Source organism: Mastigoproctus giganteus, chromosome 6, assembly GCF_048544385.1.
Source record: "Mastigoproctus giganteus isolate SK-2022 chromosome 6, ASM4854438v1, whole genome shotgun sequence".
Lineage (NCBI taxonomy): Eukaryota > Metazoa > Arthropoda > Arachnida > Uropygi > Thelyphonidae > Mastigoproctus > Mastigoproctus giganteus.
The window spans coordinates 217223330-217337869 of record NC_143580.1 but is presented as its reverse complement, the minus strand read 5'-3'; the positions used below and the strand labels follow the sequence as shown (position 1 = coordinate 217337869).

At 38.3% G+C, this 114540-nt stretch overlaps 1 protein-coding gene across 1 annotated transcript; it reads right to left on the bottom strand.

Annotated features, from left to right (window-relative positions):
• Nucleotides 1-12816: 12816 nt before the first annotated feature.
• On the bottom strand, nt 12817-87599 carry LOC150084972 (A-type potassium channel modulatory protein KCNIP1-like). The gene is made up of 7 exons (XM_090375679.1): nt 86975-87599; nt 36587-36711; nt 19604-19673; nt 18594-18664; nt 16507-16719; nt 15616-15678; nt 12817-13951 (listed from the first exon to the last, which is right to left on the bottom strand). Exons 1-7 carry the CDS (start codon nt 87153-87155, stop codon nt 13904-13906), a joined length of 771 nt encoding a protein of 256 aa, XP_090231805.1. The 5' UTR covers nt 87156-87599; the 3' UTR covers nt 12817-13903.
• Between the last annotated feature and the right edge of the window lie 26941 nt (nt 87600-114540).

The following is a 114540-nucleotide window of genomic DNA, read 5'->3' as shown; positions in this document are numbered from 1 at the left end:
GTCATTAAGAGCTAAATTATTTCAATTTGGCCTTGAGGATAGTCCTTTATACCAGTGTGACTCTGAAGAATCCTGGTCACACTTACTTTTTCACTGCCCATTATATGATGCATAAAGAGGTCTTCTTTTGAATTCTGTTCCATCTCTTCGTGAAGGACGTGGGACATCTTTCTTTAAAATGTAACAAATTTCTGCAACTTGCAACAGTTGCTGTCAGCGGTCTTTAATAGAAAAAAAAAATCAATTAATCGCGCGTAGTATATGAAAATTTCTGATATCTGTATCTGTTTATTCGCATCTTGTGGACGTTGGACTTACACCTGGACTGTTCTATTGCATCTGCTTGGATTTTGACTGGACTTGCTAATCATTATCTTTCTGGATGTAGAACCTAATTAAGTAGTTGGTTTGTTTGCCTCTTCATATGTTCTTCAATGAATGGTGTAATTATACTGCATATATGCTTCCAGGAATAACCTGATTTTTAAATATGAAAAAAAAGTCTTTCACCAGATCTGGGTTTGTATGATATTATTTTGCTGACATCCACTGGAATTGTACTACCTCCAGTGGATGCAGGATTTAGTATTTTTATGTGCAGACAGTAGAACCAGAACTCTTCCTCGTTGGCTAGGGATGGGTATCAGGCAGCTGCTGTTTTGGTGTTTGCTGCTCCCTGGTAGCTAACCGGCCTAAAACAACGCTAACAACACACACTTATTACGCAAACACATATCACACTTCATTCGGGCCTGATATACAGATTTTTTGTAACCATCGCAAAAGTAGAAGGTGGAGTTGGACCTGGATAGCTGAGTTTGAGTTGGAGTTGGAGCTGGATAGTTTCCGTCTCTGGTCTCCGCTACCAGTAGGCGCGACAGCCCCTCTATTTAGGCTACCTCTGCCATTCTAGGGTTTTGGAAAGCTAGCCCTTGTTAAGGACACCATCATCCTGCTAAAATAGGGTAAGGTAAGGATGACCCTGGGCGGACGAAGGTAGAAGGTAGAAGTAGAAGTAAAAGGAGACATCAGGTGAGAAGGTGCGCTGAGGAAAGAAAAGATGAAAGAGATGAGAGAAGAAAGTAGGAGACTCACTCCCAGTGCTTATTTCCACACTGCCCAACCAATTAGGTAGGGCTGCCAGCAAAGATTCAACCGAAAAGTCACATGTCAGCAAAGAATCAGGAGAGGGGATAGTCAGATTTGGAGAAAGGAGACATATAGGAGGGAGAAGGAAGCAGAAGGTTCCCCCAAATCTCACCCGTGGTGGTGTTCTGGGGTAACGTTATCCTTTCTCTAGAGATTTATAGGAGACAACAAGGTGGGGGAATTTCTGGCATTGTTGGTCATGGTGATCCTGTGGAATGGGAAATCATTGCGCTGTTGGAAGCTGAGATATAACAAAAACTTCATTAAAATTTTAAATATATATATATATTTATTGCAAAAAACGTATAGTTTTCCGTGACAGAAAAGTGGCTGTGTTTCACTAGTTTGGGGTGGTATGAGTGGTGGAAATCCTCAAGAACTGTTACCAGATTATGAACTTATAATACTCCCCTTCTCCTGGACAGACTTTTTTTTTTTAACTTGCCTATTTGTATATGGCAAAGACTTTCTGTTTTCATGTAATCATGTATATTACTGTATATTTTGTACATTATTGTTTATTTAACCCTGTAAAAGTCTCGGGTCGAGCACGAATGTACCCTTGTTTATTGTACATTGTGTTCCTCGCACCTTAGTCTGTATTCACACCCTTCTGGCACAGAGCCGTCCCGGGGTGACCCAAGGTTTCTTGGGAAATAAACTGATTTTAATAATAATAAAAAGTTCTATTTCCGTCCATGATTGGAGGAATTTCTAAAGTCTTCTTCGATCGGGAATGTAATTAGCCAATCTCAGGCTGAAGGAGTAGGTATTCCCATTGAGTAAATCCCGGTTTTTCAGTCCTCACAACATGCAAATGTGTACGCACATTTCGTACAGACATAATACATAATAGCGCAATATGGTCTACGTTGCTGATGCGCCTAAAAACCCAACAACAAGAAACCTATAATGTATTTATTGCAGGACATCAGACAGTTTATAGCTGAAAAGAGTTTGGACGCAAAGCTAACCAGTTTGTTAGGGTAAGCTACGGATTAAAACAAAGTTCAGTTTCTGGCTTCAAGTATACTGCTCAGTTCCAAATAACGGTGTCTGATACCATCAGCAACTCGGTTTTTTGGAAAAGCGAGCCAGGGAGTGATTAACGTGATAAATTATCGAAATATATGTTTTCCAATATCTATTTCTCACAGTAAGTTTTTAAGGGTTCTTTTCGTTATTTGATACATAGCAGAAAGGTTGTATCCATAATTCCATGAATTACGAGGGACTGACGCATTTGATCCATACACCGATTTTAGCATTATTAGATGATTCTTTCGGAATATTTTGATGCATTATGACGCGCCCGAATGACGAATTTCAGACTTTTCCTTTCTGTATTAAATGATTTACGAATTCCTCACATTACAACGTAGCCAGTATTCATTTATCGTTTTCCCGTTAGCGAATGAAATCCCACTTATTGAAATGAGGTATTTGGAAGGACATCACTGGTGGTATTCTAACACACAAAAGGATTGCTGAGCAGAAAAGTCAATGCCACCTGACATCTCCGAGTCGAAAATCAAAGGAATTTTCCATTACCCAGAAAGAAGTGTCGAGATGCCACTGCAATCAGACATCGATGGACGCGCAAGAACATAAAAGGAGGTTATCGACTTTCATATTCCAGACTACTCAAGGAGAGACGCAGGCAGAATCATTCTCTCGTCTTGCTCATGTGCAATTCAGAAAGGTAAAAAAGTTTCTTCGTGCTTGTCAATTGCTAGATCCGCATTTTTAAGATGACAGCAAATGAATTTAAAAAAAAAATCGCAAAGCTTAACAAAACTACAAATATTTATTTAAAATTCTTTGCAACAGTGATGATTTTAATATTTGTATAATTTAAAATCCGGATGTCAGAACGTACACAAAAAGAAGAAAATTCGTCCATCTACTCCGGATTTTCAGTGCAATAAAACTTTGCATGGCTCTCTCTTTCTTTCGGGAAAAGATCGAAGGTTATGCTGTATCCCTGAGTTATTTCTAGTGATAGGCATAATCGAGAGATTCCAGTAATCGAAATTATCGAAATATTCATTTGTTAAAAATCATCGTTAAGTTAATTCGAAATTCTCGCATGTTAAAAAAAATTTCGGCTGGTTTAGTTTAGCAATAAAACCATTCATAAAAATATCTGAAATTCATAAAAAATAAATTAGAAACTGGATTAAAAACCAAGGCCTACATCGAGACATCCTTGTTGGAATGTATAAGTGGGGCAAGCATTATACACCAGATGGCAGACAGGTTTACCAACTCTCATTTGATCTTTATCAAATCTCAGGTCTTGATCTGTCTATATTAGACCCGAAGTGCGTCTAATATAGACAGATCAAGACCTGAGATTTGAGTTGGGAGAAATCTTCTCAAGAGTTGAAGGTGTTGCTTGCTAGCTCGGAGGGCAGGTTTCAACCGAAGAGCTCGTTGAGGTATTCTTCACTCGGCGGTTTTAATGCATCAGGAGGATTCAAACCACCAATGCGAATTTTAATGGTTGTTCCCAACCGTGCATTATCAACCAAGCAATCCACTTCATTAATCAGTATTCTCCGGCGAACATTCTGTCAACAGTCGTGGGGGCAGCAGATGCCCAAATCTGCACCACATACAGGATTGCAGGTGAGTAATTCTGCTGACATACTTAATAGCGGTCTTGGGATCAGTGGCATGAAGTGCTATTTTGCTCATCATCTCACTGTGGACATCTTTGTATTAGATGAGTCACATGACCACGAAGGTCAAATTGGGATCAAAGTAAGCCCACAAATCAGTGAGAAAACATCTGTGGAACAGACGGTTCATTGAGGGCAGGTGAGGGCTTTTCTGGAGAGAAAAGGCCATGACGGCTGAGCTCATTCGTTAGGGTTTAAGCTGAGACATTGCAAGACAAATGAGATAATTCATAAAGAGTAACATTCAAGTGGTGGATTAGCCGTTGTAGATCATCTCCAGTTTTAACAGCTGTGAAGAGCTTTATGTCATCTGCATAGCAGACGATATCAGAAAACGAGGTAACAATTGGGCGGATTACAGTGGTAAAAAGTAGGCCAGACAACACTCATCCTTGAGGAATGCCTGCATGAACAGTTACATGATATTCTTTTTCTAAAGAGTATCTATTTAATTTTCTATTTCTCTATTTTTTATGAAAAAAAACACTAAAAATTTCGCCTAGAAAATATGGGTTCTGGAAAATTTTCTCCTGAATTAAAATCAACAACATAGGGTAATAGTTTCTTTTCCCCTTTTTTAAGGAAAAGGAACGGGTACACAGTGGACATCAGTTAATCTGCTCATATATTTGATATGACATAATTCGAGAGGAAGTAAAGATTAATATTCTGAATAGGTACTGAAATTCTGAAAAGAATCAGAGCTGCTGCTGTTCTAGATTTATCGAAACGTTTCTTTAGGAGGGGACTGGGGGGGGATAAGGAATCGTAATCGCTTTTAAAATTAACCGATTACGATTCCAGGAACCAACGAAACATACCGTGAAAATCTGGTGTCGATCTGAGTTTTCCTTTCTTGAGTAATGCTCGAACATCCCATTAAAATTTGTAAAAAACTCGAAATTTTAGAGGAAAAAAACTGCAAAATTACTTTTGGTCCAATTTTAATAAAATTTTAAACAGTTCCACAAAACTTTCTAAATGATCTAAATCTAAAATTTCAACGAAATCTGTCCATTACAGGCCGAGTTGTTACTTGTGGACGGATAGACAGACGAACAGATATGACTGTAGGTGCATTACACATTTCTGTGCCTAAAAAGTACCCTATCGAATACACACCAAAGAAAATAAGAAAAGTAACGTTTTTTTGACCAGTGTTATCACACACACACACACACACACACACACACACACACACACACACACACACACACACACACACACACACACAAGCGCGCGCGCGTATATATTTGAAAATTTTACGTTCTTGAAGGCTAATTTGAATTTGATTGAATAAAATTATTCGAATCCATCTCTCAGAGAAGAGTAAATAACCCGAATCGAGCGAATAATCGTTTCAAATCAAGATACAGTACTGATAAAATAAATTTATTGGCTATTAATCAATACGTTTCAAAATAATAAAAGAATTTTACAGTTTTTTTAAATTCAAAATAATTTTGGAAGTATTCAATTTATTAAAAGGAATTTATCATTGATTTTTTAAAAAAATAATAAGAATGAAATTTTTAAAAAAGAAAAAAAAAAGAAAATATTAAGAAATTAGAATTACAAAAATATTAAATGCCAAAAAGAAAAGAATTACGAAAAAATTAAATTCCAAAAAAAAAAAAAATAATAATAATAAAAAAAATAAAATAAACAGGCATAGAAAACGGAAAGGGGTCTGAGTGCGTTTTGCAATTTTATAACTTTTTGGGAAATCGAAAATCGTAAATTAAGTGAATAAAGAATGAATCCACTATTAGTAACTGTCACAGTCACACAGTTAGTAATCCGCGATTAGTAACAGTTATTAATAGTAGTTACCGACCGAGCAATTATTATCAATAAAAAAATTAAATGTTTTGCTTTTATTTTATTTTTGAAATAGTGTAAAACTGAAATTGCGATTAAATATTCTTTATTATTTTTTAATCAAGAGATAAAACAAGTCTCACTGCTTTTTTTAAAATATATTATGAAAAAATTTCTCTGAATTAACTACCCATGAGGTGAGACCCTAGATGTCGGCTACTTTAGCAGAGGAGTGGGGAAATAACAAATAAATAAAAACAATTGGCAGGTAATATTTAAAAATAGAAAATTTTCGATTTATAAACAGCAATATTTTCATAAATCCTAATTCAGATGTATTATCCAACAGAACAGATAAACCGAATATAGCCCACAGAATTGATAGACACGATAACTGATACCTCAGGGCTTTAGTTACCTTGGTGCAAATCCAAATCAACAACATCGTACTGGTACAAATACTCTAAATCTATAAAATCGAATTACACTATCATCCATACACTGCAGGACATGAGATACAAGGTAATGTCTTTTCTTTATAAATGGAGTGTCACAGTAATGGGAAATCAGAATGCCATTTGTGTAATTTCGTGGGCTGGTGGTAAAAGCATTCTAATGGAAAGAATGTATCAAATATAATCACTGCAAAGAACATCGTTGAGTTAATTAATCTTAAGAAGAGAATTTATGGCTTCAGAACAATGACAGACCAGGAAGCAGAACTAATTAATTAGTTTTCAGTTGGTTATAGCAATTAAATACCAGTTATTTGCATATCAAGAAAACATCGCAACCAATTCAATGTTTTGTTATTGTGAAATACCTTTTGTATGATATTTGTTATTAAAAGACAAGTAAATAAATATCGAATAAACATTGCTACTCTATTTTTAGTATTTTTTCTACGTATAATTTACGATCTTAGCGGATTGCTTAATAATTAATTAAAATTAAGCAACAATTTCATAGAATATTCATTACACTGCAATGCTATGAAAGCTTACCTTTAAAATTGAACTTCAATGAAGCATAAAAAATGGAAACGCATCCCAGTTCATTTTGCAACAAATTTACCTTATTTATTAACAACTGTGTCTAATTTACGTAGATTATTACTTATAAATTTATAAATATTACAATAATTATAATATTCATTATATTCTTTAACCGCATTTATTATTCACTAGAAATTTTACAAAATAAGCAACTTTCATTTTATAAATATTCACTTACGCGTTCATGACACTTATAAGATATAATCACCTAACTTTCGTTTGGCAAATATACCGGAAATGAAGTTTACTGACAGCCATCACGCCCTCTAACAATTCTGTAAGGTTAGAAATAAAACCATAATATTTAGAATATGTGAAATTTGCATTTTACACAATAATATTTACTCTTAAATTTAAATTCGGTAATGCCTTTTTTGCTTTTAATTTTATGAGACTTTCTTCTTTTACAATTACGTATAATAAAAACGCAATTTCACTTGTTTTCGGCTCTCTTTTCTTTAAAAAATGTGCAACATAATTAATATTTTTTATAAGTTCGGTGACACAAGAAAAAACATTTCTACGTATTTTTTGTTTAACTGAAAATTTCCAAGACTTCCGAATAAAAAGAGATTCCTTATCTCGTGAAATTCGCACGAACGAACTTTCAAATAATTAAGTTTATTTTTTTTTATGGATCCTAGGGCTCATACTTCCGGTTTGAAGATTAAAAAGAGAAAAAGGTTTGCATTTCTTTGAACACATCTGCTATATCCACGAAGAAAAGGAGTCTGAAAACTGTTCGTTGATAATCTAAATAAAGGGATTTTGTAAGACCAAACTCAAATTCTTCCTTTGTTATACGATCGGAATTAAAATATGGCGTGTAATAGCTGCAAGATTTTCCAGGTTAGGTACATGATGGTAGTCCATTTTTACTTTATTCTTTAAAATCGGAGTATTGTATAAATAGGAAAATCTTTCTCGGTTACCCTTCAGAGGACTGCTACTTAAAACGGAACAAACAACATTTGGTAACACCCAGAGTGTGTTCCACGCCATTTGTTTGAGCATTCAGAACCTCAAGAGCATTCTCTACTTCCATTACTGACTGAATATTCAGATGTACTTTCACCTTTGATTTGGCATGCGACATTTCTCGCACTTTTCATTCAACACCTCGCCTTTTCCACTTTGGGTGTAGAAAAATTACCATACCGTGCATTTTGATGGCCTCCTCGGCCTTTTCGTTTTTTGACCCGTTATCGCCGTTCTGAGACAGATGATGGACTTTATCGAGTTTCCCCCAACGGTCTTTCATATCTATGTGACAGAATTTCTTTACCCATTCCACGTTTTTTTGTACTTTCTTATCACAGCGATTCCCATGGTAAGAACTGTGTTCTTAGAACTTTTAGAGGTTACGATCCAAGTTCTTATTTGCGTGTCCAAATATTTCCCTTCGGACTGGAGAAAAATTTTGTTTTCTTTCACAATTATGAAGAGTACGATTTATATTCTTAAAATCTATATAACGACAGCAAAAGACAGTTTAAATTCATTTCAGTGACAGTGAGTTAAGATTAATCAATCTCTTAGGAGATGTTTTAAATCAAATATTTTATGGAAAGAAAATTATCGGTGCCAAAAAAGGTTCCGCGTGCATGATGGAGCAAATGCAAGAATTCCGCCTTTAAGAAATAAGACTATGTAAATTGGTTTGCGAAAATTTTTCGAAAACAGTTCCTCGAAATATTCTATGAACGCAAAATAAAATCAATCGTTAAAAACACAATTCTCGGAAAACCTGAATCTTCAAATGGTTACAAGTGAAATGGCAAAAACCTATCTTAGTTTAAGAATAGTTTTACTAACGTACAATAACTTTATTAAGGAATAATGAATCCCTCATATTTATGTTTATGATAAAGTTTTTTTTTTGGTTCTAGCAAAAAGTAAATAATACTTTAGCACTCTAGTTTATTTTAATGCGGGTAACGTTAAAAAATATACATAAATTATTATTACTCTTATTATGATTTATATTGCACGTTAGCATCTAAAGTCATACTGCACTGTTTGTTTTATGTTTGTACAAGTGTGTTCACTGCCTTTAATGTTGCACGGGCTGAAAAACCAGGAATAACTCACGACGAAAACTCTACAACCTCCGTCTGAGGTTTGTCTAACTACAGCACCGATTGAAAAGGTCTTTTTGAATTCCGCTAGTCTCTGATGGGATTCAAGCCCAGATTTCCCTAATCAACTGTGATTGAAAACTGCACTGCTGCTGATAACATTATTGTTCTGGTAATTATGATCCTCTTAGAAACCGAAAATGGTTCATTGTCTCAATGGATTTATGCAATTTATGTTTCAATTGGCGCATCGCTATTGGAATTTCTAAGACTGTAACCGAACTGCTCTACTGAGGAGTTCGATTACAGTCTTAGGTTGTTTCCATGACTTACCGACCGCAGTCCCTGAGAAATTTCTCATTTTCATAATTAAAAAAAAGTCTTTAGAACAAATGATTGAAGCAAATACTATCATATCTGAAAAAGCTATTATTTTATATTTGTAAAGGATAACTTTTTTTGTTATTTTCTATTACATGCTGTCCTGAGAATTTACGTATTTCTCAAATGCTGATGTTCTTTTTCTATTTTTTTTTCGAGTTTTCGAAAATTCTGTTTATAATAATAATAATAAACATTTCAAAAAATTATCGGTATTCATCTTGCTGTAATGCTTGTAACAGTCTTATCATGCTGAGTATCTTTCTGTCTCATGTCGAAATATGATGTCATCTTTCGACAGGACACAGAAAGATACTCAGTATTGATCGTCATGGTAGTATTTTCGACAGAATGATAGTTTGTCCATCTCCCTTTATTCTGTTTTTCATAATTTGCATTTCCTATTTTCATTTAAACCTTATACAGTAATTTTGTTTAATTTTTTCATCTAAGAAAAATTTCTTCATCTTTCTTCAAAATTGCATTTCCTGATCATTTCATTTACATATTTTGAAAGACAGAATAAGGGCGGTGAGAACGCGAACAAATTTGAATGGAGGTTACTGTAAAAAAAAAAAAAGTTAAGAACCCCTGCATTAAGCTGTAGAGAATGCTACACATGAAGTGCCATCCTCAGGTGCATTCGTTCTTTTGGTGAAGTTTTGGACCAGAGTATGAATGGTTCTAGAAATGATCATCTGTTTCCAAGCCTTAAAATTTATCTCAATATGATAAAGGGCCTTTTCTTGCTCCTGTTGAACCATCTTAGAACCAATATTACTCAGTAGTATTAGCAATAAAGAATTTATTTATTTATTTAGTTAGTTTTTATACAGCAGGGGGAAGGGAACAAATAAGACCATATCGTTGAAGCATACAGGCCTTACACATTTCAAATCGGGTTGATGATGATATTGAGTATTCTGCAAATGTTTAACGGCTATAGCTCTCGCTATAAAAAAATGCATGGCACGTCATCGAATTGATCATGAGACTTGAAAAAAAAAGCGTTATAAGCAGAAATGTTAAAACCGGAGTTTGCTGTATATACAAGTCAACGATGTTAACAGTTTCGGACCACTGAGTCAGTTGATTTTTTTGTTGGCCAGCCCATTTGATCTGAACCTTGTAACCTTGGGTAGTCAGCGACTAAAGAATATTTCCATGAACGCAGTAGTAGTTTTCAAGCAGATGGATCGTTAGATAGGAACATGCGTGGAATGCAGATTTTCATCAATGTAAGTGACTGCCAACTCGTCGTTGCGTTTGAATGCCTGCAGAATAGCATTGGTTGTAGAAACAAGTTTGGTGACAGTGCCTCCCCTGACAGGCCTAGTGTGGTGATTTGTTGAGAAGAATCTCATGAGCTATCATCGATAACAGAATGTTCTCGTGAGACTTCAACAGGCTTGATGCACAGGAATTTGATCTATAGTGTACTGGACCAGTGGGCTCTGTAACTTTCGGTTGCTGCCGGATGGAGTCTCCAATCTTCGGGAGGAAGTGTTGTTGGGATGACACTCTGTTGAAAGTGGAGAACAAAGGATCAAAAAGGTATGGGAATGAGTGGTTTGATAATGAACTGTGATATACTATCAACGCTAGTTGTTGCTGGTGGAAAACGCCCTCATTGTTTTAATAAGTTGCTGCCTGGTTATTTCCACCATTGAACGAGTGAAGGATAGTCATTTGGTAGGAGATTTAACTGTCAGTCATTGTCGTCCGTTGAAAATCTATGTAGTCTACCCATTAGTGAGGATCAGACCATTGCATAGGCCGAGATAAACTGATTCAATAGGTGCAATATGGCCAAAGTTGCTTTTGTGCCAAAAAAATTCAACAACAACCAACCAACCAATTTCATAAACCGTTTAACCTTTTATTATGCCAATCGAGATAATTTTGTACTGAATGTGATTTTAGACGATCGCAAAGTTATATATTATAAAATTTTTCAGTCATTCTTCCCCACACAAAAAAAAGGTGGAAATTCACTCCCGAAAAGGGCGTTGAAAGTCCAAAAGTTAAGGATTATACACTAGATAAAATTAGGGTTTTCTCTGAATATTTTCAAGCCAGGTTTGAAGACTGTAATCAACGACAGTTATTTGATTCTCAGTTGCCTAATTGCTATACGTCAGTAATAAGATGACTGGGAATCAACATTGGGATTTTTGAGAGCCCTTTCTGAAATTTTATTGCTTATTTCAAAGCCAGAATGCAAACCCCCAAAGGCTTTTTACACTTTATGAATTTTCGTAAGATGATATAAAAAAGATGTAGTAGTACAAAAATGAACGTAAAAATCGCCAATAAAATATCTAGGAATTCTTTCTAAGATATTCACATCACATTTTTTCCCATTCGGTTGTTATAGTAAGGAGAAAATCAATAGGTAGCTCATGGTCATTCACTCCATAGTGTGAATGTGGAGTGGAAAGGCGTATTAAATAAATGTAACCGCGGATTATTTTTCTTCATACTATTCAGCTAGTCTCCTACTTTCTTTCCTATAGAGAACTCTATTAAACGATGTTGTCATGCCATTTGCAGGTGAATTTGAAATCATTTTTATAGGCTATAAAATAGTGATACATTTGTTGACCAATGTACTTCTGAATGAGTTGTCATAGAAACACAGCATAAAACAGTGTTTTATTTTTAGTACACTACTTCTCAGTCTCATGTAGGTCTCGGCTTGACCACGAATATAATGTAGACGAAGCCACTTTTCTGAAAAATGAAATCAAATCTAACACGTAGAAAACGTGACGTAACTTGTGCAGCTTGCAATGAAGCGGGACAAAATTTGATATGGTGGTGTACTATAGAAGGACGATGAAAGGAAGAGATAGTAGGAAATTTCGGTCAGGTATTAGGGACATTTATAGTGACTGTATAAGAATTATCAAAAAGGTCACATTACAGAAGTCGATACAAGATGCTCGAAATTTGGTCACATGATATTAGTACGGCATATTATCCCCTCCAACGGCTAAACAGGCCTGACAGTGGTGAACCATGCTGGATATAAGGGTGTCAATAAGATTCTGTGGAAACAAATACCATTCTTCCACCAGTACAGACCTTAGCTCATCAAGTGACCGAGGAGTTGATTGTCTGCGTGCAATACGACGCCCAAGAGACGATCGGATTTGCCTGCCGATCTTCCTAGCCACGGAAGTCGTTGGATATCTTCAGTTTCAAGATATTCCTCCACCACTTGAGTTCTATTAAAATGTGTGCCAACTGCACCCCTAAAAAAGTCGTAGAGTTCGAAAATTTGTTCTCAGTACCTTTGCACAGTTACGGTACCCCTATCAAAAACATGAAGAGGGGTGCGGCCATTGATGGTTGACCATTCTCTGATTTTGGAGGGATGGTACCGAATTTCTCGTTGTCTCGATGAAATGACGTCTAGAATCTGATTGTAGTCTAAAACGAGACTCATCAGAGAAGAGAACTGTACCCAATTTTTTTCCCGCTTAATCTCAAGCTTCACTAGTTGTGTCTAAGTTTTGTTTAGACGCACAAAACTCAACTGGTTATCTGAGCGTACTTACAGTCAAGCTTAGGTAGTTTTCCTACTACATTAGAGATTATCTAAAAATTTTGTTGACGTGTGTTCACCTAAAAAGAAAAACAACATTAGAGGCAACAATTGATATATTTTATTCTTTATTTAAATCACAATGTTGAATAAATGTCACGAGACATTTCATAACCCTGCTAAGAACACTAAAGCTGAAAAGGTACATAAATATAGTACAAATCTCTTGGGAACAATTGGTAAAGGTTTTAAAACAAAACGAAAATCGAATATACACGATAATAATCATATATACATGACTTTGTAACCGATATTAAGGATCAATGAAAAATAAAATAATTCGAAACCTTCAGTAAGATGCGATACAAACAGACATATATAACCGGAAAACGCACGCCCAAAACATGCGATCCTTTGATAAACTTCCACTTAGCGAACTGGTAAACCATTGGCACTTTTCACCAATTAAAATGGGAACGAAACTCCCATTTACAATATAAAAATAGGACAATATCAGGGTTACAAAGGTTTTTTGTTGTTGTTGTTGTTTTCTTATCGGCTAGACTATCCTAGAGATCGCTTTTGAATGGGCCCCTTGAGACAGATAACTGTGGGAGAGAAAGAGTAGGGCTACGGATTCCTAATTGAAGTATAAGCTTCTCTATTGGTTCGAAATAAATCTACAAGAGGACTTGAGAATTAAGCATGCAATGCTAAAACAATAAAATTACTTCAAATAACTATGGACGCCTTATTATAGAATCTCTGCCAGCTTTTGCTAATCTAAACTAAAACAGACTAACCTGTACATTCTTGATGTTTATAACTGTTTTTTTTTTTAAATACCAAATGGTTTGAACTGTTGAACTCATGGACGGCGAAAATTGGAGACCAGAAATAAAATAACTACAGCACAGCTATGTAAAAACTAACCATGGAAGCTCATTCAATATTTGGAACAGCAAAAAGTGTATTTATGGAAGCTGGGTCTGCTGGTTGGATAGGAATGCAGCCCCCACGTTTTTATTTTTATGTTTATTTATATTTTTCGTTGGATAAAGATCATTGGCCAACTGGTACCAAAGCTGAACTTCGGCAGGCGACAAAGGAAAGATCAACCATCTTTCCATCCACCGTATTTCGATAAAGATTCATCCTCATCTCCTTCATCGGGATGGGATCCAATTAGAGTACAGTATCTAGCAAATTGAGCGACTTAATGATGTTGTCATCCTGGAAATTAAAAAAAGAAATGTTTTGAACCGGCAACATTTTCATTCTATCAAAAATTAAACTAAATGAATTTTACGAATATAGACTGAGTGGCCACTTTATTAGATACGCATATAATAGCTAGTAGATGATCTTGAGTCTTCATAATACCCGGATTCGTTGTGGCATGGACAATTGATTCAACTGCTTTCCACAGTCGTCACAAACAAGACAATTTGTGGCATCTAAAGACTGCTCTGGCGGTATCCAGGGGCCAAATGCCATGCTACTTTTTCCATATTCTGCTCTTCCCATTATTGCAAAATAACACGAAAATGGGCCATTTTCGACCAATCTCGATAGTCATACATGAGTAATCCAGCAGGTTTGCGTTTTCTGAGATATTCACTTAAATCTTTTTAAGTGGCGACTCAGTGTATTGTGTGAAAGTTATTACGCGGGATGAATATTCAAATATAAATAAAATTAGACAAGTAACTCCTCATATTTTATAGTTTTAAATAAGTACCAAAAACAAATATACGAGGTGTAGCAATAAAGTTCCCGGACTGGTGCTGTTGCGGTCAAGTTCGATGAGTCTGAATATAAATGGAAGTGATATGTTGTAGTTCAGATTTCCAACAATAGATGGTGGTACAGAGATCGACTTTGTTGTTTGACTGTCAGCATGATGGTTGATAATTTGGATATGAATAAAGAGACGATTCGTCAAATTCTGCGTGAATATTTAGGGAAAAGGAAGATCTGTGGAAAATTTGTACCACACAGCCTCACGAATGAGCAGAAGCAAAAAAAGAGTGTCATCATGCGAAGACTTCATTCAGACTTGTCAAGAAAATCCTAATTTCCTGGACTGTACTGTCACTAGAGACGATTGTTGGGAGTTTCAGTACGACTCAGAGCATTCAGTGGACTTCAAAATCATTACCAAGGCCCAAATTGTTTTTTACAGAAGTTCAGGATTAAGACGATGCTGATCATGTTTTTCGTCAAACAGGATGTGATTCGCAAGGAATTTGTACCTGAAGGGGAGAGAGAGAGAGAGAGTCGATGTTGCGTTCTACGCACAGGTGCTTCAAAGACATTGAAGCGCATTTCCCAGGCAACTGTATTTCGAGAGAAAGGCAGCTGGTTCTTTTTGTACAACAATGCTCCCGCCCATTACACACTTGTGACATTTCTGACGAAATGTTCAGATCAATCATCCACCCTACTCTTCCGATCTAGCACCAGCGGATTTCTTCCTCTTTCCCAATGTGAAAACTGCCCTCAAAGAAAAGGGATTTCAGGGTGGTGGGGACATAAAGGAAAAACGTAACCACAGAACTGAACATCACTTTGGACACCACCGCCGACTCTTTTCAGAAACGTTTAGACGCTGTACTAAGTGCATTCAATCAGGTGCTGATTTGAATAAAAATAAAACTATTTTTGAGCTTTGTGTTCTGTTTATTGCACCAGTTTGCTTTATTGCCACACCTTTTAATTAAAAGTTTTCTCTTACCAAGAGTACTTTCAACATCTAGCTAATATTATACTAATTGAGTTCATTTTGCAAAGTTGGAAGAGATCCATCACCCTCAGATATATAAGCACATATTTTTTAGCAAAGAAAACTGTTTATATGAGTCATTCTCATGATTACTAGTATTAATAATTATTACCTGTAAACATGTTTCCAGAAATTCATCAAATGTAACGACCCCATCTTTATTAAGATCAAGTTTCTGTTGAATAAAATAAAACAGATAAAAAAGGATATAAATACGATAGTATAAGTATATATAATAAAATCATTATTACGATGTAATAATTATTTAATTAATTAATAGTAATTAATACGACAATAATAATAATTAAAATTATACTGTATCTACAAACAAAGATTATTTCTTTAAACTGCAACAAAACAGGTATAAAAAATAATTTCCAAAATCAGGTTAAAAAATGTTGCATTGAATCCAGGTGGCGCGAGTGTCTATGGCATTTTACTTTTTTTTAGAATTCGTTTAGTTTCTAATACAGCACTTTACGAGAAATTGAAGTCTGTCAGATTTTGTCAGCTTTAAATTTTCATCTTGGGTTGTATTATTTAAGAAAAGGTATTTAAATAGATTTTGTCCTTAATTGGGAGTTTTTTTCCCCCATCACTTACTGTTTCACGATGCTAAAAGAATTATCTTTTGTTGTTTATCTTAAGATGCGTCAAACTTTCTTTTATTATTCTACTGTAATCTTATTTCCATCTGAGGCCATTACAAAAACGAAGGTCAAACGAAAGACGAACGAATTAAAGTTCAAAAGTACAAACTTATGTAGGATACTTTGGGATCATTAAAGTTAGAAACGATCCCTTCGGCTGTTTAAAATTTTGTGCGAAAAGCCTTAAAAATACTTTCTGTGTGTGTCTAAGAGCAATGGCAGAATGCTTAAAGAAGTGGGAAAGATTACAAGAATATAATTAAATTTACAAGAGCGCTTTGGTTACTTATAAAGCATCGGGGAGATGCCTGTAATTTTTAGGCAACTCCAAAATTCGATCTTGCTTTACTTACATCAAACACCCTGTTGGCGTGATCGCGTGTGGTTTCTTCATTGACGGTCGGTTCTGCAAATCTCCCCAACAGACTATAGATGGAGTTGATGATGTCAAACATTTCTTCCCTGGTAATACACCCGTCACCATTAATGTCGTAAAGATTGAAGGTCCACTGTAGTTTCTCTGTAGGCGAACCCCTTGAAATGGTAGACAGTCCAACCACAAATTCCTAAAAGCAAGACATTTTGAGAAAGATGCAATCAAGGATAAGGAAATTTATATCTAAATTTCTTTATTCAAAATTTACATGATTTTTCTCTTTAGAAACTTACGTTAAGATTTTTTGAAGAAATTTAGATGATATTTTTGATATTTACACAAAGACTTCTTTTTTAAAAAAACTTACATTAATATTTCCTTTTGTTTTTGAAACACTGGAAGATTTCTTTTTTTTTTCGAAATTTATATGACGATTCTTTAATAGAAATTTACAAAAATATTTATTTTTTCGAAATTTACATGAGTTCCTTTTTTCAAAAAACAAAATGAAATGGAAATGAAAAAGAGAAGAAATTTATACGAAGAGTTCTTTTTTTAGAAATTTACACAAAGAATTTTTATAAATTTACATGAACATTTATTTTTTTTAGAAATTTACATAAAGATTTTTTTTCTATATTTATATGATTTCTTATATTTCCAAAAAATGAAATAGAAATGAAAAAGAAAAGAACTTTACAAGAAGATTTCTTTTCGGAAGTTTACTTGAAGAATTCTTTTTTTACAAATTTACATGAAGAATTGTTATAAATTTGCATTACATTTTTTAATAACTTTACATGATCTATTTTTTCGAAAAAAAATAAATTCAAATTAAAAAAGAAAAGAAATTTATAAGAATATTTATTTTTTAGAAATTTATATGAAGATTTCTTTCTTAAAAATTTAAATAAAGTTTTCTTAATATCGAAATTTACATGATTTTTTTTAAAAATTTGAATGAAATTTTTTTATAAATTTACATCACGATTTCTTTTTTACAAATTTACAAAATTTATTTTTTTTCGAAATTTACATGAATATTTCTTTTTTTTTAGAAATTTACATGAAGGTTCTTTTTTAAAAATTTACATGGGGGTTTCTTTTTCGAAATTTACATTAGGATTTCTTTATTAGAAAATTACATGAAAATGTCTTATTATTAGAAAATTACATGAAAATTTCTTATTATTACAAATTTACATGAAGATTTCTCTTTTTAATAATATACATGAACATTTATTTTTTTAGAAATTTATATAAGGATTTTTTTTTCTAAATTTATATGATTTCTTATTTTTTAAAAAATGAAATAGAGATGAAAAAGAAAGGAAATTTATATCGAGATTTCTTTTTGTAAATTTACTTGAAAAATTCTATAAATTTACATGAATTTTTTTTTTATAAATTTACATGATTTATTTTTTCGAAAGAAGTTAAATTCAAATTAAAATAGAAAAAAAAAAAGAAAAGAATATTTCTTTTTTAGAAATTTATATGAAGATTTTTTTCTTAAAAAATTATATAAAGGTTTAATATAATTTATTAAAGGTTTATATAATTTATATATATATAATTTACATGAAAATTTTTTTAAAAAAAATTCGAGTGAAATTTGAATATTTTAGAAGTTACATCAAAATTTCTTTTTTTATAAATTTAGAAAATTTATTTTTTCGAAATTTACATGAAGATTTCTGTTTTAGAAATTGACATGAAGACTTAATTTTACACGAAGATTTCTTTTTTTAGAAACTTACATGAAGATTTATTTTTTTTAAATTTACATGGGGATTTCTTTTTTAAAAATTTACAAGGGGATTTATTTTTTTCGAAATTTACATTTCTGTTTTATAAATATCGATAAAATCTGGAGTTATATCGTATTAAAATATGCTCTGTGAAGTATTCTTTTTCCTTGGCGTTCCTACAGTGTTGTTATATGAGTGTACTGTATTTGTCTGGCTCTGAATTGAAATCATCCCATTGGACTGAGTCCACCACACATTCAAATCAGTTATAAGTGACATTCAACGAAACGCATCACAATCAAAATATATTTACCTGAAATGTAATTGTACCATTGTGGTCGTGGTCAAAAGCCTTAAATACGTAATGAGCATACTGGCTGGCATCTGTAAAGATATTAATAGCAGCACTGAGATTAAATATAGATTATATTTTTAAATTATCAGTTTTAAGATTTTAAAACTGAAATAAAGTTTGAAATATTATAGATATATTTATTTGCATAATATCGCTTTGATTGTATATATATTTTTTGAATAATTGTATTTTACTGTTTTCACGCCTTGCGAATTTGGATATTTCTGTAAGAGTGAAGTTTGAAAATAAAATACAAATAAAGATATTTCTTTGAAAAACTAACAGTGTAAACACATCGGGTTAAGTGGATATTTAGCGCCAAAGAATTTTAGGCTATGAGGCGTCAGTATATTTAGTCTGTAATTGCGTTTGTTCTTAGGTCGGTTTGCTGGAAGAAAATCTAAAGTTTCCGGATGAAAAACCATGAAACCTTCAAAGTACCATCACACAATGCAATTTCGTACAAGTAGCATACAGAAGTATTATAAGGCGCATATAAGCGCCTTAATTCCACCCATTACAGCCATCCTTCGTATTTCGCACAGATATTTATTATTTGCATCGAGAACACTGTCTACTTTTAAATTCACTTATTTCTGTACTTTCTTTTAAAGGTTTCCAATGTGATATTTTATTACGCTACACAGTAAAGAAAGTGGTAAGCGTATAAAGTACTCTCTCATGTCAAAGGTCATGAAACTTAAACTTACAGGCATAGACGACATGGCATCGCTCTTACTGATGTTTTATGTGTTCATCGGATGTTTTATTTAGATGATCAACAAGGTATATTTGAGTGAAAATATATATATGTAATAATTTGAAAATATAGTGGTATTAATTCGTGTCCTTTCATAGTCAGATATAATTTGACCTTAAAATTTTAAACCAATTTTTATTGTTTCAAAAGTCGACTTATATGCAGAATATACGGTGTGTCATTTAATAAATTACAATAAATATCTTACCTCCTTGAGGGAAAAACTGAGCATAGACATCCTTGAATGTCGTTTCGTTTACAATCCCTGTAGGGCATGCCTGAAGGAAAAAGAAAAAAAAACTTTAGAAACTTTTCGATAAAAAACAAAAGCATTACAGAAACATTACACATTGTTATAGAATTGTTTAAAGATAGTTCATATTGAAAATCATCCTGAAGGCGCCTTTAGAAAGAAATCCATATTTTTGTATTCTGTCGAATTTGAATAACACAGTTTGGATGTACGTGGCAAATAAACTATCTCGTTATCCCCAAAGAGATCAATTCTCGCTCTCTCTCTATCTCTCTTCTATGTGTTTTTCTAGACAATCTCCAATATTTTTGACTGATTGAGAATCAGGGGGTCCATGATGAGAATGTACAGTATTTTGGAATCAATTTCAAATTCACAAGTATGGAAATTTGACTGAGTTTTCACCAATCGAATAACTATTTTTATTGGACCAGAGTCTGGACTACTCTGACAGTGATTCGCCGACTACATAAGTATCAAAATTGTTGAGACACCCCTTTCTGGTATCGTGAACAAGATGCGCAAAAAGCATTAGCAGGTTTAAAAATATGCATGAAATAGCATACTTTTAAACTTATTTTTCAGTAATTAAAATTCATATTTTTATAAATGCGATGGTATCCGAATATTTGTGGGAGGGTAGTGTATATATATATATATATATATCAGAATGGGTTAAGCTAGATATTAGTTTTCTATTCGTGCGATTTTGATGGAATGTGAGAACTATGACTTCAATATGGGTTTATTGTTTTGCGGCGGGGGAACCTAGACATAGCATAATTCTGGTTATCCGAAAACAAAATAAAAACTTAAATAAAAATGTTTTTATTTTGTTTAAGGTGTCTTTTTTATTACATTTACTGTTCAATATAAGAAACAGGAAACAATTATCATTACAAGGGAAACAAAATATTAAAATTACGTATTTTCTCTTCTAGTGTCAACTATTTGAGCCATGACTGGGAGTAATTTAATATTTAAGTCGTTCTAAAGGAAGAGGTTTTATTATTCCTCCTCTTTAGAGTCAGTGAACGTCTCGGTTTCCAAGACTGTGACATGGAACATGTTTGACTGTGGCCTAACGAAAATATAGACAATTCAGATATGGCAGATGAGAATGGACAAAACTGTGGTTCTCAACAGACGTGAAGGCACAGCGTGCCTTCAGGAAATGGAAGCGTTCTGGAACCACACACGATTTTATTAACTTTAAAAACAAGCGTGCATCTTTTCTGAAGCAAAAACGACAAGCCAACTATAGATACATAGCTAACAGTATGCTCGAAGCGGCCATTTGCAAAGCACTTCAAGGATATTCAGGTGGATGAGAGCCTCTTCATAGAATGGGCAGACAATATTATTATTATTATTATCATCATCAGTTTATTCAACAAACACCCCTGCAAAGAAATTATCTAGGAGGGTGGCTCATACATACATCCAACTAACTTTATTAAAGTGTAACATAGGATAAAATATCAGCAAATACATAAGATATATAAATATAGAGGAAAAATTACATAGATACAGAAATCATACATTCATAGAAAAATTACAAAATTATAAAACATTATACATACATAGAAAAATGACATCGTCATTTACACTATGAATTGGTCCTCATTGTCATTCTCTGAGCAAAAGGAATACCCTCAGTCCTATAAGAGTTTTTTGGAAACACAATATATCGTTCATTTAAGATTTTTATGAGTTCCAGGGCACTTTAAGTCTTTCTTGATCATATCTGTAGTTTCGTATACAGATTCGCTGCAATGAGCTTCCTGTAAGTTTTCTCACGGCAGTACCTGTCCGGGTCTATTTTGAGGTCTCTAAAGAGCTCCAGAGTATTGGCAGGAAACACCCGTCTTAATCCGTCCGTTGAGAGCGCTTCGGAGACTATGAGGGTTGTGGAAGCGGGCTCCAGGGCGGCCTTATTACAAGATTTTCAATTTGAGGGGCATCTAAACTCCCAATCAGAAGTTGTGCTAGAGTGCAGATGTCACGAATTGTGATCATCTGAATCCACGGAGCTGTGTTCAAGTTTGCGTATAGTATGGATTTCGAAATTGTGAAGGGCTTCCTGCCCGGAAGCCCTTCACAATGAGAAATTTCCTAATATAAGTATTTGGAGCAGAGGATCAAATTGTCGAAGCATATAAGGATACAGGAACGATACATCTTTGGATATATTGGGTCACTAGCTGCTGGTTTCGAATCCCAGTTATTTCCTGTCTTACAGCCCTTATGGCAGCGAGAGTTTTTGTTCTCGTGTTCTGAAAGTGCCTTTGGAAGGTAAGGCCCTCGTCCCACATCACTCCTAGGTCGGTGTATGAGTTGACTTTCTTAATCTGTGCTCCATTAATAGATAATTTGATTTGATTTTTTATCTTCTTATTAGTTATTGTCAGTTGTGCTGACTTGTCTGAGTTTAGCCACAAACCGATTTTGCGTAGGTATGTCTCCAGTTCATACAGCTTAGCGTTGGCATGTAAATTGACGTCGGACGCCAAAGGTCCTTCGTTAGAGACAACAAAATATTTTATATCATCGGCGTAGGAAATAAAATTCTGATTCCGAGCCAGAAAAGGCTCCAGGGCGGCAGCGAACAGCAAAGCTGATAAAACACCTCCCTGAGGGATGCCCCACGTGAGGGTGTATTCTGCACGGAATTCTTAGTTTTGTACAATTAGGTGCCTTGGCTCCAAAATGGCCTTGACGATCTGTAATAGTTTGCCCTCAATGCGGAAATAAACTTTCAATATGTTTTCAAGTGCAGGTAACGACACATTATCGAAAGCTGCATTTATGTCAAGGAATATGATGTCAATTTGGGCTTTTTCATTTAGTGCTTGCTGCATTCTAAAGAGAGTCTCCAACAGATTAGTAGTAGTGGATCGTCTCGGTACTACAGTATCGAGGTGGGGTGGCCTGTGCGAAAAACACTGTTGGGTTAAAGCAGGAAGGATGGCTTTTTCAAAAAGTTTTAAAAGAGAACAACTGATGGATATAGGTCGAAAGTCTGAAGAGGCCTTAGGGTTCTTCTTTTTTGGCACCGGCCGCACAAAGTCCTCCCCAGTGATTCCATTTCTGGGGGAGGACTCCATCTCTCAGGATGTTTTGGAAAATGTGCAACAGCACATCAACAATATAAGCACTGCATATGTTTAAAATAAAGACAGTAAACCCATCGGAGCCGATCGTAGATTTGGTAGGAAAGGAATTAATGGCATTGATGAGATCTTCTCTAGAAATAGTGACTGTGGATAAAGCATTTCCCAAAAACGTCTCCTCTTGCTAAAATATGTTGTCCCCCATATTCTCCAGCTAATATCCTTGGATATTTTTTGCTTTACTCCTTCAACTGGCAGCCTTTCAAAGCACTCCTTAGCCCAGTGTCCGAATGTGGTTTCTTCCATTTCAAATTTAGCGGCCTTTTTGTTCACGATTCTTTTCCAATGTCGAAGCTTTCTAATAACCTCTTCGTAGCGTGAATATCGTTTCTTTTTCAAGAAAATGGCTCTTTTTTTTCTTGTAGTCCGTGAAGTCTTCTTCATTCAATCCTGATTTTTTCCATCTCCTATAAGCCTTTTGCTTGGCCATAAACGCTTGTTTTAAATACTCGTTGAACCACGGTTTAGTTTTGTCGGTGACCCTTACCTCTTTTGAGGCACCCAGGTCAGCAATAAATAGGAGCTCTTTCTCAATCAAGTTGGCAGCTTCTTCCACCAGTTTACTGTATAGAGCATTGCAGTTGTAGGTCTTGAAATGTTTTAAAATAATCTCAGGTCTAATGAACTTAAGAGAGTATATCTTCTTGGTTTGACGAGTTTGCTCATCGATGCGTTGCTCACCTGCACTATTCGATAGGGAAATTTCACAACATATTGGGTTGTGATCTGACTGGAATTTAGTTTGATGGGTGATATTTTTTATGTTTATCAGATTATGTTATAATAAATCCAAATTCTGCTCTCCCCTTGGAGGGTTGCATCAAGGTATTCTTTAGCTTGATCGTGTCTTGGGCTAGGCATATTAAAGTCGCCAGTTACAATCATGGGAATATCTGTGCCAAGATTCTCTGAAATCTACAAAAGAAGCTAGCTCGGTCCTGGCGTCAGCACTGCGTTCCGGCGGAAGACAGATAAGATCTTTTTGAGAGTTGCGTAAAGGAAGAATCTAATCATCCCTTCTCCATCCCTTTATGCGATTTGACTCCCCTATCTACACTGAATATCACAAAGCAAAATCTGTTGAAAGTAATAAACGAGTTACTGAACAAAGCTACAGTCGGGCCTGATGGATTTCCCTTGTTCATCATTAAAATATTCTCTGTCTTCATTGTGGATGTTCTTTTAGATATCTTTAATGAAATTTTACAAACATCTTCGGTGCCTCAAATTTGGGCACCCTACTGTGTCAAACCTATTCCGAAGAATTCGAGGCCTAAAACTGAAAAGTATTTTTGTCCAATCTCAGTGGGCTCTTCGCCTCTTAAAGGTTTTGAAAAGACAATTCTAGCACAACTTATTGAGCACTGTTTTCATCACAGACCATGCCGCCTTCACAACGTTGTTCCTGGGAGATCTACTGCCAAAAATCTCCTTCAAACGCTGTTTCACGTACAGGAAGCTTTGAATTCTTGAACGCAGGTGGACATAATTTTTTTTGACGTTAAATCTGCATATGATAGGATTTCCATCACATCTTTACTTAACATCCTGAAGAACTACTTCAGGAGCTCCGATAACCTCCTCACTGTACTCAAAAAAAAATTGCAGGAAAGACGGTTCCTTGTTGAGCACAACGGTCTCTCACGATCCTTTACTGTCTTCAGAGGGGGTTCTAAAGGGTGGCGTTTTGTCTGTAGCGGTTCTGGAATCTCTGCTAGCAAATTTCCCTTGCATGATATCGTACGCCGATGATCTGAAGTTCTTCATTCATTCGGATCAGCCGAAGCAAGCGCTCTCTGTCCAAAGAGCTACAACAAAACAAATCTCTCAGATAAGCACATTTCTTTAATACATTAGTATTGAGCTAAATGCCGAAAAATCTGCCCAAATGACGTTTACAAAGAGGAGAAAAATAAATCCAATGCACGTCTATATAAATGGACATCAAATTAAACTAGTCAACTCTCACAAGGACCTAGGTTTGGTTTGGGATTCGAACCTGTCTTTCCTGTAGCACATCAAGGAAGCAAGAAACAAATTCTTCGGAACCCTTTGTTCGGCTCGATAGGAACTTGTGGGTTACGGCAATAGCAAACTGATAACTAGATTTGTCCGAACTTGTATGGTACCAGTGGCACTCTACTCATCTGAAATCCTCTGCCCGTCCAACCTACCTGCGGCAGTTCTTGGGAATCGAGTATTGGTTCCTTGGGAATCGAGTATTGAATGTATATACAATTCGCTGAATGGAATTCCGAAGTGGGGATGAAGCAAATCATCGCCACTCGTAACATAATTACCCTCTTCAAGCTCATTTCGGGTAAACTGGATGCTCCTAACATTGATGGCCTTATCATCCTGCCCACGAAGAGCAGCAGAATAACTAACCGGCAAGTATCTATGATCAGCCCTGCCCTCAACCAAATCAGCTCGCTGAGCCTTATGTTCCTAGCAAGCACGATTGGGCTTCTCAACGACCTAAATATCAACCCCAAGACGATTTGCGTCGACAAAGCCTACAGAACAAACGTTTTTGCTGATACCCATACAATCTTGCAATTTTAGATCTTTAATTTCATCATCGCTTTATGTGGCTTCTGTCACTGAAGGGTGCCTGCCAGAGAGCCCGCTCTCTCAGTCGGGAGGGCTCGGTGAGGTCCCACACAAGGGACCGTTCGACCACGGTCGGGTGTCGCGCCACAGACAGGCCGGATAACAACCGTCGACCTTCCATCGCCCACCCTTATGGCTGACAAGTTCCTTTCTGGAACTCAACCGGCTGCGGCGTCCTACTAGCAGAGGGAAGTGCGTCAGCGACCGGGAGGACTCTGGTCTTCGTCCGGCCTGGCGCGGTCCGTCATTCAGACGGGCACCAGCCACTCTTCCACTGATTGAATCCACCCGCTTTCAGCTTCTGTGTTAGAGAATGATATGCACTCCTGTTCCGAACAGCCTGCAGCATCTTGCCGGCATCCAGCACTCTTCTTGGACAGACGCCAAATGTATTTAGAGTATTATGTTGAACATAATCTGTCTTAACTTCTGTAATTAATTACTGACTTGATCTTTGTATATTTTATTTCACCTAATATTGATATTATGTTACTTTTTACAGTTGTGTTTACCCTCCTAGCACATCATTGCTGTCTAGGGGGTGAATGTAACTTTTCTTTACCGATTAAATAAATAAATAAATATAAAATAGAATCAATAGTAACATCCAAATGCTGCCCCACTAGTATTAAAGGACCCAATGTGACCCACACAATTACTTCGCCACCTGCAGTACGCACTGTTCGCAACTAGCAGAAGGGATCCAATGACATATGCTGTTTTCGCATATTCTGATTCTCCCATTAACGTGAAATAGCAGGAACCGGGATTCGTCAGGCCAGGTAACGTTTTTTCCAATCCAGGGTACCAGTTTTGACCAGCTGTGCGGTGGTCTGGGCTTAATGGTATACAAACCACTGATTTACTTGCGTAGAGTCCACTTGAATTGAGCCTTCTTAACACAGTTCGGTTGGAAATGTTTTCACCTGTGGCAGCAGCAACAACCTCAAGAGACAGTTGATGACAGGACATCGTAAGGTTCGGTCTTGCTGATAGACTCAGACAGCGGTATGTTTTGTTCGACGTAGCTCTCGGGTGATCTTGTCCTGCTCTTCTTGTAATGTTCCTGTCTCCTGAAACTGCTTCCATAGTGCCAAGACGAGCCGACACTGAGTGTCACATTAAGCCCACCTCCGCCTGCTCGGCTTCAAGTCGTCCAACGGCCCGCCATCTCAAAAAATAATCTAAACGACGATGACTTGCCATCCTGAGTTGTAGAGATGTGGCTACCCCACTGAGCAAGCCAAAAAAGAAAAACGGGAATGAAATGATGTGGTCGAAACCCGTGTTTTTATAGGGATGAATAATTTGCGGCTCTGTAAGGTGGTAGAGCGATTTCTATTGGATACTTGGAATTTGCATGCCAGGATGCCCATTATATCAAATATTCGCCTTTTGAGATACTGTTCACAATAAAACATTCATGAAAAACATTGTGTTCTGTTAACTTTGTCGAGCAGAGGAGTAGATATACAGATAAAGAATATCAGAGTGGAAAACACTTAAAACTATTGATAGAGTGATACACATGTGCACATAGAGGATAAAAAGATGGATGGAAACATCACTAGAGAGAACAGACAGACATACACAAAGCAAAACTACATGTAAAAAGGGGGAAAAGACAAATAAGATCTACAAAAGATATAGAAACAACATAAAAAACGACAGGGAAACATAAAGATGTGAAGGAAGACAAATGTTAGACAGACAGTGGAAAAATTGAACACGGATGTATCCGAAACAGCGTTCTATCCTAAGGCCATGTACGAAAAACATCAGAATGCATTACTAAAAGCCCTCCTTAATGTACTTTCATCTAATAATTTCTTTTTCCTCTAAGTGAAGCCTTAAAATTGTCCCCGAGGAGAAAACTTACGGTATAGTTTATTGACAAAAGCTCCGAGAAAGACGTTCATTTACTTTTGAAAGCATAAATGGAAATTCTTTTGCTCGAAGATTAATGGTCAATGAAGTACGTTGGGCATAAAAGGGTTGATGGCTCTTGTCAATTGGCCACAACTTTTAAGTCAGAGGGTGATCGATTTTCGTTCAACGCGACTTCTCGAATCGCTTGCAGCTATGACATGGCGAGTGGGCAATTTTATAATCGTTTGCATGCGTGTGTATATGAATGGATGACTCATATATTAGAGAAAATGCCATTATTGGGTAATGGAGAAACCGCAGAATTTTAATTATTGTCAAAAAACAGCCTTATCGTAAATGTCTGAGATCCGCATGAAAGGTTAAGAAAATATGGCACGGAAAACATATTCTCACAGTACACTTCGCTCAAAAGATTTATGTTGGTGCTTTTAAATTAGTGAACGATGTCAATTCTTTGGCGTCGTTCACTAATTTAAACTGTCCCATACCCTACATTGATATGCATTCTATTTAAAACGTAGCCTATTTCTGCACTAAAATTCGTCAGTCTATGGGAGTGGAGTTATCTAGTCAGCGATTGGTGTATCGTTTCCATGGAAATGCTAAGTGCATCCATCACAGCAATTCGAACTGAATACGAAATGTCATATGTGGCTGCTGTCTGTAACAGAAGAATAAGATTGCATATACAGCATTTTTACGATGCACAGAATTTGATGACCGGTTCGGTTAAGTTCTATGAAACTGTCATTGGCAGAATGGCTCATTCCACATCGCTCCATGTATTTCATCCTGAGCTTCTACTTAGAAGAGGGCACTGTTATAGTTGTTTGTTGAACCAAAGCAGGATAGAAAGCTTTTCTGGGACTATACAATTTGAAGACATTTGCGATAAAACATAACTGAACAGAAATCAAACTATTGAAACTTCTCATATGACATTTATATATACATAGAGGTCCATAAGAAACGAAACATGTTTGACTGTAGCTCCCCAGACTTAACATCACAGGATGTTAAATCCATCGACTTCGGAACTTTTCGTGTAAGAATTTGTGAGCAATTTTAGTCAGCCGGTTGGTGAACCACCCTGCATAAAAAGCAACTAGATTTTGTCTTTTAGTAGTCTCCAGGTAGCTTTCTCCTGTCGGGTCCCTCAAAGAAAAAAAGGACCGAGATACCTGTCCAAATCATTAAATCACAAAACATTGTCAACGATATCTTGGCCATTGTCAACGATATCGGATATCGTTGACAATGGCCAAGTTCGACAAATTCTAATCTTCTATCTATGTCGTCCTCATTCAAACTTTGCAGGTGCAGCATGGGATGATTAACCCTGTATTTAAGTCCTCTAATGATCAGTTTAAGCCCTTTTTTAGATATTTTAAAATCCAAACTTTCGCTTTCTTTGAAAAATTTTCGGACTTCTTTCGATACCTTCTCTTATAAGGTCCAAATTGGCAGATGTCTTTGAAATACAAGATCTACCAGATATTGGTAGATTGTGCAATGTTCTCACTTAATGGTACTTTTTTTCACACTTTGTGCTGTGGTCTTTACTGTGGTGGTCCTTGCCCAAAAAAATTCTTGAACTCGAGAACAACTTCTGCAGCATTTTCATATTTTGCACGCCATTTTACAATTTCAATCCTCTCTTTCATTGTAAGGCTCATGGAACTTTTTAAGTTCAAATTATTTTGAAACAATAAAAACAGATTGGAAACTATTTTTCAAATAACTTACATATATTTACACCAATAGTTATTCAAAATAATTTCCTTACTTAAGGACCATCTGTATACTTAGTTCAACTGTTGACAAAAATCTAATGGCATGGGTAAAAAAAAATTCCAATTATTCGCTATTATCCCATTAAAAGTAATTCCCCTTTGGCAGTTTACTGGTATCGATTTTAGTGCCCATGACATACGTTGTTAGAGTTTCTCCAAAACGATCCCTTCAGGGAAATTTTTAAGCCTTGGGAATAGAAAGAAGTTAGATGGAACCAATGTCGGAGAATCAAGAGGACAGCACCATTTGAAGAACGTTTTCTAGTACCACATTCGGCAGACTTTCGTTTCAATAGATTTATGGGTAAAATTTTTTGACGAACCCTTTCTTTCTTGAACTTTTATTGTCTGTCATTTTCAGTCACATATTGACTCCTGAGTCAATTACAAAATGCCAATCAATTTGAAAGTAGTGCTGATTTTCGAAGCTTAGTTAGATCAATTCTGTTCCCTCTTCTCTAGAAAACGATGGAACTAATCTAACGAAATTTGTTAAGCGAACAGCGACAGATGGAGCAGGGTGCCTCTCCACAAGTGTTAGAAGAAAAGATTGATCTATTAACCTACTTTACAGGGGACACCATAGCCGAGCGTTCAAATGCGAAGGGGTGTTGTAAGGACGTTTGAGTTAGCATTAGTAGAGGCATATGATGCAAGAAAGCAAGCTTATGCAGCATCAGCCAAAAAAAAAAAAAAAAAAAACACTCCCATTTCACCTCTCCATTCGTTCGAAATACCAGTCCATATACCAGTTCAGCTGAGGTTAAATTTATTTAGGCTATCAACTTTCACAACAAGGGATGGAAGTCTGTTCCACCAACCAACTACCGCTGGCTAAAGGCACATTTCCGCACATCTATCCTACATCTGTCTTTCCTCAATCTGAATTTATGCCCTCTCAGGTGATTATTCTAAGCAAGAAAAAGAATCCCATCAGCATTGAGCATGCTCAAACCATTCAAGGCTTTATACACCTCTATCAGATCACCTCGCCGGTGCCTAGCCTCCAGACACTGTAATTTTAAAAACTTAAGTCTTTCTTCGTAAGAGCAACCCTTTGTTCCATTCACTAATCTTGTTGCCCTTCTCTGTACTCGTTCCAGCAGCTCTACATCTTTCTTGAAATGAGGCCTCCAGACCTGTATACAGTACTCAAGGTGTGGCCTGATCATTGCCTTATACAAGAGAATAATCACCTCCTTATCCCTGCTAGAAAAATTCCTATATATCATTGACAAGACACCATGAGCTACTCTTGCAGCCGGTCTGCACTGTCAGAAAACTTCATATCTGCCTGCACAATTACCCCCAGGTCCTTTTCATTCTCTACCACTGTCAGTGTAGTACCACAGAGTTGATACGTTGCTCTGGAGTCGATGTTTCCCATATGTAATACTTTACATCTGTCAATGTTAAACTTCATTTGCCACCTCTCAACCCATCTGTTCAACCTTTCCAGATCCTGTTGAAGCAGCATAGTGTCAGTAGTGTCCTTGACAACCCTGCCAACCTTTGTGTCGTCTGCAAACTTGGACATTAAGCTTGATATACCATCATCAATATCATTTATAAATACAGAAAACAATAATGGACCCAACACTAAACCCTGAGGGACTCCACTAATAACATCAGTCCACGATGAGCAGTGTCTATTGATTACAACTCTCTGTCTTCTCCTCCTCAACCACCCCTTTATTCTTAGCAGCAATTTGCCTCCAATGCCACACTGCTTCAATTTGTGCAGCAGTCTTCCATGTGCAACAGCATCAAAGCCTTTCTAAGATCCAAGTATATAATATCAAAGTTATTCCCTGCATCCAGTTCTTTTGTAACTGCATCATAGTATCCAGTCATATTGGTCAAGCAAGACTTTCCCTTAACAAAACCATGCTGTGTCCCAGCTATAACTGAATTCTTGTCAAGATGATCCTACAGTGCTTCTTTAACCAGTGCCTCCATTAATTTTCCTGGAACAGAAGTTAAACTCACAGCTCTGTAATTACTTGTGTCAGCCTTTGATCCTCCTTTGTGAATTGGGGTCACATTTGTACATATCTCCAGTCTGTGGGTACCTCCCCTGAGTCCAAGCAAGCTCTCATAATTATGGCTAAGGGTTTGCTTACTTCCTTTGCTGCCTCCCTTAATATAACTGGATAGATCACATCCACCACAGGTGCTTTTCTTGTGTTTATCTTCAACAATTTCTCCTCCACTTTCAGTTATTACAAGATTCTCTAGCTTACTGCCAGAGTTGAATACACCTCTGGCATTCCCCTCGCTGAATAACTCCTCATGTGTGAATGTCGATGCAAAATATTCATTTAGTTTGTTAGCTACCTGAGCAGGATCATCAACAGTTGACCCATCGATATCAAGTGGACCAATCTGATTCATCCTCTTCTTTCTAGAGTTTACGTAAGTAAAGAACTCTTTGCTGTTTTTCTTTGCATCCCTTGCCAAAGATTTCTCGTAATATGCCTTTGCCTGCCTAACCTACTTTGTAACTTGGTTACAGATCACCTTGTATCTATCATAGGCTTCTGTGTCACGTGTTAATTTGTATGTATCCCATGCATTTTTCTTCTCTGCCATATGTCTCATTAGTTCATCTGACATCCATTTAGGCCTAAACCTTGAATAATATTTCTTAGTTGGTATGTAAAGCCTAGTAGCTTCCAAGGTAAGTTCTTTGAATGCTTCCCATTTTGAATTTGCTGTTGGTAACATCATCAGTTGGTCCCACTGTATAGAATTTAAATACTGTCTCAGACCATCGTAGTTGCCTTTCCGAAAGCAAAAAACCCTTCCCTTTACCCCTGTTGGTAGTTACCTCTTTGAGTAAATCCCACTTCTGCACACTGTGATCACTGCCACCTAGTGGTTCCTTTATCTGCAGATTCTTAATGCATGAAGAATCACTACTGATAATCAAATCAAGAGTATTACTCCCTCTAGTTTCCTCCCGAGCATGCTGATGTAGAAAACAATCATCCAATAAATCCACAAAAGCCTTTCTGGTGTGTGAGTGACCAACCCACAAATTCCAGTCAATATCTGGGAAATTAAAATCCCCCCATTATAAGACTCTCTGATGTACTGGCCCACTCTCTTTCCCTGTACAGTTTCTTATTATACTCATCAGAGTCATTAGGCCTATAGCACACTCCTACTCTCAATTTTGATCTCCCAATGCTTATGTCACACCAAACTGACTCGACACTGCACTGTCCAGCGATGTCGACTGGCTTCATTTCCTTGGATTTTATGTGTTTCTTAACTAATAGCATAACCCCTCCTCCCTTCCTGTCCTGTCTATCCCTTCTGTAGACGTTGTACTCCCCAAATTCCAGTTCAGCATTCCTTATATCTGTGTGACACCACGTCTCTGACATCCCAACAATATCCGCCTTTGATGCTTTGAGCAATACCTCAAATTTATTTACTAAACTCCTAGCATTGGTGTACACGCGAGTATACATGCACCTGTTCTTATTCTTATGTACCCTAACACAACCCATGTGTTTACTTGTACCGCAATGACTTCCAGCAGTCTCTGAAATATCATGCATCTTGTTTTTCAGGCTTCTTCTCATTCCAATAGAAGCAGTGCAAGAATCACTTTCACCTCTGCCAGTGGCAAGAGTTGGCTGTAATTCAAGTCGCGTGACCGCTAAACATGGTGATATTCCTCAATTCTCTTTCTTGTGAACTCCTCTGACTTTATGTGGTCGTTTCAGAGTATGAACAGGAAAATTATTATTATATCATCTTTAATAAGTCCGGTTCAGCTGACATAAAGAACTCGTTCATGTAAACAGAACCAAGATGTGTTCCACATTCCTTCTCTGATGTAGGCTCAAAGTTTGTTATAAGCGAATTTATAGCAAATTCACCCAGCTAAGTCATCAATAGAAGAGCATGGAATTTTAGTAGCAAAGTTTGTTCTAATAGAATTGCGATGCCATCCCGTTGCACACCTCTGTAACTAACCCAAGGCTTCCAGGATGGTTCGGAGGATTAAGAGCAGTATTCCCAAGTAACGCAGTGGTTATTGAAATTTATAAACACCTTCTCCTTGTCGTGATTATAGGGACATATTCTGCTTGCCTTCCTAGAATTACTAAGGAAACTCCACTGAACCCAATCATGTAAAATTCATTAAATGCACTAATTATCCAGAAATCGTGTTAAAATATTACATTCAGGATTATGCACTGTTAGGTTAAAGTGGTTTTCTCCTGCTGAATCTCAAAATTATATTCTATGCTGTAATCATCTGTAACTTAGTTAACCATCGACTTTACGCACCAGTTCTCCCATAACAATTTTCAATGTTCCTAGAGAATTGGAACATGAATATTTAGCTTCGAGAAACTCCTCAACTTGTAAACTTTATTAGCTATTATGAAAATATGAAGTAAGGTGATAAACGCAAGTGGAAGATACGAATTTAATATTTATTAACTCCCATCTTTTCATAATCAATGTCCTTATTGCTTTATCGATTTTTTGGCAGTGTGCTCATCCTTTGAAGAGATATTTTTTGTCACGCATACATCTTAAAGAATATGACCAAGTTATTGAAAAGGATGAAGGAAGATTTCTCCAGGTTTAGTATTTGCACTGGTCTCTGAAATCGCAGCAGGATATTATTGGATGCCAACATTTTGAAAAAATCTGTTAAGATTTTGAGCTGTGCTTCAACAAATTTCTCAGGAAATCTTTTTCGTTTTAAGAGTGTCAAGAAACTCTTAAGTATTTAAAACAATTAAGGTAATTATATAAATAGTATTAGTATTGGTAAAAAAAAATGCAAGGAAGCAAGCTCATGCAGCATCATGCAAAACAAAGAGCAAAACTGAGTACAACTAATGTCGCCTTCCATCTACCGATTTCTTTTAACTATATTTCTTTCTATATTTCATTTACCGATTTCTTTGTGTCCCTAACCACCTGAACCAGGTGGTTAGGGACACAAAGAAATTACAAAATTAATCAGTCCCTGACTAATTTTCCACTCATTCTGTGCCTTTCTAATCTATCCTAAAATTGATTTCCAATTCTGTACGCAATATTCGAGATGAGGCTGAGCCACTACTTTAAATACACTGAAGTAGCATGTTGTAGGTCAACCCCTCTCCAATAGATAGTGGTACAGAGATTGTCCAGCAGCCTGACAGGTCGCAAGTAATAACTAGTTTCGTTAGTAGCGTTAATATTCCGTGTTTGCAATGGTGCAACGAATGAATATCAAATTTTGCTTTAAACTGCGAAATTTGCAATAGAAACGTATGAAATTTTAAAAACTGTTCATGGTGATGAAGCATTAAGTGGTACCAGTGTGTCTGAAAGGTATAAGCAGCTCAAAAGCGGACATGAGAATGTTCACGATTACAAAAAGAAGTGGGCGTCCATCAACCACCTGAAATGAGAACAGCATTGCAAAAGTTAGGGAAATTGTAGCAAGAGATAAACGTTCGATCCTCAAAATGAAATGATGACTGATGAGTTGGACATGAATAAGGAGACGATTTGTCAAATTCTCCTCAAAATTTAGAGAAAATGAAGATCTGTGCGAAATTTGTGCCGCACAGCCTCACAGATCAGGAGAAGCAACAATGAGTTTCATCCTGCGAAGACTTCATCCAGCCTTCTCAAGACAATACTAATTTCCTCGATCGTATTTTCAATGGAGATGAGCGTTGTGTTGTTTCAATAAGACCCAGAGACAAAGCGCCAGAGCATGGAGTGGACTTCAAAATCATCAAGGACCAAAAAGTTTTGTTTACAGAAGTCCAGGATCAAGACAATGTTGATTATGTCTTTCGACAAACAGGGTGTGATTCACAAGAAATTTGTACCTGAAGGGAGAGAATCAGTGCTGCGTTCTATGTCAAAGTACTTCAAAAATTATTGACGAGTATTTCGTAGGTGAGGAAGCAATTTGGAAAGAAAGGCAACTGTTCTTTTGCACGAAAATGCTTCCGTCCATCCCGCACTTGTTGTGAAGAATTTCTGACGAGACATGGCATTGTACAGATCAACCATCCATACCTATCTAGCACCTGCTGACTTTTTTTATCTCGCCCAAGGTGAAACTGCTCTCAAAAGGAAAGAGATTTCTGATTTCAGAAAAACGTAACCACAAACTGAACATTATCTCTTTGAACTGAACGTTATCCTTTGCTGACTATTTTCAAAAAAAAAATTAGAACGGTGTAATAAGGGCATTCAATCAGGTGGTAACTATCTTGAATGAAAATAAAACCATTTTTCAGCTCCTTGACTTCATATTCTTTTCATTGCACCAGTCAGGTAACTTTATTGCTATACCTTGTATATCATTGAGAAAACTCCATATGCTATCTTGCAGCCGACCTACACTGCTCAGAAAACTTCTCGGATTGTATCTCAAGTCCTTTTCATTGTTGACAATCTTAAATTTGGTGGCACTCAAGTATTACGTTTCTCCAGAATTATTGTTATCAAGACGCAACTCGTTGCATTTTTCAATAATAAATCTGCTATTTCTTAGACCATCCAACTGATTTACTCGTATTCTTGACGTAGCATACCCTGATTACTATCATTAACTACTCCGTCCACCTTTGTATCAACAGAAAACTTAGATATTAAACTTGAAATACTTCCATCGATATCATTAATAAATATCAGAAACAGCAATGGAATCAGCACCGATCCCTATGGAAGTCCACTCTTAATGTTACTCCACGAACAGTAGTGCCATGTATAATTTATAATTACCCTGTCTCCTGCCACTTAAGCATCACTTAATAGTATCTTGCCCTTAATGCCTCATCTGGTAAGTAAAAATTCTTAATTTTTATATTTACAAGATGAGGTAAGAATAAAAATCAAATTTTTTAAAACCTAGATGACCCATGTACTTTTATCAAATGTCGCCAAGTGTACTTTATTACTTATTCCCTCTAGACAAAGGTAATTCTCCCTAATTTAAATTCTCAAGGGATTAACTGTAGTTCCATGACAGCATCTTCCCAGGATTACCTAAGCCAAACTAATGAGTTCATTATCCACAAAATCCAACCAAACTACAACCTCTTAGGCCATCTTCACTGGTGCCTATTTCTGTTTACCAAATGGGCAACCCACGATCGATATAATTCTTAAATACTATCTGTCTTACTTGATTAAAAATGTGATTTACTGTAACTGAAAATTCATTAGCAAACTTAGCAGAAACACCAGTCTTCGTTTATTTCCTTCCAGTTCCTCTTTAATGACAAGGATTAAGATATTTAATTAATTAATCTTCAAAACATCATTTAAAATTCATAAACGTGTCGCGGTTGTAATCCCAGAGAATTATTATTGTCACTAATTTGGTTGTTAAAAAAATTCAAATTAAATATTAATTCGCGTTCTGCGAGTATACTTAAAGGAATCTTGATAGCAAAATCCATTATAAATAAGAGCATTGTACCTACCTGTTTAAAACCTTGGTATATAAATTTTAATTCGTTTCTGGTGAACTTTGTATTCCTACATAAGGCATCAATCCTTTCCGGTTTGGACCGCACAAAGGTCATTTCTAGATCTTCAATTTCATTATCTGTCCAAATATATTAAAAATTAAATATGCATTTATTTTATTTTGATGTTTAGCTGAGCAAATATACATTAAAATTATAAAAATTGTTGATCGAATGGAGTTGTAAAAGATAAAACGTTACCAGTACAAGCGATGGATTTGAATCTATGGCAGCTGTGATCTAAGATTAAAGATCCAGTAGGATGTTCATTAAAATTAACATTTTGGTTCTAGAATTTGGGGCCCAAGATCCAAAGACCAAGAAAATTGTTGTTCGAGGAACCATAATTTTTACACATAAACCGAGTAGCCAATTTTTTAAGGTATGCATACTGTTCTCATAAAATAGAGCGTTTAGTAACAGCATCACGTGCTCATACCACGCGATAAAACAGGAGGGAATGCTGTGATCTAAGATGTGTGAAATTCAAGGCAAAAATGGCGAAGATAAAGATTTAACTGACTATGAAATGTGCCCGGTATGAGTATACCAGAAATTGCAACACTTGTGGGATTTTCGCGTAAGGCTGTGTTGGATGTATTCGAAATTGGTCCAACAACGAAATAAAACGGAAAAGTTTTGATAAGTATGTTTTTGCTGACCTTACCTCGGCCAGTACTGACTAGCTGTTTTAATCCAAATGAACCATTATGAACTAGCTGTTTTAATCCAAAATATTATACAAAAAATCATATACAAATCTTCCCGCAAAAAGATGTACAGTCCATAGTGTATGCATGAGGTCACTATTTTAAGACGCAAAATTTATCAAGTTTCAGAGAGCATGCAGGAATCAATATAGCTCAATATTGTTAAAAGTGTTTATAAGAACAAACTAAACCCTTGGCAAATTTTGTTAAAAATACTAGACATACTAATCAATGGGATCTAAATTGTAAGATTAGCAGAAACAGACTTCACCTCTATCCGCCCAAACCACTTACTAAAATTATATAATACCTGCCTTGAGTCCTCTACTTGTCCAACTATCTGGAAAGATGCTCTCCTAAGAATAATCCCGAAGCCCGACAAACCCATCAATGACTGCAAATCATATAAGCATATTGCATTAAAATCTCACCTTGGCAAACTTCTTGAGCGACCAGTGGCTTATAGAATTTATTTACTCCTTACAGAAAGTAATCTTGTATCCTTACAGAAAGTAATTTTGGATTTAAACAAGGGAGTGGTTGTGAAGAAGCATTGTATGAACTGGAAAAAGATGTTGAAAGATCCACTTTTAATTACACCCTTTTTCAATCATAGATTTTTGAAGGAGCTTTCAACAATCTCTGGTGGGCGAGAGTTCTTAGCAGGCTCCGTCTGACAAATTGTGTTATTTCCTCTGTCTCCTATTCAAAAGTTACTTTTCAACCCGTTCTATACAAGTTAGGTCGAAATTCCAGTCAGTTTCCAGAATTGACTCTCGAGGTCTAATTTTATTTTGGACCCCTGATGTCGATCATCGTTCATGGAAATTCAAGGAACTGTTTAGAGACACAAGCTAATAACCTCCTGAGCAAGTATCAAGAGGCTTCTCTTCCACTTGTCAAGACACACAAACATATTGGTCTCCTACTTCACGATTGTCTTTCCTTCTTTCTACATATCCAGAATCTCACTATGAAAGTTATAGGCGCCTCCGTAGCCAGGTGGGTAGCACACGCTTTTTGATTAGACCGGGATTCGAGCCCGTGACCCCCAAATACGGAGGATGCGGAAAGGTCAGGGAATGACCACCGCATATCCCCGGAGCAATATGGCCTTAGTTGTTAATGCTCCTAAAAACCAAATAACAACATGAAAGTTATAAAATTTCTGTTATGATCTTCATGACTGGGAATTAAAGAATAATACCTTACGCCTATTTTACAATACTGTTTTCAGACCTATTATAATGTACGGCTCTTGTATCTGGTTTAGCCTGCTGCCCTTCTCACTGTCCAGGCAAGATTGGCAACTACTCAACGATATTTTCTTTTTGAAATGTCAAGAACGTGCAGGATACTATCTACTCCTGCATTAAAAGTTTTAGCAGGAATTCCAATGCTTGACCTTAACCTAATATTTGTTGTAGTAGTATGGTTTTAGGAACATCGGCAACTAAGGCCATATTGCTTCGTGTATATTGTTTGTGTTCTGAGGTCGATTTTAAGTTTTCTGGACGAAAAACTAGAGTTTCGGTGAGAAAAAACCATGCTACCGTCGCCTGAGAACGACTAACTCAACCACGTTGTGAAAAAGGCCCATAAAAATTCTTCCCGTCATCGACAGAACTCAAACTCAGGTCTTTTCCACCCAGTGTGGGGAGGACGGCGGTCTTACCAACTGTGCTACTCATGAGGACACCTAATGGTTAAAGGATTTGGTTATCATACCAGAAAAAGCATATCACTAAATTTTTCAGATATTTCTTTAGATGTCACGGCCGATCATAATAAGTGATATATTAAATGCCGCAATATTATACTACAAAAATAGCAATCTAGATGGTCCATCTCTTCCACAAGGAGCTATAACTAAAACTTTTATCCCTAAGAACTCTATTTCGGCCAAGAAAAATGATTTTTTCCTGAACTTTACTCATCTTACCTTTTAACTGGTTATGGTTCGCCTAATGCGAAATTACACCAGTTTAATCTTTCATCTACTAATGCTTCTGTGTGTGATTCCGTGGAGGACTGTTGCCATGTTCTGTTTCGTTGTACCCTATATTAAGATCTTTGTCAAGAAATGTCAACCTTAACACATGATTTCTTTCTTGTAAATGAACATGACCTTATTTAAAACCAAAAAAGTTTCATTGCTTTCCAAAACTTTGTCAAGAAATTATTTGAAAGACTCCACTAACCTTATTGTTCGCCCAATCCTCCTGGAACTGGGAATTCTGGGGCTTCAATTATTTAAATATACCAACGGTTCTGCTCAACACAGTCTGCTGAGTTTATATTCCTTCAATGTTGTTGGACATTTGGAGATCAAAAGCACTCGTTGGTTTAATTGTGTTTATTTCCGAATTGGAAATATGTGCGTAATTGAGTCAAACGTTTCGTGGTATTTTCTTACCACTTCTTCAATGACAGCTGTCTTTGCAATATAACCATCACAAAAAAAAGTCACCTAGGTCACAAGAAGAGAAACGAGTCTTTGTTATCTAGAACCCACCAAAAGTTGTGGTCCACCCACTTCCTTGTGGTGTGGACGGTACTGGGAAACAGCCTTTCTGGTGATCGTTGCTCCCTGATAGCAAAGTGGCCAGAAGAAACTAAATAGAACAACAACAACAACAACAACAACAACAACATACATTGCACAAAATATACACCACACTCATTCTGGCCATTTTCAGAGTTCTCTATCATCACAGAGTACCACTGCGGAGTGTAACATAAGATAACTGTACATGTGTACTGGAGCCTTAATAAAATTTGTTTTGAAAACAGCCTACACTACAATAATAAATTACATAAGAACATGACATTTATTTATTCTGTTTACTGCGTTTTACAATCATCCCTTGTACAGCATTAGTCAATTTATTTTTGATAAGGCACACGTTCTCCAGATTTGCAGACACCATCATAGTTCGACTGTCAGCTTTACGATCAGTAAGAAACATCACCATTACAGAGCACAATTCAGAGAATCTCATCGGCATCTGTGGAGTACACAGTACCTGCTTGAACAGGAAGGGTGTGCTACTGTTGATTCTCGTAATAACATCTGAAATGGGATCCTGCATAGCCTTGGCGCCGTCAGTAGAGACTTCAATACACTTCTTACAGTCGAATTCATGCGCCTAAAAAGTTGTCGATGTTTTCAAAAATATCACCTCCTGTTTTAATAGTTTTCAAATCGTCACAGATAAGAATATCTTCGCGAAGCTCACCATTATACAGGAATCGAACAAATACTAACAGTACAACTAGGCTGGCATGTGCCAGTTGAAAAATTTCTCAACTCTGACCTTCAAAGGAATGATTCCACATTTTGTTTGCTTGTGGTAATTCAGTTTTCCTATGCAATAACTTCGAATTTTAATGGCTACCTGTTTGATATTATTTCTCTCGCAATACCAGATTGATCATCAAGAGCGACATTGAAAAGGGATTTACTCCCCCTTCCTTTTCTGCTGCGACACCATTCTGAAAAGTCACAGTCTTATCGGCCTGGAGGAATTTACGGTAATATTGGTTTCACTGGCTCTTCCATAGATAGTTTCCAGGAAGTTATAACGAAAATTGAGATTGTAGTTTATTTGAGATTGTAGCAATGATTGAGCAATACAAAATTCTAGAAGACCGTGCGTGTTTTTGTAAATCTAAAATAAGGAAGACGTATTTCTGTAATGGCTGTGAGCTTTAAGTATCTAAAATGTATAAAAATTGCAAAAATAGCTAAAAAGGAAGCAACTAACTTGTCCAAATTTCCTGCTGAATCGAAATGTTGATTCCCGGAAGGAATCGGAATATAACACCTGGTTAAATAGACAAGCACCCACCTGTGAGCCTACTGAACCGCGGAAAGAAATTATTTCCAAAAGTGTAACTCCCTGTTGATTAGAATAGAGAAGATCGAAAAATGGCAAAGAAAAATACAAGAATATCCCAATGAATATCAAAATGACTGTACCGAGGAAGCACCCTCTATTTCTCATTAATATGAATCAAACAATCTCCATCTATCTCACAATCCTGATGGCCACAATCGGAATCTCAGCAATAAGGACGAGGAACAAGATAATTCAGACTCTGTACATGTCAGCGATAATGGCTATTGGAGAGCTCATCCAGATATGCAAAGCCAGTACTACACAAACTACAAATTTCCTAGAAAATTTTACCCACAACTGGAACTCACAGAGCAGTAAACCACCCCCTGCGCCACAACCATGGGCCTAGGACCTTGCTAGACTTTACCAAATGCCAGTTGAACTATTGACAGGAATAAAAAGATTTTCTGGAAGAGTTTTTCTCATGTGAATTAAATCCTGATCCACTATGTGAAAGCAATGTTGAGGATATTAACTCTGAAGAGCAACAGAGAAGTGTCTCTCCACAAAACGATAATCATCCAATCAACATACAAAATCCTTAAGCTCTCTTCCTTTCGCAAGGAAGAAATTGTACTCAAATACAATTTCTTCCTTGCGAAATAGATGTTAACAGCATGACCTTGAAAGCACTACCGATCCACGTTTCATGGAGGAAGCACAAACGCTCCAGAAACAAACTCAAACTCCAACCATTGATTGCAGCTTGTCCACCAGCAAGCAAAATGATCATATGCCCCATCATTCGATATGGAAGTTCGCGAATGCCTACCTTATCTCCCAACAGGTCACGCACAGTTCTTGAGTAAGGACTTAAATACTGGCCTTCCTAACAGGATGCAAAGGTAAATGATTACAGGAAGAGACACCTCTAATACCCAAGAATTATCTATCGACTCTCGGGATGAACTAGTTGAGCGCTGAAGGTGCTCAGAAACGTACCAGCACATGCCTAAGCCCGTATCTCGATTGCCTCCCCTGAGAGAATGCCGTAAATTTTCTAGATCTGTCAGCCACAGAGCTAGTAGAGATGCAAACACTTCTATGTCAAGCTCTTATGAAAAGCAGCCTTAGGACGCCACCACACAAAACAGAGAGGATATAGATAAGCCATACAACCAGCCAGACTTCCCACTCTTTAATGAAATTGAACCTCACTTTATTTGACTAGAGATGTAGAGAGATCGGCTCCATCCAGGATAACCAATGATGGGAACTTACAACCACCAGCAGAAAGGTTATGTCAGTGGCAGATGCACTTACGTCCTCAGGCATTCAAATCAAACCACACAAGTAAAGTTTGCCAAGAGAGTGTCAATGTCCATACTAGCCATGTTAGAATCAACACGCACAACCATAATCAATCCAGATAACCAAATGGCCCAGAGAAACTGCACAAAATGGAAAAAACCCCATTATACCAAATAATAAAAGCTTCATTTGAGGCACGGCAACCCAATCCCAACATAAAGCTGCCTCGACGCGATCTAGCGTCTTTGTTCAGTCATGACCCGGGAATGGAGTCCCTCACCATAAGACGATATGGAATCGTCTTAAAATTAATGTGAAAGCTATTAGGATGAAGATCAGACATCCATCATACCCATCTCTTCAGATAGTATGTTGTGCGCAAGACATAGTAGGGTTCCTTAATTTCAGATATGATACATTGATTCGAACGTTACAGAATTCTTATCAGCTGATGTTTCAATTAGCAGACGCAATCAAGCACTTTCTATAGCCGAGACCTCGGAAATCAAAATAGAACACAATTCTCACATATGTATAGAGACAATAATGTAAGAACTGACAGAGTGAGTTCTTGAATAACCATGTCTTTAAAGTGCAGTAAGAGGTTTCCATTTAGGGTGGAAAATCGCTCAGCGTAGTGGGAATGTGATGGCTGAGATTGTGATTCGTAATAAGAACTTCATAGTGAACAGATCGACTCTCTCTGTAATACACATGTCGTCTGTGTGGAGCTCGTAGGGGATTTTGGGCAAGCATATTGTGTAAGTCTATATTGTCAGTGAAGTGAGGATATCACTGGATACATAAGTTACCTGGATAAGGTGATCAGTTGAGATCCAAACGACTATTGATTGGAATGGATGCCAATGCTCGAACTCCATTGTGGGGTAGTAATGAATTGAATGAAAAGGGCCAGGAACTGGAAGAATTCATCTTTGAAAAGGATCTGGTTATTTTAATTAAATGACCCATTGAGTATCGCCACTTATTGGTCTAGTACAGGAGAATCACATATAGACGTGACCTTGTATAGTAACTCGATGAGGAACACGATATGTCATTAGCAAGTCAGAGATCACTGGAATACTAGCGATCACAGATCGATTATATATGATTTGGAATACATGCGAGGTAATAATGTACGAAAGGACATAAATAGATATTCATTAAAATCAGTATTTATTCATTGAAGAAATGAATAAAGTGCATGGAAATTTCTCTAACGAAGTTTTTTTTTTATACAATACTTCTTTTTCTCTTCGAAATAAGCAATGGACTTGCCGTTCGAGTCTCCATGATTGCTTTCAAAATGTCTCATCAACAGAGAGGGCTTCATACAGTTATTGCTGAGTTTTCTGATTACACATTAAACACAGAGGGATTTCATTCTGCTCATCACCACAACAGTATTAGCCATTTTTCAAATATTCATTTTGATAATATCGCGTTTTTTTTTTTTTTTTTTTTTCAATTTTTATCTGGAGCTGATTTGCTCACAGACGCATTTGGTGGGTGATCATGACTACACTCGCCACTTGGTCTGTCATATTTAGTTGTTTTCAGCTCGCGGTTCTCTCTGCAGAATTTAACTTTTTCTTTGTTCCTCTTGCTAAAAATTTATCCACGATTGGACAGTGTGAAATAAAAATTTAAAAAACAAGTTACACAGGTTAAAAACCATGTAGCTTCAGCACAAACTCACAATACACAAAATGTTTCTGGGACTCGTATCTATAGTACATCCGTATTTCTAAGAGGGGAAAATAGCTAAAATTGGCTGTGTATTTGCTTCGATATATTTAGTATTCAAGACCTCCTAGCCGAGTGGTCAGTAGATGCAGTGCAGTAGCACACGCTCTTTGAATAGACCGGGATTCAAGCCCCTGACTGCTAAATACGGTCGATCTGCCAACTCACAGTGGACCCGTATGGCAGATTATGGACCATTGCCTCAACATGACTTGTTTAGGAGGCCTCCATCCTGCAGTGGATTGACAATGGCTGCAAATTTATTTATTTTTATATTCAGTTGTGGAGTAATTTTTTAAACAACAGGACTAGTCAATAAATAATTACTGTAAACACCCAGTTTCTCTCCTCAGCTGGAAATGCAATAGAAGAGTATTTCAGGGGAACACTAATTTCAAACAGCTACCTTTGGAGGGTAATGCGGCTACTGTTCGTCCAGTGCGGTACATTAGTTACAAAGTAATTTTTTGTAAGCAACGCATGACAACCTTTCTTCGACTAGAAGTTACACTTAAGACAGCAAAACTGCTAAGGACTGATCTAGACAAAAATATGCATTAAGCAAGAAGCGATTTATGGAGCAATCAGATGACTTTACTTCGTAAAAACAATAAATTCTAGGGCACCAGAAATAAATACACAGTAAAATTTTGCAAGCATATGAAAATTCGCCATTTTGGATTTTCACGTGATTGCAACGGCCGAGGTACCTCTTGGTACCGCTCGTGGCATCACCAAAGGTACGCATATCTCCGGTTGAGAATGGGTTTGAGAAGGTATCGTCAACTGAAGATATAAAAATTTTCAAAAAGTCCATTTTGTTCTCTTTTATTGAGATAAAAAAAAAAACAAACAAAGAAACAAATATGGCATAATTTTATTCAAGATCTTTTCGAAATTCTTTATGATAGAATTTCAAATATATATATGTATATATATCTTAAAAGGAAATCAAAACAGCTTAGTTATAAAGGTATACTCTCTTTCTCTCTCTCTCTCTCTCTCTCTGAGTTTGAATCCGATCATGAATGGGAGGAATTTTTATGGAACTTTTTTCACAATGTGGCCGAGTTAGTCGGTCTCAGGCAGGGAGATCATGATTTTTCTCCAGAAACTTGAATAATTCATTTAGCAAACAGAAAACCGATCACAGAACACACGCAATTTACTGACACGTAAACATATGGCCTTAGTCATCCTCTCTCGCTCCAGAAGGAATAAATTGTCTGAAGACAACTGAATATTTTCCACACATTTTTAAAATTTTTTTTTCGTTAATGACAATATTTCTTGGAAAGCAGGTTCTATTTGTTCGTTGTTTTAGAAAAAGATGTTTAATGTCCAGGTACACTACACTCATGTGGCACCCTCCTTCCTAAACAGGATATGTTTAAATTTATCAGAGAATATGACTATTTCTAACATAAATAAGCATTTCTAAATTTATCTTAACCAGCTGATAAATGTTGTTAAATTTGCCTTTTATTCTTTTATTTTAAGGTTTTCTCCAAAGAGAAACGAAGTAATACGTGTTCTTAGCCGTTACTAGGGCAACAGGAGAGCAGCGCGGAAGCCATGTTGCCACGGACAACGAACAAGATGGATTTCAGAATAGCAAGAAATGCAGCTTCAGTTTGGAAAATCATAATACTCATTCTGAACATGCGCCGGCAAAACGAACATATTTATGCACGTGCGATTTAAATAAAATTGAAAATATCGCTCGAATTTTGAATATGCGCAACACGAACAAAGAGCTTAAATAGTTAAGGAAAAACCTGTATTTTAATTAAGGATAATTTCACAAAGAAAAGAAAGAATTTCTGCCTGACGATAGCCTGGCATGATTACTCCATCAATTATAATGGCCGTGCTAGTCTCGGTGAGTTAATAGCCAATTGTCTTACTTTGTTGGTCGAAGGAATGGCTAAGGATTCTTAAGTCTCAGAACTAAGCTTTTAACATTCTTCTTAACGTGGCCAAATCACTACATTTAAGCCATTCATTACAAGAGCGGGAATTTTAATATGGCGCTGGAGTAAGATGGGTAATAAGGATGTACGCCATTATTCTATCGCGAGACGTTTGGAAGTACATAAATAATATGGATAAGAGAAGGATAGCGGGCTAGAATTTAAACACCATAAGACACGAAATTTCAAATTTTTAAAATCAAAAACTTAGTGCATCGATCTCATATTGTCATCAGGAGTTGTTTCAATACTGCACTACGCAATTTAAATAAAAAGAACTACTCCAATGGAGAAGTATTTGAGCATGAGCACACTAAGCAGCATCTAGGGATGCAGAATTTAAGCCCGAAGCTTAAATTTACTACAAAGGGATTTTGTTAAAAAAATAACTTTGTTGTTATTGTAGTAGGATTTTAGGAGCATCAGCAACTAAGGCCATATGTTCTGTATATACTGTCTGTAAATTGCGTGTGTTGTGTGGTCGATTTTTTGTTTTCTAGACGAAAAACCAGATTTTCCGGGAGAAAAAACCACGCTATGCTCGCTTGAAAACGACTTCCTCAGCCACGTTGTGAAAAAGGCCGAATTTTGGGAACAGCAACTCCAAAATAACTTATACACTTTGTGGGGAAGAATTAAAAACAGTAGAGAAAGAAAGGGATCTGGGAGTTACGATATGGGCAGACTTGATATTTTCTAAACAGTGCAAACAGGCAGGCAGGAAAGTCCATGGTGTTCTATCGATGGTTTATCGAACATTAACCTGTAGTAGAGCTAGCGAGGTCATAATCACACTGTATAACGTAATTGAAAGACCGCATTTAAAATACTGTGTCCAAGTTTGGAGACCTCATCAGAAAAAAGACATTGAGCTTCTTGAAAGGGTCCAAAGACGGGCAACTCGCATGGTGAGATCAGCAAAAGAGCGATCGTACGAGGAAAGACTTCGATTCTGTGGGCTACAGAGCTTGGTAACCAGGCAACTCAGAGGTGACTTGATTGAGGTTTATAAGATTCTGAGAGAGGATTAGTAAAATGAATGACGGTGTAATTTTCACTGTAAGAAAGAATTCCAGAACTAGGGGCCATAAATTCAAATTACAGAGGAAGAGAGATTCAGACCAGATTTTAGGGGGTTTGCGTATAGTCAGCGAATTGTTGATTAATGGAACAAGTTGACTTCGCAGGTAGTTAAGGCTAACAGTTTGAAAAAAATTCAAAGGTTCAACTGGATAGTTACATACCCCAACCACTATGACCTGAGACTCTACTAGCGTGCCTAATTTCATTACCCAACAAAAAATCTTGACAATGTCACCACGTGCTGACAGACCTGCCCGAAACTTTGATTACTACACTATGTGCTGACTGAAACCAACTTAAGGATCCTAGACGGGACCAAGTCCCATGAAAGACCATCCCTTGGACGTAACTGCTCACCATGTGTAAACGGAAATTGAAGATCTCAGACGGGACACAGTCAAACAACAGACCATCTCCTGGAGGGAACTCTGTCCCATGATTGACTCAAATACCTGGCTGGACCTTGTTCCCAGCGCGACCTACCACCGACTGTGACTTATCACGCGGTTCCACCGCGCTATTCTGCCTTTTGGCGATCTGTGCTGGACGCTCTTTCCTGGCCCCCTTTTACACCCCTCCCCTGGTGAGGGGAAGGAGCCGGGTTCTCTGCCTCTCCCAATCAACCCCCTTTCACCTGGTGGGCTCCCACTGATCCTTTCTGGGGGTCTCCTTCTCTTTCGACCCCCGTATCTCTACCTTTCTCCCCCCCCAGCCTTCAATCTCCCCACCGCTCTAGCCTTACAACCAGCGTCTATACCCATCAAAATTGTCGAACCCCACACGAAAAATCTAAATTTCACCCTAAATTATTAACAACTTTCGGCTTAACCCTACCTCGAGCGTACATCACATTTTTTTTTTAATATATATACAGGGTGTCTCAAAAATACACGGCATAACTTCAGGAATGAGTTCCTCATATGTAGACAATAAAAGTATTTCATATCAATATAGTTCCCGAAATGCTTGGTTTCCGAGTTTTGAAGGACTGTCTATGACACTTAACTGTTCACATCACCTTATAGTAATTGTTCAAAATGTCCACCTTCTGCCTGAATACAGGCCTCACATTGACGTCTCATGGACTCCCGAAGACGATGCCAAATTCCTGGCATGTTTCCTATTGTCTCACAACCTGCCACAATTCGATTGCGCAGAGTTTCCACATCAGCCTACCGGAGCCGAATACACCAATGACTTTAAATAACCCCACAAGAAGAAATCTAGTGGGTTTAAATCAGCTGAGCGTGGAGGATAAGCGCAGGGTAATCTGCTGGTGACAAGGCCTGTACCCGTTGCAGATGGTAAGGATACAGTTGGTGTTCTCGCAACACCCTCCAAATAGTCGAACGTTGAACAGCCAGTTGCATTGCTATTCTGCGTGTGCTGATTCCAGGAGTGGCATGCACAACATCCAAAATCTCCTCTTCTACTTCAGGAGTCGTAGATCTTGGTCGTCCTCTGTCGGCAGCACGAGGTGTAAAGGTCCCACGTTCGCAAAGGCGGCGATGGATACCTTCAAACGTTTTCCTGTCTGGACATCTTCGTTCTGGGAACCTTTCGTGGTACAAACAACGAGCCTCCAGAGCATTGCCGTCCACCAAACCTTACATAAAGTGCATATCCGCTTACTCCTGATTTCAGTACATGGTCGGAATGTAAAACCACTAGATTCTGCCAGTACCTTGTGATGAAGGATCCTGCGGGAGATAAGACATTCCGGTTGTAAGATGAAAAATCTTACATGTTTAATATTTTAGAAATGAGTGAGATTTATTTAAAGTACAGATTAGGAAATGGCAATATGGGGCAGCGGAACAGTACTGGCCACAAATACTAATTAGATAATGGGTCACAGGCAAGGGGATTAAATGTAGTCAAGGTAACAAGTAAAGGTCAGCGTGGGAGACTACGGGCCGAACGTGGCTATGGCTACTGGCGAGCAGGTGCGAACAATTTAGGCTAGGACAGAACAATACGAGAAGGACACAATTGGTCGGACATTCCTTTTGATCGGGGACCTCCGGAGCCAGCCAGGTGGTAAATAGGGGTCAAATGCTCAGGTGAGATTTTAAAATTGGCGTCCGGCTGTCGGCGATCGCAAGGTTAGAAGATAGTGAAAAACAAATTCGTTAAAAGCACAAACAAAGTAGCGGCGCGCTTCAAAGGAACAGACAATTTGGGAAAATTATAATTTATTAAAATAAGAGGTTGAATTGTACATAGTAAAATTAGCTTGAGAAAAGTCGAAGGACGAATAGGGCAGAAAGAAAGTCGAAAAAAGGAGAGGATAGGTTATAAAAAAAAGGGGGCAGAACTGACATACAAGGGCGGTACGTAATTCAGAGAAACAAAAAGCGAGAAACGGGAAGGAGAGAGCCTTCTTGGAGTGGTTGGTAAAAAATGGGAGTTAGAAGCAGAATGGAGTGATGTGAGTATTTTTGGAAATGGGTTAATGTTATACTAAGTTGAGTTTTCTGTCGTGTTTGATAGTTGGGTAAGATAGTTTGGACACAACACACTGAATTGAGTTTGGTGATGGTTTTAAGGAAATTTAAATAGTCAGCGGACACAGCAGTTAAGAGTTTCGTCAGTGTAAGGAAAAGTAAGTTAGTAACAGTTAATAGTTGAGGGTTTCGTCGTTGTAGAAATTATGTGTTAGCAGCAGTTCAGTTTTGGGGTGTTAGGAAGAGTAAGAAGATTAAGCCGGTCCGTCATTAGAAGGCTAGAGCAGTGGCCGTTTTTGCGAGTCAATCCGTCATGGATAGTGGCCGTATGCTAACGAGCACTGTCCAATAATTCTTATTTTAATAAGAAGTTTGTGAAAGGAGGAGTAAAGAAGGGTAGCGCCCTGTGAAGTCTTCTTCTTGAAAGTGTTTTTTATTAGGTGGAGTGAGGGTAGCCCCTGTGAGCTCTCTCTAGTGGACAAGATAGTCGTATAAGGTGAGAAAAGGCCTCAGGATGGAGACTGCAGTCCTCATATCGATGGAGTATGATAGTATGCAACGTGCCAGCCCAGTTCAGGTGTACAGTGATCACCAGAATTGTGACCCTCACTAGAAAATTCGCTAGGAGTTCTAGAATGAATGCCCTGATATACGATGATGACATTTCCAACTAAGAGTGGGAGGATCCAAAACAGCGAAGCCCGACTAAGAGGAAATTAAGTAAGTGACTAACATAGTATTCTCGTTACCTTAAAGGACTTTAGGACCCTAATAACAGATTAGTGGAGATTTAAGATACTGAGAGATATATACATGCATAAAAATATATACGTAATGTAGAGAGAGATAAGTTAGATAATAATAATAGAAATTTGACAGGTATAACTTTGTAATTAGTGAAAGGAACTAAAGAAGAAGAAAAGGGTGTTAATGATAGTAGTGGCTTTGATTAATAATAAAACATATGTTATGTTATAAGCAAAGGAGAGAAAAGGAATATTTGTCATAAGTTGTTTCCTGAAAAATGTAGGTATGATTAGCATTTTGGAAGGGGAGGGTAAAGTCCTAAACCAGTGTATAAAGTAAGAATTATGGAGCATGTAAGGAAATTTATGGATCATGTGCAAGGAAGAAACTATAACAGTTGCTGTACTAATATTGTTTGCGTTGTAAAGGAAGGGATAACGTTAATAGAGTATAACCAATGTACTTAGTTATATATATAACTAATACTAAGTAGACAAAGTTGAATATTAATAGTACATGCCTCAATTTGTTCATTTTTTTATGTTGTATATACAGTATATATAAATAAACTATGTTATATTATATATTTGTGTGTGTAGTTTGTCATCCTGGAACACCCATCTCTTCCGAAGGGAATTATAATTAATCGAGAAGTTCCCTTGAATTTGGAATTCTCCTAGGAAGTAAAAGTCAGATGCGTAAGTGGGGGAAAAAAGAATAAAGTGGACAAACATTAAAAGGGAACAAACGAAATAAAATTAAGAATAAATAAGAAAAAAACAATAAAACGAAAATAATTAAATATATAAATCATCGTAAATGAATTCCACCCCCCACACGGTTAATAACTCGGGAACCAAGCATTTCCGGAACTATGTTGATATAAAATATTTTTATTGTCTACATATGAGGAACTCATTCCTGAAGTTATGCCGTGTATTTTTGAGACACCCTGTATATAGGTCCTAGCGACTGAAATCACAAAAAACTAGGAGGCATGGTCTACCAGAGCAAATATAAATCTACTGGGTACCCGGTCTACCTCCCGGGGATAAGTGTGGACACGGTGGGTCCCAATAAGGACCTAACAGTTACATGGCCTAAAGAACAACGGTACATAACACTATACATAAACATAACCCATACACTTTTAAACCTCTGACTTTGACAGAGTACTGTCACACACTCACAATGAAAACTTCTCACACACACAATGATAAAGAAAATGGAAAGAGATGTAGTATTATGTTAAAAAGAAATACCTTGTAATAAGTGAGCTTTAGGAATATAAAAATATGCACGTAATCAAATCTTAATGCAACATAAAATCAACCTTTACTTGAACCTTTACTTTTGTAAGAGGTTCAATTACAAGAACCTTTACTTTTGTAAGAGGTTCAATTTGTAATTACAAGAAGCATTTATTGTAAATAAATGCTTCTTGTAATTGTATTTTGTAAATACTGTAAACAATTGCTATTTCTTGCCTTTTTGTACGCCCTGCTAGCCGGGTGGCTGTGAAAAAGGGGCGAATTCTCTCAAATAATAATAATTAATACGATTAACTCAGTGGTTACTACGCCGTCCCACCAAACTCATGGATTCTGGTTCGAATCTAGCCGCGAAGAAAAGAAATTGAGAACGTCACTTCATTGGAATTACCTACCCAAGGCCAAAGTGAGGGCTGAGGCTAAGAGTGACACCATCTGGTGTCACTACCCAATAACTACCATCCACCACTGGATGCAAAAGAACCAAAGCTAAAACGGGTCCACCTCCATAGCTGGACGAAAATGAGAATTAGAAATATTAAACATACTGAATCGAGCTTAGTTGCAGGATAAAGTCAGAGCAATAACTGAAGAGAAGCGTACCAACTGTGTGGTACTAAACTCAGGGAAGTGGAAAGTGAAAAAGACCTGGGGGTGATTGTGCAGTCAAATATGAAGTTCGCTGGGCAGTGCATACGGGCTGCCAGAGCAGGTCATGGAGTCATGTCAATAATATTATATAGGAATTTTGCTAGCAGGGACAGGGAGGTGATTATCCCGTTATACAAGGCAATGATCAGGCCACACCTAGAGTACTGTGTACAGGTCTGGAGGCCTCATTTTAGGAAGGATATAGAGGGCCGACCGGGCTAGCCGAGTGGGTAAAGTACCTGCCCGGCAACCCAAAGGTCGCGGGTTCGATTCCCGCCTCGGGCTTGGATCAAAGTACTGCAAAAACCTTGGGAGGTGCAATATGGCCACAGAAGCCGATGCGCCAACAACTATCAAATCAAAATCAAAAAAAAAAAAAGAAGGATATAGAGTTGCTAGAACGAGTACAAAGAAGGCCAACAAGATTGGTGAGAGGAACAAAGTGGTGCTCTTACCAAGAAAGGCTTAAGTTCTGCAAATTGCAGCGCCTGGAGAGTAGGCACCTGCAAGGTGATCTGATTGAGGTGTATAAAGCCTTGAATGGGTTGAGCAAGCAGAATGCTGATGGGATTCTTCCTCTTGCTCAGACTAAGAACCTGAGGGGGCACAGTTTCATATTGAGGAGAGATAGTTGTAGAATAGATGTGTGGAAATTTTCCTTTAGCCAGAGGGTAGTTGATTGGTGGAACAGGCTTCCATCTTTTGTTTTGGAAGCCAATAGCCTAAATAAATTTAAGGCTGAGCTGGACAGGCAATTGGAACGAATGGAGGGGGTGAAATGGGTGGGGTTTTTTTGCTGATGCTGCATAAGCTTGCTTTCTTGCATCGTATGCCTCTAATAATGTTAATGCTAAGTCACTCGTGTTCAGGGCTTTGGCACCAGGATCGGCTCGAAAAGAGGAAGACAGTTCCCTGTGGACGACACTGCAGCAAGTGGCTCTGTCTCCCTATGGCTACCATAACTGAAGGGCAAGACCACTTAGCACAACCAACTGGAAGTGCTTCCACAACTGCACTAGTGACTATCTAGGAAGGAAGAAGCCAATGCATGAAGTGGAGCATCGAAATGAATGCACTCATTATGCGAGTATACTACGAAGTAACGAAGCTAGAGACAGACATGATAATATACAAGACGGAACTACACACCAAGTAGTTTGAACGGTTCCCGACTCTTCAGGTCAGCGAATAGCGGACGACTGTCACTAAGAACCTCATAGCTCTTGCAAGCAAGCATGGAAATAATCAAGCAGGATTTCAGCAACCAACTAGAAAGAACAACGAATATAGACACAACCGAATCAGAACCAGAGGAGGAACACCAAGTGCAAGACCTAACCCAGGTTGTTCGTGAGAGAAGATGTATCCGTATATGCCCCGCAATTAATGTATATTTTTACAGTGCTATGGTTCAATAATGCATTGAGTTTTATATCATTCGAATCAGATTCAAGTCATCTATTTGGTTCTCTATCCGGATTAATTGCAGAAGTTCGAGGTAAATAGAAATTTTTGATATTTGTATTAACTTTTCTATATAAACTATCCAGTGTGCTATGTGCAGCCCTGCTTTCCCCGCCTGGTGAATCCCTGCTCGAGGTCGAGTATAAGATGTTCAACGCTGCGTGGGGTCACTTCTCAAAAGTTGCAAGAGCTAAGTGCATTTCACCTTCGAGGTCACTGTTTCATCGTAACTAACTCTTAGTACAGTACTGTACTTTCAAAAATCTACTCTCTCATTTTGAGGAACAGGGAAGCTCGTCAGACAATTCCATTGTGAACATGGCTAAGCCCAGTTATGTTAATCAACTCAAGGTCAGGTGCAAGTTTACTAAAGTGAAGAAAACATTGTCCGGTCATAAAAGTGCCACGACACCGCGGAATAGTCCCGTCACTCAGCGGACGGCAAATTGTAACAAACGAATGGGTCAGATGTGTAAGCCCAAAAAGCCTGTGGCAAAGCGTCAACAAACAGCAAGATTCTTCCCTCCCGGCTCCTAAACAATAACAAACTTCTTACTCACAGCCATACCGATGTGATTGAAATGCCACCCAAATCGCGCGCATCAGAACTAACAGACATGGTGACGAGGCAAGAAGAACTCGCATTAATAAAAAAAATATGTCCACAAGAAGGAGAAGGAATTTATGCAACTGATACAGGCAGTGCACGAGGAAATTAAGAGGAAATACACTACATCATTTGAGCAAACTGCTGGCAAACTCTATGAAGTCCTCCGTGGAATTGCGAGGACTCTGCAGGAATCTCATGGCAGGCATCCTGCCAGCTGTCATAGCCTCAGTCCAGTCAAGAAATTAAATGTAGCGACTCAGACCGAAATCCCCGGGCCGGGTAAAGAATCCAATGCTTCTGTCAAGAACATTTACGATAATCCCAACAAGGCTTCCCGTGTAAATGAAAGCGCCCTAGAATCACTCCTTAATGAAACAGAATACTGTAAATTCTTAGTCATTAGAGAAGCGACGCCCGACTGATAAAGCGATGATGAACTCGACAGATACACAGCTGCAGGAAGCAATGGACTATATCTACCCTGTTAATAATAATCACTATTCACCGCAGCCACGCCAAGTGAATAAAAAGCTACTTTCATCCATGGAAGTAGCGGCACTACGGAAGTAAAAGCTGGCCCCGGATTAGCGCATGTTTTTGCAACAAGGCTAGACCCTGATACATCCCCACTGGACGTTTGGAATTTGATACTAAGCAACACTGGGGTGCACACCAGTGTCCGCCAAATGTGTACAAGACATCCTTCTTATGCATCTTTCGATGTCGCCTGTCACCCTTTGATCTAGCTACAATACTTAACCCTCACCTGTGGCCACTTGGCTTAAGAGTCAGGGAATTTTGGGAAAATTCCCCAGTTTCTGTCCCCAAACATCGTCGCTAGCAATTAAAGGGATCAGAAGACATTAGATCTGACATGCTCTACTCAATTGTTCCTCAAAACACGTCAGGAGCATCTGCAATAAGCTACACTTCCTCCAATCACTCTTGTTCCTCAAGGAATTTGGGATTATTTATCTTACAGAAACCTGGATGTCTTCCAATAAACAGCTTGATACCCTGATGAGTACCTCATCTTATCATGCAGCTACTAATGATCGTACGGGAAGAAGAGGAGGTGTTATGATTATTTCCCATCGTAATTTTTCACTTTCCTGCTTAAAGATCAGCAGTACAGAACGCTTTGTAACCAATGTTACATATGGAAATCACCTAATCCAAATTTGTCTAATTTATCATCCACCTGATCATACACAAGACTCCAAGGATGAATTACAGTCATGGCTTGCGATCCATCTCACCCATGATAAACCAACCCTTTCTTACAGGGGACTTTAATATGTCCACCACAAGACACTCTGAAACTAGACGAGACTTCATTATCTTCATCGAAAATTTAGGGCTGGATTTCCTTGAGTCACAGCCTACAAGGGGCAACCAGGCATTAGACCTAGTATTTCATCGTACTGCAGATTTTATGCCCACAATCCCGACCTTTGTCTTTAATTCAGACAACAAACCGCTGATCTTTGCCTTTACTTTCCCATCGATGCACCCTGTTGATGATGAAGTCCGCACCAAAACCATTTTCAGTTAATTTCATCAAGCAAGATGTCATTATGAGTTTTCTCACTCAACCAACTGGGATGCTCTTTCCACCCTGCCAATCGATGAAGCCACTAATGGCCTTGCTTCCCACCTGACAACAATGGCTATTCAAGGGCCTTCAAAAACCATCAAAATCTCCAAATGGACAAAACCATGGTTCTCAAGAGAAATGAAGCCCGCCTTTATAGATAAGCAGCGTGACTTCAGAAAATGGAAGAGTTCAGTTCAGGAATCACACACGATTTTATGAACTTTAAAAAGAAACGTGCATCTTTTCTGAAGCAAAAACGACAAGCCAACTATAGATATATAGCTGACAGATTAGTATGCTCGAAGTGGCCATTTCCAAAGCACTGCAAGAATATTCAGATGGATGAGAGGCTCTTCATAGAATGGGCACACAGTACTTTTGGTGAGAGTTGTGTAAAGGAAGAATCTAATCGTCCCTTCCTCATCCCCTTATGCGAGTTGACTCCCTTGTCTACACTTAATATCACAAAGGTAAATCTGTTGAAAGTAATAAACGAGTTACCGAACAAAGCTACCGTTGGGCCTGATAGATTCCTTTGTTCAGCATTAAAATATCCTGTGTCTTCATTGTGGATGTTCTTTTATATATCTTTAATGAAATTTTGCAAATATCTTCAGTAACTCAAATGTGAGGTACTCATATGCGTCAAACCCATTCCGAAGAATTCGAGGCCTAAAACTGTGAAGAATTTTCGTCCGATTTCAATGACCTCTTCGCTCCTTAAAGTTCTTGAAAAATCAATCCCAGCGCAACTTATTGAGCACTGTTTTCAGCACAGACCATGTCACCTTCACAACTCTCCTTCAAAATCTGTTTCTCATAAAGGAACATTTGAATTCTAGAACGCAGCTCGACAATTTTTTTTGACGTTAAATCTGCATATGATAGGATTTCCATCACATATTTGCTTAACATCTTGAAGAACTACTTCAGGAGCTCCGATAACCTTCTCAGTGTACTCAAAAAAAATTGCAGGAAAGAGGGTTCCTTGTTGAGCACAATGGTCTCTCACGATCCTTTACTTTCTTTAGAGGGGTTCCACAGGGTGGCATTTTGTCAGCAGCGCTATTCGCAGCAGCTTTCAAAACCTCTGCTAGCAAATTTCCAAAACATGATATAGTACGCTTACGATCTGAAGCTCTTCATTCATTCAGATCAGCCGGAGTAAGCGCTCCAAAGAGCTGCAACAAAACAAATCTCTGAGATAAACACATTTCTTCAATATATTGGTCTTGAGCTAAATGCCGAAAAATCTGCCCAGATGACGTTTACAAAGAGGAGACGAATAAATCCAATACACATCTCTATAAATGGACACCAAATTAAACTTGTCAACTGTCACAAGGACCTAGGTTTGGTCTGGGATTCGAACCTGTCTTTACTGTTCATCAAGAAACAAATTCTTCGCAGCCCTTTGGTCTGCTCGACAGGAACTGGTTGGTTACGGCAATAAGAAACTAATAACTATGTTTGTCCGAACTTGTGTGATACCAGTGGCACTCTACGCATCGGAAATCTGGTCCTCGGGCCCTCCAACCTACCTGCGACAGTTCTTGGGAACTGAGTATTGGCTTCGGCGATCCCTCAATAGGACTTCAGGACATCCCCTTACTATCTCTAGGGGTATACTACATTCGCTGCATGGAATGATCCCTTGGAAACAAATCATCACCACTCGCAACATAATTCCCTCTCCAAACTCATTTCGAGTAGACTGGATGCTGCTAACATCGATAGCCTTATTATCCTGCCCATGAAGAACTGTAGAATAACTAACCGGCAAACATCTTTGATCAGACCTGCCCTCAGCCAAATCAGTTCGCTCAGCCATATGTTCCCAGCAAATCCAACTCCTCAACGACCTGAATATCAACCTTGAGACGATTTGCGTCGACAAACCCTATAGATCAAAAGTCTTAGCTGATACCTACATAGTCCTGCAATTTTAGATCTTTCATATATCACCATCGCTTTACGTGGCTGCTGTGTTGGAGGATGATATGCGCTCATTCCCCTGTTCCTGACAGCCTGCAGCATCTTCCCAGCATCCCCGCACTCTTCTTGGACAGACGTTTAACGTATTAAGTGTATTATGTCGGACCTAATCTGTCTTTACTTCTGTAATTAATTATTGACTTGATCTCTGTATATTTTAGTTTACCCAATATTGATACTATATTCATTTTTATAATTCTGTTGCCCTCCTAGCATTTGATTACAGTGAAGGGGTGGATGTAACTTTTCTTTACCTGATTAAATAAATAAATATATAAATAAACTACAACCCAGAGTAGCTGAAGTGGAAACAGGCGAGATTTCGATTTCCAGAATGGAAGAAAGACCTAGTAGAATTTGAGGGAATGGAGCCCACAAAGACCCACAACATTCGGAACCAGAAACGCAACGGAATACTGCGGCAAGTCACAGACCACCTCAATCAGCGAATCATACCGGATTATCTTAACAACAACGAAGTAACACTAGACAAATCAAAATATTATATTAGGTTTACCACTAATTTAATACATTAACCTGTATTTCTGTCTGTAAATTGCGTGTGTTCTCAGGTCGATTTGCCTGTTTTGGTGGACCTCAGGTTCTGGGGAAGAAAACCTTGCTACCTACGCCTGAGACCAACTAACTCAGTCACAGATTGAAAAAAGCCTATTAAAGTTCTTCGTGTCATCGACGGGATTCGAACCCGGGCTCTTTCGACCCGATGTGGGGAGGGTAGTGATGATACCACTGTGCTACCGCGCAGACAGTAACATAGCAGCCACCAAGTTGAACGTAAAGGAAACCAAAGACCAATAGAAAAAAAAAACGCAGGGAGAAGGAACCACCAACGATACAAGTGCATATAGGCCAATTGACCCAGTACCAACGGGGTAACAGAAGTAAGAAGCTGATCAGAAAAGTGAAGACCATCCTCAAAAAAGACAAACGTCCAGAACATACATAAGACCTGTAATCAGAGGATCGAAGAATACCTTCACACCCTCAAGCAGAATCTCCTGGCACTCAGCAAGAGACTTCGCCGTTACTGGGAGAATGCCCAGAGAAAAACAGACAACGGGATATTTGATGAAAACCAGAGAGCTCTCTACAGGAAAATCGGACAAGAGAAGAAGGAAGAAGATGGACCCTCCAACCAAAAGGTACTCGCGGAGTTCTCGGGCAGCCTGTGGAGCATCGAAGTTAGCCATAACGACCGTGCCCCTGGATACATACAGAATGGAAGAAAACCAAGAACGTACAAGACATGACAGAATGGGAGATTCAGGAGGAAGAAATACAACAGTTGATTAGGAAGTCCTGCAACTGGCGAACCCTTGGAATAGATTACAGGCACAACTACTGGTACAAGAAGTTCAGCTGCACACACACACACAGGCACGTAGTGAAGCAGTTCACCAGGTGTTGGTGTCTGCGCGAGTAGCGCAGTGGTATCGTCACCATTCTCCCCACACCGGATGGAAAAGGCTTGGGTTCGAATCTCGTCGATGACGCGAGGAATTTTAATCGGCTTTTTTCACTCCGTGGCTGAGTTCGTGGTCTCAGGCGTAGATAGCAAGGTTTTCCCCCAGAAATTGAGGTTTTTAGCAAACAGACACAAATCGGCTATAGAACACATGCAATTAACAGACATAAGACACAGCACGGCAGATGAATTTAATTATTCGGGTGGCCAAAATATAATAGTTTTTTTTATTTTTTATTTTTTTTAGCCCAGGTGTTGGCTGCTCCCTGGTTCGAAGAGGCCTGACACACAACAACACATACAATACTAACACACATATACATCAACACTTTTTTCAGGCCGTTTTACAAAGGTTTTGCGCTGTCGCAGGTGATCAAGGTGGAGATGGGCAAAAATGATAAGGAACCCCGACACAATCCAGAGTCTCTGTTGTTGTTGTAATTGTTTTTTAGGTGAATCGGCAACTAAGGCCATATTGCTTCCTGTATATGGTCTGTAAATTGTGTGTATTTCTGAATTCGATTTTCTGTTTGTTGGACGAAAAACCCCTGGTTTCCGAAGAAAAACGATGCTACCGTTGCCTGAGACCGATTAACTGAGCGACGTTGCAAAAAAGGCCCATAAAAAATCATCCCATCATCGACGGACTCGAATCTTTTTTACCCGGTATCGGAAGGAAAGCAATCCTATCAACTGTGCTACACAAGATGGCACCAGAGTTTCTGATTCAAGGAATCACCTATCTGAAGGCGAAGGACAAAGACACCACAAACCCAACAGAGTACGGAACAATCTCCTGTTTCCTAAAGATCCAGCCTGACCACCTACATAACGAAGATATCAGACCCATAACAACATGGCCGAGCAGCAGAAGGGATGTAAGCAGATGAGCAAAAGAGGAGGCAAGGAGCAATTGACGAGTGACACTGCAGTTATGGAACAAGCCTACAAGTAGCACCGCAACCTATACAATGCTTACATCGACTACCGCTAAGCCTTCTATTCCATGCCTTGGAAGGCATGGAGTGGAAGGCACCACTGATTTTAAAACATGTTTTGTGTACTTCAAGTGACGCGTTCTCTTGGCAAGTCTTTGTAAAGTGTAAAGTGTATTATAGTCATACGGCACCAGGGGTTTCCCCCATCTCCGCGTTGCTTTCATTGTGGGTGAACCAGTTCGCTGGGAAATGCCAGAGATTTAAAAGTGCGAGGGACTTGTTCATGTCGTGTACCGTTCATCTGGTCATTTAGCCGCTAGACCCCTGCTGAGGCCCAACGTTGCCCCACTCATGCACCGTGGAGGCAGTCCAGGAACCCAGTAGACTCAGTTTTACTCTGGCAGGTCCTGCCGCTTACTTTCCTGAGATTTCTGCGGCTAGGACCTAAAAAAAAAAAAAAAAAAAAATATATATATATATATATATATATATATATATATATATACCGTATATATTTAAAAAAATAATAATAATAAATAAAAAAAATCCGTTAGGTTAGGTTATGTTAGTGACGATGCACGCACATATATATACACATGTACAATTACATACACATATGCGTTGGCGTGGGGGTATTATCGTTAAGGTTGTTATGCCGAATTATGGGCTCAAAGGATTTTTGGCACATTAATTTTTGTTGTGTGAGGCTTTCGTTAGATTAAAGATAGAGGTGGGGGAGACAGAAGACTGGGGGGTGAGAGACAGAAATATGGGACCAATAGGGTAGGTAGCCCCAGTTTTCAGTGAGGCATGCCCATGCCCCACCAGAGTAGAAGATGTAGGGTGGCGAGGAGGGCAGGGAACGAAGGTCGTCCCCCCCTCCCCAAAGATGTGGGAATAAAAGGTGAAGAGGGCTAGGATGCCCTCTTCAGGTCGCCGTCAGTCTGTTGGCAGTTATGCTGCATTTTGTCTCTTCTCTGTTTTCAATGTCACTCATTGGGTAGTCCCTGTCCTAACGTCTCTTCCAGTTGTCAGCGTTCCATTTGGTCGAGTCTGGTGTCCCGCGAATTTCGATTTTCTGTTTCATCTGGTAGCGTTTCTTGTCAGTCTCTGTGTTGATTGCTGTAGATTGCAATTAGCATTTTCCTCCTGGCGAATAGCTCCTGCGCGAAGAGGGAGAGCGCCCTGTATTCTTCTTCTGAGTCCAGGAAGTGGGCCTCCAATCCCTTCGGAAGGTATCTGATTCTTGTTATGAGAATCCCTCTGAGGTCCTCATATTGTGGACATTCATAAGCTATGTGGCTCCAGCTTTCGCTCTCCCCGCATGTACAGATGAGATCGTCGGTGAGACCCAGCCCGAAAAGCTTTTCATTGTAGGGGCCAGGTCCTGTTAACAGCGTTGTCATGTGGTACCCTGGGAAGTACCACATCGGTTGTTTCGGATATATCTTGCGGATGTCCAGTAGGAATTTTTTTGTCACTTCTTCCTTGGTGGTCTCAGTCCACCTTCTCTGCCAAAGGTTTAGGAGGTGGGTCTGTAACCTGACTTTTTCATTCTTTAGGCTGTTCGCCAGATCAGTCGTGTAGCCCTAGTGGGTGGCAGCCACTCCCCTGGACAGCAGGAACAGCAACCCTGCCTGGATAACCTCCAGATCCACGGGGAGCACTCCGCAAGCATCTGCAGTGCTGGGGTGCTTACTGTGCTGCAAGCTCGCGTTGTTGTGAGTAATATGGTCCTTTGGATCGTTTCAAGTGTTCTTCTGTTCACAACCAGTGCCGCTTTGGGAAACCACACCGCTGCTGCATAGGTGATTGCTGGTAAGAAAGTTGTTTTGTAGTATATTGACAGGGTTCTCTTTTTGAGACCCCAGTCCTTCTTTGTGATCCTGGCTACCATCAAAGAGTAGCCCCTGATATTTCTCCGGATGTATTTCAGGTGCTGCTGGAAAGACAAGTTATTATCCAGGATTACGCCTAACTAATTTAGCTCGCTCGCGAATTTTATGGTGACAATTTAAATTTTTATTTGCGGGGGCCACCGCAATTGTAGTTTCCCTTTGAGGAGGATTTATGAGGTCTTTTCTGGTGAAATTCTTAATTGGTTTTTGGAAGCCCATTGTTGTAGGCGCTGTAGCGCCCAGTTTGCCAACGCCTCCAGTTGGGCCCTGGAGTCCGCCTCAACTGTCAAGGTAAGATCATCTGCGAACGCATGCGCTCTCACGGGTCCCAGGTCCATTTCCAGGAACTCATCGAGGACCGACCCCTGTGGACATCCTCTGTGCACCTCTCTCGTAAGTTTCTGGTACTGCACGTTTATCTCCACTCTTCTTTGGGTTAGATAACTTTCGATGACTTTATACAAGTTTATCGGCACTCGGGCCTCCCTCAGCCTCGCCAGGACGCATGGCCACCAAAGTGAGTCAAACGCCCCGGCAAAATCAACGGAAATGAGCAGCAAGCACTTTTGTCTGGAGTACTGCACTATCTTGAGCAGGTTCCCCAGTGCCTCCACAGTTGTGGTCCCCGGTCTGAAGCCATACTGGTTTGCGGATTGGAGGCCTGCTGTTTCATAGTGATTTGTTATTCTTTTATGGAGCAATCTTTCAAACAGCTTTCTGGCCACTGGGAGCAGTGCGATCGGTCGATAGGCCTCGGGGTTTTCTGGATTCTTTGTAGGATTTTTTAGTATTAATTTTAGGTTAGCTATTTTCCATGTAGTTGGGAATAGGCGTTTCTAAGCATCTATTATATAATGTGAGGAGTAATTATGGCTGAAATTCCACTGTTTCTTCAATATTTCGGGCTCGATGAGATCAGGGCCTGGGCATTTCTTGTTTCTGATTCGACGTGCAGCCTCCCCGAGTTCATCCAGGGTAAAGGGGGATTTCTATCTCTTGATTGTTGTAGTTGTTGTTGTTTTCACATATGTGTTGCTGTGCTGGTAAGGCATTTCTAGTTTTAGGAATATTGCATCTAGGATGTTATTTATCGACTGCTCCTAAGTGGTGGTAAGATTTCCATGCTGGGTCCTGGTGGTAGCAGTCACCTCCCCCTGGGAAGCTTATCGGTAGTTACCTTATAGACTACTTCCCAGGGGTCAGTGTTTCTGGTTGTGGAGACTAGGAGCTCCCAAGCTTGTCTTTTGTTTTTCTTGATGGCTTCGGTATATTGGTTTCTGGCTTGTTTATATCTCTGTCTTAATGCTTCGACTTCATTTGCTGGCCATGTTCTTCGAACTCTTTGAAAGCCTTTTCTTTCTTTCATCATTCTCCGCCGGAGCGCTGCAATCTCCCGAGTCCACCAAGGGATCGCTCCCATTTGGGGGTGTTTTTTCCTGATAATTTGATTGCTTATGTCAATTATCAGTTCCGTGGTTGCCTTCTGTAGGTCATGTGGGTTGTTTCGTGGATCCAGGGACGGCGGTTTGTTACGAATCGCTGTAGTTAAAAGCTCCTTGTATTTCGGCCACTCTGCCTTGGCGACTGCGTATCTGTGGCGTATTTGCTTTACTATTTTTCCCCTTGTCAGTGTTCTAGTTAATTTGCAGTTGATGACTCGGTGGTACAAGGTGGTCCACGCTTCTTCCACCCTCCAATCGGCCACGTGGTTTGGCAGGTTTCTAGTTGCCAGGGTTATATCTATAGTGGTCTCTCAGAGGGTGTTGAAGTATGTTGGTAACTGGTGCGGCTGGTTGAATACTGTGAACTGCGAACCCAGTAGGAAATCCTCGAGCTGTTGCCCGTTTGCAGTTCGCCTTCGGTCAGCAGTGGCGCTATGCCATAGCGGGGAGCGACAATTGATGTCCGCTCCTATAATTATTTTTTCGTTTGGTAGGGTGTTCTGGAAGTGACGTAAGTAGCTAATTGTGGTCTCCATTTCCTGTCCCGGCCTGCTGTAGAGGGCCACAACATAAAGGGAGCCCAGTGCTGTGATAATCTGGGAACAAGCAGCCCAGGCCATACAGAGTTGGGTTATTTTGGTTACGGTATTGTTTACATTTCTGATTAGAACCGCTGCCCATGGGGTGTCCTCTTCAGTATGGATTATCTTATATCGGAGTGGGTACCTCGCTACCCGCCCTGCGTGGACGTATGGCTCTTGCAGAATAATTACGTCTATATTTTCCTCATCAGCTTTGACCCTGATTTGGTCTGCCACTGATTTGGCTCGCTGTGCATTTATTTGTATTATTTTGATCATTGTTTATTATATTTATTATGTTTATTATATTCTTTAGTTCTTGTCCCCATAGTTGATTCTATTTTGGTAGTTGCTCTTGGTTTTAAGATAGGTCGGGCAATTGGGGTCCCTGATTGAGTGGGCATGATCCAGCTTCATGGACTTGCAGTTTGCGCAGGCAGCTTCTTTGTCTTTGTGCCGACAATCCTTAAATCCGTGTCCCTTCTCGGTGCAATGTCCGCACGTTGGGACCGTTTGGGAGCATACGTGGGAGGAGTGGCCGAACTTGCAGCATCTAAAACATTTGGGAACTGCCACTCGTTCCCGAAAGCGTTAGCTGCCCCATTCTATGCATACTCTTGTCCTATCTTTTAAGACTTGCCATGCCTCTGGGCTGAGTTCAACGCTCCAACTATTACTGATTCCGCCTCTTGCCTTTATGTGGAATTTTGGAGTTATTACATCATGCGGTTCCTTATCTGGTATTTCCTTTTGTATGTTTTTGTAGTATAGTTCTTCCACGAGCTGTGCGGCCGTAACTTCCGGGTTTACATCAAAGATTAATATTGATGGTCCTTTCCTTTTGGGTGGCTGGGCCGTAAGACCAAGGGCGTCTATTTTAGGGTTTTCTATTATGCTCTGCTTCTTGTCTGGTTTCTTTTTTATTATTATTATCATCAATTTATTTCTCTTATGAGAACACCCGGTTACAGCCACAGGCTAGAGGGTGAACATACATATACAACTATGTTACAAAACATACATCTATGTTACAGTTATGAAATACATGAAACACATAATATCTGATTTATAATTATCTGGAATATAGAATATTTCAGTTATTAATTACTTACTACCGTAAACTGGTAAGAACTTAATACCATGACAATTGAAGCATACCTTTTGCTTAAACAGACACAAGTGATAGTTTCACCGTATTTACACAAACACAAATATTTACAGCCAAACAACGTACAGCATTTGTAACCACAGGAATGACTGCGATACAGTAAAAAAAAAAAAAAAAAAAAAATTGAAAGTTCAAATTTCCAGCAGTCGTCTTCTTCTGTGGGATTAGAGTTGTGTAGGTAGGTCAATCCTGACATCTATTTCTTGATGAGGTCGGGTTTCCTAAATCCCAGTGGCTTGTGTCTGGCCGAACAAGGTGCTGGAACTGTATCCTTAATTACATCTGTATTTGCAAGTAAGAGTTTCTGAGAACTTCCTTTCTGTAGGATTTGCAATTGCAGAGCTTTTCAGGATTGATATTTAGGTTGTTGAATAGCTGGATGGTGTTTGCTGGAAAGAATCTTCCGAGGCTATCTAACTGCGTAAATGCCGATTTCAGTTGTGGTTTCTTTTCTGCAACTCTTCTTGGTTTTTCGCCGGGTATTTTTATCCACTCTCGGGCTTTCGGTGCGTCCAGTCGTCCCGTTAAAAGCTGAGCGAGGGTCATTATGTTCCTTGACGTTATTGTTTGTCTCCAGGGTGTGACCTCTAAATTGGAGTATAGTATAGCTCTTGAGATGGTAAAAGGTTTAGCTGAAATTCTGTTCAGCCATCTCAAGAGCCAGTATTCGAGTCCTAGAAAGGCTTTGATACTGCATTCGGGAGCTGAAGACCAGATTTGTGCCGCGTATAGGGGAATAGGAGTAACACATCTGTTGATGTATTGCTTCATCAGACCGGGGTCTCTAATACCGGTGAGCTCCTGCCTGGTTGCCCAAAGCGCCGCGTATGTTTTGTTACGGATGTATGCGAAGTGCGGGCGGAAGGTCAGGCCTTCGTCCCACTTGAGACCAAGATCAATGTGTGACTGTGCCTTTTGGACGAGGATGCCGTTCACAAATATTGCCATTTTGTTTGGCTTTATTTTATTTGTGAAAGTCATTTGTGCCGTCTTTTTTTCGTTCAACTGCAGCCCGATACAATCTAGATACTCTTGAAGTTCTTTTATTTTAGTATTAGCCACTTGGTTGTGGTATTCAGCTGATTTCTGATCTCCTGAGGTAATAAAAAATTTTATATCATCGGCGTATGTGATGAAGTGCTTCTTGTTCTGGGCTAAGAAGGGTTCGAGGGCTATGGCAAAAAGTGTGGCAGACAATACTCCGCCTTGCGGGACACCTTTATCAACCTCATACGTTGCGCACATGTTTTCGTTTGTCACCGCAATTTGTCTGCGCCAAAGAGTGCTCTTTAATAAATGGAGGGCATTTCCTGTAATGTGGAAGTAGTCCCGCAGAATGACTATGAGAGCTGGGATGGATATGTTATCATACGCGGATGCCACATCTAAATAGACTACGTCCACCTGCTGCTTACTGTTTAGTGCTTGCTGGATCCTTAGCAGTGTCCCCATGAGGTTGGTGTTTCTATCACCAGCCCTACGTCTCTCATTTTTCGCATTCCTTTAATTCTCGTGTGCCTGAGGCCCTTCCGCATATTGTTGATTATCTTTGTTTTAAGCTCCTCGCTTGTGGAGATTTTACCTGCCTCCTTAGGTTTAAGGATCACTAGGTTTGGTGTAGGTAATAGAGCTCTCTTCCTCTGGCGCCTCTCTGCGGTCGATTGAGTTTCATTCGTTAATGGGGTCCTCAGCGCTTCCGACTTTGTCGGGGCGCGCTGTGGCATTTGTTTGGCCCCGCATTCTATATCGGCTTGTAGCCTTGTAGTAGCTTTTTGGCTTTCTAGAAGTGTCATGGAGGATTGTCTCCATTTTGTAAAATATGGTCACTATTTGAGACCTCAGACCCGTAGATATCCTATTTGGGTTTTCTTTAAAAATATTCTCTAGGGCCGTTTTCAGTCTGAGGGATTGTTCATAGACTGAGCCCTCCAGCAGTGCATGGTGCAGGTGTGGCTCCTGCTGTCTTTCATTATTTGCATCTCTTTGTGATGCTGTTGGTTCAGCTTGTTCCCTTGTTTCAGCCTGCGAGCGAGTCTCCCTTTCGAATTTAGGGTCCACTTTCTTTCGGTTTTTCCTCTTGCTTAAGGTGGCCCCGGAACGGGCCTCCTCTATCTCGTCTGGTTGATCTATTATGGTCATTTTGTCTCGTGTCTCCCTTCCATTGTTACGTATTCCGAATAATCGGGAGAGTTCGGACAATCGAGAATGCTTCAGTATATTCTGGTAGCTCTTTTAAAAAGATAGTAGTTGTTACCCACCACAAGTTCGTACGTTTATCTGTTGCTGCACAAACAGTTTTCAAAGATATGGTCTATCCCCCACTTCACTTTGGAGGGGGGACAACAGCCGAATGTAAAAATACCCCTAGAAGAGTGGAACTACTTCTCTAGGGGATTTCTAGAGGACTGCGAGTACAATGGTGGCATTCAAAATACAGTAGTGTGGTCGAGAAGATAGTTCGCGCCTTACCATGGAGAGTTTATGGCAGAGGGGGGATACACGATATCCCATAGCTTTCTTCATAAAATCACTCAGTTCGTTGAAAGGTTGGGACCCAGTCACTGTCCAAAGTTACAGTCACTATAGCACCTCCCTAGTCAAGGTGTCAGGTTGAGACGTGGCCGCCGCGTTATATCGGCAGCCTCTCTATAGCCCTGCCGCCAGCCACATGGTCACCATGCGGTCTGGCAACAAAGGATACAGATAAATAAAGCTTCAACCAGACGATGTTCCCAAGTAAATGAGAAAAATTTCTCATCAGCGTGATCCTCTGTTCTTTATAATCCTGTGTGCATACTTTTCTTGGGTTAAATAACACTTAAAACACATATTTAAAATAAAAAATTACGGAGTTGACTAAAACACGGCCGCACGGTAAGACGGCCATATTGGCGATGACAAGGCAAGCTTTGTAGAGAGTAGAGTGTAGGGTAGAGTGTGTTTAGTGTCCAACGGTACCAGGGGTTCCCCCCACCATCTCCGGGTGCTATACATTGTGGGTGTGAAACAGAACACTGTCAATGCCAGAGGTTTAAAAGTATATGGATTTTGTATTTGTGTAGTGTCGTGTACCGTTGTTCATCTGGTCATTTAGCCGCTGGGCCCCTAATGGGACCCAACGTTGCCCCACTCCACCCCGTGGAGGCAGACCAGGTACACCAATATTATAGTTTCTTGGTAGTGAAATTTTAGAATGTAAAGATATGCAGTTATATAAATATTTTAATATTATAGTTATTTACTCTGGCAGGTCCTGCCACCTAATTTCCTTAGATTTCAGTGGCAAGGACCTAAAAAAAAAACCGCTATAAATAGGGGTAAACCAAAAGGAGTACTAGTTGAGCGATTTGATGTTAAGTTTTTGGGTATAGCGCTCAAGCAATTTGGAGTTGATTCGGACGTTAGTTGTGAGTTAGAGAAGGGAAGGGAGACTGAAGACTGGGGGGAAAGATAGAGATGCGGGTCCGTAGAGAAGATGACCCTAAGTCAGTGGAGCAGGCCCATGCCCCACCAGAGTGAAAAAGAGGGGTGGCGAGGGGGGGATACCAGGGGTAATCTCCCCCTCCCGCCGGGTAGTGGAGGCAAAGGACCACGCAAGGGAGCATGGCTAGGGAGGCCTAATGGCAGCAGCTGAGCTGTGCTGGTGGGTTTTGTCACTCCTGGGACAAAGGAAGGAAGGAGGTTTTTTTTTTTTTTTTCCTCCTTTTTTTCCATTCTACCAAAAGTAGGAAGCTTCTTACTTTGATCTTCAATGGGTGGTGTTTGGGTGCCTAACCCGTCTAGCAGTGAAGACAGACTGCGCAAACTTGGTAAAGGCAGCGTAGCGCTGCTCGTCCATTATAATCAGGTGCTCACAATGCCGGGGATTTTCTTGGATTTTAGTGGCAAACCTTAGCCGCAACTCGTCATATTCATGGCAATCATACATTACGTGATCCCAAGTTTCTTCAGCCCCGCAGTGAATCATCTTCAATACCTAGGGATGTTAGCTTCGCTTTAAAGGGTCCGTGGCCTGTCAATAGAAATGTAGTATGGAGGCGTGGTGAGTACCAGGGAGGAGGCTTTGGACTGAGGAGGTTCACAGAGGGAATGAACTTTTTGGTTATTAATCCTTTGTTGGTGGTGTCCCATGTCTCTTGCCAGGTCCTGTACATAATTTCAGAGATTCTCTTCCTTTCCTGTTTGGGGTTGTTATCAAGGTTAAGAGTGATGCCTGCTGTATCGGTGGGAATACTCTTCTTCAACCGTTGATACAATCCTCTTCTTATTACCTCTAGGTGTAGAAACTCACGAATAATATGAAAATACCGGGGAATGTCTACGACAAGGTTTTAGGCGCATCAGCAACTTACGCCATATTGCGCCTTATCAATCATGTCTGTAAATTGCGTGTGTTCTGTACTCAATTTGCTAGGTTTCTGGCCAAAAAACTATAAGTTTCCGAGATAAAAGGCGCTCTGTAGCCAGGTGGGCAGGAGCAGCAGTGCGTAGCACACGCTTCTTGATTAGACCGGGGTTCGAGCCCGTGACCACCAAATACGGAGAATGCGGAAAGGTCAGGGAATGACCACCGCATATCCCCGGAGCAATATGGCCTTATTTGCTAATGCTCCTAAAAACCAAATAACAACAACAACAACAACAACAACCGAGATTAAAATGCTACCATCGCATGAGACTGACTAACTCAGTTACGTTGTGAAAAAGACCAATAAAAATTCCTTGCGTCACTGACAGGATTCGAACTCGGGTTCTTCCCTCCAAAAAGAGGGAATGGACCAAAAGTTATTCATGAATGAAAACTATGGTGATGCTGTTTCCTTCTGAATAACAGATAAAATTTTGATCTATGTAGTTTAAATGGGGTCAGGAATCGTTAAGAGATGACGCCCCCTGGCGACGATCAATGGAACAAAACTTAAAACTCAAAAAAAAAAATAAATAAATAAATAAATAAAATAAATAATAATAGCAAGAAATGTTTCGAAAATTGAAGATCTAGTTATGCACAATAGAAGTATTAAAATGCCTATGATTCCCAGAGAATGCAATATTTCTAAGGGGTGAGTACTGACGATCTTCCATTAATACTTGGCCATGTCAAAGGCCAGTTCTCGCTGGATGCCAAGTATGATCGCACCTCTCCCGAAACTTAGAAACAGTGAAGGACTAAAATTTGTGAGGAAAATTTACACATGCATGATGCAGATCCAGAATGGAGTTTCAAGAATTGTAACTGCCATCCGGAAAAAAAAAAAAAACAGGAGTCTATGCAATAGAAACACCAGGTGCTACCACCGCCAAAAAATGAAGAATTGATTGCAGAAGCGATTCCACCAAGAAGATCATGGCCACTATGATCTTCCCAGTGATATGGAAGGAATTTTTCTGATTGATCTAAACCACCCACCCACCGTACAGTACAGATCTGGAGCTCAGTAATTATTTCGTCTTCACAAATTTAAAGTAACACCTATGTAACCATCGATTTTCAAGTGATGGCGATCTCCAGGAAACTGTAAATGGCTTTTTCAGAGATCAAAACACCCATTGAGGGTAGTACAGTTGGTATAATCACCGTCCTCACCACACCGGGTAGAAAAGACCTGAATGCGAATCCAGTCAATGACACGAGGAATTTTTATGGGTATTTTTCACAACGTCGCTGAGTTAGTCGGTCTCAGGTTCGGGTAGCACGGCTTTCCTATAGAAACTCGGGCTTTTCGTCCTGCAAACAAGAAATCAACCGCAGAACACGCACAATTTATAGACATATTATATATTGCGCAATATGGCCTAGGTTGTTGAAGCGCCTAAAATTTTACTACAACAAAAATCGACCACAACGAAGACTTCTATTTTGTCTCCTCTTTGCCTTTAAAATAGTAGATATATAGTGAAGTCAAGTAGTAGTAGTAGTTGTAGCAGTTTTTGAGGAGCATCAGTCACTAAGGCCATATTGCCGCAAGTGTATTGTTTATAAATTGTGTGTTCTGTGGTCGATATTTTCTTTTGCTGGACAAAAAACCGGCGTTTCCGAAAGAAGAAGAAAAAACCATGCTACCCCCCCCCCCCCCCGAGCCAACTAATTCAGCCACATTGTGAAAATACTCATGTAGGAATAGACTGGTCTGATGAATTCCATTTCCAACTCTATCAAGCTGATGGGCATATCCGCATTTGGAGAAAGCAACACAAGGCCATGGCACCTGGATGTACTGTTAGTGTTCGGCAGGCTGGAGGCAGTGATGTCATGGTTTGGGGACTATTTTCGTAGCATGCCTTAGGTGCTCTGATCACCGGTGTTCCCGGTGATCAGAGGACCTTAATGGCTCGATGGGAACACCTACCATTATATCGTTGCCGACCTAGTATGTCCCTTCCTGATGAGAGTGTGTCCAGATAACTCTGGCATCTATCAACATGCCATTAGGCCTAGCAAGTTGCTAACTGGTTTGGGGAACATGACAAATTCTCTGTCCTCCCATGGCCGCCAACTCAGAAGATTGCCACCAATTTGAGCATGATTGGAACATACTTGAAAATAACATTCGATAATACGACCTGACAATCTGAGAACATTCCTGGATACATTGTGCAATGCATCGGCAGCTCTACCACAGGACACCCTGCTATCTTGCGGAATCCATGCCAAGGCGTACGGCTGTATCACTGACAAAAGGTGGCTACACGAGGTATTTGGTACGTGTTGTTACTGCAAAGCCAACTCAATGTATCGACAGATAAACCGATAGGGGGGAGAGAGAGAGAGAGAGAGAATTTTAAAAAATGAGGCTGTGTTATTTCTTTTTTACCAAGCTGAATAATGCTTTGAGTGTAAATTAACGCTTACGCTTTGTGATTGTAAATCATGTGTAATTTGTGGTCGATTTAACTACTTGGTGAATGAATGAAAAAATGTGGTTTTCCTTATGGAAAAAAATTTTCCATAAGGAAAACCACATAACCATCACCTAAGACCGACTACTTCAGGTACTTTGGGAAAAAAGCCCATAAAAATTCCTTGCATCATTTACGAGATTCGAAATGGTGGATTTGCTTCCCGGTGAGGGGAGGACGGTAATTGTATCCACAGTGTTAACCGCGAGGACATTCTCATAGTAATAACTGCGATGCTATATGTACAGAACCAAAGGGAGGTCTCTGAACACTGCATGAAGAACTTGGTTATAATTCTACTAGCGTAAGATTTTTCAGATCTGCAAGGTTAGACACGACTGTGGACCTCTCTTCCTGAGAATTATATGCATCCTTGTTTCGTTATTTTTGGTAGAGTTTGGCACTTTCCGCTTATCTTCTTGTAACTTTTCTTGGTTAGGAAAAATTTCGAAGGACGGCTCCATGGTACATCGTTTGTAAAGGGAAATTTATCTCAGATGTAAATTGTGTGAATTCTTGGACAGTTTTATTCTTTTTGCGGGATGAAAACCTCTAGTTTCCAGGTATAAATGACGTAACTCTCCTAAATAGTTATTTTCTTTATTGTGACCTTTCCAAATATTGACCGTGCCTTTGTGAAAAGTTTCCTATGCAGGTGTCACACTACCCTTTTAGACGCTCCGTTATATTGTTCATTAATCTCGGCTGATTCATCGTCCACTTGCTAACAAAGTCGCAGCGTCTTACGCTGAGTGGAAATCTCCTCAGAGATATTTACGTTAAAATATTAAAACACAGAGCAGAAGTGATTTATATTTTCATCCAAGTGTGTCGCGCTCTTTTACGTGTTCGGGAGATTCATACGTCCCTCAGGAGACTTTGCGACGAAAATTCCTTCTGATTTTCGTTGAATAAAACCAACAAAGGTGCTTCTTTTGTCGGTTATAATTTTCCACTTGGGCACGCTCCGTTATTGGATGAATTTAGGGAAAAAGAGAAAATTTAGAAGGGCTCTCTACGGATCATGACAGCAATTGTTTAAAGATGTTCTGAGAACGAAATAATAAAAAAAAGTCTTAACAGGATTTCTGCAACGCTTTTGACTATATAGAATACTATAAACTAAAAGAATATAAATTTCGATTTCCCTGTTGACAATCGCCAAAGCGACATGTAAAATATGCAACATTTATTTATTAAAATTCAACGAATTCTTTTAATTGAGCCAGAATGTCAATTCATTTCCTGTTGAAAAACGCAAAAGCGACACCTGATGAGTAAATATGTATACATTTATTCATTAAAATTCAACAAATTCTTTTAATTGAGCTAGAATGTCAATTTCACTTCTTTAATGCAAAACGCAAAAGCGACACCTGATGGGTAATATGTGTACATTAATTTATTAAAATTCAACAAATTATTTTAATTCAACCAGAATGTAAATTCATTTCGCTGTTGAAAAACGCAAAAGATGACTAATGACTAAACATGGATGTTTAGTCATACAAAACCTGATGAACTAAACATGGATATTGAAAACTTTATTGGATATTAAAAATATTATTGTCTATTTTTATTAAAATGCAATAAATTGTCTTAATTGAAAACGTTTTTATAATTTCTGTCTATATTTATGTTTCAAGACGTCAGTATTCAAGGACTAGCTGCTATTTAATCTTTCTTAATAAATACCTACACGGAAAACAGAAAGTATATAGTGTCATCAAATAGAATTAATCACCATAGTTACAGAGGGCGAGACAACGAAGCAGCAATTTAAAAAATCGTAAATGACTATTGATTTTAACACTTCAGAGAACTGAATAATTAAATTGGCCATTTTAAGGGAGGAAGGTAGCATAGATTGATTGGTTTTGGTTTTACGGCACTTTAACTATTAATTGTACTGCCACTATGCGAGATTGGAGGCTCCAAACTTGTTTCGCAATTATGGATGGTGCTGTCTACCACCAGATGCAAACAACGAATAAAACGTCAAGAGTATCGGCTTTTAAGTGATTCTGGCCAAGAAGAAAACTGCACGGTACGAAAGGGATAATTAAAAAGAAATTTTACTGTTTCCGACGAGTGATGAATTAAAATTTATATAAATCAGATATCTATTTCACCTGATGATGAACGAAAATGAAATCGAAACGGCATTGAACATTTTAACACTTAAGAGTGTTTCCTTTTTAAAGAAACTGATGGTTGTTTCTTTTGTTACCGAAAAGTCATCAGCAACCTCTCTTTCTGCAGCTTCTACAAAAGTTTATCTCAGATATCTCGGAAGCAGAATCACACTGTTTGCTCATTTCACTTAAAGAGCTCGTCATTAGAACGCCGAGAACCATACCAACTGAGCTCCCTGGTCGTTTTGTCGATTCACGCTGTGATAACGACCCTTGTGTGCAGGCTGGACGTTAAGAGAAGGAGAATTATTCTAAATTTCTGTTTGTTGTTGTGAAATTCACCATCTTAAATGGTAACGCAATTCATAGAATTCAACTGGAATTTAGAATAGAAGGACTTGCACCCTTATTGTTTCGGGTGCTTAAGACATCACTTTGGTCCACGCCAACGACATTGTAGGGATTTTGTTATTAGAGAATTGCCTAAAATTGGGACTCAAATGTCTTAGAAATATGCAATATTACACGCAATTTGTACAAGTCAGAGAGAGTTTCTCCCTTGAAGTTAGTGCACGATATTAGCAACACTTGAAAGTACAGTATCAGTAAAGCAGTGGAGTAATTTCTATCGCTTTCTATTAAAACGATAGAAATTACTTCAAAAATATATTTTCAGAAGTTTTTTCATAAAATAAAATAACAATCACAAAAAAAAACCTTTTGGCTTTAAACGAAAAACTGAGTAAACAAAATGTCTCTCTAAAAATTAAGCATACCTTTGTGAATATTTTCACATCAGCTCAAAATTTAACGCAATCTTAATAATTACATCTTATCTGACAACGTAACAGAAATAAAACATTACGGACATTCACTTGGTGAATTCAGCATTCAACTGGTGTGCAGGAGAGCCGTAAATTTTATACAGTTGTCCAGAAAACTAGTATTTGATAATCGATGGTAATCAGACATTTTCAATACAGGCTCGTCTTTTAAAATCATCTCAGAAAGTAGATGGAGGATTCCCTGTAAAAATCTAACTTTATTAAATAAATATCCTTCATATTCTGTGTAGAAAGGATCTCAGTTTGGGTTCAAGTTTAATTAAAAAAATGTTTGCATTGATTCACTTGAAAAGCTTTTGATAAATCAAGAGAAATTATATTCATCTCTATACTTGGGGACTCTAGACTCATGATCCTTATAGGACAACGTTCGGTGGATAGTTTTATATCTGAAACAGACGTTACATTCACTGACATTACATGACCCTTATCTACCATAGAGATTCAAAGGAAATGATCATCTATTTCTCGGGAAAATAATAATTTTTATTTGCATTTAGGAGATACCAAACGCAAGCATCCATTACAGACAGGGTAACAGTAGAGTAATGAAGCATGAAATACAACAGTACCGATTGTGGACGATGTACAGGGTATGGATTTATGCAGGTTTTTCTCTTTGAATTAGTCTGTTGAAGTTTTTGGATTTAGTGAATTGTTAAGACTCGCACAGTTGCCAATCACAGTAGTCCGGTGCATTTCGAACAAATCATGTTCATTTATCAAAAAACGTGGTCTCCTACACCTGAAGGCTCTTTACCTTCCATTTCAGATTGAATTTAGTTGATTTACTGAAAACATCCCGAAATTTTTGAGGTTTATATACGATCCACTGAGACCTAAAGTAAAGGATATATATTTTTTTTCTTTTGTAATACCTTTCCTTGTATAAAAAAAAAATCAACAACGTATTTCATCGGTTGGGCATTAAGTACGCTATAATTTTTGCTCAGTTACATCCTGAGTTCAAATCATGTGGAACCTCGGAGTATACCACGGGTAATCCGTTACAGTTAAGGTTCAGAAGTGCATACAGAGCCAGTCCAATTGCAACCAAGTCCAATAAGATGAAAGTGTAAAATCTAGTTCTCAAACATAACTGCGCAAATTAGTGCGCAGTTATGTTTGAGCAACAACAGAATCCAGAGCATACAGGTTGTTGGAAGACTTTGGAGGCCATAAATTCAATACGAATGAATCCTTTATGCAAGTCAGTTGTGTTGATGTATAAGAAAGGGGATAACATGAGTCTGATGACAGATGTAAAGAAAGAGAGATACTGGTGAGCAAAATAACTGGACCTCGTGAGTAAGGGCACAGTTTGTAGAATCGCCGTCCTCCCCACACCGGGTGAAAAAGACCTGAGTTCAAGTTTCGTCGATCACGGGAGGAATTTTTATGGGCCTTTTTCCTCACGCTATCGACAGGACTCAAGCTCGTGTCTTTTCCACTCGGTGTGGGGAGAATGGCGATCTTACCAACTCTGCTACCTCAAGGCATACATCAGAGATCCTTCTCTTGATATTACAGAAGGTCACACGTTTTATGTCAACTCAAAGGTTGCATTCAGATATTCTTAAAAATATATACACATGCAAAAGTTACCACTGCTGAGATTTTAGTACAATTTTGCGAAGAAATCTGTACATATCTTTACTTGTAAACCCCCCTAGAAACGCTAGGAACTTGCATATCATGAAAGAATTATCAACTGATCCACGCCTGTGACAGACTAACCTAGTCACGTAGTAAAAAAATCTCGCAAAGCCCAGACTGTCACAGAAATAAGCGATGTTATCGTCTTGCCCTGTGTACAATCTTGTAAAAGAAATTTCTCAAATAGTGGAAATTGTGTAACTTCTTTAACTTTTGAAAGTGACTGTAGATAATTGTTTGCTCCTGTCATAAAGCTTATAATAGTAAAAGTTACTGAGAGCCTTGGTTGGTAGAAGCTGCAATTCCTATTTTTTGGCGAGTTCGTATATGCCTAACGCGTGTTATATTTTTATTAAAATACAGGAAAAAACTAGTAAAATGCATTACAAAAATGTTGACCGCATAGTACGACCTGAGGCACGTGTTACAATTTGTTTATTTTATTAAATAACAGAAGATCAAGAAATACGTGTTCATTTCAATTTTAAATATCCGGGTGTTATTAAAAAAAACATTAAAGAATATCAGATTGTGTGGTACATGCAGTGATGAGAAAACAATTAATATATTATTAGTTAATGAATAGTAATAATTTGGTAATTAGTTATTTACTTTTCAGTAATATTAATCACAGAAAAAAACCAGTTATTTTAGTGTTAATTAATAGAGGGCATAAAGGGGTAAGTTAGTTTTAGCTAACCCTAACTCTGTGAGACGAAAATATGTAAAAAGCCTGTTTTTCCTATTTGCAACTAGAGTAATGAGAAAGCAAAGAATGCTAAGATTTTCTTGGCATTCTCTGCTGTCCATATGCTATTTTCTCATCGAAAGAATTTGAAAAAAAAAAAAAGGGCAGGTGGTGTTGGGGGGGGGGGAGTTGTTACAATACATTCTACCTTTACTTTCTCGATACAGCAGCTTGCAGAGTATTCCCAAAGAGAACTCCTAGCGCACAGTCTCCCTGCATGAATTCTTTGAGCTCTTCGTTCTCTCACAGATACATCGCACGTAATCTGCACCGAGATTAAAGAAAACACTCGTCTGCTTCGCCTTGATATGACGATAAAAGGAATTACTGTAAATTTCCCTTTCCTCAACAGACGACTAATGACGAAATGTACGTGTAAATCAGATATTATGCGACAGTGGCGCCACTGCACTGAAATGAAATCGAATTAGTTATTTCGCAAGCATAAATTAGCATTTTTTTTTTTTTTTTTAAACAAGCGTAAGTGGAAGACAATACCGAATGCGTTGTTAGTATAATAGCTAAAAATAAATGTACTTCATTGCTTCATCCACTCGGCATTACAATCGATAAAATATAAAGAAATCGAATAATTATAAAAAAACATTATTGAAAGAAAGAAAAAAAAAAAAAAGAAATGTTAGTCCTAGTTAGGCCTAGTTGCATATACTTTGCTGGAATATTAATGAAAGAAATAGCGTTTTCAAGTAGAGAGACGCTAATTAAACGCGTTGTATAGTCCATTTAAATGTATCTCACATGTCTGATGATCATACAGCAGACGGTTAAAGTGTTAAAGGTGTGCTTAGCATGCATCATGTGTAATTAACTTCATGATTTAAATATGGGGAAGTGATGTTTAGCTATTAAACATTTATATGCGCGTGTACGTGTTTGTTTTCGGGTGAAGAATTTATTTTATCGTTTGCTATGAGGTAAAGTGCACGATGGAGAGAGTTTAACGAAGCGGAATACACACTCAAAGACGCTCCTTTGAAATATGACGGCGCTCGATTTCTCCTTTGCAGACTACTAACCTAAGCAGGAGGATCATTGGAATAAAGGGTATTAGTTGTAATTAAAATATAATTACTGGAAACGATCTTCAAGACTAGAAAGTTATTTTCGTGTTTGTTTCTTCAGAAAGAACCCCTCAAAGAGGCCGATCCAGATGTTGACGAACTTTTCTAAGGAGCAAGAAAATTTAGCTAACCGGAAGTGAGTGACAAGCATAAAAGGTGTGGTTGAAATGTTTGGGGACTGAACTGATATTTGAAAAATGATGGGGCTTTCCGGCTATTTGAATGGATCTCCTTCACGCTGTATACTAATTAAAATTCTTCTGCAGTTTTTAGAAATAATTTCCTCAGTCGTGCAAATCACTGATCCTTTTAATGTAAATTCCAGAAGTATGGAGGATCTGCAACTACAGTGATGGAGTGCTTCGCAAGATTTTTGAATGGAAAGCGACGGGTGTTTAACCATATGGGACAAATTTATAAAGCCCTGTGACTCAAAAATACGATAAGCATGATCTTCAGATTTGATAATCTTGCTTTTTTTGGCCTTGAAGAACACGGAGTCTTGAACAGAGAATGGATTTGTGTCTGATTTATAGGCCCTCGTGGAAAAGACCTGAGTTCGACTCGTGTGGATAATACGATGAATTTTTATGGGCCTTTTTGACAACGTGGCTGAGTTAGTCGGTAGCAGGAGAGGGAGCATGGTTTTTCTCTCTCATACTCGGGTTTTCCATCCAGTAAACAGAAAACCGACCATAGAACCTACGCAATTTACAGATAGTATACACCGAGCAATATGGCCTTAGTCGCTAATGCTCCTACAATCCTACAACAACAACCCCTAGTAGAAAAGTCAAGTTAGTTCGAATTCCATTAATGGCGCAAGCAATTGTTATGGGCTTTTTTACAACTTGGTTGAGTTAGTCAGTCTCAGACAAGGATTGCATGGTTTTTCGCTGTAAACTCGGGTTTTTTCATCCACCAAAACAAGCAAATCGACCGTGGAATATACGCAACTTACAGATATCATATATACGGGACAATATAGTCTAAGTCTCTGGAGCACCTAAACCCAAAACAACTGGTCCATAGACACAAAATTGAGCTACCAATTTAGTTAACGAACATGAGCAACTGAATCACTAGTTTTTTAAAATGAATTCTGGCCAGAGGGAGAATAATTTTTACAGAGATGCGTAAACTGGGGAGTCATCCGTTACTACCAGATGAGTCACCGAATAGGTTGAGACAAGCCTTAACTCGCTACCATCTTGTAATTTCAAAAATGCAAATTCAGTCCACGTACTTTCTGTTCACACCTCGTATATTGCAGTTTAAACTGCCTTGAAAACAACTGAGAAATTAGAAGTTGAATTATTCTGATGATGAATTTTCGAAAATTACACATCCTCATCAACCCACCAGCACGATTTATTTGCACATATGCAATTAAACTCAATATTCTTAGTCATCGGACATTACCATTGGGTATGCTGTTTTTAGACTTCGTAAATTGTGTCCAAATTGTCGTGGCCCGTCTCAACAGGCCCTCGCTCAAGTTACTTAATTGCCGGTAGCTAAGAAACGTTAGGGCAGTGGAGGGACTATTTATCTCACTTTCCCTGAGGGGAAAATCAATCTTTATTTGTTTGTGTCTAAGGTCGTTAAGGAGTTTCTTTGTTTTCCATCAATCCTTGTAGAAGATTTTATTTTTTTTTGTTTAAAAGCGTAATCAACTTTGTCCAAAAAATAAAATAGACATTTTTTTTTAAAAATAAACAACCGGAAGTCATGATTTTTCTCTTTCCTAGAAATAATAATCAAAAACCAGCTGTTCTAACTCTTTTGTCCAACAAAAGCCAATACAGCTGTATCGTATTTCTAAGTAATTATCAATTGCAAAGAAACTCCAAGATATGACAGTTAATTTGTACCATTGTATACTGGATTTAGATGTACACTATATTGCCAAAAGTAAATGCACTCCTGGGATTTGGTATAAAAGCAACTCTGTTCATTCTAGAAGTAAGAAGATAGACCAAGTACAGTAGATGGTTATTGTTGTTGTAGGGTTTTAGGAGCCTCAGCGACTACAGCCAAATTTCTTTGTGTATATTTTCTGGAAACTGCGTGTGTTCTGTGATCAATTTTCTGTTTGCTGGATGAAAACCTCGAGTTTCCGGGAGAGAAAACCATGTTACTCTGGCCTGAGATTAACTCAGCCACGTTTTGAGAAAAGGCCCATAAAAATTTCTCACTATAAGTCATGGCTATTACACGAGGGAAATATTCCGGTATACCTCAAAAAGTGAAAGACAGAGACCAGAGGGCGCTCAGAAGAGTATACATAGAATACTTATATTAATATGACAGAATATACAACCATCATTAGCGATTACCTGGACCTCGTGCTCCAGTATTTCTGCTGTCCCATGTAAAATTTTTGGAAGTTAGAGGAAGGGCTCCACTGACTGGGATTTCCGACGGTCTCTCCTGAGCAGGTGCCTCTCCTTGTGAATAAATAGTACTGGATCCGTGTAGGGCAGTTATGCAGCATTTTGGATTTGTGTAACGACAAATCAGTGGTCGAAACGAATGGCCAACACCAAAACTGACTTAATTTGTCAAGTGTTTCCATTATTCTGTTCACCATCTGTAAATACACTTTAAGATCATCGAAATATTAAAAATACATGGAAATGAAATTTGAAAAATCGATTGTGGATACTCACACGCCAAGACTAGAACTCCTCCAATGAGACATTGAACCAGATGAAGGTCAAAATGTATTTACAGAATGTAGAAATTAACAGTTGATTTAAAATTTCTCAGCAAAATTTAATCCATTTGTTTCTCTGTAGAATTTATCAATCTTTGGATGACGTCACCAAAGTGATTCTGAAGACAGAGGACTGATATAATACCCTTGCGGAAGGAGAGGGGGACACTTAGAGAGAAATAGTTTCTCCGAAGCACAGCTCGTCTGAGAAGAGGATTATGAAAGACGAATATGTCACCCAGGAAGATTCACTCGAGATTTCGCAGGTGTGAAGTTGAGGGATCGATGAGAATCGCATGCATAGCAGAGGGATTGTCGGCGCGCAACAGGAAGCAGGCGACAGCACGGGGAATCAGAACAGATGGCCGTCACGAAGGAGATTGGAAGGTAGGCTTACAGTGTGGCTACCCTCTTGTCCCAGAGATCGATAAGCTATAAATAAATCACACGATGGCTGGCTGACAAAGTGTGCTAACTTTACATGCGGTGACAGCATGTCCCGGGTGTTCATTAGCGTGCAGTTTAAGGTTGTTTTGTTGGACATATGGAACACACAAATCACACCACGAGTGCTTTAGTATGCACGAATTAGGTGAAAACAAGGTGTGCGATAGTACTGACCCCCTCTTTTGCCAGCTTCCCTTCAGATTAGTGGGTTATCTCTTCTGATAATTGCTTGGGAAGAATGAGGCTGGAATCCAAAAGAGAATCCGATTTTATGGTAAATAATGTGAGCTAACGAAGTACCTCGAAAGTTGGAAAAGTAGAGCCAGTGTCTTCAGGGCCTGCGTGAGATATTTATAATACACTCAATGATCACCGTATTGAGCCACCGTTCGCACCGACAACAACCGCTATTTGCTTAGGGATTGACTCCAGTAGATGTCTGAAGACGTCCTTGGGATCTGCAGCCATGCTGCCTGCAAAGTTTTCCACAGTGTCCGAACAGATGACGGTTGCGTGTCCATACGCCTCACTTCCCATTCTAAAATATTACACAGGCCCCTCAATCCGATTGAACCAGGTGTTCAATTGGATTGAGAGCAGGTAATTTGGAGGCCAATCAAGATGGGTGATATCTTCATTGTGTTCCTCGAGCCATTCGTGCTTAATGCTTGCCCGATGCCGCGGCGCATTATCGTCTTGGAAGATGCAGTTTCTGTCAGGGAAAAATGCAACATGGCAGGATGGACATAGTCTCCTAAGAGCTGCCAGCAGACCTCACTAGTGAAACGCTGGTCCATACGCTCCAGCATTTCTAGTTCTTTCTAGAAAAACATGTCTCATATTAAGAAACTTGGTGCCAATATCCTGCCTGGATATTGACACCAGGAAATGGGTTCGTGGATCCGTGTTGCACTAGGTATTTGGACCCATCCAACCAGCATACTCATTTCTAGTCCTCCATTGTCCAATCAGCGTGTTGTTGACACCACAGCATTCGTCGTGGACTATGATCTATGGTGTTGAGAGATTGTCTCTTGGGTCGTCTGCTGTGGAACCTTAACCATAGTGGGCCATGAGCAACCGACAAGACGTGCCGTTTCCAATATGGAAGCACTCTATGCAAGAGCTCCCACAATCACGCCCTTTTGAAACTACATAATATAGTTGCCACGTCCCATAACTCATAACTGCTACGTTATCACTTTGACTTGCATAACCAGATGCAAATTACCACTGCTCTAGAGCACAAAGCTGTTCAGCTTTTTATACTAAGAACTATGTGGCATAGTCCTCCATTTAGGGATGAGGTGGTCACAATTCAGTGATCACTGAGTGTAGGCAGCAGGAAACTGCTGAGAAAACTGGTTTTCTGTTTGAAAATTATTCCATTTTCGTTTGTAGGCGAAGTTGATCTGTTAACAGACACCGAACGAATAAGTAATATTTAGATATATTTTATAGCCTTATTTTGGAATCTGCTGAAAAAAGGGAAAAAATGTTGCAAGTCACGACTTGTCACAACATGTTCAATGGCTCATCTAAACACAGTAACGCATCAGCGGGTGTTGAACAGGATGTGTTTTTTATGTGTTGTTGCGTCGTATTTTAAAATGAGTGATTTTACTGAACACAGAATTTACAACGAATTTTATTTTAAAATAGGGGAAACTGCAACAGATACTCACCAAGTACTGTGAGCAGAATTTTCAGTAGTTTACAAAGTTTAAAGGCTGCTTTTCTGATGAAGATGATAAAATTTGAGAAGATTCGGCAAATCACTCTAAAAAGGCCCAAATATAAAATTTTATGAAAATCCATTACTGTGAGTCGAGTTATTACACGCGGACGGACGGACAAAGAAGTAATAATATCGGTTTCTATTGGTCTTATTTTAATGAAATTTTGGGATGACTTATAAACCTTTCTAAAAGGACCAAATATAAAATTTAAGATAATATGTGAATACTCATGTAGGAGAGAGCACGGATACTAAGAGAGCACCGATACGCTAGTTACTATACTGTAATGTATAAATCAAACTTAATGCTCGAACATCCGAAAGTAATATTTACTTTCGGATGTTCGAAACCTGAAACTTCCCAGAGTCTAAGAAAATATGCATTGAAATTTTGGTGTCAATCCTACATGTTCTTTTCGAATAACGGTCAAACACCTTAGCCATACCTTCCATTCATGTAGAGAGACCACTAGAAATTTAAGAAAATAAAATTTCAGAATTTCTATTTATGCGATTTTGATGAAATTTCGTACGGTCCTACAAATATTTCTAAAATATCTAAATTTAAAATTTCATCGAAATTAATCTATTGAGAGTCGAGTTGTTACATGTGGACGGACGGACTGACTAAAGAAGGTTGGTGCATTTGCGAGTCGTTAGCAGTTGGTTGTCCATTTCACAACTAATAAGGCGCCCTCTAGGTGAAAGCGATGACATTCTGTTATAAATGGGAACAGGCCTATCAGTGCCGCTGATGTTCCAAAGCTGGATTTACAACACGACGTAATATTCTGTCGTTGTGAATGCGACATAAGATGGATCTGGCAAGATTGAACCTCTCTCTCAGCCACAATAAACACAAAGTTAAATTCAGGTTGCAAATTTTCGTCTAGTGCGCACATCACGTGTCAGATTTGTGCTTCCATCGTCTGCCTTAACAGACAAAATCATTTCTGGCTTGTAGATCGCTTATCTTTTTTGATAAATAGAATCGGAGGTAGTCGGGTCGCGTGCAGAGATGAGCCAATTTCATCACTACACTGCGATCGCACACACTTCCATTAGCGGAGTTGGGGAATCCAAGCAACTGTCGGGAGCGAGGCTGCAGGGTTCCGCTCTGTGTCAGCTGCTTGTGTCGTGTTTCCAAGGATACCGTTTCTGGGAAGAGTTTCTCGGCAGGAAACGGTAAATATAAACGCGAATACTGCTCTTCCCACCGAACCTCTTGTATTTCGGTAAATAAATGGAATCTGGAACAAAAATACATTGGCACAATGCGATGAGAAAACACGCGTTTCTTTTATTTCTACCCGCCCGTCATGCATCTGGTGCACATTAGGAGGCATTGGACATAGTTCATTGTATATTTTCCTTTCTCCTTCGTTGACATCAAGAGAAGAATTTGCCACAAGCGAACCACCCATTGCGTGCAAAAGATGAAATATTTTACTCATCAGTTCTCTTCCTGTAGTTTGTTATTATCGAAAACACATGACTGTGTATACACTAAGTTCACAAAGTATTCGGAGTTCAAAAAGAGCAATTAATTAGAAAAAACAAAACTATCTCTGGCCCTGATGATAGTCTCAAACCTCAGTTGGTAGATTCCGGTCAAAATCTACCAACTTCCGGTAGCTGTCAGAATTCGTCTGGTTTTTCTCTAAAAGCAACTGCGAGAGCCTATTTGGAAGGAGACCGAAAGAAGTCCCCGGACCATATACTGGCTTATAACGCGCTGCCCCTGCATAGACAAACCCATGAAATTTATATTGGTATGGTTGAGCTGATACACATGCGCGGTAGGAAGGGAACTTCGGACACAGTACACAATATTCGTAGGTGGATGCGCGATTACTGCTTTGTCATATAATATATACACACTGTGTCGAAAAAATTGTCCCACTCTGAAAGAGTTAATGAGTTAAATAAAGATGTTTTTGTCCTGACATTTTGATCGATCGTGTCTCGTATACCACATTATTATTAAAACCGCAGGAAATTATACAGATATACAATTAAATATATGTTAATTAATGATAGGAATAATCTAAATTAAGATTAGTAATCTATAAATTTCGATAATTCGATATAATGGAATGATTAGTAATTATTAATTACTAATCTTTCGATTATATCATTTTCCAATTAGTATAATCGAAATAATCAAATGATTTTAATTGAATGACTCCAATTATGAAAACCAAAAAGTATTCGGACACGCAGGTAGTTCATTCAATTAGGAAAAATCATTCGATCATTGAAAATCATTCAGTTAGGAAATTAATTCGATTATACTCATATCCTAATGATTTTCCATAATCGAAGGGTTTTCCTAATTAGAAGGGCTATAATTTTTCACAATCCAGTGATTTTCAGTAGTCGAATGATTTTCCTAATTAAATGACTTTCCATAATAGAATGAATCATTTAATTAGGAAAATCATTCAAACTTAGAAAATCATTTGTATAATCGAATTATTTTCCTAATTGAATGATTTTTCCATAATCGAATGAATCTTTCGAGTGATATAGTATAATCGAAATAATCGAATGATTTTCCTAAGTGAATAATTTATTCGATTATGGAAAATCTTTCAATTAGGAAAAATCATTCGATCGTGGAAAATCAGGCAATTATTCGATTATTTCCATTATACTCATATTACAATGATTTTCCATAATCGAATGATTTTCCTAATTGAATGATTTTCCATAATAGAATAACTTTCCATAATAGAATCAATCATTCAACTTAGAAAATCATTGAGTATAATCGAAATAAGCGAATTATTTCTCAAATTAAATGATTTTTCCATAATGGAATGAATCTTTCGAGTGATATGGTATAATCGAAATAATCGAAGGATTTTCCTAATTGAATAAATTTCCTATAATCGAATGAATAATTCAATTAGGAAAATCATTGTGATATGAGTAAAATCTAAATAATAAAATGATTTTCCTAATTGGATGACTTCCCATTATCGAATGAATCAATCGAATGATATAGATATAATAGAAATAATCGATTCTGACCTTTCGATTACACACAAAATTAATGATAATGAGGGGTTATTTATTCCAATAATTATTTCGATGAGAAAGCTTACTTTGTTTTCCACTGAAAGCCCTTCTAATGAATCTCAATAGCCTTTGATAGATGCTATAGAGAGAGACTCCTGCTCCCATGTGGTCATAAGAATTTGAGTACGTTTGCTTTTCAGCATCTTCGGTTACTTCATCTTCCGGGTTTGGATTGCCCACTCCTGTGGGTTTGACTTCCACTGACATCTATGGACACTGGCGAAGAAAGTCGGTAATAAATAGGAAATTCTGTACTGAAAACAAATGAGCAGCTCTGATTACGAAGGTAAACGTCTCTTTCGCTGTTACTAAACGATATGCAGTGACGTCATTGGATTTCTCGAGCTTCAGATTTGTACATAAAAAATAACAACACAACAGCAAGATTACGCTCTTCTGGCTACATTGTTCACTGAATTCACCGGATATCGTCTATCATTTTATCACTTCATGTAATCTTCAGTAATTGAACCATTATTATCGGTAGGTCTTTTCTGGTCAGCCAAGAGATTATTTTCATTTGTCTGTCGTTTGGTTCTGATAATAATTACATTATTTTTTGATATATTTTCACAACACAATCGTCATAATTTTAACAGTATTTGTGGACATTTTCTGCGAACAGCCTTTGATATGATCACTTCGCTTTGGAATGCAATCTGAAAATAAATAAATAATTATCGTTAGACTTCTATAACATTTCATAATTTAAAAGCAAATAGTTATGACAATAAGTGGTTTGAAATTAATTAATTAGATTCTATAAGTTGTTTATTGAAATATTCATCTGAACGCATACTTAAGACATACAAAGACTTTTAACACAGGTTCTTTATGTTGGGAGGATAACCCTTCTTGCACGAATATTTATTTATCAAATATTTTATATTTTATATTCTTTATTCAAGCAAGAATTGAGTCGCAGGACCTCAATCCTGGACTGACTACAGGCGCGTTTATGGTCTGTTCAATGCCGTGGCCAAGTTAGGCGGCCTCAGTGTGCGGCTTTCTTCCAGAAAAACGTGTTTTTCATCCCGAAAACAAAAAAATGACCAAAAAAAAAAAAAAACACGCGAAATTTACAGAAAAATTATTCTTAAATTCATTCTCTGACACCTCATAGGTACAGTTGCCTATGTGAGTAGAATGTAATGTTCTACAATTTCTAATGCTAACAGCAAATGGGTCGAATAGGCCATTTTCCAGACATCGGTTTTGCGCTGATGAAAAATTGAAGCCTTTCTCTCTATGTCCGTATCAGTGTCTGGGATCTTCCTGCTCTAGTTCATATCTTCATATTGCCGAACGAGTCCACACTTCCCTCTCGATGTCAGTACCTTTCCAATTATCCCCTTTGTTCTATGATGGTCAGTGAACTGCCATACAATGCGTTCATCGTCTTCCAATTAAAGCAGCAAAAACGCAGACATTTGCCTGACATACATCCAAGTGACACGTCTGAAGGGTTTATGACTGAGCTGATGGGAAAATATTGGATGACGCATCTGCACGCAGTGTGCTAGAAGTAGGTCATCTATGGTACTTCGTTTTTATCTTCGAAAGCCATCTTAAGGAATACTTTCAAAGGACAAATTGGAAGTGGTTTCAACCAATGGACGCAGAAAAATTGGATGTGGAGCACCTATACAGTACAGTGTTGAAAAATATTTACGATATGATGGAAAAGATGGATCGCTATCATGCGTATTAAGTCGAAAATAAATCATTCGGATGATCTCCCCCCCCCCTTATTTTGAATCTCAGAATATTTACGCATCCTTTTGAAACACCCATTGTACCTTACTCTGATCGAAGATGATGGAACTTTAATACTGAGATGGAAACAAAACAGATGATAAAGTAATGTTTAATAAATAAATTTTCTGTTTATACTCCGGCACGACAACCAAGTCAGTAGAGTTTACAATAAATCGTCAATACAAATATTTATCGTATTTACGGACTTGAACCCCGGTGCACTCAAGGAACGCGTGCTATGCACTCTCGCTCCTGACCACTGGGCTACGTTATGCATATCTCATGACTGGATTAAAATTGATAGAAGATAAAAATATTTATCTTCTATCAATTTTAATATGTTCGCCATTGTGAATGTTACAAAGACGCCTACTGTAACTCTCTGACTTTAAACCGGGATCCCAGAAATTCTGCAGCTCGGAAAATGCTTCAGAGCTTGCTGATTCTACAAGAAGGCTTTCATCCAGCTATATCATCTACGGAATGTTTCATAAGAGTGTTTTTGTGCACTAAAACAAGCTGTCTGTGTTTCTTTAAACTCTAAACACAAAAACCGTACAACTGGCATTTGCAGCACATCGACTAGACTCCGGAGTAATGGACTGTGATGCCCTTTGCTGATGAGACCAGATAATCTTAAATTGATTTAGTTGGAAGAAATGGGAAAATAGAGTTCATCCCATTGAGTTCATATCCAAAGGTTGCATTTAGGCAAAGATATAAAGCGCTTTTTGACAGGATCCAAAGAGTTGGATGATCATCCAGTGCGAATAGCAAAGGGGCATTCATATGAGAAGAGATTACAAAGATGGATGCTACAGAGTTTGGAAGCAACGCAGCTCAGAGGGAATGTTTAAATAAGAGGGCTCTTTTAGAGCCCCCTGATTTAAGATTATCCATCTTCTAGCCTTGGGAATAGTAATGGGTTGTATGGATAAAGCTTTTTTGGCTGAAGCATCAAATGCTTGCCTTCCTTTGAACTTATGGTACTTGCATTTAAGTTTATGAGAAGTATGTCTGTATATCTAAATTACGGATACTTATGGGAAGCAAATGTGGATGAAAAACTTAGCTTCGCTCTACCTATATGAGAAACAAAGTTGAAGTTTATGGTAAATAATCAGAGTCTGACAGACGTATAGGGAACAGTGTACAGAGCCCCATCTTATGGGAAAATTGCGTGCTGATGTAACAGGAATTGCTGTAGCATATCGGGGTACGAAATTGAATTCACGGTTTGCATGACTTCAGTATACGCTGACTTTTTAATCAGCGCCTTCGGTCTCCTACGATGCAAGCGAATTTTGATATTTACATACGTCCAGCAACGCAAATCATCTTCAGATCGAACACGCACGTACCGGTGTTGTGTATTCAGCCATTCTGAGAAGATTCAACCTCTGATCTTTCAATAAGATATGGGAAATTCTACTGACATCAGAGAATTTTTCGGCATACAGCTGCAACTTTTTTTTGTTTATTTATATGATTATTTTCTCCTATTAAAATAAGGCTACCAAATGGTCCTTCATTTTCTCTCTGCTGCTGAAAGGTCCATTTTGAAGTGGATGCTGTTGCCGTCTGGTGGGAAATAAAGAAATGAAGTTGATGTCGACACATGTGAGGTTTAGCCGTGGGATGAAGACACAGAAAAAAGGAGATGCTTTTTAATCTTTTTGGTTGAAATTCCTCTGTGTGTTTTCTATAAACAGGAAAGACAAACATTTTTTTTAAAGGATTGCTTACAGACAAACATTTATTTAAAAGGATTGCTAAGTGCCATAAAATAAAAGAACCTGAAAGCCTCTGATAAAAAATGATCATCGATCTCATCTTTCAAGATATCAATTTGTTAATCATCCAGCTTACATCATTCTCTATAAGAAAGATATTTCTTAAGGTGAAAGCACTTAGCTCTCACCTTAAGAAGAAAGAATTTCACTTATGAAGAAAGAAAAACGGCAGATGAAGAAAAATCAGGTAATTAGATTCAACCACTTAAACATGTTTTAACATAAAATATTTCTTGACTAAATGTCTAAGAGTATGAAAAGGTTATTTATGCATGGGTAATGAACTTCCATCATTTCTACTACCCAGGTAGTATGCATGCATCGTTTATTTATATCTCATATTGTGAATACCTTCACAACGAGTTGCCGAGGTATTGCACTGCTTTGAATAAGTAACGCTTCACCAGTGGAGAAGACTAACGTTACTTATTCTCGGCGGATACAACCTTTTCATACTCTTAGACATTTAGTCAAGAAATATTTTTAGATTAAACCATGCACACCATCAAGCATCTCCCATATTGTGGAGTTATACTTCATAACCGGGTTGTCACTATTGCAACAATAGGAAACCTGACCACCCACCAATGAGTTAGCTAACAAGCTTCGAAATCATCATCATGAAACAATCAACAATCATCATGAAACGCATAATAAGAAGTTCTCATTTTTTTTTCATTATTTATAGGCGTTCTAATGAACATATCAACGAAAATTATTAAAGTGTCTAAATTTATTACTTAAATTTTTTAGGCTGTTCTCGTAATGTAGGATTAAACAGAATGATTTAGCTCTGTCTAAGGTCACCATAGCTAGGTTACAGGAACCTCTATTTTTTACTTCATTAATTATATAAAAAAATGAAATTCTTTTTCCTCCATCATCTATCCAAGCCGAAAATAAATGAAAAATGAGCCACGTTTTCTGAATCCAATTATAGTTTGAGAACAATATTGAGATCTATAGATTCCCATGATAACCCCGCGGCCGAAAAGGTTGCATAAAATATAAAATTGAATTAATAACGATATGCAAAAGTAATCTAAAAATGAAAATAGTCGTGATAAGATTATATTTTTGAATCATGGTAATGAAATCTATAATTCAATACTCTCATATTCTGTTTCTGAAATTAAACGTGAATAAAGATTGATCGATCGAATTTTTAACTTAGGTTAGTATCCTGACCCAGGAGGGGAAAATTCATTGACTTAGGTCATTAATTCTCATGGAATAGGGATAAAAAATCTTCCCTACCAACTTTTAAGATGAGTAATGTTTAATTAGAATGGCTACATTAATTTTTTATCATATCTGGACTAAGTATAAGATCAATAATCTTTTTCCTATATCATACATCAAAGTCGAAATAAGATCATTAACTTTTGTTTTTGGAAAACTGGACTAAATTCACTTAATGTCTATCTAAACCTTCAGATAGACACTGAGTGGCCAGTTTATTAAGTACGGACCATCATCCAAGAAATCTCACTCCATCAGAGACAATCATGTTTCCTTATCGGGCTATATGAAGTAGATCTTTTAGATCATGATGATCTAAACGTCATTAGATCATGACGTTTAGATGATAGATCATGTTTCCTTTTCGGGCCATATGAAGAAGCCAACAACGACTTTGAGCGTAGGCACCGACGTATGAGTCTGTTCTGAAGACTAAAATAGGCAGTACTCGCTGTTAAGTGAGCGTATCTAATAAACTGGACACTGAGTGTAACCTCAGTTATGTATCTAAGGTCACACATTCATCATATTGCGAAGCAAGTAACCACGAGTTACCTGAGTCCAGCACTTCAAATAAATAGCGCCTTGGAAAAATAAATTTCGTATATACTCTAGAGAACATTTGTCTACGAGAATCAGAAAACAGAAATTCCAGTCTTGCTCATTGACTTTCCGATTTTCTTCTCCAAAAAGACCCGGATTTCCCAGCTAACGAAATCATTTATTATTCCATTAGAATAACTCAATATCTTGTTCGTGCTGTTCATCTAAAAATCCATAAGTTTCGAAATCAATTATGTTTTCTCAATTTGTTTGTGATGCAAGGAACGAGAACTGGCTTGGCAGTAATCCTTTTTACGCATTGATGACGTAGGAGGATGTTGAGATATAGAAATTGGTATTGTGTGCGACGACAGAATATAGTTCTGATTAATGTTGTGGCGTTTACCATTTCATATTTGGGGGTAGAAGCATCTTGGGAAGAAAATGGCTGGCAAGATTTCTCGAAGAATATGTATTTTAAAAGAAATTTGTGCGATATGAGCAATAAGAGAAAAGGAAGAACGGGTAAACAAACAAAATATGAAGAGAATGACAGAAGGAAAGTAGAAAGATTATTTTTACACGAGAACAATTAAATTTACGACCTGTCTACCTGATACTATCTGACCACAAAAAACTCTCGACAAAGAGCAGAGTGGAATGCTCGTTGGGTTGCTCTGAAAGCATTCCTTCCCTAACAACCAGAAATTCTGTTGCCAGGACGACAGCACGTCAAAAGACTAGAATCTGTTACATATTTGCCTTCGGGGGATAATCAGTATACGTTCCAGCGATGAAGTTATCTGACAGCGGAAGTTTATGTAAGGGATGTCTACTTTCGCTGGATGTATGCCCATGTAAGTTCAGGCAAATCTACTACAGAATACACGCTCGAAAGATATTGATACTGATGTCTCAGAGCCTTAGTTTCTTTGGCGCTTAACATACACATTACATTACACCTTCACTAATCTATTTATTTTATATTTTCATTTCATTTATGACATTAATTTCATTTCGTTGCAGCTCAGTCCAAAGAGCTGCAACGAAACAAATCTCTGAGATAAACACCTTTCCTCAATACTTGGACTCGAGCTAAATGCCGAAAAATTTTCCCAGATGACGGTTACAAAGAGAAGAAGAATACACCCAATGCACATTTCCATAAACGGACATAAAATCAAACTTGTCAACTCCCACAGGGACTTCGGTTTGGTCAGGGATTCGAACCTGTCGTTTCTGGAGCATTGAAGCAAGAAGCACAACAGGAACTGGTCGATTATGGCTATAACACGCTAATAACTAGTTTTGTCCAAACTTGTGTTGTACCAGTGGCTCTATAAGCATCGGAAATCTAGTCCTCTGTCCCTCCAACCTACCTACAGCAGTTCTTGGGGCTTGAGTATTGGCTCTACGACCCCTCAATAGGACATCAGGACATCCCCTTACTATCTCTAGGGCTATTCGCTGCATGGAATGATCCTTTGGAAACAAATCATCATCATTCGTAATATAATTAACCTCTACAAGCTTATTTCAGGTAAACTAGATGATCCTAACATCGATAGCCTCATCATACTGCCCAAGGGTAACAGAAGAATAACTAACCACCAAACATCTATGAACCGACCTGCCCTCCACCAAATCAGTTCACTCAGTCATATGTTCCCAACAAACACCATTGGACTCCTGAAGGACTTAAATATTAACCCCGAGGCGATTTGCGTGGACAAGGTCTACAGATCAAATGTTTTTGCTGATACTTACGCAATCTTGCAATTTTAGACCTTTCAATCCTCCTTCGCTCTCCGTGGGCTTCTGTGTTTGAAGATGACCTGCGCTCCTTCTCCCGGACAGCCTTCTACAACTTGCTGGCCCTCCTGCGCCCATCTTGGAGGAATACTGAATGCATTTAGAACATTTTTTTTCAACATATTCTGTCTTAGTCTGCTGTAGTTAATTTTATTGGATCTCTGTATCTTTTATATTACTCAATGTGTATATTGTTTTAATCTGTTATAGTTGTGTTTACCCTTCTAGAAAATGTTTTCTGTCTAGGGATGGATGTAAGTTTTCCTTTACCTGAATAAATAATAATATAATATTATTATTAAACTTTCATCATTTTAAGACCATACCAAAATCGAAGACTATTCAATTCAAGAGTTTTTATAAAAGACTTGGAAATTTGAGAGGATCCTGGGTAATACATGCCCAATAATCCAGCTATATTGTATATTTTAAAAAACTATATTCTAACAAATTGACAGGTCAATTTGAAACTCTTTTATTCATAACATTCCTGGTTCATCTGCTACCATCGTGCTTATAATATCCTGATTTACAGTATCAGATAAATCATTTACCAGAATCAGATGCAAAAATTCAAAACAATATTGTGAATTGGCCTCTGTGCCATATTCATATTGAAACATATTCAAGAATGGTTTTGATGTTCTATAATTGATTGTCGCTATGTTCATACAATTTTAATCGATGACACAGAAGACTGAATTATTTACGCATCATCCACTTCAAGAGACAATGCAGTATTCAATCTCTATCCTCCAGTCCTCCAGTCATCGGTAAAATCTGCCCGTTTTTCGCTTGTGGCTAAATGACTAATACGAACTCCAACAAAGCCAATACCTGTTCTATGTATGGAACTGCACCAGAGGCATATCAATTACCAGCTATTCTGTTAGCCACCTAGAAACTGCCTCAGCAAATTAGCTAACAGATTGATCGATAACTTGTCCACCAGTTACATCACTGATTGACACTGGAGGAAAAATGACCAACATATGCGATGTGTTTGGCTTTATTTGATGGTATTTTCCCAAGAGACGAATCGGTGGGATCCTAAAGCGAAAACTGATATACGAAAGTGTGGATTGGTTCATTATAATGTCCAATTTTATAATTTAGAAACACATTTTGGTTTACATTTTCATCAAAAGAATTTCTGGATCACTACCTATCACTATAGTGCCCTCGGAGAGTAAAATATTTTGGATTCAACTATAACTTATAGAAAAAGTTTTATTTTATGAACTTTTAAAAATTTAAATAATTTTAGAATTACAAAAATAACAGGCGTTGCATACCAGATAACCTTTCCAATCCTGCTGAACGGTTAATTTAAGAATATATGAAAGAGGTAAAAATATATTTTATTACAAGCGCGATACTACTTCTCTGTAGTACACATCTACATGCAGAGAAGCATATATTGCAGGGGATGATATATCTAAGTGTTTTACTGCTGTCTAAGTTCAGAATTCAGGAAGTATTTGAGGAAGTATTTTTTTTTTTTTTTAAGCGTTCTACCATTCCACACTGAAGCTATTTGCGAATGTCATTTATTATTCGAAGAGCCAGCAAGGTCGCACAGCGGACGTTAATGACACCGAGAAGAATTATTGGTCCCATGACTACAGGAGACGTCTGTGAACTTCCAGATGTGGGATCTTTTCAAAATCACCTTAACATTAAACAAAGTAATGGGATCATTTTTACCATAACTCAGGCGAGTAAGGAACGATTTAGAGCTGTAGGGGAAGGGAGGGGTAAGACGCACTGCAGTGAGTTTGGTAAGATAATTTCGACACCAAAGGCCCAACAGATGGAGACAGGAAGTATGATTTGGTTGGTTTAGGCAATGCAGGAATTATTCTGTGGTTAAAACGTAATAAGCGATATGAGACGTAAGAAATAGAAGCACAATGGAAACGCGCCGTTACAGCAACCCTTCATTGCTAAAGTCTAGACGAATCTTTTGTTCCTGTTGAGGTAAATGGATCGCAAAGAAATCCATTTTTTGCAGGCGAGTGTGGCACACGTAAATAAGGTGATAGAAGGAAAAGTTATTGTTGAACTTTCCGGTAAAAGATTGGTTACTAAATACAAGGACCAAAGACTAACCGTACTGGAAAAAAAATGCTAGGGAAAGGCCAAAAACAATGAATTTACAAAAGTAACAACCTTGTGCAGAAGTAAATACATGAATCAGAAGACTCATTTTGAAATTGTTCTGTTTAATTAAAACAAAATAAATAAAAATTTTCCTAGAATGTTTCACAGAGAGAGATTTATGTATATAAGTCTCTCTTTCTGTCTATGATGGACGGTCAATAAGTATTTACCCTCATCTAGAAATATTTCATATGGGGATATAAAACTTGGCTGACAGTTTCATCCTTCTCTTGTAGCTAACTTCTAGAGCCACACATTTTCTTCCCATCTGTGGATAAGGTCTTTCAGGTCTCTTGAATAGAAATCCTCACTTTGAGCATAAAACGCAGCTTCCACTTCAGTAATTACCTCCTCATTAGTGTGAAATCTGCGGCCAAGTAATCATTTCTTCATTCCCTGGAAGAGGAAGAAGTCTGAAGGGGTCGGGAAAAATAAGTGGATGTTGCAGATTTTCAAAGCCCCACCTGATTGCAAAGTTCACTGTGAGAGAAACTTTTGAGAAGAGCATTGTCAGCAAGGAGGCAGACCCCTCTGGATAGCTTTCTGCATCTCTTCAACTTGATAGCCTATCTTAACTTTCACAGGAGGTTTCTATAGTACTCCTCAATGATGCTGTTGCCCTTTTGGCAGGTAATCTGTAAGGATGATACCTTTAGAGTCTCCGAAGACTGGCACATGATCTTGGCGGAAGACAATTGAACCTTGGCTTCTTTTGGGGATGAATATTTCCATTTTTGCTAATCTGTTTTGTTTCTCGGTCATAGTGAAGTACCCAGAATTCATAGAACATCATAATTCAGTCAAATATCACCAACATTCTTTCTAAAAAAGCTCCACCAATTGTGTGCAACACTCTTTCACGTGGAGCTGTTGAGGAGGTGTCAACAATCTTGAAACCCATCGGGCTGCCACTTTAGACATGTAGACATGTAGAAAATCAAGCAAACAGATCCCTGGCTAATGTTCACTTCATTTGCTATAAAATTTATAGTCACACGTCTGTCTTCAAGGACTTGCTGTTCCACTTTAGCCACAATGATAGGGTCTGTGGCGGAGATAGGTCTTTCTTCTCTTAGGTCATCGTGCACAATGCTTTGCCTACACTTGAACTGTCTTTACCAGTTTTTCACAATCTCATATGATGGCTAATTATAGCCATGAAGCCATTTTAAGTACTTCTCTTGTTAAGTTATAACCAAAGTTGTAACCAACAACGCTGCCACTGTTCAAAATATTTCTACAACTATTGATGCCATCAACGCTGGAAAATCTTTCTCCTTTCACTGACAATTGAGTTTTTCAATTTTGGATAACGAAAAATGTTGCAGATCGAAAAATCTGCGAAGATGGATTAACAAGCAACACGATGCATTTATTTTCGCCAAAAACGGTTTTATAAAAGTGTACTATGACCGGGATCATTCTCACTGAGATGAATTCGTTCCTTCTGCTACGCAAAAGTCCCTTAGGGGCTAAGAATTGAAATTATACGACAGATATGCCTGGGTGTAAGCAATGAATTACGAATGAACAGTTTACACAATAAAAATAAGAGAGCAACAATTATTTCCTCTTCGCTTGGAGATTCAAGCGAAGATTTCTCGATTTTCTAGATTTTATTATTTTCTATCGAAGATGCTTACCATTCATTTATCATACGGTTTGATTTTTCCAAAAACAATTGCTTTCTTCTTGAATTTGGAAACACCGAACAATTTTTTTTATTATTTTTTATTCATACTATCAGCCTTTAGAAGCATCTACCGAGAGACTAGCTGGAGGTACAGCAAAAGTCCAGGTCTTCCTTGTGTCCAATACTAATACTATTTCTCTATAATCCCTTCATACAGGCGGTATCCAAACAGCCCCCTTTTCACACCACGGTTTCCTTCGGATGTGTGCGTGCATGTGTGTTGCGCTCTGTGAAACATAGTGCTTTAAACATCCGGTCTCTCTGTCCGTCTGTGTTATCACAAACGGTATGGTGTGACCCCATCACTACCGAAGGGGTAGGCGAATGCATGTGGCGAGTCTGAAACCGATAAATAGAGAGGAAAGGTAGTGTTCGTTGAGCGTGAAAGAGCCGGGATTACAGACGCATCCCTCTTACACGTCCCCGGATATATTTCTCTTTCTGTCACTCGCCTCACAATGCGCCAAGAAAGCAGAGCTCCATTTTTGATCCCCCAAAATATCCAATAGACATCGACACTGAGAAGTAAGGAACGGTAAATATAAAGCAGGCTGTCTATTGAAGAAACGTCAGGCCGCGGCTGACATTTTCGCACAATCCACTGAAATTTGCAAAGTTTGGAAGTTTTATTATTAATCGGATACCTTCTTGGAAAATGGAAAAGGTACAGACAGAATCTGTTAGGAAATGTTAGGGAAATTGAAATTATCCAACCATCTGATAACTGAGATCGAATCCAAAATATGTAAACTACACATATTTGAGATACTTTCTACCATCTTCCTAGAAGAATATCAGCACAATTTTTATAAAATTTCTTTGGTTTTAAATCAAAGAATGCATTCAGGTCGCTTTTGATAACCCCTCGAAGTTTCAAGTCCTTTACTATTACTCTACGGCATTAAATTCTCAGTTGATTTACATTACAGAAACTCCTTCATTTCAAATCCTTAAATTCTACCTCTAAACTCTTTGTTTGTGTTTAGGAGTTTCCTACTTTTTGGTATAAAGTCGGCTGGCATGTGCCTCCAAAAGCTACCACACAGAGGTCACTTTATTAGGCACTCCAGGTAGGAGTGCCTACAGCTTTGTTCACATTTCAGCGTTGGAAATTTCATCAAAAAATGTCAAGAAATTGGTGAAATAATGAGTACTCAAATCTGCGTGGAGTCGTGAGTGGCTAAGAGAGCAAAGAATGGGGACAGGGAGTTTTTCAAGTATATGAATACAAAGTGAAGAAACGAATCATATCGGATCCTTATGTACTGGGTATGGGAAAGTCTTAGATAACTTGGCTGATGCTGCCGATGAACTGAATAGGTACTTCGCATTAGTCTTTACTTGTTAACTGCAAACTTGGTAGGTAGCCTATAGGCATCGGACCACCCGACATTAATCTTTACTGAAGAAAGACCCTTTATGCTCAAGAGAAACTGTGCGAGTGAGGCTAAGCTATATGAAATTAGTTATTTCTAAAGTACAGATGCCGCCATATACTGTTTATCAAATATGTGATGGTATATATACCTATTAATTTTGAGGAAGGCAGCCAGAGAGTGAATTGAAACATTGAGGTTAATTATGAGGGCATCTTTGGACTCGGGAAAGATACATTTCGATTGGAGAAGTGCCTACGTATCGCCAATATATAAAGGCGGTTCTAAGGGTGAATTCGGTAACTACAGACCTCTAAGTCTGATTTCAGTGGTAGGGAAATCTTAGAGGCAATGATTAAGAGTACAATCCAGGGACATTTAGACAGAAATGGAATTCTGAGGGACACAAAGGTTTGTTAAGGGAAAATCATGTTTAACTAACCTGGTAAGGTTTTTTGATAGAGTTACTCATGAGCTAGATGTAGAGAACAATTTCGAAATAGTTTATTTGGATTTTAGAAAGGTATTTCACTCAGTCCCTCATGAGAGGTTACTGTATAAGCTCGAACACGCTCTAAGATGGATTGCTGGGTGACTGCAGGGCAGAAGGCAGAGGGTTGTGATTAATAGATATTCTTCAGATTGGTGTAAAGTCAGAAGTGGGGTCCCCCAAGGATCGGTTCTTGTACCACTGTTATTTCTGATTTTAATAAACGAAATCGACGAAGTGACAGTAGTGTGATGTTAAAATTTCCAAGAGATGTAAAGATTGGGAGAATTGTTAATGATCAGTGTTAAGCAGCGCTCCTTCAGGATGACTTCAACAGGCTTCAAGAATGATCAGAAAAGTGGGCAATGTTTTTATGAAGCAAAATTCAGGATCTTACGCTTGGGAAAATTGCAGATTGCGTGGGTAACACAGTGGTATCGTCACCGTCCTCCCCACACCGGGTGGAAAAGGCCCGGGTTCGAATCCCGTCGATGACGCAAGGAACTTGAATGGCTTTTTTTTCGCACCGTGGATGAGTTAGTCGGTCTCAGGCGTAGATAGCAAAGTTTTTTCTCACAGAAACTGGGAGGTTTTGTGGTCCAGCAAAACAGGCAATTCGACCAGAGAACACTGCAACACCCTAGTATGTAGATAATAATGTCTCATGTAATCCAAATAGAAGCGTTATGGTAATACTCCAGACGGAAATATTCGGATAAACTGCAGAAATGACTGGAAGGAAACACTCAGTAGAAGTAGAGTGTGACTTGATTTGAAGAAGCAGACATTTAGAAGGTTTAACTGGCTTTTCAGGTGCTCCGACTCCAACGATGACTTAAAGGTTGAGAAGACAAAATATACTTGTTGACATTGGAGTTGAATTTCTGTAGATCGTCGGGAAACACATGCGAAGGAAGGTTGTTCCAGAAAATGGAAGTTGTAGGGACAAACGAGGAAGAAGAAAAGTTGGTCTGTGAGTTTGAAGTTGTACAGTAAAAGGTTGTTGTGACAGGTGTTCAGACTGGTTGGAACAGATAGGAGGAATTATATACGCCAGTTCGGAAGAACAGTGCCCATGGAAGTATCCACAGAAAAGGCATGCAAGAGAAACAGAACGTCTATGAGACAGAGAGGGGAGAGACTCTGTTAGAGATGAGTCATTAATTAATCTAACTGCCCTCTTTTTAATGGAATCTAGAAGCCTGAGAGAAGTTTTGGGGCACCGCCCCAGATGTGGGGAAAATATTCCATGGTAGGATGGATTTGTACAGAGTGAACAGAAAGAAAAGTAACACTGAAGAAAAGAGAAAAGTTTGGAAGAAAAGTTACGCAGAGAGTGAAAGAGAAAAGTTTTTTTAGATGCAGAGGAAGCAATATTTGTGGTGTGCTCATGCCGAGAGAGATTAGAAATCAGGGTAATCACGAAAGGAGATGTGGGTTCTTGTCTAGAAATCTGTCTAGTAACCATTATTCCAAACACAATCAAAAGCTTTGAAATGTCAAGAGAAACTGCTTCAGTTTCGCCAAATATTGAATTTGTCCACAGATGGGTAACATAAGCCAGTATATCACCAGTGGATCAACATGGACGGAATCTACACTGGCTATCACTAATAAGATGGAAGATTTCTATATAGTTTAGGAGTTGGTGGTTAATAAATTTCGCCATTACTGTACTTTAGAAAGAGTAGAAGTGCAACGGAGCGAAAATTGGAAGGAAGGGATTTGTTCCCCTTTTAGGAACTGGTTGTCTGCGTTGGTAGCATAGTGGTATCGTCACCGTCCTCCCCACACCGGGTGGAAAAGGCCCAGGTTCGAATCCCGTCGATGACGCAAGGAACTTTAATGGGCTTTTTTCACTCTGTGGCTGAGTTAGTCGGTCTCAGGCGTAGATAGCAAGGTTTTCCCCCAGAAACTGGGGTTTCTTCGTCCAGAAAAACAGGCAAATCGACCAGAGAACACACGAAATTTACAGACAAAATACACATATAGATATATATATTAGAAATAATGGGTGGCCCTAATATAATAATTTGATTTGATTTTTTTAGGAACTGGCTGGATATGAGCAATTTCCAAGGCAGACGGAAAAATTCCATTGGAATAAGAAAGTGTAAAAAAGGTGACACAGAACAGGAGTAAATCAAGCAGCACGGGATTTGAGAACAAGTGGAGAAATATCATCAGCACCTGGAACTTTCTTAGCATCAATACTGTTCAAAATGCTTCTGACATCCTTTTGACGGAAGACCACAGGAGGCATTGAATGCAGTGTACTGGGAATGGTAGGAGGTGATTTATCAAGATCATTAATACACGAGTTAGAAGAAAAGTAGGATGCTAGCAGGTCTGCTTTAACTTTAGCTGAGCTGGCAATAGAACCATTAAGTTTTAACAGAGATGGGACTAGAGATGGGCAAGGTTGCGGCAATAGCTTTGGCAATAGACCAGAATACTCGACTACCGTTTGGACAAGAAGCAAGTTTTGTACTCTTAGCCTGTTCAAAATCTATCTTGGACTTATTGATAACTGCTTTGCAACTTGCAAGCTTTCAGTCTAGGTAGAAAATGAATGTGGAGATTTGGATGCGAGCCAATTTCGATATGCAACATTTTCTTATCTTGAACAGACTTAGCACGTTAATTGCAAAATAAAGACTAGAAAATCAATCCTATAGGAATAAATTAAAAATTGCATCATTAAAAGTTTCTTTAAAGCAGCATGTGTCCCATTACTTTTGGAAATTTGGTGTATACGTCAATTGGGTGCTCTAAGGGACACGTTGCTCTTCCATATTTCGAAAACTCTAACGTGCAGAAAAAATATAATAGTGGGTTTTGGTAATCCAATCAGGTAGGTAATAAAATATATAATATACACTCCTGTCTTAAAGTTTGGAATCACGTTTGATTTGTTTCAAAGTTTTTTTATTAAATAAGACCAACTTATTTACTAATTTTTATTAAAACAGTTTCTATTACGTATAAAAATCAAGAAACTTCAATATTTTTTTAGAAATGTCTTGAATATTTCAGAAAGGCGTAGAAGACTCTTAAATGTGGTAGAATATTCTACAAGTGGGAGTATTGTTTCCATATTATAGAAGATTGTAGATGATCTTGGAGTACTCTGCGATAATAAAAATTGAAGAGCAAGAGCTGTAACTTATAAAATCGAACACTCTTAATGTCATTTTAAACAAGCAGGACTTCCTGGTCGTGTAGCCGTTCAAAAACTGTTATTAAAACTGGAAACTTGAAAGACACGGTTGACTTAGGCTAAGAGCCGTCAACATTGTACAGTTGAAGAGTGGAAAAACGTACTGTGGACGGTTGAATCCAAATTTGAAATTTTTGGATCCAAGCGTAGAATTTAAGTGAGACGGTCAACTGAATCAAAAAATGGTGCTGCATTGTTTAGTGCCTAAATTCAAGCGCAATGGTGGTTCCATCATGATATAGGATTGCTTCTGTTTTTCTGGAGTGGGTGACATCGTGAGAATTGGAATTTCAAGAAAAGAAGGCTATAAAATATCCTTGAACATAATGCAATAACCTCTGGACTTCGACTTTGTGGAATAAATTTTATATGACGACAAAGAAATGACCCAAAGGAAGGAGTATTGAAATTATGGTGTGACCACAAATAATCTGACTTAAACCCAATAGAGCTTTTATGGGATCATCTAGACCGTCAGGTCCATGAAGGCTGCCCATGTTCACAAAATTTATGGGGAACCTTGCAGATCGCTTGGAATAATTTTAATCAAGACATTATTTACAAATTAATCCCCAGAATGCCACGTCTGTGTAAAGCAGTGAAAACCTCGTGGAGAAAATTTTGATAAAAATCAGTATAGTTATTGATATTAATCATTACAATATTTTTTGCTGTAAATTTTTCAATACTTAATAAAAAAATCTTAAACATAGTTTTAGTGTGTTGCTTTTTTATATTAATTCCGAAACAATTAGGGAAATCTCTTGTCATACGTTGTGATTCCAAACTTTTAGGCGGGAGTGTATATATAATAATGGTACACAGAAGTGTACTGCTTGAAGAAATAAGCCGGCTGTTTCAGAGGAAACCGAGCAGATTAGAAGTTAAACGTTACATTAAACACGAAATATATTCTATGGAACATCTGGTTATTATGAGCTCTCTACAGAAGGACATAATTTGGTGCTTCTAATGTAACATTTAGAGAGAGAGAGAGAGAGAGGTACCTACATTTATCTAAGTACTGGATAAACATCCGCTTCGGTGTCACGTGATACGTTTCCAAACCGGATTTTCCACCGGAAGGCTTCCAAAAATACGAGAAGTCAGATGACCTGGTAGATGATGTGTGAAAGGACGAATATTTTGCCACAATGTGGGTGGTCTATTTCCAGCAGACTTCACACGGAATAATCACACCTATTGCAATACTAGTGCGGCAAAGAAAAAGGATTAACACCAAGGAAGCGGTCACGGCTAGCAGAGCACCCTCCGTCAATTCTCAACGAAGCGATTCAGGCAGAATATCGTGGTAATGTCATGCGATCCACAAAGGCTCCTTTATTATGGAGGTCTTCCGACTACCGTAAACTAACCTGCAAATGTGGGGAGAGAAAGATACGTCTCGCGTGGTTCGCTACTAAAGCGAACAGGCAGTCGAAGAGCTGTCACATGCCGCATGCTGTTACGAACGCCCCAATAACGGAGGATCGCTGATTCGCACGTGGCTCAGCCAAAGTGATTTGGATGAAATGTTTTCGATGCCTCGAAGAATTTTTATTCACGGTTTGGTTGGTTTCGAAATTAGCTTCGATACCTGTAACAAGCGATAGAAATTTCGTATCGATTGCTTCTGTCGCTTGCTTGTGTGATTTCTTATTCTAAGCTCCCTTTCTGACTCTCCGAGTGTTAAAAGTTACTTAAGGTTGCGAGGGTGGTAAAACTGATTGAGCCTGTCTCGATGCTTTATTTTTTTTTCAAATTAGGCAAATTTTTTTCAAATTTGTTTTTCAAACAAATAAATTTCAGGAGCCTTTTTAAAGTGGTGCAATTCCAAGACAACTTGTGATTAAGGAAGAGTCTGTTATACTGCCGGTGGTAAGACAATTACAATTATATCCTTCTGCTCCATCTCTATCCTTTTCATCAACAGTCCTTAATAACCTTATAATTTTAGCAGCAGCCATCTTAGTTTCTGAGTCAATATGACGTATCGAATTAATATTAGTATTAGAGGGGGGGGCCTCGTGGGTAGTACAGTAGGTATGTAATCACCGTCCTTCCCACACCTGGTAGAAAAGACCTCATTTCGAATACCGTAAATGATGCGAGGATTGTTGATGGGCCTTTTTCACAATGTTACTGAATTAGTCGGTCTCAGGCAACTTACAGACATATTACGAAGGCTATTCAACAAAGAATGACCAGTTTTTTTTCCCAACATACCTTTATTAATAATCAATATTTTGATGGTCCTTTTCAAAGTAGTCCCGTGTGATGAAATGTCCTTACTTCAACGCTTCTGCTTTCTTCAAAATCATGGAGGAAGCCATTTTTTGACATGGTTTCAATTGTCTTCGATGTCTTCACGACTTCGTCTGACGATTGGAAACGTTTTGCTCGCAGCTCCTTCTGTAATTTTGGAAATAAAAAAAATCGGAGGGCGCAAGGTCAGGATTGAAATGATGAAACCATGTCTCATCCGCCATTATCACCTTGGCAGGACCTCATCATCTTTAGTAACCGTCCGTTGTAGCTCCTGAAAAACCTCCATGCGAACTTGTTGTTGCTCAGTTGTGAGTAGTCTTGGAACCCAGCGTGCACAAACACGTGTCATATGCAAATGGTCATGAAAAATACCTTGTGTGCTTCACATTGATATTCTCAACGTCTCTACCAGTTTCCTTAATGTTATACGACGATCTTCTTTCACTTTTGTGATTGAATCACATACATCTTTAAACATTCTAAACCACCTGCAAGCTGTGCTATATGGAAGCGGAGATTCAACGTAAGCTTCTTTTAACATTTCAGACGTTTCGGCTGATGTCAAGGTTATACCGTGCGCACTAATCAACTGCGCAGTTGCTATGCAACGCAGATTGCTTTGGTCTTAAATTCAGCAGTTCAGCTAGAAATAGCAAGCAGTACAGTTGTTCATGAAAATTATGATCATTCTTTATTGAACAGCCCTCTTATAAAATTCGGTGCAATATGGCCTAAATTGCCATATTGCGCCTGACATTCCCCAACAATAACCAAACAACAAATTAGCATGAGCCAGTAACAAAAGGACGCAAGCTAACACAATATCAGCCACAAAAATTCATCCCATCTAACAATATGTCTAATTCTTCCATAAATTTATTCGAACTACTTACTTCAATACCAATAGATGGAAGTTTATTCCAACGATCAACTACCCAACTGAAAGTAAATAGATGGAAGTTTATTCCAACGATCAACTACCCAACTGAAAGTAAATTTCTGCACATCTATCCTGCAACCACCCTTCCTCAATTTAAATAATTATCCCGGTCGGTATATTCCTATTATATTATTTTAAGTCGCTTTGAGATTAAGGATAAACACTCTCCAACCTCATGATGATTTTACAATGGAGAAAACTGGAAATAACAAACTTAACCATCACTGGAAATAACAAATATTAACAGAGGAGTACCACAATGAACATTGCTGTTTCCTCTATTACATGCAATAGCCCTGAAATAATTTTTCACCAAGGTTTCCTTTATGGCATTAAAAGATCCTAGAAATATCTTAGAGATTATTGAAAAACGCCGTCAAAGACATTAAAGGTCTGAAAGATTTATTCAGAGCACTTAATGGATCTGTAGCTCTTTGAGAAGTTGGAGTCTTTAACGAAGAGACTGGGCCGTTATTTATGAGTCATTGCCATACACCAACGATTCGTCACCAGAAATGCTGGAAGAAACAAAGTAGGGCAGGAGAAGCACGTTGATGAAGATTTTGATACGCAAGAATTCGCGCCCTCATAGTTAGCACAATTGGTAGAATCGCTGTCCTCTCCACACCAGGTGGAAAAGAATTGAGTTCGAGTCCCGTCGATGATGTGAGGAATTTTTACGGGCCTTTTCGCAACATGGCTAAGTTAATCGGTCTCAGGCGAGGGAAGCATGGTTTGTTCTCCCAGAAACTCTGAGTTTTTCGTCCAGCAAACAGGAAATCGAACTAAGAACACATGCAATTTACAGACAGTACACACGCAGCAATATGGCTTTAGTCGCTGATGCTCCTTAAACCCTACTTCCACAACAACATGCTCCTAATAAAGTGAGCAGGCAGTGCATATAAGGTATATTGTTGAATCTTCAGATGTAAAATATCTTTCAGCGTGTGCGTTATACTAATTCCGCCTTTGTAAAAGAGAGAACACAGAAGCTCGCATCACTTCAAAGACAGCATCCTGTTTATTGCAGTGAAAATAAAGAGCAGACCTCGTTATGCAAATGGACCCGAAAAGCAAATGCAACTTTTAGAAATTCGTATAATTATATTAACGGATGATGCCGTTCTTTCCTTAGTAAGAACGCAATGATTATTATTACTCTCCGGCCCTTTGGATTGAAAGTAATTTAATGATAATTCATCGAGTGCAATGCATAGATGAAAATGAGCTCAATTTTTCATTCTAATTACAACCATAATGTAGGTTTGCTGTTACCGGTACGTTTAAACTGTGATCAAAGGGAATAAAATAATTATTCCACGAGCGCTTATGACGGAAGGAATGGCCCGTGTTGGCGGGATCTATCTCCTAGGAAATAGGAAGAATCTTTCTTCGGCCCCACTTCATAAAAGTGAAGTTATTGCTGATCGTTAATTCTAATATGCGCCCGCTTAAATGGACACTCGGAGATCTTTCTTGGGTTACTTGGTCTCCCGGGAAGTGGGAAATGATGTTTTTTAGGTGTGATTTGCTCTTGCTCTAATTAATATTGATGGAAAAGGAGGAAAATGGAGAAATGGGCATTGCTCATGTCACTGTTCCAGAATCGCGATAAACAAAATTCAAACTGCGCAAACGAAAGTTAGTCACGTGGTGTAATCATAAAGTACGATGATGCGAAGTGATTCAAAGTGATCAGATTAACCGGCGTTTGGTAATTACTAGTTCTATTACCTTGGATGGTAGTTAACAAATATGCAGTGCGTTATAGCTGAGATTTCTAATTCGGTACATATAAAAGTAATAAAGATTCTAGCCAGATCCTAAAAAGGGTGACAAATCCCTCCCATCCAATTATAGTCCCATTGTCCTTCCTTCTACTCTTTCTAAAGTAATCGAGAAAACAATTAACAGCCGACTCTTAAACCATTGATCACCCATCTGATCAGTGATCGGCAATATGGATTCCGTGAGTGTAGATCCACTAGTAATGGAGTGGCTTATATATTACCCATCTCTGGACGAATTCAATGGAAAATTTTGCTGAAACTCAAGCAGTTACTCTTGACATTTCAAACACTTTTAATCGTATTTGGCATAAAGGTCTTCTAAATATGCTTCCACGTTCTTATGATTTGCCAACTGTCTTTTCTAATTGGATATCTAGTTTCTCTCTCACCGCTCACTGCCGGTGATGGTAGATGCTCTCTCTCTCTCTAACTTCTCCACTAATGCTTGTGTTCCCCAAGGCTCAGTTATTTCTCCCACACTTTTCCTCTTGTATATTAATGACATTCTTTCATTGGCGGGAAATTCTATACATAATTTTACCGGTGATGGCACATTGCATTCCACTTTCCAGTTTGAGACAACCTGCCCTGCACAAACAGCTTCAACTTCTCAAATATCCACTACCAATTCCTTAAATGCTGATCTCCAGGTAATTATCCAATGTGGCAAAGACAACTTAGTTGATTTCAATCATTCTAAAACTCAGTCGTCTTATATCTCACAAAAAAGGATTCTTCTGCTCTTATGCTTATCTTCGATGACACTCTGATTTCTAGGCAAGATCTTATTTTTACTGGGATTACCCTGTCTTCTAACCTCTCTTGGAATAAGAATATTACAAATATTGCTTCCTCTGAATCTGAAAAACTGTGTTTTCTCTTTCGCTCTCGGCGTTACTCTTCATCCAAACATCTCTGTACAAATCGCAAATCGGGCCTACCATGGAATATTGTTCTCACATCTGGGGGATGTTCCCAAAACCTCTCTCAGGCTTCTAGATTTCATTCAAAAGAGGGCAGTTAGGTTAATTAATGACTCATCTCTAACAAAGTTTCTTCACTCTGCCTCACCAGCGTTCTGTTTCTGTTGCATTCCTTTTCTATAGATACTTCCATAAGGACTGTTCTTCTAAACTATCTTCTATAATTCCCGCACTCTCTTCCAAACCAGTCCGAACACGTGCCAGAACAAATCAGCATCCTTTTACTGTCCAACGTCAAACTCACAGAACCAACTTTTCTTCTTCCTCATTTATTCCCTCAACTTCCAATTTATGGAACAACTTCTCTTCAGACGTATTTCCTGTTATGCGCTAAATGAGAATATTTTGTTTCTGCCCATCGGCCATATTGCCCGTGTCCAATAAACGCACCACAAAAAATATAAATATAAATACGAATAAAATAAACAACAATTGGTTGATTTTAATGAAATTTAGGATGGCAAGGAAAATCTTTTTAAAGAGAGTCAACTATAAAATTTTATGAAAATCCATCAGAGAGAGAGAGAGAGAGAGAGAGAGAGAAAGAAAAAGAGAGGAGGATATGGTAAAGAAAATAGGAGCTTTATGCATATGTTCCAACGCACCTAAATTTGATATTGGATGTGAATGGACAGCAGATGTGTATTATATTGCCAAAATAATATTGTCACCAGAGATTATCAAAATGTGGCAACATTTTTCGGGAAAGTACTGTACACATATCACTGAAGCAACGCAAAATCCTTTTATATCTGGCGCATTATAGCCTTAGTTGCTAATGCGCCAATAAAATCCAAACCAAACCAAACCTTTTATATCAAAGCAGATCTGGTGCTATATATTTGCGATCATTAAATAAACCTGTATATCCATGGTCCTCCTGTGGTTAGGTTATGTTAGAGGATTAGGATAATATAATACCATCCTTTTCAAGTTGGAAATATATTACAGGAAGGACAATAAACATCTCTTAACTTATAAACCCAATCTAAGATGTTTACAACACGTTTCCAATCGCCTTACAATAGCCTCCATTCGCTGGGGCGTATACCGAACTGGCAAAGAAAGAATGGAACTATTTCTTAAGCATTCTGTCCTCTAATTATTGAAGTAATAGAGTTCTCCTTTCTTCTGCACGGTGAAAAAGGAGAAACGGTGAATTCCTAAGGGATCCAGGACGACTATTTCTGGAATCAGCAACGCACGACGCCAACAGAAGGTGTTAAAATTAGCAACCCATCAATACATCTGAGTGACTGTAAGAAGGAAAGGAAATTTATAGGAAAAAAACCTATGAAACTGAAAGAGAGAGGAGACTTGTTTGCTACGTATCTTTGCTCTGATCGAAGGTGTGGTGTACTTTAAATAATTAGAGGGATCAATAGGGGATGGAAGTACGTTAGCAACCCACTTCGATCCACAAATAGAGCTATGGATTTCAGTTAGAAAGTTAACACAACTTGGTAAACCTTCGCTCTGCCTTATTGTAAGAAACGTTCAAGTGTCGATACTTCAAGTGCCGATAATTCTGGAGAACTTATTTTACAACTTTTCACCATTTAGTATCTTAAAATTTGTGCTTTATAAAATAATTCCAGATTTGAGAATTTGACTCATTCAACCAATTTTATATACTTTTATAAGTTTAAAATTATCAAAATAATGCGATTTTTTTTCCATTGAAGGCAAATTTCCAGTTCAGATAATTAAAAAACTTTCTGAAAAAAATTTGAATTTTTAGAGTTAAGAAGAGACTGTGTGCTTTTTAACTGCCTACGACGGAAGATACGTTTTTACCTGATGGTGGAATATATGGAAGATAAGACACACACAGACACACACACATATATAAGATTATGCTTTTATTAGAGTTAACTTTCATCATATCATAATAACGAAGTTAATTATTGGAACAAAAAGTATTCTCTAAAAGGACTGAGTCTTTTTCCCTAGTGGTAAATATCCAACTCATCTTTAGCATTACTTTTATGGGCTGCGGAGACATTAGCACTTTTCTGGTCCAAGGGGATTCTTCTCGAAGTCCAGTGAAGGCTCATTAACGTTCAAAACGGTTTGATACAATCACATGCGGCCTTTTCAATTACAATTGAAAATATGTCATCTTAAACTAGTTCAATGGTCGATTTTCTGTTTTCTGGACGAAAAATCCGAGTTTACGGGAGAAAAAACCATGCTACTTTCGCCTGACGCTGACTATCTTAGCCACTTTGTGTAAAAGCCCATAAAAATTCGACACGTCATCGACGGAACTCGAACTCAGGCCTTTTCCATCTTGTGTGGGAGGACAGCGATGCTATCATCTGTGATAATAACGAGGTTTCTCCCCCCCCCCGAGCTTAACCCTTCTTTAAACTCAGTAGGCTTTCTAATAAACTTGTTTGAAATCATTATATCATTCGTTTTATTAAATCTGACGCCACAGATTTTTTCAACTGTAAATATAGTTGAGGATTTACAGTCATAAAAAGACCAATTTTTTCTGGGCTTCCTTTGGACCCTCCATTGCAACAAATTAAGGAACCAATAACTCCCTAGCCTTCTTAGCTCTCTTTGATAGTGTTTTCTTGCAATCAGCTTCCGCCCGTCTTTTCGCGTCGGTGGTTTTGTTACATATTCTCTTATAATGCCCATACAAATTGTAATCACGTATCTGGACCATATTTTCTGTCCAGATAATCACGTGATTCCGATTGTCCTATGCTAGTTTCATTTGCTCAAACTTCTAACCTCAACTGTCATCCATATTGGAATCTTACGCTTACGAAACTTTACCACGAGTACAAATACGTTTGTAGCTTCTAGAATGAATTCCAAATGAATATTTCCAATAGCGTATTTGTATCCGAACCCATGCAGTAATCATTCCAATTAATCGAGCCCAAGAAGCAATCATATTAAACTCATAAAGTTGTTTCATTAAAATTAAATTTTTTAAAAGTCAGTTTGTATAACCTGCAAAAATAGGCCAAAAGCTGAAACTAATTATCCGTCACCCTTTTACCTGAACAACACTTTCATCCTCAACTGAAATTCGACCTGAAGCTCTCCTGTTCCATTCTTTAATCCCATCCTTATTCAACGAAGTTTCTTAATTAAAAATGTCGGTCCATCGCACGTGTAAAATTTTTTACAAGCCGATTTCGAAAGGTTGCTTTAAACTCCACAATTATAGCAAGGATGCAAGAGATGTGCATAACGTATGTTGAGTTGTAATTGGCATAGGCACTGTCCTTTACAAAGTACCTTTAACAAAATGCCCATATTGTATTCTTCAAATTCTGTATCAATACGCGTAACAGATTGGTAATTCATTAAGTAACGTGTGGATCACATTTCAACCGGCTGGAGAAATTTTGGAAATGTGGAATTATTTAGAATATACAATATTTAGAGAGATTTCTAAAATAATTCATCGTTTCTACCTCTAACAGACTGATGGTCCCTACCCATAAAGATATATTTTAAAGCGGTGCTGCCATCTGTTGAATACATTAAGAAATATTTTTTGAAACGTTGATTACTTAAACATGATTTTATAGTAGATAGATTGGTTAAATTTTCTGATGTATTTGTTTTCGATAAAACTAGTTCGTTTATCTATAGGTACACTGGTTTCCAAAACTTGAGGCAACGCGCCTGTTTCATAACAACACATCTATGTCTGTGTCTGTTGCCAAAGTTGGCCTCTATGCTCCTCTCACCCCAATTCACAGGAGATACTGCCCTGATTGGAGCAGACAGCACATGAACCCACTGTTTATTGATTATTTACCAATGAATGAAGATTTCAGCGAATGATCTAGACGTAAATTCACTTGTAAACGATATTCTCCGAAAACTTCACTAGATCGCAAATTTATGGGGAACAGTGCGCTGCTGGTTCTATTGTTTACCCACTAGTAAACAACAGAATGATATTATCTCATACACTGATTACTTACATTTTCTAATCAAAATCAAATCGATCGAAAATCCTCCAGAAATAACCAATGCCATCAACAATATCTTGAGAGAATCAATTCAAACTTAAAATCTTTGGTCTGCATATTAATAGCAAAATCTTCCATTTTGCTATTTTCACTACTAATAAATCTTTATTTGTCCTACCAAATTTAAAATATAGGTGTACATTGCTAAGTGAAAAATTCCCTTCACGGCAGAAAATGCCAGGGGATTTGCTACTCACATCGACAATGTTTCAACCAATGATTGATGGACTTCCTGTTCCCAATGTACAGAAGGAAAAAGGACTTCCTTTGGAATTCGATCTTCTCCAATTTAACGGTGAAGTTATTTTCCTCAGTGATATTAATGTCACAACTCCACTTGGCTTCAATTTTCTAGTTTCACGGTCCTAGTTCGTCGAGATGCTGAGGCTTTTGAGATTACTAATGATGTTACTTAACTTTTTCGTTTACTACCAGACCATCAGACTGTCCTGACCACACACACAACACTTTATCTTTTCCTGACCAACTCTTAAAAGTACACAGTCGATGATAATGGTCCTCTGATGCATTAGCATTAGCATTAGTAGAGGCATTTGATGCAAGAAAGCAAGCTTATGTAGCATCAGCAAAAAAAAAAAAAAAAAAACCCACTTCCACTTCACCCCTCTGTTCGTTCAAAATACCTGTCCAGCTGAGCCTTAAACTTATTTAGGCTATCAACCTCCACCACAAGGGATGGAAGTCTGTTCCACCAACCAACCACCCGCTGGCTAAAGGCAAATTTCCGCACGTCTATCCTACATCTGTCTTTCCTCAATTTGAATTTATGCCCTCTCGGGTGATTTTTCTGAGCTAGAGGAAGAATCCCATCAGCATTGAGCATGCTTAAACCATTCAAGGCTTTATACACCTCTATCAGATCACCTCGCTGGTGCCTAGTCTCCAGACACTGTAATTTGCAAAACTTAAGCCTTTCTTCGTAAGAGCACCCCTTTGTTCCATTCACTAATCTTGTTGCCCTTCTCTGTACTCGTTCCAGCAGCTCTACATCCTTCTTGAAATGAGGCCTCCAGACCTGTATACAGTACTCAAGGTGTGGCCTGACCATTGCCTTATACAATGGAATAATCACCTCCTTATCCCTGCTGGAAAAATTCCTGTATATCATTGACAATACTCCATGAGCTACTCTTGCAGCCCGTCTGCACTGCTCAGAGAACTTCATATCTGCCTGCACAACCACCCCCAAGTCCTTTTCATTCTCTACCACTGTCAGTGTAGTACCACAGAGTTGATACGTTGCTCTGGGGTTGCTGTTTCCCATGTGTAGTACTTTACATTTGTCAATGTTAAACTTTATTTGCCACCTCTCAGCCCATCTGCTCAACCTTTCCAGATCCTGTTGAAGCAGCATAGTGTCAGTAGTGTCCTTGACAACCCTGCCAACCTTTGTATCGTCTGCAAACTTGGACATTAAGCTTGATATACCATCATCAATATCATTTATAAATACAGAAAACAATAATGGACCCAACACTGAGCCCTGA

Excerpts from the sequence above, each read along its gene's own strand:
- LOC150084972 (XM_090375679.1), bottom strand. The coding sequence starts at position 87,155 with ATGTCAGTGGAAGTCAAACCCACAGGAGTGGGCAATCCAAACCCGGAA. Across the intron at positions 16,720-18,593 it reads ATGGTACAATTACATTTCAG|GAATTTGTGGTTGGACTGTC; the intron begins GTAAATATATTT and ends TCTTGCTTTTAG. Across the intron at positions 13,952-15,615 it reads TTCTGGAAACATGTTTACAG|GATGACAACATCATTAAGTC; the intron begins GTAATAATTATT and ends TTTAATTTCCAG.